Genomic DNA, 121,896 nt, shown 5'->3' with positions numbered 1-121,896 from the left:
CATATTCACTTTCCAAGGACAATGTTTATGCATTTAAGAAATAATCATCAAATCTCGAGGGTATTTCTTGATCAAACCATAAAATAAGAATAATTTTTCTTATATCAATCTTCTCCATCTCGGGAAAATTATGCATGATTGAATATACAAAACCACGAGCAACCTGTAGACGTGAGTATAATCATATTAGTTAGAGAGAATGTATTCTCTCCTTGCAGTTTATATTAAATGCATGTAATCGTAATAGGACTAAACAAAATCATGTAAATAAAATATAACTCATTTAGACGTGCTTTTAAAATAATGGAAACTGCTTTTATAAAAAATGTTGTTGGGTTCCAAAAGCACTTAAAGTGTTTTTTTTCCATAATTCACTTGTATTTTAACTAAAGATTGGTTTAAGAAACTTTTTCACCATTTTCAACCATTTTAAAAGCACTTCTAAACAAGCCCTTATGACCAATTAAAATGGACAATCTATTGTTTGTTGTGTCAAAATGTGAGTTGGACAAGATGAATTATGAATCCACAATAGAATGGGTTATATAATATATTTTTATACTTGAATTACAAGTCATGTCTGACAAAACTTAACTGATCCCGAAAACTTAACCAATTCAATCATATCCATAAAATCCAATTCCATTCAGCCCACCAAATAGGATCTTAGAGTTAAACGCCAACCCATCACTTCTGACAAGGAAGAGAGATTGGAAAGAGATATATTGAAAGCAAAATCTTGTGAAGATAAGAGATGATGAGATAAGAATAAATAAATAAAAAATATGTATTTCTAGAAGAAAACTTGTAGTAGTCAGAGTGAACGTATGGCAAGGTGGTTGCCCTTAAAAGCTGCTTCTAAAATGGAAGCGTTGTCCATGCTCTTAAAAGTTTCAAAATTATAAGCCCAAATTTCTTGTAAAACGTTATACTTTTACAATTTAGCTACAAAAAAGAAAAAATGCATGCTTGAATCTGCTATTTGTTTATACTTTAGTCAATGTAGTTACATCCACATCTCGATCATGGATAAAAATAGAAAGGAAGAAATCAGTTTACCAATGCCGATTCTCCAAAGATTGGATCGACTTGATCGTTTGGTAAAATGTCTCTTCATTTTATTTTTCCCATTGATAGTTTTATTTTATGAGCTTGCGCATATGCTCATAGATTCACCATCTCCATGGTTTACAGCTGCAGTTCTTGGAACACAAGCATTGCCTATCAGCCAAGCATTCTTCTTGTCCTACCTCCTTGGAACCAGAAGATGATCAGCGTAAGACTTTGTCATCTGCAATTGAAGAAGCACATCACAAAAGCACACTGGTTGAGAGAGTAGCTATGCTCGAGAAGCGTGTTTTGCAGGTAAGCAGGAATGAATATTTTTTGGTAGAATTTTTTTCATATCTTCTTTTTCGCTATGAATTTAGTAATATCTTTGAAATATTTTTCATCCTCCCCAATTTAGATAAGCCATGAGATGGATGTGGAAAATGCATCAAGTTCAAGCTGCGTCACTATTGAAGCATCTGAGGAAATTGGGCAAGGATCTTCAGAAGCATATGTGAGGAAGCCAAATTGTTGCAAAAAGGGCAGAAGAAAGAAAAATGTTGCTTCCATTATTCAGATGAGAGAATGGTTTAGACGGAGGAGAATGGGATGTTAATTAATTAATCATCCTGAAATATTATTTTCCGCATTAATTAATTAATTGTCGATGCCACATGTTAATCCATCAAGATAATAATTGGTTTCATCAATTTCCTCCCTAACTCCCCCTCTTTTCATCAATTTCCTCTAATCTCTTTACTTCGTGGCCGCTAAATTAAGAGTTTGCCAGTTGCATTACATGTGTTATACTTTTATGTGTATATGTAAGCAAATTCTAATAAAGTACCAAATATCAAAGTCATAGGCGAAAGCTAAAACAAACAATCTCAAAATAAGACTAGAGATTTATGTGATTCGGTGTATAAAACCTATGTGCACGGGCAAAGCATGAAGAAAAATTTCACAAAACAAATTGAGATTACAAAAGATTGTTTAACTCTCACAACGCAAATTCCACAACTTGCAAACTCTAAACCAAACAGTAGAGTATCCAAAACAAATGGAGAAGTCTCTCTCAAAGCTATGAATTTGCCACACTTATTATAACTTCAAACGCTGACCTCCACTCCAAAAACTAAAAGAGAGATAACTCTCTACATTAATGGTGACGGCACACAAAATAAACTAACCCTAAAGTCCTACAATGAGAATCCTAATCCTAATTGGAAGTAAATCCAAATCTTAGTCAACTCAGTAATAAAAAAATCTCTCCACCAAACAAAGAATTCAACCAAAAAGTCAATACAAACCAAATTAGATACCAAAACGTAACAGGGTCATGAAACCTTAAACTTTTTGCATGTACCAACTGATTGGTTGCCACCATCGAACGTTCATCGTTGCCAGAAACTTCTGATACTGTTTATATACTTCTCCCGATCAATGTCCAATTGTCCGCCACTTCTAAATTCGTATCTAACACTCTAATTTTGAGTTGTAAACCACAGCAGCATATAATTTTATGTAACAATATATAGAAGGTTTTTAATTTGAAGAAGTACCAATAGTAAATAAGTCTGGTTATGATCACCTAAAAGACAAAGCACCAAGACTGGAGGCGGTGATGGGATTTGAACCCACAAATCTCACATGAAACTGAACAAAGAAACACCACTTGTGCTAAGAGAAAACTTTGTTATACTAGTGCACAACAACATATATAACCTATAGGTATTGTATCACGTTAAAAATTTTGGTGGCCCTATGCGTGTGCAACTCTTGCACTCCTTCAAGGGCGGCCCTACTCATGACCTAAATTACAAGACCTAAAATGTATTAAATTGTTGTAGAATGAATTTAACCCAATTTTTTTTTTAGTAGGATTTTTTTGGTAACTTTGAGTTATGTTATCTTACTTTAATTTTATGAATGTTTTAACATAAAAGAATTAAATCCCAGTAAAATTTCCAAAATTACTAGTCACTACTCAACAAACCAAGCTTCATTGTACACACCAACCAACCAAACTTCATTACACACACCAAACATGTATTTTATTATTTTGCCCTTGAATTTTTTTTTAACCGTTGAATTTTTTTTTACCGTTGGATTTGAATAAAACGAATATGAACTGTTAGTTCAATTTCAAAAGATTGCTAAAAAAAAGGAGTATGATATGGACCGTTTATAGCCAACGGTCCAAAAATCGAAGGATTCACATTACCTTTGGACAACTAGGGCCCTTCCATGGGATGCTCAGTTGTCAGTCACTAACTGTTTGCAGCCACATTTTAAAAAGAAAAAAGTGAGGCTCACTCAAGATTTGAGTTAGCCAAATCTGATCCCAAATTTGAGTATTGATTTGGATTCAAACTCAATTTGTGTAGGTTTTGGGTCTCAGCTTTAGATGACATTATTTGGGTTTAAACCCAAATACTTATGTCTGGATCTAAATGTTGGAGTTGGTCTTGGACTAAAAGTTAGTTAATGAGATTAGTCGAACTTGTAACAGATAGAAAGGCTTTTGATTTGATACAAAGAGCAAACTTATAAAATGCGGACAAATAAACCACCACGGGTTGACGGGTTGACCCAGTAATTGGTGATGAATTCCAGACTCGTACTTCACACGGCACGTCTTGGGTTCGATTCCTAACGCTAGTGAATCGCATGATGATGGCCAGGGAAAGACTAAAATGTCTTTGTGAGTCTTTCCAACCTCCGGAAGAGTGGAATGCATGACAAAGTCACCAGCTGGTCTCTTTAAAAAAAAAATTAAAATTAAATATGGACAAATATGGAAAGGGATCCTCTCCGGATCCCTTCCACCTAATTCTCCTCATCAAACAATCTAGGCTTTTGAAATTTGATCTAACGGCTAAAAACAGTGAGACATTCTAAAAATTATAATAATTTTAACCGTTAGATCAAATTTCATGGGCCCGGTCGCCTGGATTGTTTTATAAGGAGGATTAGGTGGAAAGGGATCCAGTGACAAATTTATGTAACTGCTCTCTAATCACTACCGGTTGTTGTTCACGTGTAATTAATGCGTGGTAAACTGCATCTTTTACTTGCCTAATTTCAGAAGCAAACACACTTTCAGAATGGGAGGTGGATTGTTTGCCCTTCCATTTCCATACTTTCAATGCCCTCTAGTGATGTGTGGTCACGGTTAAGCCATGTCAATATTTTATATTAATTTTTTATAAAAATAATAAAACAAAAAGTAATAGGAATATAAAATATTGATGTGGTTTAACCGTGATCATACAAATAACTGCTCTCTAATCACTACTGGTTGTTGTTCACGTGTAATTAATGCGTGGTAAACTGCATCTTTTACTTGCCTAATTTCAGAAGCAAACACACTTTCAGAATGGGAGGTGGATTGTTTGCCCTTCCATTTCCATACTTTCCATGCTCTCTGGTGATGTGTGGTCACGGTTAAGCTACGTCAATATTTTATATTAATTTTTTATAAAAATAATAAAACAAAAAGTAATAGAAATATAAAATATTAATGTGGTTTAATCGTAATCATACAAATAAAAGAATACGGGAAGAATATAGAAATGAGATGGCAGTCCACCTCAATGACATGTGAAAAATGGACGTTCCGTGCGGGGTGAAGCAAAACTATGGTCTTTCGTTGAATAGTAGTCATTACTGCCGTTGGGAATTTGGTACAGTTGTGAAAAGTTGGTCAAGCGTTGGTCGACTGCATGTGCGTCATGTTTTGGAAAAAGGTTGATTATGTTATTCACGTATTTATGTTTACTCATTAATATATGTATTTTAATTTTACATTTTTAAATCGAATAAATTAAAAAAGATTATTAACCAAATGTTAATAAGGATATGTAAAAAATAAACATAAGTGTGTAAAGAACATTATTCATTTGCATAAAGTATCTTTGTGGTGTGGTAACGTGTTAGATATGTAGTTGACCGCCAACAACAACAATAAAGTTTGGGTAGTAATATTCACACATTTTTTCTTACTTTTTACACAATCTTCTCACTTTCTGATCGTTGAATTAAATGAATTAAAGAATATCAAATGACATAAATTACCAAGAGATGTATGGATGGTAAAAATAGGTATGAGGATGATTCCACCCTAAAGTTTTATCATAATAAATGAGATCTGCTGTATGAATTCAAGAACGATATTGTGCTTGGCTTTGCATCAAATTCCCTGTTTGCTTTAAGAACTACATTGTCTTGTAAGTTGTATGTTAGGTCTGTAGTTAAGAAAAAAAATTCAATATAATAATTATGTGATTAAACTAATCTAAATAGAATTTTTAATTCAAATTCTCTCAAATTTAACCAATCGCACGTATAGGCAAAAATGACAGAATTTGAATGGAAAGTTGGATCTCGGCTAAGATTGGTAATGAATTATAGTTAATGATATTATCAACATTTTTCTTACTATAATACTAACATAGGCATATCACTCACGCCATTTTGAAATTTAATCCAAAGGTGGTGCTATTCACACATTTATTTTAAGTTCTCACAAATTCGTTGTTAACTTTTGCTTTTGATTTTCTTTAATTCAAAATTCGACGATTGAAATTAAGAGACGTGTGTGGAAAGTAAAAAATTCACATACCCCTAAATTCAATAAAGAAGATAAAGAAAGTAAACCAAAAGTGGAATTATTTTGCTCATCATCCATAAGTGATGGTGATGCTCATTACATCATTGATTATCGTTGGATGATTTTGATTTAATTTATCTACAACAAATCTCGAGATTTAAACTCATCTAACAGTAAATAATAAGGTGCATCACTACCCCTTGAATGTGCTCAGCAAAAATGCACTTAAAAAAAAACCTCACTTTTTATAAAAGTGTTAACTACTCAATTCGTCTACCCGATCGTGTATTACATGATCCAATTTATTCATTTATCATATACTCTTCGAAAGATCATCTTGTAAAAACTTACTAAAATTAAAAATCATTTAGTGTTTTATAATTATGATCAAGTAAATACCAACACAATTTTTTGGATAAAAAATATATAAATGTTTGGAACAATAATCAAATGACTAAACAAAAATAAGTGCTGGTTTCAACGGCGAAATTGCATCATGGTTAAAAATGAAAATAAAATTTACTACTTAGTAATACGATCAAGTAATAGTACTCTTTATTGTTAAGTAATGTTAATTGAAAAATCTTAAATTCAATTTGTAACAAAAACATATTTAAACCGCAGAACGTGGCGTATAAAATTGACACTGTATTATTTAACAGCAGCGGTAAACATGAAACATTGTCGTAGGGTGGAGATGGTTGTACCAAATTTGTTAAATAAAAAATTGGTGGACGAGTCTGTTTTGCTCACTTTCTTGGTCTTTTATTTGCCTCACCGATAGAAAGTGATGCAATGATGCGCGTAACAGAGAAAGACCCAGAACATTTGAGAGAAGGGAGCTGGGACGGTGACAGCTGACACCGATGCCGCTCAACAGTGACCACATCTTCTCGAACCCGCCCAAGTTTCCATCTTTATTAACAATTTAATTTGTTGGGTCGGATTAAATTGCTCCCAAAGGACAAGAAGAAGAAGTTGCAGAAGCAGAAATGGTGGAGATGAAGGAGGAGGAATCTCAGAAGATGGCGGTTTTCAAAGGCAGAGAAATATTCGGGTCAAATGTTTTGCACATGGTTCTGGCTCTGGGTATTTGGCTGGGTACAATCCATTTCAACGCGGCTCTGGTTCTCTTCACAATCTTCTTCCTTCCATTCTCCAAGGCCCTTCTGTAAGTGTTCATCTTTCTCAGGCTTTTTTTTCTCCCCTAATTTGGTTTTTTTAATTTTGTCATTAATTTATTGATTTATTTGGTGAAAATTTTGAAATTTTCCAGTGTACTTGGGTTGCTTGTATTGTTTATGATCATCCCAGTTGATGATAAGAGCAAACTAGGAAGATCGCTTTCCAGGTAAAAGTTGCACCCTTTTCGGGCTCTTTGGGAATTGGATTGCTGGTTTTTGAGAGACGTCATTTGCGCAATTTATTAATTTCAAATTTGATAATATTTAGTGACGTTGATGGTTTTAGGGTGTAGAGCTTAGGCTTTTTATTTACAGTATCGGATTAGTTAAAGACAAGACGTCCTGCACAAAGCGGTACTGACACGTATAAAAGTAATTTATGTTGGTTTGGATTGGATTTTCAGGTACATATGTAAGCATGCCTGTGCTTATTTTCCCGTGACTCTGTACGCAGAGGACATCAATGCCTTTGATCCTAATCGCTCTTATGGTATCTCCTCTTTTATGGAAGTAGAACCGGTTACAAACTTTTAATCAAAAATAAAACCGAAGTACACTAAATGGACATAAACCACGGTTTAGTGTCCCTCTAGTTCTATTTTTTAGTAAAAGTTTGTGAATGGTCAAACCTTTGCATGTTTCCCAATGTATTTATATCACGTTAGAAGCTGTGATGAATTAATAATAGGAGTGGCATTTTGGCTATCTTTGGTTGATGCAGTCTTTGGTTATGAACCACATTCGGTTTTGCCAATTGGTGTTGTTGCACTTGCTGACCTTACTGGGTTCTTGCCTCTCCCCAAAATTAAGGTCCTTGCGAGTAGCGCGGTAAGACATCTTCACTTAGTTGGCACCACTCTTTCTTCAATTCATGTCTCAACCTTTTTCCCTACAGTCTCTTATCTATGTTCTATACTTTTGCTGATTCTGTGTTGGGAATTATGTTTAGGTGTTCTACACACCATTCCTGAGACATGTATGGACATGGCTGGGTCTTACACCGGCCACAAGGAGTAATTTTATCTCCCACTTATCTGCTGGTTATAGTTGCATCATTGTGCCTGGTGGAGTGCAGGAGACATTTTATATGGAGCATGGCAGTGAGGTTTACATCTATAAAATCTTTCTTTTGCTTTTGCTCTACTTTTTCATCTGGTCATCTGTTGCTATATGCGCTCATCTGACAATCAGCTGGTGTCTGTTTTCTCAATTGTAATTCCGTTTCTAATTGCTAATCCGTTCTTACTTTGTAGATAGCATTCCTCAAGTCGAGAAGAGGATTTGTTCGCATAGCCATGGAGCTGGGTAATCCCCTGGTTCCAGTTTTCTGCTTTGGTCAGGTATTGCCATTTTTGGCATTTTCAATCTAGTTTTTCCACCTATTAAGTCTTCTACTACCCAGTCACATGGTATCTGTTTTGCGTCTGTGTGCTGGCTTTTCTGGTCCAAACATGTATTGATGTTAACGGTTTTCTAGCTATTAAGATTAGTTTGTTGCAATCTCTATGTGAAACCACATCCATTTATTGGGATTGCTGATTATACTTTTCTCATCTCTAATGCATTTGCTTCATCTAAAGATGGAATGATATTCCCATTTCTTTTCTTATGATCCATCCATGTTGCAGTCAAATGTTTACAAGTGGTGGAAACCAAGTGGGGAATTGATTTTGAAGTTTGCTAGAGCTATCAAGTTCACCCCAGTTTTCTTCTGGGGATTATTTGGGTATGCATTTTGAGTTTAAGATACTATATCGTCATCGTCTTAATAGCAATTGTAGAACTTCTATCTTTGCAATTAGCTTTGGAAAGTATGTCTGTTAAATCTCAAAAGGAAAAACTATTCCGGTGAAATTAGATTGAGAAGTTATATTACTATTGAAGGATTTGTTTCTTTTTCTAACCAAACAAGGAATTAGTTATGTATATTTGTACATTTGTGATGTTTGAATGTTAGCAACGCTATGATTTTTGGCTACTGTTAATTGTTCATATCATGCTTCTTGAATGCAGAAGTCCTGTACCCTACAGTCATCCAATGCACGTGGTGGTCGGAAAACCAATTGATGTCAAGAAGACTCCACAACCCAGCATGGAAGAGGTATGGATTCCACCAAAACTGAGCATAACGTATGTGTTTGGTTCTCTCTGAAGATTCAATCATGGGAAAACTGTGCTTGGACAGTTCCAACTTACTTTTTAGCACTCTTTCTGTTGCCCCGAACTTCATCTTCCACATGCATCATGCTTGATTTAATGCATCTAATCTTGCCTTAAAAAACAAGACGTCTCGCAAAACCAAAGTTGTAATGTTCAATGCCTATTCCGTACCACATCCATCTCCATCTTCGGTTTCTTTTGCAATTGAAACTCCATAGCATGTATTACTTGTTGACTTGAGGAACTCTTCCCATGTCAAGAGCTATTAATGTATTCAAAAGCCTATTGGATATAGATTTAGTTCCATCCCATAAGCGAAATCCATGAACTGAAGTTTATCGGGGTGATGGGAGTCACTGGCTGCTGCAGCTCCACGAAGTTATATATACTGAAGTTTGAAAATTTCGTGGCCTACTAGACCGGTGATGGCTAAAATGTCGGAGTTCATGCTTCTATTTTCTTTTTACAGGTGAATGAAGTGCACGGTCAGTTTGTTGCAGCACTGCAGGATCTTTTCGAACGGCACAAGGCACGGGTTGGACACGCTGATCTCCAATTGAAAATTCTTTGAACAGTTCGTACGTACTCTAACTGTGTACACCTATACATGCAGCTCCCTCTTCTCTGGGGTTTTTTTTATTTTATTTTATTTTTTTGAAAATCTTAGTGAAACACTTCTGGAACTGTTTACTTTTAAGTTAAGGACATTTTTACCTTGAAAAATCATTCCTGGTACTATTCATTTACACCTTTATTTTTTCCTTTTGATTAAAACTAAAGTTTTTGAAGATTTTTCGTTAGTTTTTCTTCTTTTTCTTCTATTCATTTTCTGGGAAATTTAGCGATTACACATTGTATTAACTATAAAGTCAGATTGTAAAATCGCTCTTGATGACTTAGCTAGTAGTCAAAACCTTCATCTGGAGCAACATATTTATGCTTGTATTAATTCATACTTTATTAATCAATTTAGTAGTTTATAATTTATATAGGGTCGAAGCCCGTAGTGAAGACACTTATTCCATTTTTCAATTAATTGTTTGTCACACTCGTCCCTACTTGATGTGACATTGATCCTAATTGCTTACGCACAAAAATTATCGTGTGGTAGTAAAATAAGTAAAATGGTATCACCAGTGCATGGTTTTAACCATAATTTGTTCACATATAATATCCAGGTGCGCCGCGTATTATATGCCGGAGACTGGCCGGGGACACACAGGGGGGACAGAGAGAACATTGAACACTACTCTTTCATTCTCAACTTAATGTTTTCAACTTTAACAGAGAGCTCTAACTTTTGCTCCTCAATATCTTTCAAAACCGATAGCAAGTTAGCTCTATACGATTCACATTTCCGTCGTGCGCGCTCGAGTTGACGCTCTAGTTTCTGCATTTTCTTGTCCTGGTGATCCTGCAATATCGAATTGAATTGCAAAATTAACCATCAACTCAAAGAATCGAAAAATGAAAACGTAACAGATGTAGCTCTAATGCTATCATATAGGTAAGAGGTTTCAAGTGGTTACAGAAGGAAACTGACCGCGGATAGAGTTTCAAAACCGCGTTTATGATCACCGAAGGTATTGTTTGATTGATTTCCCAAACGAAACCAATCTTCTCTTCCAGCTGTATTTGTTGTGGCCGCTCTCCTGCCGTTCTGCATTTCAGTGGCAACTTTATTTGCAGCCACTTGAAGGGCATCCATTGCCACATTATAAATTTCAGCAGTTGTAATCCCTTCGTCAACATATTTAAGTGCCTCGTGACGCAGATTATTGTACCGCACTGGTAGAGATTCTTGTGGCTTATTCAACAAATCGCCAGCATGTTCCTCCAACACGACACCACTCTTGGCATTCCTCGTCCAACGCTTCAGAATGAAATGAGATGGCAGAGTGAGAACATTTGTCACCCTAAAAACTGTCAAGATGTGTGCGCAAAGAAGGCCAGAAAACTCAAACATCTGGCAACTACAACATGCTTTCATCTCATGAACGGTTAGATTACAACATGCTTTCATCTCATGAACGTTAAATCTAACCGTATAAGCTTTATGACTCTCCCCAAATTTAGCAACTTGAAAAATGGATCCTGCCTCCTCGTCCTCAACCTTGGTTGCCAAAAATGTTAACGTCTCAACCAACTCCTCTTGAAATTTCGTAAACAATTTCCTCGTGTAAAGCCCAGCTGCCTGTTTCTCCATGGGCGAAGGGGTCTTAAGAACCGGAGCAGTGTTTATGGTATCATAATCTGCCCTCACTTCTTTCTCATACCGACTTTCAACAGCTTTCTCATACTGCTTAACAAACAGCTGTAGAGCTGTTGATGCATTGACATATCCATCAAAATAAGAGTTCATGCTATCACTGCACTGTGTTACCGACATTTCTGCAAAGAAGGTGCCCCTCAGGTACACAGGGACCCACTGCTGCCGATCAGCATACATCGATTGAAGCCATTTATGCTCCCCGAGATCATATTTACCAGTTAGGGACAGCCAACAAGACTCAAACTCTTCAATTGATTCACTCAGGTTGACACATTTATGAAGCTCTGCTTCAAAGTTGGAATGCTCACAAAGCACAGAGGACAACTTCTCTTGGCATTCTTTAAATATGTGCCACTTGCAGAAGCGGTGTCGAGTCTCGGGGAAAACCTGGGTAATGGCCATGGTAATCACCCGATCATGATCAGTCGTAATTGACAGTGGAGGCTGGCCAGACATTGCCTTGAGCCATGTTTTGAAAAGCCACAGAAACGATGCCTCAGATTCATTTATCAGGAGGGCACATCCAAAAAATACAGGCTGTCCATGATGGTTAACCCCTGTGAAAGGTGCAAAAGGCAACCGATAGCGGTTTGACCTGTAAGTTGTGTCAAAGGTAACAGTGTCACCAAAGTAAGTATAGTCATTCCTTGCCTTAGGATCAACCCAGAAGAAATTGCCCATGCACTGATCTTCATCTCCCTGCACAGCAAAGAAGAATGCTGGGTCCTTAGCTTGCCTGTTCTTCAAGTAATCCAAGAGCAGCTGAGTGTCGCCTCCAAGGGTCCTTTGCTTACAACTCCTCATGTAATTCCTGCAGTCACGCTCCGTGAAGCCAACATTCCTAATACCACCATATTCTTTGATGAGGGCAGACATAATTCCCCTGGGGCCGATCCCAGCACCCTGCAAGGTATCAATCAAAGACTTTGCAGAACCCGAGACATGACGATGAGAGCGAAGGGAATGCACCTTATCAGGTGGAACGAGCTCATGGTTATGCTCCTTAACAAAAGCAGACACAACCCATCTCCCAGAGTCGTGAACCTTTATTACCAACATGGCCTTACAACCAACTCGGGTCTCTGCTCGGGGGCGCTTGGCCCGCCCTTCGCAGTCAGACCCAGACTTCCCATTCTTGTTGACACGAAATCCCTCCTTGGCGCAAACAAAAGACCGCTGAATGATGGCGCCATCGCGCCTGGAGCGACGAGACATGCTGACACGAGTACTGAAGCCAATGCGGCGAGCATAGGAATTGTAAAAGGCCTTGGCAGCCTCCTCGGATTCGAATTCCATCCCCTCACAGGGTTCAAGGCTACTGTCTCCTTCCGGGATGTAATGCTCCAAAATAGCAACGCTACTGACAACATCGGAACCAGTAGGAGTGGGAATAGCAGTGGCAGGAGAATCATGAAGGAGGTCATCATGGTCAACAGGTTGGTCAATGTAACCCAGACCCATCATGTCGAATTCAAGAACATCATCATTACCCAAGCTCAACGGTTCAAACTCCATTTTTTCACATGGAACTATGAATTTATTTTTCTTTCTCTCTTGCTTAAATTAAAACCAAAATGCTATAAATCACCAATTCAATCATAAATTACAACGAACAAAATTGGGCCAATAGGAAAATATAAAAAAATGCATAATTTTGATGGAAATTTTGGATTTTAAAGGGAAAGCTAGAACCTTGGAGGCGATCCATTTGAGCAGGAAGAAGGAGAAATTGCAAATGGGTACAAAAATCTTCACTCTGGAGATGTTTTGGCAGCGCCCGGGAGTGCGGAGGAGCGAGATGGCACGTGAATTGAACGTTCAGAGCAGTAACCAACAGAGTGAGTGAGAGAGAAAGAGAGGGGGAAGAGGAGGGGGAGTGGTGGAGTGTGGCGGGGGTTTAGGGCAGATGATTTGGTACTTGACGAAACCTTCAGGAGTATCAGGGATTACCACGTTTCGTGCCGTTGGATCCTTCCTTAAAACCCTTTTCACACTCGGCAAAAAAGATGTGCGTTGAGTCAATATTATATTATATTTTATTCTATGTTTACTGATATTTTATAATATATATGCACTTGATCGATTTTTTTTTATATGTTTTGATTGTAGACCAAGCGAAATATCCTTTGTATAAAAGTGACAAAATGATGGAACTTCGGAGTAATTTCAAATGGAGTAGCGAAATATCCTTAGTGTAAAAATATCAATGTATTAAAAAAAATTCACTTGAATTTTTTATAAAATATATTCATATCAAAAATATTTTCATTGAGAACAAATCGTTAAAATTGTTGCTGTCATATTTTGAATAAGAATGTGATTGTGTAAATCCTAGGGAATTTGGGAAAGTATTATATATTCATATTAGGATTAGATTACCTATTAAATGTTGTAATCCTAAAGGGAAAGGTTTTACCCTTTCTACTACTATAAATAAAGGCACAATGAGGTGAATCAAACACACCTCACAGTTAAATCAATCTCTCTTCTCTCTAAAGCTTGCCGCGCCCCTCTCTCTCTCCAACCCTAGATCGCTTAATCAAATAGACCTACAACACGTTATCAGCACGCTCTTGCCAGAAGCTGAGGAATTGACGCATCATAGGAGGAGACTATCATCCACCACATTCAAAGGCTTATTTGTTTTCTACTAATCAGGTACGCTTTAAATAAATGAAGATATTTGAAACGTCCACAAAGCATGAAAACATTCCCCATGATGCATGAACCCCTCTATGTTTATATTTTCCTTTCGATAGATATATTGTATATGTTCATATATTTTTCAATATATATATTCGTTTCATGCATCGCACAATTAAATTGTTATGTGGAATTTGTGAGTCAAAATATAAAATTAAATTAGAAGCAAATTTGGGTTTTTCTGAAACCCTAGGTTCGAAAATTAGGTATGTTTTTTGTCTCACCATGGGATGGCATCACCCTAATGCCCTTGGACTACCTGCGCAGCCCTTGTAGGGCTTGCTGCTCCACAACCACGGGCCTGCAGCCCTAGTTTCTGGTCCACAGCCCACAAGTCTAGCTTGTTGGGCCCCCTGTGTCACGGCCTGCATCATCAGCAGCCAGCCCATGCGCTGGGCTTAGTTTCCCGTGCCCAATACCTAGGTCCCAGCTTTCACTGGGCTTTCCCGCGTGCTCGCCCACAAGCTAGCGTGTGCTGGGCTTGTTTCCATGCCCCCCTCACGGTCAAATTTCGAAACCAAACTTGCGGCAGAGGTTTCCTCCCTTCACCGGGGTCTGCAGACCACCCCAAGGTCTTTTTTTGGGCCTCGCCTTATATTTAAGGCACCCAACCCGTGCCCTATTACCCACAACACTAAGCCCATATTATTTTTGGGGCTCTATTTTCGATCTAATAATATTATTTTAATATAATTTAACTTCTACAATTGACCCTGTATGGCCCGATTTATTGAATTAATTAAAAGTGACATGCAGTCCATTAATCTGATAATGAATCCAAAATTATTGACCAGAAGATCACTTTTGGACATTAACGATTCAATAATTTATTTTTATACTTTGAATCGTCACATACTTTCGTAGTAACGAAGCTCTCACACTTGAGTTCCTAAATACAACTCAAATCCATTATTGCATTCTGTGTTTTTTGCAGGAACCTCTCATTATGAACTAATTGTTCATAAAACTAAATTGAACCTGTAGTTTCAAATTTAGTGCCTTTGAAACCTGAAGTTTTCATTCAAAACATACCACATGAAACCCGTAGTTTTCATGCATAAATTAAACCATTACATGTCTATAGAACCTGTATGTTATACGATATATGTCTATGACTTACCATATAACTAATCACATTTTATCCCTCCGTTTTAGGGACATGTCGAACTTGAACAAGCTCGATTTCTCTGCTCTAGAAATCTCCGGAAGAAACTTTCTGAAGTGGGTTCAAGACGTGAAACTCCATCTCACTGCAAATGACATTAGAGCTACCATCGAGGCACCTATCGCTGACAAACCTGTTGACGAAGCTTAGAAGGCTATTGCAATGATCTTCATTCGAAGACACATCTATGATGCACTACAGACTGAGTATCTCGCTGAGGAGGACCCACGCACCCTCTGGCTTGCTCTGGCCGATCGTTTCGATCACCAGAAAGACATATACTTGCCTGAAGCAAGACACGACTAGCAGCATCTTCGCTTCCAAGACTTTAAGTCTGTGAATGAATACAACTCTGAAGTTTGTAGAATCCGTTCTTTGTTGAAATTCTGCAAAGTGGAACTAACTGAATCAGATCTGCTGGAGAATACCTATTCGACCTTCCATGCCACCATTATTGTCCTACAACAACAATATAGGGCACATAAATTCACCAAGTTTTCGGATTTGATCTCTGTTTTACTTCTTGCTGAAAAGCAGAACCAGCTTTTGATGAAGAACCATCAAGCTCGATCCACTGGCTCGAACGTCGATCCTGAAGCGCATGCGAGCTATTCTAGCAGCCATAAGCGACAAAAGAATCATCGTGGTCGTGGCAATGGGCGCCAAGCCCAACCACGGGCCCAAGGTCATCGTGGTCGTGGCGATGGTTTGTTGAGTATTTACACACTCAAGGGAGACTGTTGCAGTCATATTTAGAATAGAAATGTGATTGTGTAAATCCTAGGGAATCTGGGAAAGTATTATATATTCTCATTAGGATTAGATTACCTATTAAATGTTGTAATTCTAAATGGAAATATTTTACCATTTCTACTATAAATAAAGGCACAATATGGTGAATCAAACAAACCTCACAATTAAACCAATCTCTCTTCTCCCTAAAGCTTGCCGCACCCCTCTCTCTAACTCTAGATCGCTCAATCAAATAGGCCTACAACAAAAATATAATTTTAGTAAAAAGAAAATTAATGAAAAGGGCTTGAAAACTTTGAGTTTTAATGATAAGGAAAAAATAAAGGGTAAAGTGAATAGTATCATGATTGATTTTTTTTAGTGTAAAAATATGATTTTTCGTTAAAATGAACATTACTGTAAATTTTTCGTTAAAACTCTTAATTAATTAATCGCAATATGTAAGAATTGAGGAACAACGAAAAGCACGACGTCGTTCGCGTCATACTTTGAAGCGCGAAGCGTCACTTTCACCTGAGAGAAGAAATTAAAAGCATCGAATTTCTGGACCGATTTATCAGAAATAAATAGAAAGAAAATCGGCTGAATAAATAATAGAAAAATAAAAGAATTAGGGTTCTTCGTTCTGATAGTACGAATTTGAAGCTCCTTCTTCCTCAATTCCAACCCAGGTACGCAGCTCATATGATCCCCTGTTTCTTTCTCCAATTTCTTCATATTTTTCTAGTTTACGGGAAAAAAGATATGATTTTGTACGATGCCGCCTAAAATTTCAATTTTTTTGATACAATCGTTTGCGGCAGATGCGCAGAGTCGTAAATTTTACTTTTGACTGATTAGTTTACCGCTATACGATTTTCTGTTCTTGCTTCTTGCCCTAATTTTTTTATTTATATTTTTTAGTTTTTCTGTTTTATTTTTTGTTGGATGAGTAGAAATTTTACTGCTTTTGTACTTAGAAATGAGTGATACCGAAGAGAAGGAGGAAACTGGACATGAATTGCCAGTTGATGCTTCAAATAATGGGAAACCAGAAAATGATCATAACGAGCAGAATAATTCTCCGAATTCTGGAGATTCTGGACCGGTCCAGGAAACCCCGAATCCTGCTGAAAATGGCGAAGTTCTACCCAATAAGACAGACGTGGAGATGACCGCTGATGATAACACTAATGTAGAAGTAGAACCACTGTCCATTTCGCAGCAATCCGATAGGGATTTGCCTCCTCCATCAGTCACAATAAATGGTGGGGACGAACAATTAGTCAAGCTAGATATCGAACCTTTAAAGGAGGAGGGCGAACAATTAGTCAAGCCAGATACCGAATCCTTAAAGGATGATGGCGATCAGTTAGTCAAGCAAGATACTGAACCCGTAGCTGGTGCCAAGAGTGTTGAAGCCCAGGATTTGCCTCAAAGTAATAGTCATGGCTGTGAGGATGGCAACATGGTTTCCACAAGTCTTGCAGAGACTGCTAAACCCACTGTTGGTGTTAAAAATGAAGTTTCTCAAGTGCCGGAGCAGGAATCTGGTGATCCCGTGGAAGAAAGTGGAACTGTGAGTCATAAGGAACCTGTTACGGCTCATGCCGGATCTTCTGATATAAAGGCTGATTCTGGGAGCGGGGAAGAATATGAAAAAGATATTACTACACCCAAAAGTAATGGAACCCCAAACTCAAAGGGCATGTTCCTTTTAGATGACAGTGACATGTATGAAGGTAATGGTTCTGGAACAGAAGAGGAGCAATCAGTTTTCATGAAGGAGGTGGAAAATTTCTTTAAGGAGAGGAACATGGAATTTAAACCTCCTAAGTTTTATGGAGAGGGTTTGAATTGCCTTAAGTAAGTCTATTCTCATCATTTTTACTGGTTCTGTATTGTTTACTAATTATATGAATGTTAATTATTTTGGCTAATGCATTTCAACTTTTTACTGGGATAAGGCTTTGGAGAGGTGTGACAAGATTGGGTGGCTATGATAAGGTGTGGAGTCTGCATTTTTATTCATATAGTTTAGACACTTATATATAATATGAGTTTTCATTTCCAGAATTATAGTGTTTTCTTGTTGGAAGCTCATATATAATCTGGCTGCTTATTGAAGGTGACCTCAAATAAGTTGTGGCGGCAAGTGGGAGAAGCGTTTAGACCTCCAAAGTAAGGAACAACATCTGCTCAACTCCATTATTATTTACGTAGTGCAAGCTCCATTACTTGGAGATGTGGAAATTTTAGAAGTGCTGTAGTTTGTGGACATGAACGAAGAAAATCCACCCTCCTTAATTCTCTAATAGATATAATCTATGAACACTGAAATTGGGGGACTTCTTTCATTGGCAATACGTTGTTGGTCATTTGGTTCTCCTTTGTTATTCGTAAGGGTCAACTTTGAGATGTTTATGTCTGCCATATTGTTGTGCAAAAAGTCCTTGCTAAAAAGAACATAAAACGTAGATCTATGAAGCATGATAAAAACTTGAAGTAAAGTTAATGTGTTTCTAGGTGTGAAATTTCTTTAGTTCCTATTTAACCCCATCATGATTTGCTGTCTTAGAAAGTGGGAAAGGGGTGGTGTGAGGAGTGGATTAAAAAGGTCCAATAATGTTTACTATGTGTTATAAGATAGTTAAGTTATTTTTCTATTTCTGCTGCAGGACATGCACTACAGTTTCATGGACATTTCGAGGTTTCTATGAGAAGGTATGTGTGCACACACTTGATTGCAAGCTGCATCTTTCTTATGGATTCTCCATAGGTTATTAGTTGCTATGTGTTTGTAATTTCCCACCTGTTCAAATTTGATACTGGATCAAGAATTATGGGATCGGGCAACCATAATCGTAGACTCAATTGCCTGCTATGATTGAGCAAATCTGGGTCTGTCCATCTTCTTGGTGGTTGACCATGTGGATATGTGCTTGAGTGGCCTGTGCTGGAAATTAATTATAAAAGCTTCTATTCGAGTCACTTGTGGTCGCCTCAGTATTTTTATAAGTCCATTATGTCAAATCCCCTTTTAACAGTGATTTGTTAAATATCTTCCTTGGAGTATAACATAATGTTTATATGTTATTCATTATTGGTTGTTCTTGTGTGACTTCAGGCACTCCTAGATTATGAAAGGCATAAATTTGGTACTGAACCACCAATCTCTTCCCTGCCAGAGCCTATGAATATTGATAACCAGGTAAGTTGTGATCTTATGACCCGGGATCTTTTGGTAATGTTTTGTGTATTACTGTATTAGATGATTTTGTGGCGTTTATTTTTATCCCTATTCGGTGGCATGCTGTTTATGCCATTTTGTTCATCTCATGGTAAAATGTTTCATTGAATGAAAATGGTATCCATGTACTGCCGAGAACGTATACATTCATTGTTATTCGCATGAAAAATTTCGACACAGTGAACCATGGCATGTCAACCTTGAAAATTGGTGCAGTTGGTTGCTCAACAAGGAGTTTCTTCAACGACCCCAACACTTAATGCATGCTTGTGGTAATTAGTCTGCAGGGTCAGGTCGAGCAAGAAGGGATGCCGCGGCACGTGCCATGCAGGGATGGCACTCACAACGTATCACTGGGAGTGGTGAAGTCAGTGACCCTATCATAAAGGTCTGGAAAGTATAAAGATTTTTGCCCTCATTTTTTATTTTTATTTTTTTTTTCATTCTCTCCATGTAGAAGTTGGTTCTGATATAGTACTACCATCTCTTCTGTTTCTTTAGGATAAAAATGCTATTTCTTTGCAAAAGCGTGAAAAACAGCTTAAAAGCATTGGTATGGCCTCTCAGTGGAACTGGTGTCCTTTGTAATAATATAATTGGTATATATGGTGTCCTTTGTAATAATATAGTTGGTATATAACTTCTCACCTCAGATTTTGTATGTTGACTTCAGGTTCACTTAAAAGAAAGAAGCCACCTTTTGTGGAGCATGTGGTAAAAGCTGCACGTACTAAAGAATCTAAGTTACAGTTGAGATAATGTTCTATTTTTATTTCATTTGTCTATATCTAATATATCAGGAAATTTTTCAGTGACAGTACACAGTCGACATGTTATCATAGTGTTAACTTGGCTTTTTTTTGTCCGTTTGGGTAGATTGGATGTAGATGTGGTCGATCTTGGACCTCCAGCGGATTGGGTGAAGATCAATGTGCAGAGAACTGTAAGTTTATCCAATACATGTTTGAACACAAGGAAATTTGCATCTGTGGAATTTTCGAGCACCATCCAGTATAATGAGATGTGTCATTTTTGCAGAAAGATTGTTTTGAGGTCTATGCTTTAGTTCCAGGGCTTCTCCGTGAGGAGGTAAGTTTACATGTTCCTGAATCCGTCGCTCTCCTTCCTTTTGCTTTGCTACCGTACGATTCTTTGCATTCTTATAGAGATCATTTGTATATTCTTTTAGAAGACATGGATGCAATCGTTTCTTTTGTTAGGTTCTTATTAAGGTGGGAATGGCAGTAAATCATAAGCCACGTTATAAAAACAGGAAGTAGCATAGTTGAAAGATGTTCAGACAAATTTGGGCCCCTTTGGGAGGATCACAAAACCACAGCCAATTTGTGCTGCACTCAACTAACTGCTTTGAGCTGGGGAAAAAGGGAAAAGATAAAAAAAAAAATTGCTGTTTAAAAATGAACCAACTTTCATCAATCTCCCTTTTTTTTAAATGTGAGAACGGAGGAACCCGGCAAGGAGCCTGCTGATAACTTCTCTAGGCTGTTTCTTTGAGAGCTGTCGCTAAATTATGCCTTGGTAGAGTACGTACATGTTTGCATATCAAGGCATCTATTATCAGTTTTTGGATTTTGTACTCATGAAAGGGGAAAAAAAGCTTTAGAATCTAAAATTGAGTTGAGAAGTCCTGCTTGATATTTGTTTGATGTGTAAAATATTAGGTTTCTGTTTCGGTAATTACATTGCTTATCCTATTCTTTTGGAAATCAATCTCAGGTGCGTGTTCAATCAGATCCAGCTGGGCGACTGGTTATAAGTGGAGAACCTGAGCATCCTGATAATCCATGGGGTGTCACGGCTTTCAAAAAGGTGTGTTTCTATTTCTCTGTGGCTGCTGTCTAATGTCAAAAAACTGCTGTCTAATGTCAAAAAACCACGGTCATAAAGATCGGACTTCATATCTTTCACTTTAGCTTTCTTGACATGTTACAGGCTTAAACATTTTTAAATAGCAAAGGTGATTGATATGGTATTTGGCTTCGTGAACAGGTTGTCACCTTACCATCAAGAATTGATCCACACCAGACATCAGCTGTGGTCACCCTGCACGGGCAGTTGTTTGTTCGTGTTCCGTTCGAGCAGTCGGATCAGTAGCATTTCGTGATGCCTGTCCATTCTTGACCATCAGGCTCTTCTGTAGAAATTAGACAGACTCTAGCAACCGTAATCAGGCCAAGTTAGCTAGTTTAGTTGGTTATAATCCACTAGGTCAGTACAGGATATAACCTAACCGTTGTACTTATTTACCAACATGTTCAGTTACATGGCTAGGAATCCTTTTCTTCATTCATTTTCTTGAAGATGTAACATTATTTCGGGAAGATACGCACTCAGATACGCGTTGAGCGCGCATGTTCGACTGCTATGTTGAATTTGTGCTCTTCAGATCAATCATATCTAAGTTTTTAAAGATGAAAGATGAAGATAAATAACAGATCAATGAATGTCACAGCCAAAAAATAATAATGATTACCATAAGACTGCCCCATTTGAAGATAATTGTACATTTTGAAAGGGCATTTCGCAAGGCAAAAGAAAATGCATTCCGTAAATTTGAGTAAAACAGCAAAATCATGAACGGGTTGTAAAACTGGCGATTGACATCATACAAAAGACGGAAACAGGTGACCGAGGACCTTCACGGGCTAGTCGCCATTGATGCCAAGTCCAACTCTTCGTCGGAATCAATCACTTCTTCGAAATTGTAAAAGGGGTTTGCCTGCAATGGAAGCTCCAAGTAAGAACGAAAATATTTTAAACATGAACATTCGACTCCAACGCGAAACTAAAAACTACCTTTGGTCTTGGAGTGATTGCTTCAAAGCTATGAAATACAGGATTATCGAAGTTTGGGGGTTCTAGAACAATGTAAGCCCCTTTATTTCTGTACCTCTCTTCTGTCCCCTGAGTGACAGAGGAAAAAAAAGAAAAAAAAAAAGTGATATTAATTGATATGAAAACATTAGCATGTTGGTACGAGTCAGGTTCTAATGTCCAGTGACAACGAAAGCACAATATAATAAACTCGAAGACTCAATCAAGAGTAAAGAAAGGATAGCAGCATACCTCAATGGAGATGGAACAGTTAAACGAATAATCAATAGCCATACATTTCAACACGCAAAAGCACATTTCACGTGCTGTGTGACATACACAAAAGCACAAAAGCACCATTTTGAATGACATGTTTAACAGCACCCAATCTACTTTAAAAGGGGATGGATATAAGAAGGAAACATGTAAAAGCCCATCAAAACAATCATACATGCATCAAGTAAACTTTGCAGCGCAATTTGGCAAAGGAAAACCGTATACTGCCAACAGCCAATAAATGAACAGTTATGCCAAGAATTCACTAAAAACCGAGTTAATGAATACCAATCTCAAAGAATGCTACACAAACCTGGAATTGTGGGTAGTCTGGAGCACTAAACAAAGTAATCAGCTTCCCGGACTCCACAATGTGATCTATGGTGTAACCGTTATCCATCCCACCAAGACCTGGCCGCTTTTCCCGCGCATCTGGACCTTCATGCGATCTGATAATCAACTGTCGTTTTAACAAATATAGAATAACCCAAATCTTAGTATTGCATCTCGACTATGATTGCTAGTCATGCAAATATAACACAACTAAACGTAAAAAGAGAGTAGAAAGAAATCATCACATGCTTATTGTGGGAGAGAAACATAAAGTGCAACAGCCTCTGAGCAGTTTAGAACATAAAGTGCAACAGCCTCTGAGCAGTTTAGAAACATTACAGCTGCTAGTCATTTTTAAAGAGAATTAAAAACTAGGTATTTTCTTTCTTAACTAGTAAAATTCTAACGAAAGACATAGTCAAACCCTACCAACCATCTACCTATTGAGCCAAGGCCAAGGTGGTTAAAAATTATCAAGGCCAACAACAAACCCATAAGCACCTCCATACTCATACACAAGCCTTAACTGTCATCACGTAACTAGGACATACAAAAATACTCGGTGGTAATAACCTATTTGTCATCAACCCTATATTAGGGTTGCAAATTGATCATCCGGCTGATATTATTTCGACTAACCAGCTTAACATGGCTAGTAAATGCTAAGTTAACGCGTTGTCGACCCTTTGCCACCATATTTGAAAACAAAATGTTACCCTAAATTCAAATTCTCAAAAGGAAAAATAGTTATTGGCTAATTGCTATCCAGCCATCACCGCACTTGGAACACAGCAGTACCAAAATTAAATTAAGAGTTTTGTTCCAAAAAAAGAAACGTGATTTGTCTCGATTTGTCTCTAGATTACAATTGAAGCATGCAATGCTTTGCAGTTGTATTACGTTATCAATTGAATGCATCACTTAGCAACGAAGAAGAAGCAATTCACCATAAAGCAAACAAGAAAAAACATACTTTTAAAAATCAAAGTATCAACATTATATCCTAAAATGAATATTTTTCCATAAGTACTGTGTAAGTAAACTAACACTCAATTGCCTAAGACTAGAAATGTAGATTCCCAATCTTGCTATTACCTTGAGTTGAAACTTCTTGAGAAAATCCTCAGTGCAGTCAGGACCCCAAAGCAGACCAATGCCTCTCTCTTTATTCGGAGAAAGACCGGGCTTCATGGAGGGATCCGACCACAGCACATCACCAGGAATCAAGTTCGAACCTTCCCATGGAGGATCAAGAACCGATCTTCGAGCCTTATTTAATTCTTCAAAGGATCCAAGAGACAATGTACTACTGGGATCAGGATTGAAAGCTATCCTCCTATTCTTCTTTCCTTTCGATCTCTTGGGGGTCGCCGGTGTGCTGCGAAACAGCCCGCCATGAGCAGTATATACATATTTACCAACCATGGAGGTTAAGGGAAGACCTTCAAAGCACCCAAGACATTTTCGGTACACATGCTTCCCTTTATCTCCATACTTTGTCAGTACTTCCTTCTCGAATCCGTAAACCGAAGTGCAGTATTTCGATTCATGATTTCCTCTTAAAAGATAAACACTTCTGGGCAAAAACACCTTCCAAGCTAATAAAATTAAGAAGCTTTCTAGACCCCAAGCCCCTCTGTCAACGTAATCGCCATTGAAGACAAAAAATCGGTTTTCTGATGGAAACCCAGCATCATTTAAGAGAAAAAGGAGGTCGTGCAGCTGACCGTGAAGGTCTCCGACGACCACCACGGTAGATTCGGGGCCTAACTGATCGACAGCGACACAATTGGCCTCTTTGTGGAGGATCTTGGATGCGCAGAGGACCAAGCTATCGAAAACCTCTACGGGAAACACGTCGGGCAACTGGGTCGGGTCCAGATTTCTGGATGCCCAATCAAAAACGGACATGAGGTTTCGGACCCATTCGAGACTGAGCTTTCCGTCAGCCGGCCAACCAACTGGGGTTTCCGGATTAGGCCCCAGCGGTGATGGGTTGTTTTCGGATTCGGAGTTGGCGACAGCGGAAGACGCCGAATTGGAGACCGGCGGCGGTGCTGCTGCTAATACTTCTGCAACTTCTTGAGATGCAGATGGAGCAGGAGCCACTGCTGCAATCTCTGCATCTGAATTGCTTGACATCTTTGACCAAACCCTAAAAAAATACGAATTAAATGTGCATGTTTATGAATTTATATACATGAATTCGTCTGGGAATTTTGCAGAATACATAGTAATACACAGTGTACTTCTAATTGTTGCTCCAGTTTATACACATAATTAATTTTGATTAATATGTCAATTTTTTTTTAATTTAAATCATTGTTTGGGAAGTGCAACAGTCACTTCTCCTTCAATTTTTCACGAATTCGGATATTTTAGGGATTCGTGAATCATGTCTGTTCATCGTATATCGTGCGGTTATAAATTATTTTAAATATTTTATTTGAAAATTGAATACAAATAATAACTGATAAAAATTGATTACACAATATACGATAAACAAACATAATTTACAAATTTTTAGAATCCTAACCAAAAGAATCGGGATCCGTTGAATTATTCACAGCTAATTTGTCATAAAAGAATTAATTGCCGCGTCAGTGCTCGCCCTAGTTGAAGCAAAAGTGAAACGTCCAAACTTTGCTGAGTTGGTATTTGGTATTGTACATCCAATTATGCATCATTTGCATCTCTATGATCACGTTGTCCGTCAATACTATAATGTTATGTATATTTATATTTTTATATAATATTATATTACTAGTTTAGAATGGGATTATGTTTGAGTTGACGTGCAAATCTCACTCATAATTTAAAGTACAATAATATTTTGTGTGTCTATTTTTTTTCTAGGATAAGATGTTTTATTCAAAATAACATAAGATCATACAAAAAATGACGCAAAACAACTTAGTCCAAAGCCCGTGCTTGAAAATCAAGAAGCAAAAGTATCATTCATTTTCTACGTATTTTGAAAATGTTTGTACATGACTTAAAGTTATAAATGCTACATAATTGGTCCTTTATACTTTAGTACATCAAATTAATTATAATATTCCATTCGTCCAAATTATTAAGGTAAAAGTTAATTCTTATACATGAGGTGAGGTTACATGAACGTTATATAAATGTTACGTATGTCAACTTTCATTTCTCCGTCCATTGGTACTTCTATAAGGTTAAGATTTTCTTTCCTAAAAAACAAGTTACTTATTGTGACAAGACTTTGTTCTTGGTCAACCGTAAGACATTTGTTAACCACTTAACCTAGTGTACTTCTATGTATGTAAGTAAATTGGGAGCATCTGAGTACTACATTAAACAAATAAAGACGACAAGTCAACTTACCGATGATGGAAGCATTCCAAAAATTTAAGGAAGTTTTAACGAAAAGCCCACGGTACTGTTCATTTTAACGAAAAATCATATTTTTACACTAAAAAGTCAATCCGGTACTATTCACTTTACCCTTTATTTTATTCTTATTGTCAAAATTCAAAGTTTTCAAGTATTTTTCATTAGTTTTTCTAAAATTTAATCGGACATCAACTTTTGAAACATAGGCCCAAGACAGGCCCTAAGCCTGGTCAGATTCATTGAACTCAAACGATTCTTGAAACCCAGGGAAAAATATGTAACCCTGTATAACTTATAAGGCCCAAACTTGGACTAATGAACAAGCGACCCTTATTGGCCAATTTTTGTTTTTTCTCTACATTTTTTTCACTACAACGTTATATCCACACTAAAAGTGGGAGCTTTGAGCTAAATTACACAGAGGTCAACCATAATAATTTAGTTCAAATTTGTCATTAAAGAAAATCGAACTTAAAATCTCTTACTTACTAGTAAAAAAGAGTATCACTAGACCATACTTTTAAATATCACATTCCTCTTCGATGCCAGTGCTGTGCGCTTTTTTCCTTTTTTTAAGTTTAAATAATTCGCAGGTTTAAAAAAAAAAAATTTGGTTGAATGAAACTAACCGTTGATAGATACTTGAATCTTTAATTATTTTTAACTACACTCCCTGAAACTCCATTTTGATCTCATTTTGTTTTTTGTTACTCAAAAGTCACCACTTTACTCCTTGAAACTCCAAATTCGCTCCACTTTGACTTGTGGACTCTCTCTTCACCCTAAAACTTATAGGTCAACTCCTAAAACATATGTGAAATCCAATTCCCACTAAGACTATATCATATCTGCAATAAATTTGATTATAAATCTCCATTATGCGTTAACATTCAACAATTAGAGAATATTAAGTTTATATAAAATTGAAGAGGTGAAAACAAAAATTAAATTGATTAGCCTAGCGCACCTAAATCAAACCTACATAAGAATTAACAGATCTAAGGCAATGTTGAGCGGGTTTTTAGTTTTAAAAAGAGAAATTTCGAGTTTCATGGGACAAAATGGGATCAAAATTGAGTTCCAGGAGGCAAAGTGGAGCGTACCTTGAATTTCAGGGAGTAAAGTGGCAATTTTTTAGTTATAAAGAGTAAAGGGAAATTAAAATCGAATTTCAGAGCCATAGCTAAAAATAAGCCTTAAAGCAATTCTATATATATATATATATATATATATATATATATAAGGTGTTAATCTTCATTAACATACATAAGCTTGAGCTAACATTACTTAAATGATATTTAGACATGTAGTTTTCAATAAGATTTGAGACATCTTTAATCGAGTAAATTTTCTATTTGTCTTCCCACTAACCTAATTAAAATCCGAAAATATCCAAATTAAATTACTCAAGAATAATCATGCATAACAAGTCTTCTCAATGTTAGAATTGTCGCGTAATTAAAAAATTGTGACCAAATAAAACACATGTACTTGTTTTATTAGTTTTCATTTTTCCTTCTCATGGAATAGTCCTCCAAATGGAAGGAAGAACGTTCTTACCGTCATGGTGGTTTAAGGATTGCCACTTGAATCCGTCATCATCGGCCACGTCACTCTGGATAATATTTTAGGGTTTTGCTTCTTCTAATCTTCTGAAAGATGGGTTACCAACAAATATATTTTTCGATGCGAACGTTGATCAAACATCCACCCTTTTACAAGTTAGAAGTTCCAACGTTGTGGGAGGGCCACGACAACCCTCTCTGTGTCTAAAAAATTGTACCGAATTCTAACCATTTGAATTGTTACGTTTATATATCGTTTGTTATAAACAAATGGATTAATTTATGGTGGCAAATGTCAATCTGCATTCCAATTTCACCGTGATTTGATTAAATTCCTAATTTCTAATGACTTTCTTCTGTATTAAAACTCGTCCCTTGACTTCCCATGCACATCACGCAAATTCACATACCTACTAGTTCCCATTACGATTCGGCGAGGGATAGTCAAACCGTGCAGAAAAAATTTGAGTCTCACCGATTTATCGTGATCGATACAATGAATATCTCAGATAATGTGTGAGATAAGAAAACTTTTCAATGCAAGATTTATCTGTTCATATTTCGGATATATTGAAAAATCTATCCACCGTTCATAATGCATATATTTTGACAAAAAAAAAAAAAATTAACATGTACGTGGGTGGCTTCCAAATACTAGCGTGGTAGACTCCTAGTTACTTGATAATTGCAGGGAAAGTTTCTGGGTGTCATCATAAGATGGATACACATAATCATTGTTCTTGGGTGTCATCTTGGGTGTCATCATAAGATGGATACACATAATCATTGTTCTAAAAAAATTTGTCAAACACTGTGCCTAGACCCCACCTAGATTCTAAGCGGCTAGCCACTACTCACTTAATACTTAGACATTTGAAAATTAAGAAATGATGCCTAAACTTGCTTAGGTGTCCATCTAGGCATCCGCATAGGTCGAGATTCTCCTTTAGACAGAAAATTGATAATTTATTTTTTTAATAAAATGTAAGAGACATATTAAATACTTGGATGAAGACTGGTGTTTCATATGTTTTCAATATATTCTGATACTTTATAACCTATATGTCATTTTATTTTTCATTTTATTATTCTAATACAAGTATATATATTTTTTCAAATATAAACATGCACTTATTTATATGATATATAATAAAATTACTTAAATTCGCCTAATCCACTTGGGTCTCTGCCTAGCCACTTAAGCCCTAGGTAGCGTCTTTAGAACCTTGCATGAACACACAAGATTGGTGAGACACTTTAACGACTCCATAATGCATACGTTTGACAAATTAAGCAAAATATCTCCTCACGAATCATTTATGATAGAGTGAGTTCTGCATCGGTGGCCGGAGCTGGCCATCCCCGGCACTCTTCTTCCTACCATAACGACAACGTCCTTAACTATATTTAATCGCTTTAAGCGCTAGCTGCATGACATATTAGCACCCGTAAAAAACGTTGAGAAAGTTGATAACCAACAAGGAAAATGTCATTTATTTTGTCACATCTTTTCACCTTTTACTCATCTACTGATTTATCGGTTTGTAATTTTCCTTGGTTTTGTCTATGATAGATTTGTTTGGATGGATTTAATAAAGTTCCCTCAATATTTAATAAAATAAATAACAATTTTAATATGCTAAAACTAAGATTAACGATTAATATTTATTTCACTAAAGCAGCCTAGCTAGTGACTTTTTTTATTTTTTATTTTTTTTTTATTGTGTTTGAAAATTGAAAGATACTGTTACTATTATTTATCAAAACCCTATTAAAAAGTGAATCACTCTACCAAAAAAGCCAATTCATAAGTCCATCGAAACCCTAATGTATCCTTGAAAGATATTATTACTCTTATTTATCAAAACCCTAATTAAAAAAGTTAATCACTTTACCAAAAAAGCAAGTTCGTAAGTCTATAAAAACCCTAATGTATCCTTGGAAGATATTATTACTCTTATTTATTTATTAAAACCCTAGTAAAAAAGTTAATCACTCTACCAAAAAAAACCAATTCATACATCTATCATGACCCTAATGTATCCTTAAAAGATATATTACTCTTATTTATCAAAACCCCAATAAAAAAGTTAACCACTCTACCAAAAAGCCAAATCATAAGTCTATCAAAACCCTAATGTATCCTTGAAAGATGTTATTACTCTTAATTATTTATCAAAACCCTAATAAAAAAAAAGTTAACCACTCTACCAAAAAAGCCAATTCACAAGTCAAACAATGTTAGAATTTAGACCACCCTAAAACGTAGGATTATATTAGATTACCAGTTTGCGAGGGCTTTGTCCCCACGGATCACTGAATCGAATCAACTTTGTCTAATAATTTGGCTACTTTACTCACCTAATTTGAAAAGGGACACTTGGATCTCCTCTTTCTTTTGTCCCCCTTATGGCCTCCATTCATATCAATTATTCAAAACTAAGCTTTCTCTTAAACAAATGTATATAATCCACGAGCTATTCATCTAAAAAGAAAAGCTATTCACCTTAAACTTCACTATATTTTGAATATAACGAGTTATTTATTCTAATTCAATCCGACATACCAAATCAGATGCCTAAAATATCCTAAATAGTTACAGTTCGTTTGCCATCTCCTTGTCGCGTATGAAGCCAAACCGTGTCATTTTATGTATTTAATAATGATGTGATTCCACAGTCCACCCACTTGACAGTGCCGTCCAAAAATCCAAGCACTCCATAGACATTTCCAAGGCCCTTCCCTCCAAACCAAACCCCTCCTCCTTAATCATCACCCTCACCATCCAAAAAGTCGTCCTTCAACCTTATTTATATATATATATATATATATATATATATATATATATATTTATATATATATATATATATATATTTATATATATATATATATATATATATACCCCCACACCACAAAACATATTCACATTGCTTCTGGAAAAACTTCACAAACCCCCTCCCCAACCCAAAACCAAATGACAAACATGGGACACATGAGCTACAATAGAGTCGGAAATAGCAGACCAAACAGAGGATTCCGGCTCAACCCTAGAAGATTTTCCGTCTCCAGGCTCCTACGTGCCCGGTTCGTGTGTTTGTTCAGATTCTTAAGGTGTTCATATGGGCAGGCTCTGCAGTGTCTAAAGAAAAGTATGGGAAGAAATAGTCCTGGGACTAGTAGTCCCGGTACTAATTATGGCCCTAGTAGTATCAAGAGGAACAGCAGCAGCAGCAGAAGAAGTTTGGTCACTAAAGAGATGAAACAAAAGAAGGGACGGTCGGGATCGGCTGATTGCTGCAGACTGAGATCATATGGACGGTCCAATTCTTTTTATGCAGAAGCCATTGCTGACTGTTTGGAGTTCATCAAAAGGTCTTCTGTTTCTGTTGATCAAAACCCCTAGTTTTTTTTTTTATGTTATGCTTTGTGCTACAACATATATATATATATATATATATATTAAGTTTGATGTTTTGTTATTCTTATTCAAACTGCTGTAATAGCAGTTGGTGTTATATATACATCTTACACATACGCATGCATTTAAACAATTGCATGTAATAAACAACCATAAGTAAAAGGTGGCCTGCCCATGCTGCAACACATCAGAGCATGTGTTCCTCCTGCTGTAAAGGTGGCGTGCTGTCTGACAAGGAATATGTGCAGTATTCCTTCTGTCCAGGTCACATGGGCAAGTTCTCTCAACACTCCCCCTCAAGTTTGGAATGAATGTTGATTATTCCTAACTTGCAAAGCAAAGTCGTAAACTGGTGTAAGCTCAGTGGCTTTGTGAAGATGTCGGCTGGTTGTTTCATGGTTGAGATGTGAAATGTCTCGATCATTCCACTTTGAACCCTTTCTCGTACAAGGTGGCAGTCAATCTCTATGTGTTTGGTTCTTTCGTGAAAGACCGGATTCGAAGCGATGTGAAGTGCCGCTTGATTATCACAATATAGCTTGACTGGACGTTTATGTTTGATACCCAAGTCTTGTAAAACAGATTTCAACCAAGTGACTTCACAACAAGTTGCTGCCATTGAACGATACTCTGCCTCTGCACTAGAACGTGACACAGTATTTTGTTTCTTGCTTTTCCAGGAGATCAAAGATTCTCCAAGAAATACACAGTATCCGGTGGTAGAACGTCGTGTGTCTCGACATCTAGCCCAATCCGCATCACAAAAAGCATTCAATTGAATTGGACTTCTTGCAGAAAGAAAAATACCTTGCCCTGGTGTGTGCTTAACGTATCGTAAGACTCGTTGGGCTGCCTCCAAGTGTGGAGTTCGAGGCTTCTCCATAAATTGACTAAGAATATGGACGGCATACACCAAATCAGGGCGCGTGATTGTCAGGTAGATTAGTCTCCCAACAAGTCGTCGATAAGAGGAAGGATCAGTAATCCATTGCCCTTCGTCCTTTCTGAGTGATAAGTTTTGCTCCATAGGAGAGGTGGCTGGTTTTGCGCCAAGATGACCTGCATCCTCAAGTATTTCAAGGGCATATTTTCGCTGTGAGAGGGTGATCCCCTTGCTAGAGCGAGCAATTTCAATGCCCAAGAAATATTTTAATTGGCCAAGGTCTTTCAACTTGAATTGCTTCATAAGAAAAGACTTGGTATCTTCAATTGCTTGTATGTTATTTCCTGCCAAGATAATATCATCAACATAGACAAGGAGGGCAGTGAATTTACCATCATGGTTTCGGACGAACAATGAATAATCTGCCTTGGATTGTTGATAGCCGGCCTTTCGAAGAGCACAAGAGAGTTTGATAAACCATTGACGAGAGGCTTGCTTAAGCCCATACAAAGATTTATGAAGTTTACAAACTCGTGTCTCCCCCTTTCGTCCGAAACCAGGAGGTAAGGACATGTAGACATCTTCTTCAAGATCACCATGGAGGAAAGCGTTATTAACATCAAGCTGGTGGAGGTGCCATTGTTGGACCGAGGCAACAGCAAGGAGTAGACGAACTGTAGTCAATTTTGCAACCGGAGCAAAGGTCTCTCGATAGTCTAAGCCTTCAATTTGGCTATAACCTTTGGCAACCAAGCGTGCTTTATATCGCTCAATGGATCCATCGGATCGAAATTTGATTTTGTAAACCCATTTACATCCAACCGGCTTCTTGCCAGGGGGCAATGGTTGCAGAGACCATGTCCTATTCGCAGCAAGGGCTGCCAGTTCTTCTTCCATAGCGAAACGCCAGTGAGGGTTGCGTATAGCCTGTGAGAATGAGCTGGGTTCTATGGCAGCTGAAATGGAAGTGGTGAAAGCACGATGTCGAGCAGATAAACGATCGTATGTGAGTACATCAGACAAAGGGTAAGGAGTACCTGGTACTTTGGTCAACGCCGAGTGAGATGAAGGGACGGACCGAGAAGGGAGGTTGATGTCGATGTGATATTGTTGAAGATAACCAGGTGCATGAGTGGGTCGTTTAAGACGAGGTGGTGAGGTGGAAAGAAAAGGAGAGGAAACCGAAACAGGACTCACCGGCGAAGAAGAGGATGGATCGACGGAATCCTGCTCCAGTAGAATGGACGGATGAATGATGGGATCATCATAGGCAGTATCTTGAGTATGTGGAAACACAAGTGGTGAAACTGCAGCAGAAGATGAAAAAGGGAACACATGTTCATGGAAAATAACATCACGGGAGATAGAGATTTTACCCGTGTGAAGGTCGTAAACTCGATATCCCTTTGTGCCATATGGATACCCAAGAAAAAGACACTGTGTGGCTCTTGCATCAAATTTTGTGGGACGATGGTGGTGGGTGGAAGAAAAACATAAGCAACCAAACACTCGCAAATGTGCATACGCTGGCTGTTTGTGGTGAAGTATTTCATAGGGTGATTTGCCTTGAAGAAGAGGAGTGGGAGTCCGATTTATGAGATAAGTGGCAGTGAGGATTGCATCACCCCAAAATTTCTTAGGAAGATGAGATTGAAAAAGTAAGGCTCTAGCAACATTGAGTAAGTGGCGGTGTTTGCGCTCTGCTACCCCGTTTTGTTGGGGAGTAGAGACACAACTTGTTTGATGGAGAATCCCCTTATCTGAAAAAAAATGGGTCATAGAAAATTCTGGACCGTTATCACTACGAAGAACCTTGACTCGTCTGGAAAATTGTGTTTCAACAAGGTGGATGAAACTGATGAGATAAGATCGTGCATCTGATTTGTGATTCATTAAATAAACCCATGTGCATCTTGAGAAATCATCCACAATAGTTAAGAAATATTGTGCCCCTGTGATAGTGGGAACATGGTAACCTCCCCAAATGTCAACATGAATTAACTCAAAAGGAGCCTTTGTGGTGATAGAACTCAAAGGAAAAGGAGCACGTGTTTGTTTGGCTAATGGACAGATCAAGCAATCATCAATGCTGCAAAAATTCAAATTTTTAATGCAAGTAGAGAGATGCCGTAAGGTCTTGTTGGAAAGATGGCCAAGGCGTTGATGCCAAAGCTGAGAAGAAGAAGAGGCAACAATTGACGCTGAATTGCACCTGGTTTTCATCACATTATCAAGGTAGTAGAGTCCTTCTCGTTCAGTTCCCGTCCCAATCATCTTCCCGGATCGTTGGCCCTGAAGTAGACACATTTTATCAGTGAAGATGACAAAGCAAGATGAGGTATTAGTGAGTTTGCTGACAGAAATTAAATTCAGTTTGAATGATGGAACACAAAGCACGTTGTGAAGGGTGAGATCATTCGAGAGATGAACTGTGCCAATATGTGTGACATCGGCAAGTGCATGATTGGGTAAGTGCACTTGTCGATTGTATACCAGAACACTTGTGGTCATTAAGCTTGGTGAGCAGACCATGTGGTCTGTGGCGCCTGTATCGAAAATCCAGTCCCTTCCCTTATTGAGAGCAGGAGCACAAAAAACTCTACTTGACAAGTTATTCATAGTAGAGGTGGTACCGACATGATTAGATGTGGAGTTGAATTGACTCTTATCAAGGAGTGCAAGCAGATTGTGATATTGCTCGGAAGAGTCAGTTGCCATGTCGGCAGGCAGTGTGCAGTGGCTGTGCTTGGCTGTGCTCTGCGGCTGTGCTTAATGGCTGTGACAGGTAGAGCAGCGACGATGGCTGTGTAGCAGCTTTGCGACGGCAAGGCAGTGAGTGCACTAGTTTTTTTTTTTTTTTTTTTTTTTTTTTTTTTTTTTTTTTTTTGTTTAACACATCGTACGGGCAAACTTGAAGATTGTATCTATTAAGTGCACTAGTTGCAGTGCACTGGTTGCTGCTCACAGTATAGCAGCGAAAATCCCAACGGCCACAGACCCGGCGGCGGAGAACCTATTCAACACGGCACCGTTAGCTGGAAGGGGAGCCTCGTGAACCAAAAGCAGGCGTAGAAGCCGATGGTTCCGTTGACAATAAAGAATGCATACGATGCAATGAGCATGTATCCGAAGTATAAGAGGGCCGAGACCAGCTTTGTGATTTCAAGCTTTGTGAAGAAGTAGAATGTGGCGTAGAGGAAGAGGCACAAGTCTCCGGCGGCTGCTCCGACTTCGGATGTGAGGTATGATCTCCACCACCAAAAATAATCCTCGCTGCACAACTGGAAGTAGCAGAGGACGATGGTGATCTCGGCGAGCGACGGTGAGGGCGAGGGCGGCGAGGAGCTCGGACCAGAGGCGGCGCTGGGCGAGGCCGTTGCGGCAGGTGTTGGAGATGTGGTTGATGAAGGCGCGGAAGGCCGGGAACTGAGCAGTCGATGGTGAGGTGCTCGATGGAGAAGGAGCAGCGGCAGTAGGGAACTGAGCAGCAAATGCAGGGGTGACTGCAGCCTTGATGATGTTTGTAGTGTTGCCAGCAACGCCTAGGCCCGAGAAAACAAAGTCATCTACTTTGCAGGGCTTTTGCAAGAGTAGCCTGCAGGGCCGTCGGGAGCTGTGAGGTCTGCAACGCAGAAGTCCTGCACAGCTGCATTAACAGATCACAGTATAGCAGCGGAAGAGTGAAGGCAGAGCAGAGCAAAGGATTTGCTCTGATACCATATTAAGTTTGATGTTTTGTTATTCTTATTCAAACTGCTGTAATAGCAGTTGGTGTTATATATACATCTTACACATACGCATGCATTTAAACAATTGCATGTAATAAACAACCATAAGTAAAAGGTGGCCTGCCCATGCTGCAACACATCAGAGCATGTGTTCCTCCTGCTGTAAAGGTGGCGTGCTGTCTGACAAGGAATATGTGCAGTATTCCTTCTGTCCAGGTCACATGGGCAAGTTCTCTCAACAGGTCCAATTCTTTTTATGCAGAAGCCATTGCTGACTGTTTGGAGTTCATCAAAAGGTCTTCTGTTTCTGTTGATCAAAACCCCTAGTTTTTTTTTTTATGTTATGCTTTGTGCTACAACATATATATATATATATATATATATATATTATTTGCTTGCGCCGGAAACTTGCTTTTGTTTTTCCTCGGTCTCTCTGTACATCTGATCTTGGTCAGGAGTTTTGGTTTTTTTTGGAGGTGACATGAATTTAGTGTAAAAAGCTTGATAAATTAATATCAAAATTAGAAGATTTTTATTTTTTGATTTCTATCTCGATTTTGTATCGTGTTCTGGCCGATTCTAATTGTGTTCGTGTCGAAGAAATACCACCTCTATTGAGGATTAATTTGGTAGTGAGATTCTGTGGTGGGTGGCAACCTTTTGGGAAGGTTCATAGTAGGTTGAATGCAGATTCAATTAACACCTAACATGTTTTTATATTATCTGTATTTTGCTGACGGAAGAAAATATAACAAACAGGGCAAAAAGAAAACAAAAGGAAATTTCTTTGTTGAAATTAAGACGAGAAAAAGAAAAGTTGTGGGATTGATATTTGAAAAAGGGTGTCCCTGCCCACCATCTAATTGTTTAAATCGAGGATTAAAGCAAAAGTCCAATATTAACAGCACTAATTGATGTTGAATAACCCACTAATTGACCACTTTTTTTTGGTTTTAAAATGGTAAAGAGGCCTCGGTTATCTGTGAATTGGACTCCAGTCCCCAGAGGCCCAAAATAGTATCATTTGGGCTTTAATTACAAGATTATCACTAATAAAGCCCGAGTTTTCGACCCAAAAAAATGAAGAATGGAGCCCAGTGGACCAAAAACATAAGCCTATAGTTCTCTAACGACAAGTGAAATTAAATGAAGAATGGAGCCCTGTGGTTTAGGAAAACACTACTGATGCAATGGTGTGATTTTAAAAGTCTGAGAGCGATAATTCTGTATATCTCAGACTCACGAGACTCATTCATTCCACTCTACAATTGAACTCACTCTTAAGTGACTCAATTTTTCTCGCCCACCGTATGTGTATCATTCCAACTTCTTAGAATTAAACTCGCATTTTCATGCTCACTTAAACCGTATGAAATTGTTAGAAGAACAATAAGTTGGAGTATGGGCTTGTGTTTTGGTGAAGTAGCAAAGCAAAGAACAAAGGTTACTTGCCCTGTTCACAAGACGCTCAATTCTTGCTTACCAAGTAACCGTGTCTCCATATTCCCCTCCAAAGCACTGGTCTATAAATAAACCACAAATAAAATCAATATCCAATTATTAATAGCAACGGATTTTTCTCGTCACAAATTGTTTTTTGCGGCAGAAGGCTCGTGCTGTGGAAATAAAACACGTTTCTTTTTTGTCTCGTTTATTTTGTTTGACCCGTTCTATTGACTGGGGCGCAATACGACGTGTCGTTTTTTAGAGATGAGATTTTGCTCAAACCCACGGGAGGTGCTGAGCCTGCTGAGAAGAGTTTGCAGCGCAGTTGGAGTAGCCGCAGCCGCGTCTCTCTGCTCGTCGCCTTCGTCGTCTTCCGCTTCCACGTCAACAGCACCGAAGCTAGCCTCTGCCATGGACGACCTCAATACCCTAAGGACCAAGGTCTGCATAATCGGCAGCGGCCCGGCGGGGCACACCGCCGCCATCTACGCCGCCCGGGCAGAGCTTAAGCCGATTCTGTTTGAGGGCATGATGGCCAACGACATCGCCCCCGGTGGCCAGCTCACCACCACCACCGACGTCGAGAACTTTCCGGGTTTTCCCGACGGAATCCTTGGGTACGATCTCATGGACCGGTGCCGAAAGCAGTCCATCCGTTTCGGCACTGAGGTGTTCACTGAAACGGTCAACAAGGTCGACTTCTCGACCACTCCGTTCAAGATCTTCGCCGATGAAAGGACCGTCCTGGCCGATTCCGTCGTCGTCGCCACCGGAGCCGTCGCCAAGCGCCTTCCATTTCCTGGCTCCGAGGAGTACTGGAACCGCGGGATTTCGGCTTGCGCGGTGTGCGACGGCGCCGCCCCGATATTTCGTAACAAGCCGCTGGCGGTGATCGGAGGTGGTGACTCGGCGATGGAGGAGGCGAATTTTCTGACCAAGTACGGATCAGAAGTGCACATAATTCACCGGAGGGACACGTTTAGGGCTTCGAAAATTATGCAGAATCGGGCGCTGAGCAACCCGAAAATCCGGGTGGTGTGGAACTCGGAGGTGGTGGAGGCTTACGGCGAAGGGAAAGGGCCTCTGGCGGGGCTCAAGGTGAAAAACGTGGTGACTGGGGAGGTATCGGATTTGAAGGTTTCGGGACTGTTTTTCGCAATTGGGCACGAACCGGCGACCAAGTTTTTGGACGGGCAATTGGAGCTCCATGCTGATGGGTATGTTGCCACGAAGCTGGGGACTACGCAGACCAGCGTAAAAGGGGTTTTTGCCGCCGGAGATGTTCAGGACAAGAAGTACAGGCAGGCTATCACTGCCGCCGGAAGTGGTAACTCTTCTTCCTTTTCTAAGTACTAAACAAAGATGTCTACTTTGAAATGCAATTTGAAATTGCTCTGTGAAATGTTTAGTTTATGATTTATCAGCTTTTGTGTTGCTTGTATTTCAATTAAGAAGCCCTACTAATTGAGTTGCATGTTAAGATCGAATTGCTAACAGAGACAAAATCACTACATGCTAAGGAAATGCTCACTTACCGAGAGGTTGAACTTCAAATTGACATGTTTTACAGTCTATGTTACGTGTTGCCAAACTGTCATTCACGTTCAAACATTCATTTCACTTGATCGTTTGAAATTTCGAATAGATAGTAATCTTCTTGCAAGGCATTTTGGCAATTACACATTTCCTTTCCCTTGCATTTTGTGATTTGCTTATTCTATCAATTGATTAGATAATTGTCAGGATGCAATTTGTTCTTCCCTTTCCCTGATGGACTGGAGGCATTTCGGTGATTTCTGCTTGTACACATGTATTGGTAACTTTGTGTGGACAGATTTGGATTAAACATTGTTCCTCATTTGCCAGCTGACTTTTGTGCATAAATCTGTTTCGTTATCTGGTTGAAATGACTACTGAAAATTTTTGCTTTTATTTGGTAGTATGATCAGTTATCTTTTATGTGTTGCATTGAACTCTTATTTGTTTATTCATGAACTCTTATTTGTTTATTCATTTTTCTTTTCTCATGCTTGATGTTACCACAATGACAACAAACTTCAGTAGGGCTATCTTACTAGGGTAACTCTTATATTGAGTAGAACTAGTGTTTGGTTTAGAGGACCAAACTATGGGGGGATTTCATGCTTTCATGAGAGATGCCGTACATTTGAAGTGGTTGGGGTGTCCTACTTAAGTTTTTTTCATGAATTAAACTCCTACTATAGGGGTAGGGGATCTTGAGCTGTGCTATTCATAGCCAGCTTCCTGACGCTGAATAGCTAAGAAGCTGTCGGAAATATACAAATAGATTGACTTCGAGCTTCAGCTGAACCCACCCTTCTAAGTTAGGTTTATCAATGCGGGGGACTTGATTTCATCCTGCCCCTTGCTGAGCTTCACCTAAGTGCACCAGGTAAAGGTTTGCCAAATTTTAATTTCCAAAGACTTTCTAAGTTACTCAAGGTTGTTTCGAGGCTTGGTGAATTGAGCTTGGACACGGAATGATGCATTTGCACAACTTTTTCTCCAATTCAGCAAGCTTGCTTACACAACCAGATAAATTCATAAGGATGCATGAAGTTGAGTTGGATGGATGGTTGCCTGCCTGTTGTGTTTTCTGAGATTTGGCTGGCCTTTCGCATAAAACTATTTAGTTGATGACTTTGCCTGGCACCGTTATCAAGCTCGTCTAGATAATTTTGGTCAACTTTATATTTCTTCATGCGTGTAAATGAGCACGCAGAGAACATTAAATGTAGTCTTCTTCATATATTCAAACTGTGTTTTTAAGTGCATTATAAGACGTTTAGTTTTTGCAATCTCTGAGACTTGATTTCTTTCATTCCTGTAATGGCGCAGGATGCATGGCAGCCTTGGAAGCAGAACATTACTTGCAAGAGATTGGATCCCAGGAGGGTAAGAGTGATTGACTACCTTCGATTGGCGAGGAATCTAAGCGATGCTCGGTTAGAAGCAAATTTTAATCAACAGCAGGATAAAGAAAAAAACTCGATTTGGAACCAATAAATGTTTATCATTTGGTTGCAAGAAAATGATCTAGAAAATCACGGAATGTTGGAACCGAAGATTTGCAGTAATTATTCAAGTATTTTATTTGTTTTACAGTGTTAGTGTTGTAGGATTCGTTCATAATTCGCATATGAACATGTTCATGGCATGGCATCTGGGAACGAAGAGATCGTGTGCTTTGTATGCTTAGGATGGATAGAAAAATGGCTTGAAGATTTAGTAATTTTTCGTTATTTGGCATCCAAAATTTGGTTGATTTTTATTTTTTATTTTTTGAGCAAACGATATTATATACGCAAGGGAGAATGGGTGGGCTTAACCTCACAATGAGCTAGCAATAATGTTGTTCAAACTCGTCTTTGGCGAGGATTGAACTTAAGACCTTTCACTCACAAGTCGAGAGGAATATCATTAGACCATAGTACTAAGTGAATATCATTAGACCATAGTACTAAGTGGTTAAAATTTGGTTGAATTGAATAGATTATGCAACATCAATAGCCACTGCCACCGCCACCACTCTCGTCCTCCTCCATCCGCCATCCCAGGAGCTCCTATCGTAGTTACAATCCACCACACCAATCCTCTCCTATAGGCTACACCATATTACTTGTCATTGAATATTCAAACATTGTGTCCTTGTTGCTCCAAATTTTTTATTCCGAGAATGGATACAATATTCCCTGTACCCCTCCCCCCAGAACGATAAAGTTGGAAGATGGGTTATTCATGTATCTTATGCATTAAAAAGGAGAAAAATCAGATTGAAAAACTATCAAAATTGAAGCCCACAAGCCACAATTATCAAACTAAAGTTTGACGGGTGATCAAGGAGAGGAGGAGACGGATGAGGAGGTGGTGGCGGTGATGGTGGTTGAAGGAAAGTTGGACCGGGGAGTGGGGTTGGATGCGGCTAATGTGATCTTTTATTGTTAGTTTTTCTTATTATTTTGATTTTTAAAGTGTGTTAATTTCTAAGTTAATAGGTGGGACATGTGTCAAACAATTAGAAAAGAGACAAAAACGGAAACAACAGACCTGCAACTAGATGAAAATGGGAAAATTTGGTGTTGGATGGGTTCGGGATCCTAATAGGTACTACTAGGGGTGCAAGATCAAGCATATTTATATGGAGATAAACATGGCTGTCGATGATATCCTAAACATACAATTAGGTATTATTCCAATTCGAGACTTCCCAATATCAAATAAATAAACATGCTTACGGGGAAACTTGAGAGATATCTAATATTTTGTAGCATGAAAATCCCAAAACCAACAAACCATAATGATTGTGCATTTTCAGTTGCATTGTGCATATGAGGCAGCCTATCTCTAAATTGGGAGAGATTTTTTGTGTTTGGAACATGGGTGGTTCATTTATATAAGGACTTAGTATACTACACATATTCCGAGCATAATAAAAAATTTATCTTAAATTGGGACTATAAAAATCTCCGATGAGTTTAACTGTTTATCTCTTATAAATATCTCATAACAAGAGCCCATGACAACCAAGCCGTCTTAGCTCAGCTGGTAGAGCGCGTGGCTTTTAACCACGTGGTCGTGGGTTCGATTCCCACAGACGGCGGTTTTTTTTTAATCCATTTTAAGCATTTGTGAGGGCAAATTCCATCGAATATTATTATGTGTTTTTTTTATCAAAACATATTTGTACATAGTATAACTTAGGGACGGATTCGTGACACAAGATTTGACAAAATGGACCTTAAATCAGTATTTTTTAATGGTTGAGATCTAATGCGATGTGAAAATTTATAAATTTTAAAAAAAGTTCAATAAATATGTATGAAAATTAAAATTCAGATTTTAATTTCCTATTCTGAATTGAAAATTGTGTTTTGATTCTGTCTACTATTCCCCTAAATTTCCATTACAACGAGCAAAGCAGGTCATATTCGTAATGATCAAGGAAACAGAAAATGAAACATGATTAAGGGAGAGAGAGAGAGAGAGAGAGAGAGAGAGAGAGAGAGAGAGAGAGAGAGAGAGAGAGAGAGAGAAGAAATTATAATTGGAAAGTTGAAAGTTTTATTTCCAAATTTGTGTTATTGTTTGAAAACTTAAAAATCAATCTGCCCTTTGACAATGGAGGCAGATTGTCTGCTTCCTGTTTGAGTGTTATTCTTATCATTTTTTATTTGTGCAGTTATGGTTAAATTATATCAATATTTTATATTTATATTATTTTTTGTCTTATTATTTTTATAAAAAAATTAATATAAAATATTAACGTGACTTAATCGTGATCGCATAAAATAGAAGGAGACGAGAATAGCACTTAAACACGAGGATGGACAATTTGTCTCCTTTGACAATTATGCTAAGCAACTTTGTCCATAATCTGCCTGTTCACCGCAGATTTAGTTGTCCTTTTTTTTGGCATTCGTGATGGATCACGATATTTTTGTCATCGTGGACCCTCCCTTAGCTTTTGCATTGTTTTGTGTTTGGTAGATGGAAGTCCTTTTTGCATTCCTACACCCTATGGTCGGTTATATTGACAAAAAATTTACAAAGTACCCGAATCACGTTATCTATAAGAAGTTTTCATAAAACATAAAACTCTTTATATTTCGATTTACCCGATTATTAAATGTGGAAAACCAATGAAAAATGTTTGAAAATTTTGAGTTTTAATGATAAAGACAAAATAAAGGGTAAAGTGAATAACATCAAAATTGACTTTTTAATGTAAATATGTGATTTTTCGTTCAAATGAATAGTACCGTGAATTTTTCGTTAAAACCCCCTACTACATATTGGTTGCATTAAGCGTAACAGTTGTCGTAATCTTGTATGCAGTCAAAGAGTTTTAGACTCTTTGTTTATGGGTTCACAGCTTAAATACTCACAACTCATGACCAACCATGGAGTCAAAGATGAATAGAGAAGCAAAGGACATAGAAAATATACCATGTTAAAGAAGAGGGAGATTTTTGGATATATATAATTTCATTTGTTTCGTGCAAAAATATACAATTGGTTATACTGCAGATTTCATAGATACAAGCAACCGCTCGAAGGGTCAAAGCTAACCAAAGATCCGGACAAACTCCTTTTGGATATGTTTTTGAAATTAATTAATTCTAATTAAAAAGTACGAACTAAATGACAACTTGACAACTTGACAACTTGACAACAAACAAACAATCGAAGATTACAAAGCCAGCTACTACACATGCTAAAAAAGACACCCCTAAAACCAGATGCTTGGAATCTCTTGCTCCCAACAAGTGGCTTTTATGTCGCAAACACAGGGCGCACCGACAAACTTGTTGACGCATGTTAGCATCTCAAGTTTAATTATCACACACTGGTTCGAGGCATTCTTAAGCCGTACTCACCATATGCATGTTCTGTCACAACCCCAATACTGTCGAGCTTACTTATTTCTCTACAAACACTACAGGTTCCAAGGGTATTTATGACATTGTATTCTCTCCTTTCCACGTTTAGCTTGGGCAGGCAAGTTTTGAGACGTCCTTGCTAGATCTGTTGTATTTCATGTGGCTATTGACTAGCTGTCCAGCTGCAATTGCTGACATCAGCGAGAGCTCTCCGGCGAGCACTGAACCGGCTACAATGGTGGCCAATTTCCTAGAGTTTGAACCGGGCGCGTCTCTGCTTGCACCCTTTACACCCAGCAGGTTCAAGCAGGCTGCTTGGGATGCAAGCTGGGTTCCTCCTCCAACTGTTCCCACCTGAAGAAGTTAAAGTAAAATAAATTAAATTGGGATAAGTTAGGTGTCAACTCAGTTGAAGATCTCAAAGAGACTCGGAAATATATTTTCTCAAAGCCATAAAAAAAAAAAAACAAAAATGTCTGCAAATTCTGCATTGGTGTTACGTTCTTCTATATATGTTGGAACTCACAACAATGGTTTCTGTTCCACATTAACCCTTCAAACCCGGGAGTTTTTAAACCCTAGGAGGTTGATATAAGACAAATTGTCTGGAAATAGCAGCATATGACACTAGGCGTTTTATATCTAATAATTTTTTCTACGTTAGCAGCACTGTTTAATACTTGTGCAGAAACATTTAGTATTACTTTGGAATTTGCAGTTAAAAGAATATCATTACGAACACCAAGTTGTGATGTGAGGAGCCATTTTACAAACAAATCACAGTTTAACACTTGCGCCGAAAAGTTTTATGATGTTGTTTTTGTAAGTCAATATACTTGTCGGTTTGTGATTTGTAGTTAAAGAAAGAATTACTCCATAAAGTATGGAGCCAAGCAGTACTTGTGGATCTAACATTGCCTTTTAAACTCATTTTAAAATTGAGCATGAATCGGGGATTGATTACCGTAAATCAAGCACTAATTATAGTTGTACTGTACCTCAATGGAAGGCATGGTGACTGAGACATGAAGATCCTTGCCGTCGTTTATGGCTTCCATCATGGTGATACAGTGAGAGCTCTCTACATTCTGAGCCGGATCCTGACCTGTGGCGATGTAGATCGCAGAAACAATGTTGCTGGCGTGGGCGTTGAACCCGCCAAGAGCACCAGCCATGGCAGAACCAGTAAGGTTTTTGAGCATGTTGAGCTCCACCAAGGCAGCCACATTGGTCTTCAGTACCTTCCTCACCACCTCTTCCTTGATCACTGCTTCACACACTACTGACTTGCCTCTCCCTTCTATCCAATTCACCGCGGCCGGTTTCTTGTCGGAGCAAAAGTTTCCTGCACATTCCGGAGTAAGGAAAAACTAAATCAACCTAATCAATTACAGTAAATATTCTGTTTTTCTTATGCTATCACTTGTCAGACATCTAATCACAAGTTCAGATCTGACAATGTAAACAGACAATGCTTTTGTCATATACGTTAAAGTTGGGAGGGCAAAATACATATTCCAACGTGACTAACAATGAATTTTGTATCCTTGGTATTTTTAAACTAACACTATCTTGTGAGTATAACACTCGTCACGTAAAACTTCGTCATCACCGTTGTATATCCGCTACGAGTACAACAGTCATCACGAAATACCCTCTCAGTTGCACGCAATTTCCGACGACATGTGAGAATCTCCCGAAATTAACACTCACATGCAAATTATGGACAAAAAGAAGAGGCAGAAAGAGATTAATTAAGTTACCAGAGATGCCAATAACATCCATGTCAGGGAAGTCGATTTGGAGGAAATCTAGAACGTTTTGGACGCCTTTGGAGACCATGTTCATCCCCATGGCATCTCCAGTGCTGCAAGTAAACCTCGTGTACAAATTCTTCCCTGCTATCGAGCATTGAATCCTCTGAAGCTTTGCAAACCTACTGGATCTGAACGTGCATATGCAGTCAAGTCAACAAACGAAATTCCAAATTATTAATTCTTATTGTGTCATAAACTAATAGATAAATAATAATTAACTCTTCAACTTAAAAACAAAATGGTATTTGTGTGATCACTTAAAACAGGGATTTATACCACCCTCCTCTTGTTTATGTCATTTAATTCTTCTTCACTTTATTCATCCTAAGATTGGAAAAATGCGAGAGCGTGAAAATCATTTTCCTTAATTTAAACGATTCACGCAGAAAAAGAAGGAAATGAAGACAATCCCATCAACATCATCGAGATATAGCAGATCAAAGATAAAGTTAACCAATTAATTAGTAACAAAATCATTTTTTAATCATTTCTCCTCTTCCTCGCCAGAAAATAATACCAACTCACACTACATGCAGATGAAACTCCCGAAATAAAAGGTATTCACTTTAGCCCCGCAAATAAACAAAAAAACATCAAAAATAAAAAATAAAAAACAAAAAAATTACAAGTTAGGTGAGGTTGGTGAGGGCATGCGTGAACCCGTTCTTTGTAATCAAGTTTGAATATTTTTTTCGTTGGTGAGACTAATTTATAATATCATTTTTCAACACAACACAAAACAAAAATAAAAGGAAAATAAGACTCACCAACGTGAGTTAAAGTGAGAAAATTAGGGGTAGTCACGTAAAGATTTTAAAGGATTTTAAAAGTGATAGATTTGATAGGATTTAAAAGGATCAAAGACTCTTACAAAATTTATATGAATTTTAAAGAATTTGAATGAATTGTGGTGGAAAGATTTGAAATCCTAGGAGGTGGGGTTGGATTCTTTTTACTCTTGGTTATATATACTTTTTACTCTCAAATCCTACAAAACCCACAATTTATTAAATCCTTCAAAATTTTAATTTTTTTTAATACATTTAGATTTGGATCAATTTTAAAATACTTTAAAATCTTTTAATTGATTACACTTATGAATTTTAAAGTCTTTTCTCAAATTCGAGTTTGACTACACCCCTATATTGTTAAAATTAAAATGCAAAATATTGCAGGTGAAATTCGAACTATTTTTTGAGAAAACTAAAAGAACAAAACAAAAGAAATAGGGTTGAAGTTGAACGGTCCGAACCTGTTGAACACGACGGCGAGGGAATCGAAGTTGAGCGGGTCCTCGACGAAGAACTTGAGTTTGGCAGCTCTGGCGGCTGAGCTGAACCGGACAACGGGAGCTCGGGTCATCCCGTCCTTGAGAACCACGCTGCCGGCCCCGCCTGACATGTGGATGGCCTTGCAGCCCCTATTGGTGCTGGCCACCAAGCATCCCTCCGTCGTCGCCATTGGCACCGTGTACTCCTCGCCGTCGATCAGCAGCGGCCCCGCCACTCCCACCGGGATCTGGACGTACCCGACCGGCATCTCGCAGCACTGCCCCAGTATCGCCTCGTAGTCGAAGCCTTCCAGCGGGAGCCCCACCAGCGAACTACCGGTTGTCCGCTGCAGAGCCTCGCGCCGTATCGCAGCCGCTCGCCGGCAGTCCCCGAGAGTGGACTCGAGAGAGTATGACGGCGTGGTTCCGACGACGACAGACTTGATAATTTCCTCGTCATCGGTCGAAAACGCCGGCGAATTGTCGTCGATGGCGGTTGCGGTGGTTGTGGCGGCGGAGATGGAGGAGGGGAGTGCGGTGGCATTGACTGAATTTTTTCGTTGGACGACAACGTCGTCTTTCCAGGGGTCGTGGGCGGCGCGGGAGCTGGGGGAGACGAAGGACTGGACGAACTCAATGCCGAAGAAGCCGAGTAGGTAGATGACGGAGGCGAAGAGGGAGAAGAGGGCGGCTAGCTCGGAGAGCGTGACGACGTGAAGCGGCGTGGAGCTGCGGATCTTCTCTCGCCAGCGGTGGAGGAGGAAGTAGGCGACGGTGAAGAAGAGCGTGAAGAAGAGGCCATTGGTGAGGTAGAGCGGGAGGGGAAGGGCGTCGGAGGCCTTGAGCAGCTGCTTGTCGGATTTAATGGGTTCGCCGGCGGCAGAGGCGGTTGAGGGTCGCCGGCGAACAGCCATTATTAGAGAGAGAGAAAAAGCGGGGAATTAGGTAATTAAGGAACTAATAAGGCAAATAAAACAAAAGGAAGGGATACATTAGTGGTGGGGGTTTATTTAATTAATTTGGGGTTTTGTTAGGGAGTTTGTTCTAAAAATGAGCTGGAATGGGGAAAAGGCGGAGGATTTGGACCGTTTTTTATAGAAAGAGGGGAGGGAGGGAGGGAGTGAAGTGGGAGTGCGGGCTGAGTTGGTTGGCGCGCTGGCTGCCTGGACCAGGAGTCCCACTCCCACACGTACAGTGTGCTTACGCGTGTGTGGTTTTGTCTCTCGGATCGGATCTGTGGATCCAGTGGATCCCTTCGCGAACTTTTGGAGTGTTGACCGTCCAATTTGCGAGAGATTTTTCAATGATGAAATTGTACACCATATATCATTATATAAACGACGGGATATGTGTGTGAAAAAATTAATAAATTAAAAAATAAGATTTTCTACCACTTATATAGAAATACGTGATGTACCACCCATGCTCCAGTCACAATGAAAAATTTCTCCAAATTTGGAGGAACTGTTGTTATAATCACGTAGATACAAATTCCACCAATAACATCAAGAGAAAATTATAGCAATAGTCTCGCAACTTTAATCTAATTGGAGCAATGATCCCTTAACTAAAAATTCATGATCATTTGTCTCTTAACTTATCAAAACATGCAGCTATAATCTTTTTCCGTCAACTTCGTCAGAATTTTGCAAAATGAGTCATATTTGAAGGACTATTGCTACAATTGGGTTAAAATTGGTGGGCCATTGCTCCAATTGAGTAAAGTTGAGAAACCATGTCTCCATTTGAGTTAAAATTAATAGACCATTGCTATAACTTGTTTCATTTGGTTTTTTATATTTGCCTCTTAATTCAGCCTCACATGCGTGACATGTGACATATTTTAACAGAAGTTGTAACGAAGTTAACTAAAATGATCATAATTACGCATTTTGATAACTTATGGGATCAATGATCATGTAATTTAAGTGCTTTTCATAAAAATAAAAATAAAAAACTATTACGTTTATTTTATTAAGAATTTCTTTTTTAATGCAAACGCTTAATAGCACTTTTAATTGTCATAAAACACGTTTATTATTATTTGTTAAAAAAATACACTTTTAATATCTAAAAAGAGTCCCAAACAAATGATTAAACAAATTAGTAACTTCATTAACAGTGTATATATATGCTACTCCCAAAAATTACTACAAATCCATTGATCATCATCATCATCATCATCATCATCGTAGTCGTGCACTCATGACGGGCTTGTTTTATTTAATTTTTGAATTTTGGAAGTCTCTCGCCATGGACTTCAGTTCCCTCCTCTCTCATTTCCTATTAATTTACTTGCCATTTTTGTTTCCATTTTACTCATCTCTGCCTCTCGTCTGCCTTTTTCACGTGTCGTCTTTTTTGTTAAATTTTCGTACAAGACTTCGACAAGTGAACAAAATAATTACGTTCCAAATCGTATTATCATATTATATTTACAAGAAACTTTGTTTTTTATTCTGGAAGATTGATCTGTACAAGCAATTGAATATAAGATGTTTGTGTAATTGTTCGGGCAAAGATTTCTCTGGAGAAGATCTCTGAACCTCAGCACAGCCCTCCAAGGGATTGAGACTTTGATGTTTGGTAGTCGGGCTCTTACTTGTTGGTGTGCTGCAATAAGAACTTGAAGTTAGTTCTGAAAGGTGTTTTTGTGGGGCCTTAGGTGTAGGCCTCAAGGCTCGCAATCAAAACTAACTAAATGCTTAGGCATGCCACTGCTATCTCAATATAGCAGATGTAGAACAAGTGTGTTTTAAATCGATTACTTGTGCCCCAAGTTACTCGAACTTCTTGTTTATCAAAGGATTGTCGCAGATGAGTTAAGTCTGCAATAAGTTCTTTTTCTTACCTTGTAAACAAGGACTTTTAGTTCATGATCTTGTATGTTCGAATGGAGGGAGTCTAGAGCTTTTTAAATCATTTGCTTGATTCCATGTTGTTCTTAATGAAAACAGGTTCATTATGTTAACCATATTCGGATGCACATATGACTCTTAGGTAGGTAATAACTGGAAATAACTTGAATACATGCTGAAAAGTACATTTAGATGACAAATCTACTAATTTAAAAGACGAACAAAGAGATTCGAGCAAGATTTCACCTTGTCTGGCAAGGTTGAACTTCTTGCAGCCACTTATCTTTGAGTTTACAAGGGTTGTATGCTAAAAGGGATGGATGGTAAACAGGTTTTACACAAGGGAATCGATACGACAACACTAGGGAAGGTAACATAGCTTGTACACTAGACAAAAGATAGCTTTTCTAAGAAAACTATTGCTAAAATGATTGAATCTGAGTTGATTTTAGCTTTCTGGATGCAAATCTGGATTGAGAGCAGAGTTTGTATGCTTGTTTGTTTGATTGGTTGAGTGTCCTTGTCTCAGATGCTTGCTTCCCCTTTTATAGGCAATTTTGGCTCAACTGCTTTCAGCTCTGCTCTTGCCCGAAAGCTTTTAGAGGGTAGTGAATCATCAGCTTTTTACTTGTAGTGCCACTAGAAAGTGTTTTTTGGCTGATAATAGGTTGGTTTCTATCACTTGTCACTTCAGTTATAGACATGTGACTTATGTCTTGGCTGAGAAGGCTTTTAATCTGCATTAGGCTTCAAGGTTAGGCTTCGGGCAAATGCAACCTGCTTTAGCGCCTTTGAGCTTCCTTTCTCCTAAACCCAATATTCAAATATTAACCCAAACAGTAATATTGTATTTAATCCACATGACCAACACTTACACAATCTGATTTGTTCGATACAATTCAATATTTGTACTCTACTTAATTTAATCATGTAAATTTAACTTTACACATCAATACATGCCTATTGCAGGTATTGATATATGAGATTTTATTCCAAAAGATCTCGGTGCTAATATGATAAACACTAACTTTTAGCTTGTAGATTATTGTTGTACTTACTTAGTATTCGAGGCAAGTAGAAACTCTCATTCATATCATTGACTATATTGAGTCATACATAAACTCAACAAAAACATATCCAAAACAAAGTCACACCACAATGGAGGAGTCAAAAGTTTGAGAGTGTGAACAAATGTCTTACGTGAGAAAGTTAACTAAACTTTGCATGCGGGTTCTTTATAAGAAGTTGGGTTAGTCCCTTAACATCAATTGGTTTTATAGTATAACTCGACTTTCTTCAAAAATTTAGTCAAACATTAAACATTGACTAACCAAAGATACGTATTGATAATCTTGTATTCAGTGAGTTGAATCTAAAACATTCTCAATTAAATGGAGAACTATGTATCACTAAACTTCATATATTTTGGTATCTACCGCATAGAATGAGTTCTAGAATGTTGATTTTGGGTCTTTATTTACTAAATGGGTGTAAAGATAAATTTATAGAAAACTATATTTTAATCCCTAAATAAGATGAAGTTTAAAAAAATGTCTTATGCAAAATTAAAAATTGATTTTAGTCCTTAAACTTTATTTAATGTCAGCATATGTATTCAATGTCTCTTTTTTAATTTATATTTTTGTGAATTTTTTATGAAAATATTATAAATTTAATTCTCATTATGGTAAGCATCTTATACAAGAAAATATTTTCGTAGAGATTTTTCGGTATACTTATATTTTTGCATATTTTCTTATCTGCCACTAATTAATTAGAATATTTTGAGGTATGAACATTTTGGTACACTGGGTTAATATAATATGTTTAGGTACGAACATTTCAGTACACTAGTTTAATATAATATATTTAGGTACCGATATTTCGGTACACTAGTTTAGTATCATATAGTTAGGTACGGAATTTTTGGTACACTTATGTTTCTACATATTTTCTTATATGTCACTAATTCACTAAAATATATTTAGGTACGGGTAATTCGGTACACTAATTTTGTAAAATATATTATGATACGGACGTTTATGTACACTAATCAGAGAAAATTAAATACAATTAATGAATTAAAATGCGTATAATTATAAATTATAAATTTAATGTAATAACATTAAATAAGTTTTCTATTAAATATAAAAACTAAAATATAATAGGAATTTGAATTAAGTACACATTTAGGGACTAAAATCAATATTCAATCTAACACCAAGTTTTTATTAAATTTAAATTTTCTTGAAGGATTAAAGTTCAAAAACCCCATAAATTTATATATTGAATTTGGTTTGTGATAGGGGTGCAACTTAACCCAAACCCAGCTCGACTTTAAAATCGAACAAACGGGTTTTTTTTTTAGTTATAACCCCCCTGAACCCAAGCCGATTTCAACCCGTTCATTGATTGGGTTGGGTTAGGTTGATCATTTGCCCGCCCGAATCAACCCGAACCCATTCATTGATGTTGCACATAGAGTTGTTAGGATCACCCATAACTCTTACTGCTTCCAAGTTGATATGGAATTATATGGACCATAAGGATGTACCAAAGATCTAAATTGTGCCCGAAATCTGCCAACAATCTGACTTTGAATTCATAAATGTTTAGTGGCACAATCATCCATTTGATCGAAATTTAACCCTGGTTCATACCAGTGGGATTATTATTTTAGTTACCTGACTATTGTACGTCTGATCCAGGAGGATGAATGTGGTAGTTTGGTGGACTTCGGTGCTCCAACCGTTGACGTGCAATACACTTTTAGTAATTTTTCATTCAAGGCAAGGCATATAAACCCTAAGCTGTTATTTTTCTTCCGATGCTGGATGAAAATGAGTGATGGTGGTTTTCTCTACATAGCTTTTTTGGCATTGGGGTCTCATGCTCTACAAAGACTTTATTCTAGTTTTGGACAATGAAGTGTTCCTCTCTTTCTTTCTTTTTTTTCTTTTCTTTTGGTACTAGTTTTGGTATTTCTTGTATTTTAATTCAAAGTTTGCATGGTTGAACATTCATATTTAGTTCAACTTTATAATGGATACAATTTGCGGGATTGAATTTTATTGAAAAAGTTGAGCAACCCGAACCCGTTCATGTCCAACCCGAACCCGATTAAAACCCAACCCTTGGATTAGATCAACTTGTCATAAAAACTTGGTATAAGATTAAAATTTTAAATTAATCCTTTGACTGGCTGTCCACCTCAGAATTAACATTAAAACTCATATTTTATTTGTTTTAAAGTTTTTATGTGAATTTTAGTTCCTAAAATACCCCACAATTAAATATTTGACTTTCTTGCCAATTTTTAGGGGTTGATTTGAATGCCTCATTTCCTCCAATGAAGATAATTACACCTAAAAATAACAGAGATACCACCAAATAAGAAATTCAGTTACATATCAAATAAAAAAAAAACGAATGTAATTATCGATTAGAATTATAAAAAAAAATCATATCACCATGAAACAAAACTCAAGGAAATCATTTTAATGAATACATAATACCAAATAAATAATCTAATGTACCTAAACCGTGGTACCTATATCACAATATCTATATCATGGTACGTACCGAATACATAGTACCTCCAAATTAAAAGGACCTAATTAGAATTTTAATGCACCTAGAACATGGTACCTATGTTGGATTAGTGTACATCACTTTTATAGTGTGCCAAAATATGGATTAGTGTACCAAGTGCAATACAAATATGCAGATCATATACAAATATCGAACTAATATATAAAGTATTCAACATAATAAAAAAAAACTCCATTGCAACACCCACCACAAAGCTAAACCCTAAAAAACACCGACACGATTTTAGTGGAAATGCCACAGAAAGGGGCAATGAAAGATTCATACAACTGAACCTTCGGGTTTAAAATGGAAAATGCAGCACTCATAAATCGGCATTTAAAAGTGGTGATTTCCTTCCCAACGTGACATATGGGCAATGTAGGAAAAATAGAATCAATGAAACCACCCAAACAATTAAAAGCTGATGTGGATAATGTATGTTGACATGGATTTACAGTCAAAGGACTATAATCAATATTTAATCTTGCATAAGACATTTTTCTAACTATAAACTTATTCAAGGATTAAAATCACATTTTCTAAGTAATTAATGTGGATGCAGAGAATACGTTGGGTGTAGAAAAAAATTATATGAGTTCAAATAAAATTTCCCTTTCATAATTCTGATGCAAACTGCATATGTTTCTCTGCTGCCGACAAACGTATGGAGACAATAACCTACTTATATATATATAACTTGTAACAGAGAGTATTTGAATTCAAATATCTATTCACGTGAACTCAAGAAATTTAAATGGGTAGGCGCTTGACCGACCAAGTCATTTTCTGGTGTATGTTCAATCTTTTAGGAAACAAAAAATAGATCGATCGATCGATCTAGCTTATGGATCACTAGCTTATTTCAAGATACAACGTCGATTGTGGTGGTGATCAATTTCTGTAACTCAGGTTCATTTACAAGCTGTTGCCTCGATTTTATGATTCATATACTGTAATTTGTAAAATTTTAAAGATCGTTTTATTTATTACTATCGTTGCCATTTAGTATGCCTGAGCAAATATTATATAATTATTATTGTCGCCACTGCATATGTTTAGGGAAAATGTTCTGTTTATTATTACTGCAGTCATGAGTATGTATGGAGCATATACATTAGTTTTTACAAATGTATTGACCATTCAAAACCCTATTTCAAGTTTTTAATTAAAGTCCAGTCAAGCTTAGTTACATTAAGTCAATCTTGCACTTGAATAAGATATGGCGAATTCTTAGTTAATAATTAAAAAAACACACAAAGTCAAGCTTAATTACCTAACTAGCTACTTAATTGCCTGCTTCAGAAACATATATATTATATACGTATAATTCGCCATATTTTCTTCAGTGTGCTTCATATTTTCTTTTTGTTTATAATATATGAATGAATTAATCCAACTGAAAATTCAAACCCTAGTATGCAGGGAGACGGCCTGGGGATCACAGAAGGGACAACAAGTTTAAGAACAAATCAACAAAAATTGAAAAATAATAAAATAATAAGATGACTGATGTCGTCTTACTCTTTCAAATGTGGCCAGCAACACGATTTCACTTTGATTTCATGCTGGACAATATTGACTAATGGTTTTGTTAGTATTTTTCTTGTTGCTTAAATTTAATTTTTTTCTTTTTGCCTTTTAACTCTTTTGTAGCTGATTCCAAATAAAGAAACTATGCACTTTCTTCGGTTAACAGTTTTGCATATTATTTTTGTTAAAAATTCTTGAAATTCTGTGAAGTATACATCATATAACTATGTATGAGCTGTATCCAAAGATTATATCCATGCATATGTGAAGTAATTTTTTTTAAATAAATAATATTATCTACGTTAAAAGGTTGAGGGAGTGAGCTAAGCAGCTAAACCTCACAATGGGCTAGTAATAATGTGATGTAAATATTAGAAACGGGTAAAAATATCAAGAGAGCAAGAGCTTAAGTAAAGTGAATTTAATATATATGCATTTAAAAAAAAATTATTTATTATTATGGTGGAGGAGAGGGTTTGAAACTATTATAATAATTTATGAGAGTGAGAAATTTTGAATCAGAGACGCATAAGTGAAAATTTAACACCCTATCCACTAAAATATTCGACCACATGTGAATTCTTTTTTGTCTTAGCGCATAAAAAAAAATATAATCGAATACTACAATTTTATATGTATACTCCCAAAAATACTAGTATGATCTAAATTAATTTTATAACAGTTGTTTTTTCTTTTGTTGTGAATAATGTTTTCTTACATCTCTTGGCGCAAAATAGAGTCAAAAAAACCTTTTTTATATACAAGGGTCAAGCCAACCATTAGTAAAAGAATTTAATGGTTGTTGGGGGATCATAGATACAAGAGTTAAGCCGCTACCGACCCATGTCCAAACAAACAGTTAAATAAAATGCAATTTCCTTCTAGGAAAACAAAAGTAATCTTTCTAATACAAACGATGTTACCATTTTAATTCACACTAAAGTGAGATGTATATTTTGAACTCGGAGCAATAAATTGAAAATAATAACACAAACTATCAGGGTAATCTACCACTTGTACTAATTAGGCTTTTTAGCTCAAATGGTCATTGAGATTTTCATAACACATAACTTTGGTCCCTAAAATTTAAAATCAATAGAAGTGGTCCCTGAGATTGTCCACCATCTATTATTTTGGTCATTTTATTAAAAAACTCCGTTAAGTGGTCCCTAAGCTTTTTAATAGAAGGATCAAAATGATGGATGGTGGACAATCTCAGGGACCAAAGTTATGTGTTATGCAAATCTCAAGGACCAAAACTATGTGTTATGCAAATCTCAGAGACCAAAGTTTTGTGTTATGCAAATCTCAGAGACCAAAATTATGTGTTATGCAAATCTCAGGGACCAAAGTTTTGTGTTATACCCTCAACTTAACGGAGTTTTTTAACGGAATGACCAAAATAATTGATGGTAGACAATCTCATGAACCACTTTTAATGATTTTAAATCTCAAATATCAAAGTTATGTGTTATGTAAATCTCAGAAATCATTTTAATTAAAAAACCTACTAATTAAGCTGAATACCATTTGCGTTAGATGGTAATGTACACTACTCTACTCTTGTAGATTGAACTTAATACCTTTTGCTTAGGAGGGATGGTTGGGTTTAATAACTATGATTGAATTAGTTATTGGGAACGGTCAATAAAAGATCGATCGGGTAGTTAGTTGAACTTGAAAAGCGACAAAATTAACTTTTATTCATAGGTCGAATTGGTTGTAAGGAATGCTCTAATGTATTCGTACTGACGATCTAGGGTTAAGCATGAATTGGACCACCCGTGACCATGCTTGGTATTCTTTGGCAAAGAAAACGAACAATACTTAACTATTCAAAGATAAATAAAAATTCCTACTTAAAATTCTTAGTGTTTTAATACATATGGCCGCGAGTTTGCTCCCAATTCAATGTTTCTTTACTGTCTCTAACTTTTTGCAAATGTCCATGAACTTAACTTTTAATTTAAAGGTGTTATCTTTTTTAAAAACTAATATAACAAATGAAAAGAAATTAAAAACTGTTGCAATTCTATTAGATTAGGAATGTGATTGTGTAAATTCTATCATATCTAGGATATTCTTATGAGATTCTACCATATCACTTAGACTAGATATTATCCTATTAGAGTTGTAATCCTATTGGGTAAGGAATTTACTTTCCATACTACTATAAATAAAGACACAATGGGGTGAGATAACACACACCTCACAATTACATATCTCTCTCTTCTCTCTCTATGTGCTGCACCCCCTTTCTCTGGCCTCCTTTATACGATTCAGTAAATTATGCCTACAACACATTATCAGCACACTCTTAATGCTACGCTAAAGATAGTTTATTCTTCGATCAGTGGAGTATTACATTTTAATAATTCTTTTTATGATTAATTTATTATTTTATTGAATTGATTTACATGCTATTGATTCAATTTAATTTTTCTTTGTTGAACGTGATACAATGCATTAGAGATGCAATTCCGACTTTCAGAGAATGATCTTCTACAAATTCAAAGGCTCAATTGTTTTCTGCCAATTAGGTATTTTTAAAAATAAATTAAGATATTTGAAACAACCATGAAGCATGAAAACATTCATCATGATGCATGAACCCCCTAATTTATATTTTCCTTTTGTTATATATATTGCATATGTTTTCATATAATTGTCAACATACATATATATATGTGTGTGTGTGTGTGTGTGTGTGTGTGTTCAAGCATTATGCAACTATTAATCGCTATGTGGAATTTGTGAGTCAAATAATCAAAAGAAATTAGAAGCAATTTAGAGTTTTTCCAAACCCTAGATTTTGAGGAAAAAAAAATATTCCCCGGCCTAAAAACTCGAACTATTGCTTGGTTTCCTCCACAGAATGGTCCACCTGCAGTAAGTCCATGCTGATGGGCTTTTTTTTTTCTCCCACCTTGGCCCGTATTGCAGCAGCAAGCCTACTACTTTTGAAATTTTTTTTTTTCTCTCGGCCTATGAGTGTAGCAAGCTTGTAAGCTTGCTTTTGCGGGTTGATGAACTGCCTGCAGCAGCCTTACATGGCCCAACCCGCAGCTTGCAGCTGCTGAGCTATACAAATTGGACAACAGCTAGCAATCTAATGCTAGGTTGCCTCTTTTTCTCAATCCAAAGCCATCTTTGGTTTTTTTTTTTCTATCCCATGCCCATATTTCTTTTGTGGTGCCCAATTTCGCGGCCTTAACCTATTTTTAGGTATTTTCTTTTGCATGGCCTGCAACCGTCTAACCCAAAAATATGGCTTGAAACTTTGTATTATTTTTCTTCTACGATCGACCTCGAATAGTCTCGATCTATTGAATTAATTAGAGTGACCAGCAGTCTATTAATCTGACATGATATCCAAAATTGTTGGCCTGAAGCCTACTTTTGGACATTAACGATTCAATATTTTATTTCATTTCTTTGAACCACTAACTCCCTTTCGTAGTCCCGAAGCACTTACACTTACACTTGAGTTCCTGAAGCAACCTAAATCCACTACTGTGATAGCCCATCCCTAATCTTACGATTTTATAGATTTTAAAAGAGTGATTTGACGAAAATGCCCTAGAGGTAAGATTGTTGACTTTCGTTGACTGTCTTTTCGTGATGTGTACAAGCTACTATTTTACCGTATTCTCGAAGTACTCGACGATACGAACGCGTAAGCATAAGTGGAATCAAATTTGGAGCTACGGTTAAAATTTTATGGAATTACGAGCGTAAATGACGTTTTAGTAATTTCACATTTATGGGAGATAATTTGATTTTGTTTTGGCCTTAGGTTGTGTACCACGTGGGGCCCATACCTCATTCTTCTCCTTCACTTGTTTTTTTTTTTTTTTTAAATCTCCCCCACCTCAATTCACCACTCTTTGGCTACCACCTCACCTCTTTCCCTCTAACCCTCTCAGCTCTTTTATTCTCATATCTCATCTCTCTCGTCTCTCTCTAAAAAGAAAAAACTCTGGAGCCTAGCAGCACAAACATCACCTGCCACCTCTCCGGGAACTACACCTGAACCACCATGCCATATCCCTCTATCTCTCTCCTGTTATGCATCCATCTTTTTCAACCTCCATGTCGTTTCTCTCATCTCTACAAACACGGAACAGCCATGAGGCTAAGGCCATCACCATCGCCATCTTCCATGGCAAATGACCGTCGAACCAACGCTCCCACAATATCCTATCATTTGAAACCTAGCCCTAGAGTTAGTTCCAAACATCCCAACGAGAATGGCTCTCAGATCATGAAGCTCTAACACTATGGAGACTTACCAGCGTGGATTTCACCATTTTCTGTGAAGGTGAGTGTTGATTATGCTTTGTGTGATATCCCCTCGTGGTTTAAAATGACTTTTAGGCTTAATGGTGAAGTTTGGACTGGATTCATGGAAGAAATGGCAAAAGAGGAAGTTTTCCAGATTTCTGGAAAACTAGGAACCATGGCCATCCGACCACTTTCAGACCAAATTCCTGGCCAACTCGACCATGATTGGGCTTCTAGTGGGTATAGACCTATTTCCTACACTTCTAGCTTCACTTAGGTTTTTGTATCATGGATTTTGTTGGAGAATCAAGCTCGATAGGAGCTCTGGAAGTTGGACCAAAAACGTGCAAAATGTAGGCCTTCGCGAGGAAGGCGAGTATGATGGTACTCGCAAGCGCGTAGGTGCGCATAGACTCTTGTTTGTCATTAACGCTGTGGCACGTGGCTGCCAGTGCACCCACTTGTGGAAGCGCGTGCGGCGGTGTGTGGAGAAACCCAAAGTCCCTTCTTAGGTTTCTCGATGTGCCGAATTCGAATTCGCCGTCCGTTTTTCGACATTCGACCATTTTAAAATGGTTCCTTTATTAGCCATACCTTGTACAAAAATGTATAATTACGTTAGTACGTTATATTTACGTTAAAGGTTTCGTTTCTAGGTGAAACGCATCGCGAGGATCTTCGAAACTCACTAGGCGGGTTCGACCTGACGACATGATCTATGAGTGGGTCTTTTCTTTTATATAGTATATATAATTGTTAGTTTCCATTTATACATATCAAAAATAGTTTTCTACAATACGCCTAGATTAACGTGATGTTTATAAGATTTTGGCATAATGATAGAAATTATGAAGTTATGCTACGTCATACGGGATGCATAGGTATGTGTATTATTATTGATGCCATAATTACATTTACGGCTACGAATACTATTATGTTGACTAGAGTTATCAAATCATTGCAGCATGACCATATTTATGTTATCTGCTCATCGTTTGCTGCACCGATGTTGGTACTCACCTAGGCCAAGGTCAGTTTTTCACGTGCATATGCACATCACACCGTACGCTCACTTTGGATCCATTGTAGGTGCCAATCTTGTCCTAGATTGCCAAAGGCAATTAGGACTCGTATGTGCTACGCATAATGTCAGTCTTCATGTGATTGTAGTACTAGAGCATATATCATTGTCACACCTAATCATGTTCATGTCAGAATATCTCTGCATAAACTCATGTGTCAGCATGTGTCGATGAGCACTCGATAGTGTATGTTTACTTGTGCAAGATTATGTGATTACGGACGTCATGTAGTTAATTACGAATTTTGTGACGTATTGTATTCTTGCGATATTGCAGGTTACGGTAAGTATTTTCATATTATACGTAGTATGTAAATTTTAGAAATTATACTTATTTTACGGCGAATGGTTTTTAAGTTTTAAAAAAAAAAATTACGAAGCTTTATTTTTTGGCCCACTCACCCTTGTTTTTCGCCTCTCTAGGTTTTAATAGCTAAGCTTTTGTATCGACGAAGATTCTTGGCAAATCTTGGTATTGGACATTACCCTCGATGGTATAATTCTCAATCTACTCCATTGTACTTTACTTATGCTCTGACGTCACGTGTGAAATGGATTCATTCCCGCTCACATGTGCACTCTTATATTTAGGCACTTTTAGGTTTAAATTTATTCACATTTTCCACATCACTTCATTTATGGCTTCGTCACCCTCCTGATGTCAACCAACACAACTCGATTTGGAGTCTAGATGAACTTTTCGGGTCGGGGTGTGTCAACTACACTTAGTTGTATATTATATTCTGTGTTCTTATAGGTACCTCATTTTTATGAACCAGAAGTTTATAACTAAACTCGAACATGTAGTTTCAAATTTAATGTCATTGAAACCTGAAGTTTTCATAAAACAATAAACCCATGAAAACCCGACGTTTTCATGTAAACTATGTCTTAGATACTGAATGTTCTAACTTTGATGTTTATAGAGATCTTATTTCCATAGCACCAATCACAATCTTGTTTCATCCATTCAATGGATTGTCGAACCGTAACAAGTTTGATTTCCTGATTTGGACGTTTCTTGATATAAACCACTATATGTGGGTACAAGACATGAATCTTTATTTGAATATCAAGAAGTTAAGAAACCATTGAAGCCAACAATGGCATGGAAGAGCTAAGTAAGCCTCTGCCATTCTCTTCATTCGAAGACTTATGCCCGAAGCATTACAAAACAAAAGCACATCCCGGATGAGGATTTCATGGCTCTTTGGCTCGCTCATACAGACCGTCTGATCATGCAAGATATTGGTTGAAGCACACCATGATTACATCCATAAATGAGTACGATTCTGAATCTTATAAATCTGATCGAATTTTGACTAGAGAATACTTGCTCGTCCTTCCTTATTTTTAACTCACTTCTGAAGTAGCAGCGTGGAGAGCAGAAGTTTACCAAATTCTTGGATCTTATTACTACCACACTTGTGAGAGAAAGGTACCCCAACAATTTAGCTGAGAGGTACTGAACGGTATACACCTAGTTTCAGATAGAGTCTACCAAATGGTGGTGCTCTGCTTTGGCAATGATGCACCAAAGGGCATGCTTTGCTTCGGCAGAGGTGCACCGAAGGTATTCCTCTGCTTCGGCAGATGCCTCATAAACAAACCCCTCCAGCTTCAGTTGGAGCCTATCGAACCCAAGTCTGGGTCTGTCTCTTTCATAATCCAATTTTGAGTTTGTTTTTACAACCTATGGTAGAATCAAGGCTTGTCAAGGCATGACACACGCTTGAAGCTTGATCCTTGGCACTTAAGACCTAAAACTTCAAGAATTAGAGATATTGTTCCCGAACCTCAACCCTGTAGAATCTACTTCCATTTTGATGGAAGAGATCATTAGTTATGCACCAGTTTGTGCCCCTACCAATGTCATTGAGAACTACCATTCTCGTAGTCAATATGTGAGACTAATTTTTCTTAACCTAACAACGTTGGAAGAACAGAATTTTGACATAAAGGGCCTTGTTGGCCGAATCCCCTTAGTAAACCATTTACTTTGTGAACATTTTTCTATATTCTTGGATTCAAGTTTGGTGTTTGTTTTAGTTATGGATAATCTTATCAATATTGTCCTCAAATATGAGTTAATTGAATCATGTTTCTTGTATACATGTGACCAAATTTAATTAAACAAGGGATTAGGTACGAATGTGGGAAAGTTAGTTGTCTGGTTGAATGCGATACTACGTACACTAACTTTATACCTAAATCACATCTTTAGCAATGACTTCAGGTCTATCAAACCTGATTAAGAGCATACGCACGCTCCTCGTTGTATGAATAGTACTAAATTACCGTTTAAAAGACCTTATATTATTCTCGTTCTGGAAGAACGTCGTTAAGTTTTAAGGATATTTGAGAGAACAATAATCATGAATAAAACCACTGAAGAGAATAGAGTGTAATATCTTTGTACCACCTTCAAAATACTGAGCCCAAAGCTATATTTTGGGGCCAATAGGCTGTCTCCCAAACTGGGAACACGCCATATGTGGTCGGCTTGCAACCGGGTGATTCAAGTAGTTTACTTGCTTTGGCACGACCATTTGGAACACTTAGGTAGAACAATGATGCCACGACGCATCTCCTTACCCGAACTAAGGATCTTGTGCTTACAAGCACACTTTGGTAAGCCCACTCATTTGGGAAATTTGATTTTCTATATCATCTCTTGCAAAGATACGAAACAACCCTCTTTTCACAGTGAATTCAAGGGAATATATGTGGACTAATCCAACCAAAATACGGACCATATAAATACTTATGGTTTTGGTTGATGACTGGACAAACTAGTCATATGGCTGTCTACATATACTTATGATTTTAAGGGGTTCACCACCCTAATTATCACATAAAGTCTGGAAGACTGGATAATGCCAAAGAGTTTAGATTGAAGATGCTTCGATAATTATTGCATTTCTTTTAGGTTTGTAATTCACCCAAAATAACCTCGCAGAGTGATCATAAAGCGCAATTTCAATGATTGCCCGGACCTTGGTGAATGCACCAACTTTCGATTTTTGCCTAGGGCTATGCAATCTTATACGTAGTTATGTTGGTCCACCTTGAGGCCTATTACCACCCAACCATTTTCAACATTACAGTTGGTTACTGGGTATAAACCTGACATTTCATATTTACGCATTTAGGTGTGCATTCCATGTGCCAAGTTGCACCCCGCAACGTACCAATATGGGTCCTCAAAAGAAGGATGTGAATCTTTGTCGATTACGATTCTTCTTCACACTAGCTCTCTTAAAGCCTTTACATGTGCTCTCTTTACAACTCATCTATGGATTGTCACTTCAATGAAACAATATTCCCGCCGTTGAGGGGAGATAAGAAAGTCAACGTTCCTGTAGAACGACACGAATTTACGTGGACGTTGCCCACTATGTCTCATCTCGATCCCGATACCGCACAAGTGTGATAGGCAAGTGCGATGTATTATAGCTTTTAAAGTGACGATATTATATACTAGCTGCAAATAAGCCTGCAATGATAAATGTACTTAACGGATGTAGAGTCAAAATCCCTGAATGATGTGCCGCTCTTGTTAGACAGTTTGGCCACCCCTGTTAGATGGTCCAGCACACCAGCAGATAGCCAATGAATCTGTCTTGGCCTGAAGCACGACATATTACTCAGTTCATAAGATTCACTCCCTAGAAGAGGAAAGTCACAGCACAATAATGAATCTATACTCGATCGTTGTCTCAAATCATTTCTATCTTACAAGATTCATTTGGATTACTCCCGATGAGATAATGAAATTGGAGTAAGATTATCATTGATGATGTTTTCACTTATATGGTAGCTACCGACATAAATGAAAAACGACGATATTGAACTGTGTTCCTTTGATTAATGACAACGTAGAACTGATTGGACAACCGAAATTACAATCTAGGTTAAATTCCTTACCAAAGTGTGTTTTGGACCTATCATTCCTGCACTACCCAAGGTAACCTTGTTGTGTTACAAGTGGGAAATGAAGTATAATGAGATGAATGAAACAGTGCGATATGATGCACACCTTATGGTGTAAGGTTTCTCTCAAACGCCCTGCGATTGATAGCAACATTATGAATGTGGTTAGTGTTTCTCTATAAGGATATTGATATGGAGATTACATGTAAGTTCCCGAAGAATTAAATGGACTAGTTCAAATAGTTCCAAACCATGAAACACCCTCTTAACTCTTTTGAGGCGTTCACTTACAAATTGAAACAATATGACGGATGTGGTATACCCGTCAAAGTGATTATTTGATCAGTCAAGGATATGAAGTATGCCCTTGCGTGTTAAACTATGAAGTCTTATTTCGAATTGCAAGAGTTGCAGTTTATGTTGATGATATGCATCTCACTAAGACTTTAGAAGAGCTTGAGAAAACTGCCTTACATCTAAAGATGGAATTTGAGATGAAAGATCTTAGGAAAACTCGTTTATGCCTTGACCTGAAGTTGAAGCATTGTTCTAATGGTACTTTAGTCTACCAGTCAAACTATACCCCGAAGGTCTTACCTTTTTAGTATACTTTAGTTTACCAGTTGAACTATATCCCAAAGGTGTTGCCAAATGAGACCCTTAAAGAGGTTATGGAATTCAAAATTTCATATCTAAGTTCAACTTTGCGCTTTCTCATTGTGTTAGATAGGACATCTCATTCGATGTTGATATATTGGTAAAGTTACAGCACCACGCTTACACGCAACCATTGAATTGGTATTAAAGACGTTTTTCGTCACCCTGAAGGTACTACAAATTTGGGCAAATCCCAACGCATCATGAGCAGATCCAACCCCTTTGATCCTCGGAATGATGCTTGCCTTGTTTATTATGCTAATGCTGGTTACTTATCAAACCCACACAAGGCAAATCCCCGAATGGTTATGTCTTTACTGTTAGGGATATCACAAAATCTTGGAGGTCCACGATATGACCTTAGTTGTGAAACCTTCAAATCGTTCCAAGACTCACCTTACTTCACTACGCCACACATGAGACATGGTTGAGAGTTTTTGTTGAGCATATTCAAAGTACTTATTGTTTTTATCCATCGTTGAATCCCAACAACGATCCATGAAGACTATGCTGCATGTATCAACCCAACCAAGACATGATACATCAACGAAGTCAACGCCAAGACATATTGCATCTACATCTACATCAGCAAAGTATCAAGAGATTGAAGTCATGCAAGCTGATCCTAGACAACCTTGCTGACCTTTACACGACGACACTCCCAAAGTTAACCTTCCAAAAGCATGTCCGAGGAATTGGTATGCCTAACTATTCATATGCAATGTTTGTAGTTCTCATTTGGAAAATCTGTCAAACTAAGGGGGAGTATCCAGAAGTATACTCACTTGATCTTACTATACTCTTTTTCCCTACGATTAGGAGCATTTTTCCCATTGGGTTTTGGCTACCTAACTAGGTTTTGACGAGGCACTCATCCTGGACTGGTCATACCCTTGTGAACTTTTTTACTTGTATCTAGAAGACGTATATTTTTTACTTAATGCAACTTCTCACTTTTCTCCTTAGCCTATGAGTTTTTATCCCACCTTGGGTTTTACCATAGTGAGGTTTTGTGGGTTTTACCTTTTATGCATTCTTCCGTTGTTTTAAGACTCGTATTCGCTCATTGTGCTAACGACTTCATCAATTGAACTTACTTCATCGCTGAAGACCTGATGTGCCATTTGTTTGAGTATTTACACACTCAATGGGGAATGCTGCAGTCTTATTAGATTAGAAATGTGATTGTGTAAATCTTATCATATCTAGGATATCCTTATGGGATTCTACCATATGTCTTAGACTAGATATCATCATATTAGAGTTGTACTCTTATTGGGGTAAGAAATTTACCTTCCCTACTACTATAAATAAAGGCACAATGGAGTGAGATAACACACACCTCACAATTACACATCTCTCTCTTCTCTCTCTATGTGTCATACCTCATTTCTCTCTCTGGCCTCCTTTATACGATTCAATAAATTATGCCTACAACAAAAACTAATATAATGGTGTTATCTTTTTAAAAACTAATATAACAAATGAAAAGAAATTAAAGAAAAACAAAAGGAGCCAAACTCTCCACCTACTCGATAACCACCCACCAAACCACACACAACCTAGTCGGCGCTGACACTCCACATCGCCAGCTATAGCTCATTTCCTCTCTTTCAATTTTACTTTATTCCCTTCTCTCACCGGCAAACCCACCAATAAAATTCTTTTTCTTCTTGGGTTTAACCGCAACCGCAAAACATCCCCGTCTTTCTTTTCAAGACTTTATGATATACATAAGATTTTCACTAGATTTTTTGTATTAAAAAAAGCTCTGATTCTATCCCTAATTTGAGGATGATAGTCTAAATCTTGGGCTAAAAGAGAGAGAGGGGAAGACGAAGGGAAGTTTTGGCTGAAGAGAAAATGAGTTACCGCCGATGACACAGGGGTGGCCCATTTGGGTGGCCGTCGGGGTCTGGGTTGTGTGTAAAGTGTAAACCTAACAGCCGTCAGGTTGTGGCTATCTTGGGCTTATTGTTTCTTTAGTTTTTTAGGGAAATAGATCCTTTCCGGATCCCTCCCTCTTAATCCACCAAATCAGGGGATCAGTACCATTGAAATTTGATCCAATGGCTACAAATTGGGGCCCACTTTAAAGTTATAATAACTTCAGCCATTAGGTCAAATCTCAACGGCACGGATCTCCTGATTTGGTGGATTAAGATGAAGGGATCCGGAGAGGATCCCTTTCCGTTTTTTAGGATCTATTTTGGGAATTGTTATTGACACTCCTAAAATCTCATTTTGCACTCCAAACTTTCTATAATTAGAAAGAAAATTATACTTGTAAGAAATGTAGAATGAGATTTTAGATGCTAATAACAATTTTCTTTATTTTTTTAATTTATTAATGATGTTAAATTAGAGTTATTTGTTATACACATGTCAATATTAGAGAGAGGAGACAAAAAAGACACTGAATCAGAGATAACAAACCCACTAACATACATATTGTATTCTTTATTATCTTTTGCTCTAACGATTGGTTTGATAATCGTTTTAATATTAGTTTTCAATTTTTATTCTACAATATAGAAGAGGTATGTGTGACAGAGGAATGAAGGTAGAAAGTACTGCAAAATAAATATCTACCAACGACACACGAAATGTTGAAAATACAAAAATTCTACATCTAAAAACTGCTAAATTATTTCGCTTCCAATGACACCTATATGAATTGCGTAAGTGACAATATATATGCAAGTTAGGGACTAAATTATTGTGTTTGTAGATCACCGTCTCATCTCTCTGAAATCTTAAAACAAAATACAAACCAAAAACTAAAAAATAAAAATAATTTTATTTACATGTAACACAAAATGAAATGGTATAGCTCCCTAAGATCAATATGAAAATAAAGAAATAAATAAAATAGAAGCCCAAGAGGGACGACTTACGGGCTCATAGATGCATGCATGCAATACGTATTATTTTATGAAGCCAAACTCACACCTACGAACATTGATAATTATATACCGATTAAAACCACCACATTCCAACCATATTCCAACTCCTCCTCCCATACTCCCCGTAGCTTCTGCCCATTCTTTATCATGCATGCATGCATGCCTGTCTCCTTTGTTTTATATATACATATGATAGCTGGCGTACGTGCATGCATGTTTGTCATGTCATGTGTCCCCCACAAATCATGTTCTATGTGTTTGAGTGGATATTTAATGCTAGGATTAGTGTGATTGAAGGCTCACTAACACAAAAAGTAGAAGGATGATTGGGCTTGGACAGTTAGCAGCCTAGGAAGAATTGAAAATCATTTTTGCCAAGAAATAGGCAACAAGCCTATGTGAGAAGTGACAAGTGACAGAGGGCAGCTCCCCCCCAGCAAAAAGTATTTTTTCGGGGCTTGAATAGGTAAATAACAAAAGTAGATGGTGACTCATCATACTCTGGAGGCCATCACCAAAAAGGGAGGTTTGGACAGTCGGGCTAGAGAGTCTATAAAAGCAATGAAGGACACAAGGAAGAAAGACACTCAACCAATCAATCAAAAGACATTCAACTCTGCACTAAGCAAGAAACCAAAAAGTTTTTGTTTGTTCACACTTTACCCTTTTAGTTGTAGGTCCACCATAGAAAGCCATCTTTTGTCAAGTTTTAGACACTACTACGAAACCATTTATTAGTGTCGCTATGATAACCGACAAGAAACGTATATTACTGTTGGATTTTAAGCAAAATTCAACAGAAAATAGATGCAGTGGCGGATATAATAAGCGACAGAATTGCTAGCGTCAGGAAATGAATTTTCCGACAGAAAATACTCTAAAATCGACAAAAATTGTGTCGGACATAACCAACAGAGAATATATTAATAATGAATAAATAAGAGCATTCTTTGTCGGCTAAAATCGACAGAACTTGTATTAGCTATAACCAATAGAAAATTTATTAATAATGAATAAATAAAAGCATTATTGTCGGATAAAACTGACAAAAAATATATTAATAAAAAAATATATATTAACCACTTTCTGAATCATTTCTTTCCCTTTCAAGTTGGCCTCCCTTGCATTCACTGCATTTTCCATATTCAACCTATGTTTCAAATCCTTCCTCTCTGATGACAACATGTTTGACAGGGGATGAATTTGTATGGACACACCAAAACTGTCATGGTTACTAGAATTCAAACTAATAGATTTCCTCATTGGAGCACTTGAATCCTCCAAGCCAGTAACTTCTGCGTTGATTCTTCCTGACATATCAGAGCATTCATCAGCCTGCCCAAAAGCACTGCCATAGCACCCTCCCCTGACCGGGTCTTGTTCTTCTTGGCCATGACCAAATATCTCAAAGAATTTCCTTGCACTATTCTTTATACCATATTTATTATACCAAATTCCTCAGTGCAAGAAGAAACCAACAGGCTTATTGAAGTTGTTTATAGGTGATACAAACAAGTGACGCAAAAATATACATAATTAAAGCAAATAGCTTTCCTGCGTGATAAGAAAGAATCAATGGCTAACAAACTAAGATCATTGCCAGAGCATCACTAAACATTGTAGATTCACTTGATTAGAGCACCGTAAAATCTCGCTTCTCGAGCAACCTGTCGGTCCAAAGCTTTGTCAGACTGCTTAAAATACTTTCCAAGATGCTGAAATAGTAATCAATAACACATAAACAGATATCCACGAACAATCAAAACAAAAAGTTATCGAATTTAAAAAATTTACGAAATTTACCCTGAAGTATTGAAGCTTGGTTGCTGCAGACACAACAAGATCAAACATAGCTTCATTAGGAAGCGGCTTAAGACGCGTCATGCTAGCCACTGTTACAGCATTGTTTGTTTCTATCTGCACACATTCACATTTCATTAAAATCATTCAATCACAACAAGTATTGCTCCTTCAAATGAATCTCCCCCTGAAATCGAATGAAAATCGAAATACTTACAGTGTTGATGAGATCTATGATAATGGAAAGCTCATGGTGTGCCAGCTGCAAGTTCTCCACCATGCTCTGCCATTGCCACTGCGTCGCCATGCTTTCTTTCGAGCTCTTCTTCTGCTTCTTGTTCTCGTCCTTTTCCACAGCCCAAGTGAAATCAATTCTCCAAATCAAATTTTGTCGTTTCTCGTCATAGCCTACATCACTTTAATCGAAGAAATGGATAATTAGGGTTTTCGAGAAATCAAAAGGTGATGCATGTTTCGTTGCCAAGAAAATAAAATCAAACAAAAAGAGGATAAATCGAGGTAGTGCAAGGGCTTCAGCCTCCCAATTGAATCTGGCAGTGTGACAACTGTGCTTGAACTCATGTCTAGCACACGTATATACATAAGTGAATGAATTATTTCACCTTGTCCTTTCCCAAAGGCTCTCAGTTGCAAGTGTTGAACCCAACAGAAGGAAGGGAGGGGAGAAAAGGGGGAAGGAAGGGGGAAGGGAGAAGGAAATGAGGAGAGAAGATAAGAGAAGAGAAGGAAATGCGGATCAGCGAAAAGGGGGAAGAGAGAAGGCACCAATGCAAGGAAGAGATTGAGGGGTTTTATTTTGGAAAATTTTCATTATTGTCAGTTAAAATTGATAGAAATATTTTTTAAAATATAAATCGACAGACAATTTTCATTACTGTCAGTTATAACCAACAGAAAATAAATGGCGGCAAAATTCCCTCCCAAAATTTTAAATTCCCTTCTAAAATTTTAAATTCCTCCCCCCACCCCCCCCCCCCCCCCGGCCCAAAATTTTGTTACTATTTTAAAAAATAAAATAATAATTGTTTGGTTTAATAAATAAATATATAAAATGTATTTAAATAGAATACGTTTTTAAAAATTAAATAAATAATTGTTTGGTTTAATAGATAATAATCCATGTAAAATATGCAATAAAGAAACAAAAAGATAATTGTACAATGAAAATGTCATCACACAAACTAAATATTGTCTAATCAATACTTGAAAAACATAAATAAAAATTTAGCACAAATTACATTTCCCACTTCAAAATTTAGGCAAATTTAACAGAGATATACATTCTACGAAACTAGTTTCAATGATCTAACCGTCAAACTTGTTTGTAGATGCTACAAGATTGCATACATAAAAAATTGCAAAAAAAAAAAAAAAAACATTCAGAGATTAGGTAATGGAACAAAAGTTTTCGACGGTTATAAACGAAAAATCACAATTTAACGGTTATTTTAGCTCCGATTTTAATATTTCTTTACAGCTACACTCCTCGACCCTATATGTAACATCCCACATCGTCCAGGGGAGTGGATCATGTAAGCCTTATATGTATATTCCCATCTCTACCTAGCACGAGGCTTTTTAGGAACTCACTAGTTTCGGGTTTCGTAGGAACTTCTAAGTTAAGCGAGTAGCGCAAGAGCAATCCCATGATGGGTGACCCACTGGGAAATTCTCGTGTGAGTTCCCATAAACAAAATCATGAGGATGTGGTCGGGGCCTAAAACGAACAATATCGTGCTACGATGGAGTCGAGCTCGACATGTGGTGGGGGCCCGGGTCGGGATGTGACACTATAAGAATGCAATGAACGAATTCAATCTTCAATTTAAAATATTTACACTAGTGGATACCACAAAATCTTACTTTATACTTAATGGAAGTATAATGTTAACTCTAAGTGTTTATTTAGTCTACCGTTTTACCGCAATATGCATTCTACGAAACTTTTTCAACGATCTAACCATCAAACTTATTTGTAAACCGAGATTGCATACGTAAAAAATCGTAAAAAACAAACATTCAGAGATTACGTAATGGAACAAAAGTTTTCAACGGTTATAAACGAAAAATCATAATTTAACGGTTATTTTAGCTCCGATTTTAATGATTTTTAACAGCTACACTCCTCGACCCTATAAGAATGCAATGAATAAATTTGATCTTCAATTTAAAATATTTACACTAGTATCTTATTTTATACTTAATAGAAGTATAACATTAACTTTTAAGTGTTTATTTAATCTACCGTTTTGACGTGATACGCATTTTACGAAACTTTTTTCAATGATCTAAACCTCAAACTTGTTTGTACACACTCCGAGATCGCATACGTAAAAAATCACAAAAAACAAACATTCAGAGACTAGGTAACAGAACAAAAGTTTTCGACGGTTATAAACGAAAAATCACAATTTAATGGTTATTTTAGCTCCGATTTTGATGATTTTTTACAGTTACAATCCTCGACCCCATCCAAATGCGTTGAACATTAACTCTTGATGGGAAAGTTTAACATTAACTCTAAGTGTTTGTTTAATCTACCATTTTGATGCGATACACATTCTACAAAACATTCTTCAATAATCCAACCGTCAAATTTGTTTGTACACACTCCGAGATCGCATATGTAAAAAATCCCAAATAACAAACATTCAGAGATTAGGTAACAGAACAAAAGTTTTCGATGGATATAAACAAAAAATCACAATTTAGCGGTTATTTTAGCTCCGATTTTGATGATTTTTTTACAGCTACACTCCTCGATCCTATAAGAATGCAATGAATGAATTCGATTTTCAATTTAAAATATTTACACTAGTGGATAAATATTATTTTATACTTAATGGAAGTATAACATTAATTCTTCGGTTTTTGTTAAATCTATCAATTTGATAGGATATGCATTCTACGAAACTAGTTTCAACGATCCAACCGTCAAATATGTTTGTATATACTCCGAGATAGCATGTGTAAAAAATCGCAAAAAAAAATTCTGAGATTAGGTAACGGGACCATGAGTGAAAAAAAAAAAAAAAACATTAAGAGATTATTCTGGCGGCTGCCTAAAATTTTGTTTTATTTGTGTCGGTTATATTCGATAGGGCCATGAGTGAAAAAATATATATATTTAAACCATATGTTTATTTATTTATTTTTAATCAATATAACATTTTAAAATAATAAAATAGTCAACTTCTGTCGATTATAACTGCGAGAATACTACAATAATAACCGTCAGAAACTAAAATAATAAAATAGTCAATTTATGTCAGTTATAACTGCCACCATTAACTTAAAAACCGCCAGAATATGTTAAAAATATTTATAAAAAAAAAAATTCAAAAATACTGGCGGTTATAATAATTTTATGGCGGTTGCATCCAACACTAAATATCCACAAGGAATTTATGTCGGATATCTTTTATTCGACATAATGGCTTATTAAACTGCCACCATCATTCGACACCTAAAGCTAATATTGTAGTAGTGAGAAGATATGCTACCATTCCCCTGTGTTGTAGTATCGAATCTCTTTAGTAAACCGGATTTATATTTCATTCTCCAAAGATTACCACCCCTGTAAAACACAAAGAGAAATGGTTGCAAGAAGACGAACCTTGCCTAATAAGGTCATAATCTTGCCCAATTCTCCTTTTGTTTGTACTTACATAAAGTAAATCTGTTGTTTATGCATCTTTCGTTGGATCCTATATCATTTTCGAATGCTTTTCATTCAAAGTTTCGTCTATGATTAATTTTGCTAAGCTAATTAACCTTGCTTCTTTATTGTTAACCTAAAATTGTAACCAGAGAAATAATTTGAAGGGTCCTGAACTCCCTTTAATTGGACATATGATATTATGAGTAAAAGTTCTTGTTTACAAGGCAAGAAAAAGAACTTTATATAGACTTAACCCATTTGTAAACAATCCAACTAAGAAGTCTAAAAAACCTGTGCCACAAGTAATCAATCCATTTAATAACCAAAAAAGAACAATCTGTTATACAAAGATAACGGTGGCATGCTCATACCCATATTAGTTTTGATTGAGAGCCTCAAGGCCTAACAAAGGCCCTACAAAGGCACCATTCAAACTAATAATAAACTCATATTGCAGTACATCAAGCAGCAAACCTTGCCCGACAGGCAAGGCCCAGGAGAGTTGTGCAAGGGACAGATCTAATCTGAACACCAACAATTTTCTTAAACATCGATATAAACATATTGTGCTAGGTAAGATATAATTAAGGCGAAAGGCCCTACGTACTTGATATTTGATATTCAGTGGTTCACTATTAATTATATCGATAATGTCTCAATCTAATCACATGCACAGTTCTAGCATTCTTCAACATACTGTTCTGCCTAAATTTATTAATTTTTACAGTATCATCTTCGATCCTTTTTAACCTTTTTCAATCTACAATAGATGGAGGGGATTCAGAGTTGTGATTTATTATAATATTTGAGACGATTAGGTACGTATTAAACGAAGAGCTAGTTAGTACGAGTCATATAATTAAAAAGTCACAAAGAAGAAAAGCCATTATCGAGCGATATTATAATCAAGACCTAATTTTTAACTCGTGCCTGTGAATTAATGGCATGCAAACTAATTAGTACGTACGTGTTGTTAATTTCTATTGCTTATGTAAATTAGTTCATTAATTAATTAAGAATAAATTACATTTTACCCCCTTGTATTTGAAGTCGATTTCAATTTCTTACAACATCTTTAAAATATTGCAATTTCATACATTTACTTATCATTTTATTTCAATTTCATACATCTGTTAGAAAATTTGTTAAGTAAACCGTTAAGTGATGACATGGTAAATATGGGGTCCCCATTTGTGCTGACGTTGCCGCCACATTTGTGCCACGTGGCTAAACACTTAATAAATTCCCCCATCACTTCTGCAGCCCTACCCTTCAATGTTCAGGCATTCGCGCACCTCCGCCTCTTTAGCTCAACGGAATTTGCCACAGTTCGAAGTTGAAACACCAACCGTAGCCGCCACTTGGAACTGGGAGCACGCCCTCCAATTCTTTAGGTGGGTCGAGCGGTTTGGCGTCTTAAAGGGTGGGTGATGGGGGATAGGAGATGGTTAGGGATATGGTTGAACAAGTGTGGCTGTAAGGATGAAGGAGATGGAGATGGTTTGCTCCGGTGGGAGGGGGATTGACATTGTGGTTGTATGAGATGGGTGGTGGTGATGGAGAAAGACGGACATGAATTGGGAGGCTCAGGAGGGAGAAGAGGGGTGGGGGGGGGGGGGGGGGGGGGGGGTTGAGGGGTGGGTTTTTGGATGGGAGGGGAGGTGAAGAGAGTGGAGGAGATGGAGGTGGATGGGTTTCTGGGTTTTTTTTTAATTTTTTTAATAGGATAATTATTATAATATTTTAAATGCATAAAAAATTATTTTGTTTGCCATATGGTACAAATTTGGCAACCATGTCAGGACAAATGTGGATTCCATATTTGTTACGTCATCACGTAACGGTTTACTTAACAGATTTTCGAATGGAAGTATGAAATTGAAATAAAATAATAAGTAAATGTATGAATTGAAATGTTTTAAAGATGTTGTAAAAAATTAAAATCGATCCTAAACTTGAGGGGGTAAAATGTAATTTACCCATTAATTAATTAAAATGTGATTTTGATGGCTTGGAGTGAACGTACATGTATAAATCTGAATCTGTTCGTCACTACTGCTAGGAACATAAACGTATTTTTCCTTCAATTTTTGGATGGATTGCGCTTACACATGGTCGTGCATGGCATTCAAAACGTGTTTAATAATAAGCAAGCACACATGATGATCGGGAAAACGTTTTATGAACATATATGAATATTAAACGTTAATAAAATGTTTTTCATTTTTTCTTATCTCTTTTTAAAGGGGGAGAAGTAGTGGCAACTCACGGTTATCCATTCTTTCCAGGCCTGGAGAGACTATAGGTAATTTCACCCTACCCATGACCACAACCAAGCAGACTCAGTGGCTCAGAGCATCGAACCGGGGACCTCCCACATTTTTTTGTTTATTGGAGAGCAACCGTCCGTGCCCTTAGCACTGAGCCAATTGCTAGGGTTACGTTTTTCTTTTTTCTTATTTTTTATTTTTTAGAACAAATTTTCTCCTTTTTCTTATTAGATTTACATGTCTACAATATAGGTTAATAACATGTTTGCTTACATGAATTAGAATTAAAATCATTTTGATTATTGAGTTATTTGCGTTTACTTTCTTACTTTTCTTGTTTTTAACAATACATTTAGAGTATAAAAATGTGAATTTTTCGTTAAAATTTGTAATAAAATATATACCTGAAAATTAGTAATTGAATCAACTAGTCTCCGTAGTTAATCGATTCCTTTTCCTTACTTCCTCTGTTTCAAAGTTCTCCGATTTAATATTTTTCTCTTTCCTATAAAGTAAATGTGCCATATAAATAACTAACTGCACTTGGGTTATCCACCCAATTCGTTCAAAATCCTCCGAGTTTCCTGGGACAAGATGATAATGGGTTTAATATAATCTGATTGGGCCTCGTTAGTTTGGTTGAAGTCGTAACATATCCCAAGCCCACGTATGAGTCCAAGTTGGAGAAGTGATATCCAAGCCCATGTACACATATAGGCTTATCTTTAATTGGATCAGGTTTGAAAATCAAGATAGTTGATGAAGATTGAAGACTTTATCATAATTTTCGAAACAAGATGAAAAAAGATTGGAGACTCGATGTGCGATAATTCATCTTCCAAACACATGATGGTGATGTCTTCCAAGTTCCACCCAAACGTGTTTTGTTCTAAGTTCCATCTAAAGTAGACTAAATGTGGTAACTACGTTTTTCCTATCACGTATTACAAGATTCAAGATGTCAACAATATGATGGATCAGCGCATAACTTGCGAGTATTTGTGTTAGATTTTTATTTATTTCAAGAACAATATAATTATTAAGCAAACGCTAAATGAGTATTATGATTTGATACCGCTTACGCTTTCTTTAAGAACGTCAAACGATGGATGCATGTGTTTTTCGGTACTGTTTCCTCACGGGCAGCGTCACCTAGGGGAAGGAAGTTTCTTAACTTCCGCTGTCCTTGTTTTCAACCCTTGTTGGGATCCCCTCCGAAATCCCTATACATCCAAACCACACTGAGGTCGATGTTGATGCTGTTTGGCAAAGTCTGCAATCCATATAATAAATAAATAAACTAATGAAAAAGATTAGAAAACTTTAAGTTTTAACGATAAGGATAAATAAATGGTAAAATGAATAGTACCATGATTGACCTTTTAATGTAAAAATATAATTTTTCATTAAAATGAACAGTATCGGAAGTTTTTCGGTAAAATTTCCTAATAATAAATGGAAACATATAAATAGCAATCTGTACGGCAGTGTTGTAATGGATGTGAGTGACTGTTCTGGATGTGTTCTTCGACAATAAGTCACGGTTAAACAATTGAATCGTGCACAGTAAGCAAGCCTCCATGTATTCCATCATCTTTTTTGTTTTTGTGAGTGTCTCTGTCACCAAAGTAGAGATAGAGAGAGAGAGAGAGCTCTTAATTGTTAATTCTTAATTCCCCGACGGACACGTAGCATGTTTATCCACTACAGGAAACTAAGCCTAATTAATTCAGAGCATATTCACCTGAAGTTTTGACATTTTATATGCTCGACCGGTACCACCTTTGCTAGCTGCTATAACCGAATGAATTTTCCATAGAGGGAATAGTTATTTTCTACTGTTATAGTTGCAGTTATAGGCATAATAGCATCAATTCACTCATGTTTTAACACATGTGTTTTTTATTAAATATTATATTTTAGGTCAATAAATATTAGTTATGTTGTTTCTCGAATGTCCAAAATAGCAAAAAGCTTTTCTCACGTAATCTATCAATATCATCATTAATTCACGTATATTATAACTTGTGTGTGTTTGTTTATTAATTGTATATTTTTAAAATATTTCGTGCAATAAACACATACTTGATTCTTCTTAAAAGATACACTTAAATTGTTTTTGAAACAAAAAAATACTTTTGCCAAAAATATTTTTAATCATTCTAAAAACATATTCATATATGTCTACAACGGTTTGTTCTCCGCATTAAGAAACTTTTCGAAACGAAAATCTTATTTCATTTTATTGATTGAGCACTTGTTTTTTGGGGTGGGTTCCCCTTCTAAAAGAGGAAAATAAAATAGTATTTGATGAGAATAATAACAATGAGTGATGAAAATGTCGGGAAGATTATTAAAAAAAGAAAAGAAAAAGGAAGTAGATGGAAATTAAAAATAACAGCTAAGCAACCATATTTCTCAGGGGCTGAGCGCGATCGAATGATTAGCAACAACCTTTGGATGTCATTCGTATGCCCGGCAATTCACTGCAGCTATTTACCCTCCAAAAAATCCCAAAATTCCAAATCACCGGCGCCTTTTTTTATGAATCCCCTTCTGGGTCTTGCTTTACAGTCCTCGAATCGAATTGGGTTAATTTCAATTTCAAAATTCTGATTTGATCCGATCTCAATTCTTCATAAACTCTGTCTCTTTCTGTTTACGACTTTTCAGACTTACTTGTGTTTCTGTAGAGTCCACTACTAGGTCAGTAAGTAGGGGTAGGGTTTCTGAAAGCAAAAGGTAGAGAGCAGAAGATCATGGAGCTCAGCGCCTTCTGGGTCCACGTGTCTGTCACGTGACTCTGAAGATTTTCCTTTTGTTTCAGTCGTCGTCTTCCCTGATCCTCTCTCTCTCTCTCTTCCCCCCCCTTCTCTATGTTAGTGTGTATATGGCTTACCACCAGCAGCAGCAGCAGCAACAGCAAGGAGGTGGGCAGCTGTTCAATTCCCCGTTCGGGGACACGACGTTGACGAAGGTGTTCGTGGGGGGGCTGGCCTGGGAGACCCAGAGCGACACTCTACGACGTCACTTCGAGCAGTTCGGCGACATCCTCGAGGCCGTCGTCATCACCGATAAGAATACCGCCCGATCCAAAGGCTATGGCTTTGTCAGTACCCACTAACCCTTCTCCTTAATTTCCCCAAAAATATCAACATTTGATCAAATTTTGATAAATTTGAAATTAATCAGCTTTTTTGTTTCTGGGTTGTTTTTGTTTGGAGGGTTTAGGTCACATTTCGTGAACCTGAATCTGCAAGAAGGGCTTGTATGGATCCCAATCCTGTGATCGATGGCCGCAGAGCCAACTGCAATCTTGCCTCTCTGGGTCGTCCCCGCCAACCTTTCCCTTTTCATGGTATATTTTTAATCTAATTCTCGTTTTGTATTTGTTTTCCTTGCATTTTTGCTCTATTGGGTGCTTAGGAACTGCTTTTCTAATGCTTGATTTGCTACGAAATTGTTGGTTTGGTTGATTTGATTGCAGGGCAATTGAGATCACCAGCTCCAATCCTCGGTCGTGTGCAACCGCCTCGAGCTGCTTACATGGGAAGCCCCAACCCTGCTTACCACCACCCTATTCCTCATGGTTACCAGCCCGGGTTCGTGTACCCATCTTATGGGTGAGTTCTAATTTAGAAAGCTCTTGACTTTAGATTATCTTCTCAAGCTTACCGGTTGAGGCCAATTGGGTGTTGGAGCTTATGCAATTTGGCTCCTTTTGTCTTGACTGCAAGAGGCAACATTTCATTCCTGAACACACGACAATTATTTGATCGAGTGTTTTTCTCGCCAACCATTTCCTGAGCATTCCCGTTTCTGAATTTGAGCTATCAAGTAATTGTTTTAGGTACCTAAGACTGAAACGTTAGTTAGTGAATATCATCGTTTACCGTATGTTGAATGCTGGGTGGGATATGCTTAACTAGCATTAAGCTGTGCAAATGCATAAAATCACATTATAATGAAAATCTTATGTTGTTTAATTTGCTTTGTAGCTTTTATGCTTGTGCTATAGTATTCATCTCTTCTGCTAAAGGATCTAAGAGTTTTGAGTTGTAGTAGTTACTTGTTGTACTCCAATTGTTTTTCTGACACTTAACCAGTGCCCATCTTGGAAAAGCGTGAGATGAAGCTTGAATTCCATACAATGTGGAAACTCCATTTGGCTATATGATTTCAAGAGATTCATCAATTTCTGTTTTGCAGGTACACAGGATATGGACCTGAATTTGTCTATCCACAGGTCATTATTTTAATATGTTGTTACAAAGCTTTTATTTGCTATTGAAGAGTATAAGAACAATGCTTGATTATTGGAAAGCTAACTTGTCCTGTTACCGTTTTTTGTTCATCAACTTTGGCCAGGGTGCCTACAGTCCTTACATGACTCAGCAGCAGTACCTTCAGATATATGGGGTACCAGGCACTGTTAACCCTGGCGTATATTCATATGGACAATTGAGTCATTCACTCCCCGGGAGTCATGGGTATGCAACGGTTCAAAACTATGGAGTTCCAGGTCATCATGTAATGCAATTTGGCGGCTCCAATGTTGGTGCTGCATCCCCGGCTGCCATTCCAACGATTCAAACACCATATCCTGCAGGCAACATTCTCTTCCCAAAACCCTTCTTCCCATTTACAAAAGATGATAACACACCTTCATTGCAATTTATAAACTTTATCAGTATTTTCTCTTGAAAATCTTAAATTTTTCCTGATTTATGGTAACTCATATTGTACGCTGTGCCTGCTAATCCTATTTCATTTTTCTGCAAAACATGTATATGATCATACAACATTGCCGCACTGATGGAAATTGGCAGGAAGTGGTATGCAGTTTAAATAGTTCGAGTGTAAAATCAGTGATTCTGGTTTGCTGGTTTTCTCAGGTATAATTGCACCAGCTCCAGGACACACGCAGATTATGCTTCCTACTAATTCTCCTCAATTCACCAGTGGTTCCGATCAAACTGCAGGTTGAGTGGTAAATCAGAAAGGTCACATCTTGAGGTAGAGATTGTCACATTGACAACCTTTTTATTAATCATATCTGTGTAATTATACTGGACATCTGTCTTTGTCGGGGATGCAGGTAATCCTTAGATTGCAGCAGGACTAAGAGAAGTTACTGCTACCTAAGTGGCAGGCTCTAAATCTAGCCTTGCAAGTTATTATCTTTGCTTTCTAGAGGTGACACCTGCTTTTCCCTTATAAAATAAGATTTTACTCTGAGCACAGAATAGTAGCTTATGAACTTATGACAAATTGCAATTTAACATTCTGCAATGCAACAAGGGTTTAGCAGTGTTTGGAATGGATAATGATGCTTTATCATCTTTGACCTGAAATTAGTTTACTTTTAGCTCTATTATTTGGAGAGGTTCCGTCATAGTGCGTTGGCACCATGTTCGTGATGAGAAAGAGTGACACACATGTGTATGCACCCGTTGACACCCTAGATTTTTTCCTAATAATTCTGACTGAAGCCAGCAAGTTCCCAACTTTGGGGATTTTTAGCCACATCTGAAACAGGGCTTTTTTCTATAACCAGGAAATCAGGGATCAAAGCACATGGGACCTAATATTATATACATACATGAATACATACATATATATGTATATACACACATTTGTCATTGTATCAAGTAATACCCTCAATTGTTTTTTTCTTTAAATTTATTTTCTGGTTTATAAAATCTTCTAAATATATATGATACGTTTAACCATTGCAGGTCATTCATGGTGGTCATCAGAGATACTGCAAAGTCAGCTGTTAGATGTTAGGAGGGTGGAAGAGCATCATGGGTTGTTGCTTTTTCACCTGGTGGTGTCTGTAAAATATGCCGTTGCTGTGCCACGTGGCTGAAAGCCGCTTGGCGCGATATTATGGGTCATTGCTGTTTGCCGGAAATATGGTTTTCCGGCTGCCACAGCGTAATAAGAATGTAAATGTGTAAATAACCCTAAACCCTCCCCTGTATCAAAGAAAGAATCAAATACGATTCGTTTCAGGGACTGGGGACCCAACATATGGGTTCACAGTCAATTGTCTAGTCTCTCTCACACATTGTATTCAGCAGAAAAAGTCATTGTTCAATTTGAATTTGTCTATTCAATCCGCATTTCGTCATTTTCCTTTGGCTAATATTGAAGCTTCAGCTTCTTCTTCCTCTTTATACTATTTGGTTTGATTATTTATTGGTGTGAGATTAATATAAATGACATCCGTGTTTGCGGGAGAAAATCCGTCATCTAAACGATTTTGAGTGCAATTGTCACACCTTTATGTTATATGGCTTGATGGTAGTACTGCGTGGTTTCTTCATGTAAGGTTCTAAAAGGGCTAGTTGGGCGGCCGGCTGAGGCTAGGCCTGTAGGCAGGAGCCTTGGTAAACTAGGCGGATTTAAGTAAATTTATCATATATTGTTTAACTAAGTGCATAAAAAAATACACAATGCATTGAGATACATAAATTGCAATATAAAATGACATATAGGTCTAAAGTATTAGAGCTCGTTTTGATGTGCTTTTAAAATAACTGAAAACACTTGTGGTAAAAATGTTTTTGGAACCAATCCTTAGTAAAAATGCAAGTAAATCCTGAAAAAACACTTAAAGTGCTTCCTAGAAGAAGCACATAGAAAGCACTTAATGTGCTTTTGGTACAGAAAAATATTTTCTCTAAAAGCGCTTTCAGCCATTTTAAAAGAACATCCAAACGAGCCCTTAGAATATAATAAAAATACGGAGAAAAAACATATAACGTATGATCATCTAAGTATTCAATAAGTCTCTAAGTATAACGTATGATCATCTAAGTATTCAATAAGTCTCTAAGTATATTAAAAAAAAAATGTAAACTGAAGGTTATCTATTTTCTACTTAATGAGAATCGTGAACTAGACGATGAGTTTTTAGAACAGTGCTCTTATGCAACACATGTTGGCCACCAGATCTCATTTTTGAAAAGAAAAAAAAAAGTTTAGAACATTTCGAAAAACTATAGATTAGAACTCCGAATTTTGAGAATCTCTATATGCTTATCAAAATCTTGGGTGTGAGTGGGTAGAAGCCCAAAACTAAAAGGTAATTGTTGTAAGGCCCAATAACCTCAAATCTCATATGCTTCAACCCCAAGCATCGTCGTCCTCGTTATTCCATTTCTCAGATTTGCATCTGTAAAAACCAACTGAAGACGAAGCAGAAGAGAAAATCGGAGAAAATGGAAGACTACCCAGAAGAAATGAGGAGTCCGCCGGTGAGCCTGGTGTCAGTGGTGGGATGCCCGGAGCTCCACACCTCAATCTCCGCCCACCTCCACTCTCTCTCCCCACCAATCAACACCCTCGCCTTGCCCGACCTCTCCAAGGCCTCACTCATCCTACCCCCAAAGCCCAACCCTACTTCCACTCCCGCCTCCGATTCCTCCGCCCCTCCACCCGCCGGAATAATAAAGCGAGACTGGCTCCTCAAGCACCGCACCAAAATCCCCGCCGTCGTCGCCGCCCTCCTCTCATCGGATCGGGTCACTGGCGACCCTGCTCAGTGGCTCCAACTCTGCTCCGACCTCGACGGCCTCAAAGCCCTCCTCCGCGGCAGAAACATCAAGCTGGTCGTCGTCGTCGTCTACTCCAATCCCAGCGGTCGGAAACTCCGAGACTCGAAATTTGTAAGGTGGATTTAATTGGGCCTTGAAAAGATTGGATTTTGAATTTTGTTGGGTTCGATTTGGTGCAGATGAAATCTCGGAGGATCAGATGGTGGCTGTGCGGAAGCGCGCGGAGGTGGATGCCAAGTATCTTCTCACGTTTTACCGCAACCCAGATGGCGGCAGCGATGGTTCTCAGTTCAAAGAGTCTCTCCATAGACTGGGAAGCGTGTTTGCAGAGCTGGCCGGATTGTATTACAGAGACGAAGGACGAAGGGTTAGAGCTCGCATTGAGAGGAAGTCTTCCAATCCGGCTGACCTCAACATTCGCTATTCCTTCAAAGTAAGTTCAAGCTGGAAAATTTGTCTTTTGATCACTAGCTGAATCTGTATCGGTTTTCGAATTTCTGATGATAATGTATGTATCAATTCAATTTCATGAATTTTGTAGGTTGCTGTGTATGCTGAGTTCAGAAGAGATTGGGTTGAAGCTTTGAGGTTTTATGAGGATGCTTATCACACCCTTCGGGAGGTATCCTTTATTGTGCTTTTCCACATTTTTTATGCCTTTCGAGTTAGTTAGTAGGTTCCCAAGAATCCAAACCCAGTAGTACAATGCCAATAGTATGGATTTCATCAAAGATATGTCATGGGTGGTAACTTTCGACCTGTTCAATGTTGTTGAGATTATGTTTGAATTTGCTTGCAGTTAATTGCTGGGGCATCAAGTAGTGTGTCGGCAATTCAACGGTTAGTTGAGATAAAAACTATTGCGGAGCAATTGCATTTTAAAATTTCAACCTTGTTATTGCATGGTGGGAAGATTGTCGAAGCAGTTGTGTGGTTCCGCCAGCACAATGCTTCATACAGAAAGCTCATAGGAGCACCAGAAGCTATATTTCTTCACTGGGAGTGGATGGGTAGACAGTTCTTGGTGTTTGCTGAATTGTTGGAGACGAGTTCAACAGCCATTCAAAGCATTTCACCTCTTCCTGTAGGCACAGCAGACAGACCTTTGACTGAGTGGGAACTTCAGCCGGCTCATTACTGTCAGGTGAGCTTACAATCCTAATATTTTACCAAATCAAGGAATGGCGTGATATATCACCTTAAAGTTCCATAATCAGTTTTTTAAGTTCCATCCATACTGTTTCATTTTCATTCTACTCAAAGCAGCTGCTGCCCGGACAGTATTCTTACAGTGTCTACCAAATTAGATTGTCTAATTAACCCATACTATACCAACATTTTATGTAGAATGATTGATTAAAAGTTTGATTAGCTTTAATTAGACAGATTATACTTTCTGCTCTGTTGATTCAAAGAACTTTATTCTTAAAACAGTTAGCTGCTCATTACTTGAAGGAGAAGAGATCTTCTTTGGAATTTGCAGTTTCAATGTCAGAAGGTGATATCGATTGCAGTGCTGAATCTGTGGTACCTTCGTCTTATTTGGGTCAGTTTGCTCGCTTAATTGAGCAAGGAGATACATTTGTCATGCAACCGTAAGTGTTGATCAATGCTGTGAATTTTTTTTTCTTGACTTGTTTGATTCTCTTACTAAAGCTAACAAAGTTTAATTCAACTTGCAGCCTTACTGATGAAGAGTACATGCGTTATGCTATTTCTGAAGGAAAAAGGTTCCAAGATTCCTTTGAAATTATTGCTTTACTAAAAAAATCTTGTGAATCATACAATAATCGCAAAGTCAGGAGAATGGGCTCATTTTGTGGATTCCAGATGGCTAGAGAATATTATGCTCTAGGTGATTTTAGCAATGCGAAACAGCTTTTTGATGACATTGCAAGTCTATACAGACAAGAGGGTTGGGTCATTTTGTTGTGGGAGGTATTGGGTTATCTGCGTGAATGTTCAAAGACACAGAGTAAAGTTAAAGATTTTATGGAGTACTCCCTTGAAATGGCTGCGCTCCCTATATCAGCTGATACTGGTATCCAGTCTTTCCGATTTGAAGAATCTGGTCCTGCTGGGCCTGCGACTCTCCAACAAAGAGAAACAATACACAAAGAAGTTTTTGGTCTTGTTAGTGGAGAACTGAGATTGGCATCAACTGAAAATGGTAATGATCTGAAAGTATCTGGTGAAAGTCCACTTCACCTTGAAGTTGATCTTGTCAGTCCCCTCAGATTGGTACTTCTAGCTTCAGTTGCTTTTCATGAACAAATAATTAAGCCTGGCTCATCCACATTGGTTACGCTGTCGCTTCTGTCACAGTTACCCCTTAATTTCGAGATTGATCAGTTAGAAGTCCAGTTCAATCAGTCTGACTGTAACTTCATCATCATGAATGGCAAAAGGCCTCATGTAGTTGACGTGAGTGATGGCCAACCGGGTCGCCGGGTAGAGACTGCTCCTTCTTTGGCACTTTCTACAAATAAGTGGCTGCGATTGACATATAACATCAAATCTGGTAAACAAAGTTTCTTTTCTGCACTTGTCAATGTTCAGATTATGCATGTAGTAGAAATAGCCTTATGCATCATTGAATTAGCATATAACATGAGTTTGATGTACTCTATTGTAAGTGATTGAAGCTCAACTCATAAGTTGTGGATGCCCCATCTGGTTCATCCAGCAATTTAACTGGGTTGAGTTAAGCCAGCTTAGAAAACTTAAAAGTTTCCGTCATTGCTTTATGCTTGATTATTAAATTATTGCATTCCTCCTTTGAGTACCAGGAATTCATTTTGTTGATAGTCTTGATAGATCTATCATGCCCTCCTATTATTATCTGATTGTAACACAATTCTCTGACTACTCAGATCAAAGCGGAAAGCTTGAATGCATATCTGTTATTGCAAAAATAGGACCCCACTTCACAATCTGTTGCAGAGCTGAAAGTCCTGCTTCAATGGATGAATTGCCTCTTTGGAAATTTGAAGATCGCGTGGTCACCTATCCAACCAAGGACCCTGCTCTGGCATTCTCTGGTCAGAAGGCTACTCAGGTTGAAGAGTCAGACCCAGAAGTGGATCTTAGTTTAGGGTCTGCCGGCCCTGCACTTACTGGAGAGAGCTTCATAGTACCTGTTACTGTTACATCCAAGGGCCATGATGTTAATTCTGGTGAGTTGAAAATCAATCTGGTGGATGTAAGGGGAGGTGGTTTGTTTAGTCCAAGGGACACGGATCTATCTACTGATAGTCATCATGTTGAACTTCTTGGTATTGCTGGACCAGACGGAGGAGATGAATCCCAACTGAACACTGATGAAATCAAGAAAATTCAACAGTCTTTTGGATTGGTTTCCGTTCCTGCTCTCAAAAGTGGAGACTCGTGGTCTTGCAAATTGGAAATCAAGTGGCACAGACCGAAACCAATTATGCTCTATGTATCTTTGGGTTATTCTCCAGATAACAATGAAAACACTCAAAAGGTAAATGTCCACAAGAGCTTGCAGATTGAAGGAAAGAATGCAATTACAATTAGCCATCGCTTTATGCTTCCCTTCCGGAGGTATCCATTGTTACTTTCTAGGATAAAGCCAGGTCCTGATTCTGACCTGTCAGCATCAATGCCTTTAAACGAAACAAGTGTACTAGTTGTTAGTGCTAAGAACTGCTCCGATGTGCCACTTCAGTTGCTATCCTTATCTCTTGAAGCAGATGATAATGATGGCACCGAAGGGTCATGTTCTGTGAAACATGGAGGTCAGGACCTATTAGACCCTGCCCTTCTAGTTCCAGGAGAAGAGTTCAAGAAGGTTTACACTGTCATTTCTGAGATGAATTCTTCAAAGCTCAGGTTAGGTAATGTGTGCCTTAGATGGAGAAGGGATTCCGGGACTGCAGTGGAACATGGTTCTACGGCTTCAGTTTTAACTACACACAGACTTCCAGATGTTAATCTAGAGTTGTCGCCTCTTGTTGTGAGTTTGGAATGTCCTCCTTATGCGATCCTCGGAGATCCTTTCACGTATTTTGTTAAAATACAGAACCAGACTGAATTGCTTCAGGAGGCCAAAATTTCATTAGCAGATGCACAAAGTTTTGTGTTAGCTGGGTCTCACAATGACAGCATCTTTATTCTTCCAAAATCTGAGCACATCGTCCGATACAAGCTTGTTCCACTTGCCTCAGGCGCACAACAGCTACCGAGATTCACGTTAACATCAGTTAGATATTCAACGGGGTTTCAGCCCTCAATTGCTGCATCAACAATTTTTGTATTTCCTTCTAAGCCTCATTTCAAGATGGCTGCTGTGGGAGATGATAGGATGGAATCAGTGGTGGCTGAATGAATCCTGCCTCTCTTGAATAATTTTTTGCAGATACAAAGTGTGTGATGACAGGCTTGCTAGATGCTTGTTGGATTGATTTGCGCTGTATTTTGCTAATGTCGGGCAATGACGAGGTGGTTTACTCGGAAACATCAAGTTCAGGATTGTAATATTTCGTGGATCAATTGCATTGACACATTTTGATTAGGAAATGGTTTGCACCTTTTCGAAGTACGGTTTTAACAACGGGAGGGGCTGAACTTGGAGAATCCTGATAAGAACGTACGATTACCGGGGTGAAATATTGAGTAAAAATGGCTTGGAAGCCCCAAGTCTGGATGTGAAGAGTACACTGGTTCAACCACTTTCACTGATGGTTGCAGCTGGTGTCGGCGGGGTGACACTGATCGGAATTGACCAACGGTAACTTGTGTTTCAGATTTATGACGGTGGTGTGGGTTGGAAATACTAATAGTGGTGACATTTCTTTGTATCTTTAATGTTAATGATTCGATAAAAAGTTAACAATCAAGGACAAGATGATTTTACAGTTTGCAGTTTGCACCCGTCAATACTTGCAACCAAATGGAATTTTGAATAAGGTTGTGCCCTTTGGAAAACTGATAAACTTAGGCGGGGGTTTTGTAATTAATTATAAAAGTACTCTTCTAAATATGGAGATGATAACAAGATAAGTTGTTCAAATTCAAAATTCATGCTGACAGTGGAAACTGTAAACTAATCTGATCTATATAGGAGGAATTCGAACTTGGCACGGTAAGAAAAGTACACTGTCATGACCAATTGGCCTTAAATCGACATGTACGTAAATTTAAAATTTAAAGTTTCATCAAAAGCCAGATTGCTTGCTTCAAGGGTCATATCATAGGTTCAGAAGCATTTTTTTGTTATTGTTTGTGAAGGAGTTGGTTTGATAAAAATAATTGTAAAAAGGTGATCTTGCGATCGATCGTTTACGTAACAATTTAACAAAAGTAATGACAAATTTTCACAAAATGATCAAAATGATTTAAAATGGACAAACTCAGATCATTTCTATCTTTTATCATTGTTAGTAATAAAACTGAGGAGTTATCCTAATCTCAGAGATCATTTTGGCTGACAAGTCTGGTTTAACAGGGATTTCCACTCAACTGTAAGGGCCAAGGGGGGATAGCATGTTGTCCAAATTCAAAATTGTAAATTTGATTAAATTGATGGAGTGCAGGAGAACAAGGCTCCATAAGTATAAACCTTACATAAAACAACCGAAAAATAGCTAGAAGCTGAACTCTACCACTACACATCTCACTCATCATCAGCTCACCACATTCCCCCGACGACGGGTCACTCTGGCCAGCACAATATCTGTTTGTACAACCAATACAGTTTTCACGCTTCTTTCAGAAAAGAACGCGTTTTGCGCTTTAAGTTACAGACTCCGGACTTGTGGACGGCCTAATTCTTGAAGGCATTCGCATGGGTTTCTTTACTGCACCACCAAATGTACCATGTAGGGAATTCTTTGGTGTGATGGACATTTTGTTCAACGCAGAGTCAAATTCATCGAGATCATAATGCTGTTCCTCCAAGCTGTGCAAAATCGCATAATCCTTTCTGTCCACATTTTCATTCGCAACAGATTCACATTCGCAACAGATTCACCTATGTCTTCGTCACAGGAATCTTCGTCAATATCATATGTAGGATGAACCATAGACCAGAAAATGAACTTCGGCCGGATGTATCTTTAGATAAAGGAAAAACCAGTGTCAGACAAGCTTTCAAAAGAATTTTTAAGCATTGGATTCTTACAGCTAACAAAACTTTCCTTTTTGACCTTGAAAGTTCAAAGTTAATACAAACCTGTCACTTTTCTTCAGCAAGCACGGGTCAAATGGGAAGAACATATCGAGCCTTTCCCTCCCACCAAATTCCTTTGAAAGTTCTGATTCCAGAAAGTCATCGAATTCGAATTTCTCAAGTGTCATGAATAAACCAGCTGCTTTTGATTGCCTTAGAAACTCGTTTACTATGGAAGGCAGACACACCTTTCAAAATAAAAGAACAAAATTAGGCCAATGATTCGATAGTTTTAAACATAAAAGCATCCTTCTCGAATGGTATAAAAGAGAATCAAAGACCGAGGGAATAGAAGGATAAACGGTATAATTTAATGTAGCCTCTTTTTGTCAGGGTCCTTCTACAATTATATGATTGTGCCCAGAAACAGTCCTCACCTCCAGCGGGCTCAATTTATTATTCAAAACTGACTCTAAAGGCAGACGAAGAAGCCATGACTTCAGCAGAGGAACATCCATCATTGATCTCATTCGAAAGCACAGCAAATACATGATGGCCTGTTGGACCAGTAAATCGGCCATATAAGTATAAATATTTGATATAGCAAAAATTTGATATAACATTTAAGTAACTTAAGCATAGAAGCACATGAATCAAATGATGCAACTAAATCACATAGGGAAAAATTGCAGTGTGAATGTCAAAAAGTTGCACACTTAGTTCCAGAACTAGATATGGAATCTTCCCTTAGATAGTATAGAGATACGATTGAATGTCAACAAAAGTCAAAATTGGCAATTCAATATTCAATAAACCAAAAAACCAAATTTCAAACCACCGTTGTTAAATATTCTAAACTTTTCAAATAAAAAATTTCCTACACTGACTACGTATTATTAAATGTTTAGAGTCTTTAGACTACCAGTGCATAAATATTTCTTCTTCGTTTTAATTTTCTTAGTTGTAGGAGATAAAAACAAAAACATATTTCAATATGAAACACACTTGATTAAACAGCTGTTTACGCTCTTCACACGATATCTTGAAAACTAAGAAATCTGAAATATTTATCATTATAAGTCTGAGGAACTGATTCCAAATTCAAACAAAACAAACCTGACATCCAGAATAAAACACTCGATGAGCTTCCGGATTTACTTTGTCATTCTGCATTTTGACATATTTACAGCCCCAATCCACCAACCTGAAACCAGAGTAACATATGACAACGGCATTAGACAAATTCCTTCTGTCTTTCCCTTCTTATGTCTCATTATTGACTGTAATAACAGAGATTGCATGGGGCTATTGGTTTGTACACAACCTTTCCAGTGTGCTAGCAATCACAGAAACTGGCTGAAACTTCGCACGAGACAAATAACTAGCAAGATAAGAAACGGCACTCATTCTGCACAAACCCAAACCAGAAATCAGTACCATAAAGAATGTGTCAAACATCTAAAACCCGAAATTCTGATCTTCAGAATGTCCTATTTCGTGACCGTTAAACCACATAATAGCCTCCCAGGTTTTCCATCATTTCTCTTAACATGGGCAGTGATTACATGTGGGTTAACTGACACGCCTCATATATATCTAACCTATGTTGTATCATAATGGTCAGTTAATGCAAGTCCAGATATTCATTAGAAAAGTGTCAAATCCTAAAAGCTGCACCCAAAGGTACAAGAGTACAAATGTGATAGAATAGCAATTAGAGAATCACTAACAGAAATGATATAGATGATTAAAAGGATGAAATGTTTATGTCCACTTTAAGTGCTTTAAGGATCGCAAACGTAAAAGCAACTCGTGCTACGAATACAATACGCCAGTTTAAGAACTAAGAAGTAAAAACAAAGAATACCTGACCATACACAAATAATAGCAAGCATATTACCTGAGAAGTGGGGGGTCGGTACTGCAGAAAAAAGTATTTTCAAGCATCAAAGCAAATGTTACCCCACAATTTCCAGGATCTAGAGAACATGCATAGAAGATCACGAACTGCAATAAGAAAGAAGCAATTTAATAAGGGGATAAAATAAACCAGTAGATATACAACAAGGAATAAAGGGGAAAAACAAAATAATGAATTTAAAAAACAGATACGGAAACTTTGTATAAATTACCTGGGCAAACTTGGACTTGTATGCAGTCAAAACAGTCCTCTTAAATGATTCCAGCAGAGTTTCAAAGACCTAAACACACCATATACATGGGAATTAAAATGTAAAGAATGGAGACAATCATATTGAACATGCCAAGCCTCAAAATCAGAGAGTTCAAAGATACCTCGATCAAACGGCCACCAACTTCACAAGACTCAAGATGCTCAAAAGTTAACACCAACAAGCTATCTAATTTTTCGGCAAATGAATTACTTCCTGAAATCTTCATACTTAATGTTCTTGTAATCTGTATAAATAACTTGCAATCGCTGACAATGAAGGTTCAAAATAATCATAAACAATAGAAAAGAACAAAAATGGTGTGAGAACCAAAATAAACATCAATAAACTCATGGAAAACTGCACAGTAGCAACTATGCTATCATATTCTGCTTCACTTTCTTCTCTCCCCATCGTCTCTTTATCCTTGAATTTTGAACACCTCTTTCCCCCTTGCATGCCAAGTTCTAGCAACTCGTTGTCAACATTACTTAATTAATACTACAATCAAGGGTTTTTAACTCATTGTCTTAAATATACCTGGCTCCTCACAAAACAAGCTTAACTCGTAAAGAAACTCAATGCATGGGATATTAATTTAGATAGAGTAATTAAACTCAATCATACCTCACTACCATCATTCAGATCATCATCTGTAGACTAGTCTACAGCTTCTAGCTCCATGTCAAATATTCCTTTACTTGAGTCATCTTCTATGTCATCCCATCCAATCTCCACCTGTAGGAAGCCAGTTCATAATGTTTGTTACAACAAAAAGCAATTATTCCGTTCAACTATTAATATCAATTTTCAATTGAATATACATACATCCAAATCTAGCAGCAATTCCACCACGCCAGCTAGCATTGGGATCCGAACTACTTCACCAAGAGCGCCACTCTCCAAGTTTAGCATGTTCTCTACGTACATCACAACACTAAGAGTCTACAAGAGCAATATGGCATATCATGTAATTATCAATTTAGAGAACACTGGGATGTTAAGTAATGCAGACATTCAAAAGGGAAAAAGACAGAAACGTGTTCAATAATGAATCGCAGTTGGAGGGAAAAGCCATTATTACGAAGTCAAATCGATATTATACAATGCTATAAACAATGAAACATTGGCCTAAACAATCATGGCCACTTCGAAAACCATATGTCGCCTGTATACCATACGAAAGCTAACAAAGATTGCAGATGATATCTTTTTGAGTTAACAACACTATTAATAGATGGGTACGGACGTGCCATGCAGAATTAACTTACATTTATATCATGAAAACGATATTGTGGCGTTGCAGCTAAAACAATTGGCACAAGTCTCACAGGGGAGAGTGGTAGCACATCAGCAATATCATTCAGAGCTGAATGCACGCGAGATAAAACTTGGTCCTTTCTTGTAAGACCACGTGGCAGCTGGAAAATTTTAGATGGAAAGAATTGTTTTGTGAGCATTGCCAAACATTCATCAACAAACATCCCATTCGAAGAAGCCTGCGGCAATACGAAGCGAAAACAATCTAAAATTTCTGTCAACTCATTCAAGAAGCTTTGGAATTTGACAAATGTAGAAACATATAAAACCCACGTACCAACGAAACAATGAAATGAATCACTGCATCCATCACCTGAGGCCTGTACGTCCACAAGTTCATCCTAAAAATCTGAAACATTTTCGCAATTCATAATTAATAAAAAAATAAAAAATAAAAAAAAACTAAGGATTGGACACATGCAGGGAGATACAAAAACAAAAATTTATCCTTACAACTTACTGCAGAGAGAAGTAGATTGTGTAGATCATGATCTATGCAAGAAACTGCTCTAGATGGTGCCTCCAAAGTCGTCTGCCAAGAATTAAACATTAAAAAAAAAAAAAAAAAAAAAATCAAAACTTAATCAAAACCAATTCAATTGAAACCCAATTAATTGAGTATAATGTACTAAGCAAGTACCTCAGAGCAATAAACCGAAAAAAAACACTAAACTTCGATGAAACCAATTCAAATAAACCTTGATTGTAATACAACAACATACCACAAGAAAAGCCTCCTCGTCGGCGCCGTGCCCTTCTTCGTGGCTCACAACCGAAATGAGCCGTTCATAGTCCTTGTTTTCAGCCAGAGCCTAAACAATTCAAATCAAACTTGTCAAAATTAACATCCACACCAAAACAACCAAGGGCAAGCTCACTAAAACCCTAATCTGGTGTAAGAAATGCACAGTTCGGGAATCGGAATCCTTACCGATGGTGAACCTGAAGTCACTGAGCAAAGAATATCCCTGACGTGATACACGAGGTCGGAATCGGTGAAATCACCGTCCTCCGCCGTCTCATCGAAAGTCGCCTCGTTGTTCCTGAACTCGACGCCCATGGTTGTCTCGCCCTAAGCCCGCCCTACGGATCCTCCTGCAAAGAATTTCAGTGAGGATGCCCTAGGCGTCGGGGATTTCGGTTCAGCTGGGATAGCAGGCGGAGGTGGCTCGGAAAAGAGAGCGGCCAGCCGTCTTCTTTGCTGGAGCAGCTACGGCTATGGAGTCCTTGCTTCTTCAGTGTTGTGTGCGGCCACCGAGTGAGAGAGAGAGAGAGAGTTTGGAAGAATGAAATTCCCCAAAAAACCAGGGTTTCCAAGAAGCAGCGGCTTCTTTTTTGTATGTATATCTTTGTACCTAATGCCTTGGTCAGAATCCCTCTCCGTTTTAAACGCGGGAGACTCTTCCATTTGTTGGTCTTTTTCTTCCATGACACTGATACGGAAACTTAACGGTTATATTTTGTATACAAATATTTAAATTTGTAATGATTAGAAGTTTAAATTTGTAGCACTTTTTTACCAATTATATTTTAATTATTTTACTTATTGTTTAGCAGGAGCATCGATATACATTTGACTGTTAAATTTGTTTTATTTTTGTCAGAAGATAATTTTTTATTGGAATCAAAGTCTAACACTTACGTAACAAAAATATTACTCTTAGTACAAATATGTACTATCACTTATGCTATCTCTCTAATAAAGAGGAGACACAGATGTGCCCTATTTTTATTAGAGAGATGATATAAATACGACGCAACACGAAACTAATACGGATTACAAGCGTAAATCCTTGAAGAATAAAATTATAGAATCCACAGTTTGATAGAAATTGCAAAAGATAAATTTGTTTAATTGATAATTAATTGAAAGATCTTTTTCTCGTAAAAATTCATCCCGCTCTTGTCTTAACATCAAAATATGTGGTAAGTAGAGCATTACTTCTTAGATAACTGCATTAGCATCAGCAGCTAGAATGTCAAAGAGCCAAATTGGTAGTAAGTGGATCCCAGAAGAAGCTGCCTTGTCTGGAAACACAAAAGCGGCCACGGTGTGCGGTGCTTTGTTACAAGATCGTGAACAATAGCGAAACGAAATCGACTGAAACTGAGAAGCTAGCACCATTTATATCCATCACTGTGTTCTTCATTCCTCCTCAACGTAGGCACTAATAACTCAGCTCTCTCATCCTTATTCACCTCCACGTACTCCCCCCAACCCAATGCCCCAAGCAACGATCCATCCGGGGCAGCGCCATTAAACACCCACTCGTTCCGGCATTTCCATATATGCCACAACCCAAACACCACCTGCTGCATCAGTCCCGCGTCCTTCCTTTTGTTGGAGTTTTATCTTATTTTGTTTATTTTATTTTAAAAATTGTTGTAACAAAATTGTGATATACTAATATTAATTTTATGTGATTTGTTACAAGACAAGTAGCATCCGTATCGCCGAATATTTCCAACACTTTTTCTGTTGATTTCTCTTCTACAAATTCTTTCAGCAATCTTGGAAATCACCCCCCTCCACTTATATGATATCTAGTCGCAACGGACTACCAAACTAAAAACCTGAGCAAACAGACAACGAAAAAAATAAGTGATTGATGATCGTTAATCAAATGCAATGTATCAATAATAAATACATGTAAAGTAATTTAAAATATAGAGTTTTAACAAAACACTTCAAGGTACTGTTCACTTTGAACGAAAAACCACAGTTTTACCTTTCCTTAGTACTATTCACTACACCTCTATTTGTCATTTTTCATTAAAACTAAAATTTTTTTGAACTTTTCGTTAGTTTTCGTTTAAAATATGATTACATTTGAATTTCAAGCCCAAGGCAAAATTATTTGGTAAAACTTTAGTAATGCCTTTGTTAGTATTGAACCTCGTTCCACTTTGCATTCTAATTTCAGTTTTGCCCTCACTAAAGACCTATTCATGAGACGTCGCTAAATATTTACCTGAAATTACTATTCCATTTTAGGACAAAAGTGGAATTACATTTAATTTCAAAAAATAATAATAAAATAGTTATAGCCCATGGGCCACAAGAATCTATTTCCGGGCGGAAGAGGCTGGGTCCGTGACTAAAGAGTAGCGTGGGCTCGAGTGGCCCAAACTTGTCAAGAGTACCCCAAGAATCCGAAAGTTGTAGGCAAGACCCAAGTCCAATCATTTTAGCCCAAGTGAACAATTACAGTTTGGTTCATGGTTATGACTATTTAAAGTTCAAACAACTCTCAAAATAGTTATTAAAGTCACTCCAGCCTAGTACCGTTTTGGAATCCCTAAATTCTTCATAGTGTACTAGCCAACCGCGCACCCCGTCGTGGTCATTGATATGAGACAGTAGTTGTAACATGCACACCAAGTTGTTGGGGAAGATTTCCTTGCTACAAACACTTAGTACTACGGTGTAGTGATATTTTTCTTCATTTGTAAATGAGAGGTCTTAGGTTCGATTTTCGCCAAATGCGAATTTAAACCACATTATTGCTAGCTCATTGTGACGTTTAGCCCACTTTCCCACCCCTTAAAGTATATAATATGTTTGTTAGAAAAGAAAAAAAAAAAAGAACACTAAAGAAGAGTGTCAAAGCTAAGAAACTTACGTACACTATGTATTATCATAGTAACAATTTCTAAAACTTATCATAAATAATATCATAGAATTTAACATTCTCGCACAACAATACATGATTTATTTGAAATACCGTTATCGCAACATCTCAGTTCAGAAACTCAAAGTGCATATTGCATGAGGGAGAAATCATAGGGTCATGGTCAACGAGTGAAAAATGTGAAGTACACATTGGACAAGAGAAATGCAGATCATGTGATGAGTGATAGGAGATGAGTCCTCACTCCCCACACACTATGATAGTGGCAGTTACTAGAAAACCGACCCAACCGCCCATCCATCCATCCATCCATCCGCCCATCATCTATCATCCCATACATCCTCCATGAAACACCAAAAAACCATCACCATAAAAGATAGCCCCCAGAAGGCTTAGCTGGTAGGAGTAGATGCAAAAACGGTTATGCCGTGACCAGCTGCTTTGCAATGCCAGCTGGATGCTGTTGGACGATCAAATTCCAACCCACAGCCCATAAAGCAGCAACACGTGTCATGCACCACACGTGGACACCTCGGCACTGCATTTACTGCGCCTCCAACCCAATGGACCCAACCCTCTACACCTTGTGTTATTATAGATAGAAGGAAATTTTATTTTTTAAGTTGTTAATCATTTAACAAGGGAGTTATTATTAGCACTCCAAAAATTTCATTCTATACTTCAAACTTTCTATCTTAAGAAAGAAAGAAAAAATACATTTATGAGGAGTGTAGAATGAGATTGTAGAGTGTCAATAACACTTACCTTTAACAAAAACATTTTATCATTTGTTAACAACATATAATGTACCATTTCATTCAAAGTAAATTGAAAAATCTCTCCAGCTCCACAAGTTATAACCCACCAAGGACTCCCATATGACCACCCATACCACCCTCCCCCACGAAATCCAAATGAACAAAAAAAAACAGATACTTTTTTTCTTTTTCTTGCTCTATGGACCATGGTGTTTTATTTATGCATTAAAAAGCCACTTTTTTGTCAATTTATGGACCGACTTGTAATACATTTACGATTTAAATCTCTAAAGGCTGTACTTCTGATAAAATGGAATCAACTTTTTCTTCTAAAAATTATTTCCTACAATTCCAAGAGGTTGGTTCAATAGAGCAAATGTTTAGAATTCTTATTTCAAATTTGAACTCATACAGAATCATGAATACATATTTTGAAGTCATCGACCTGTTTTAACGTATTGTTTAAATATAGAGCTAGTATATTTTGTCGTCTCATGTCATACTGAAACTGTTTGAGCGGAAATAAGTCAACATGTCCTGCAATATTTTGTGTAAGATAAAAAAAGTAATCTTATAAAATGCCTTTTTAATTTAACTAGAAAGTACAAAATTAATGGGTCAAATTCACCCACGAGGGCGGCGCAGTCGTCGGAGCTTCCAATTGACGCGTATGCCGCTCGTTTCCGTCTTGTTTTGGAGAAGTTTTTAGGTGTACCGGGTACACCAAAAAAATTTGGTGTACCCTCACTCATTAGATTTTGATTTTTATTATTTTATTGAAAAATAAGTGAGGGTACAAACAGTGTTATGAGTGAGGGTACACCAAATTTTTTTGGTGTACCCGGTACACCTAAAAATTTCTCCTTGTTTTGGACAAGGTGTGGGGACTAGGGAGAGAATTGAATTAGGTGGGTCCCATGGAAACTATGTGCAATAAATGATTGCGGTTTAATTGATTCATTAAGGCCTAAACAACGGCGTTTAGCAGTTTTGCACAAAACTAATAACCCAGGTTTAATTGTTAATTCATTTATTACATGCAAGGAGGAAACTACAGTTCACATGAATAATAACGTTACACTTATCATATATTTGTATATTTTTTTTATTAAAAATATAACCCATCAACATATATGAGTCTAATCTCTATTAAAAAAATAGTACAAATGATTATACAAATATATAGTAAAAATAGTGTTTTTGTTTACACATATATATATTTGGAGTTAATTACTCTGCCCCGTTGTGATTTGGAACAAGTGGTATTGTGATTTGGAGAGTTAAGGTTTCGTCATGTCATTTAAAAATTAGCCGACATTTACAAAATGTGACACTTTTGATCCATGTCCGTTAAACTATCAACTTAACTATTATTTTATGTGACGTGACATTTATTAGACTCATTTTGCTCTTACTTGAAAACTAAATTGGTGCCACATAAAATCATCGATACCTTAAGAAATGAGTCTAATAAATGTCACAATGGTTAATTATCCCAAAATTTTCATTTTTCTTGGGCAGTGATATTCACATGTGCATTTTTATTTCTTATACACTACTTTAGTTTTTGTTAATTGATTTTCTTGATTTCATTCGATCTACAACAACAACAAAACATTTTCTCACTAAGTGGGGTCTGCTATATGAATCATAAAATGCCATTGCACTCGATTCTGTGTCACGTCTTTCATTAAATCCAAGTACTCTAAGAGCTCAATTGGATGTGCTTTTAAAATAACTGAAAATGCTTTTAGTGAAAATGTTTTTGGAACCAATCCTTAGTAAAAATGCAAGTAAATCTTGAAAAATCACTTAAAGTGTTTCCTGTAAGAAGCACATAATTATTGCTTATTGCAGAAAGCACTTAAAGTGTTTTTGGTACCCAAAAACATTTTCTCTAAAAGCCTTTTTAGCTATTTTAAAAGCACATACAAACAAGCCCTAAGTCTTTTCTTAGAGTCTATTTCACAGTATTCATAGGTCTTCATCTACTCCTTCGGCCCTGAACCTCTGTCCCGTAATCGTTTCATTTCATTCGATTGATGATATAAAATTAAAAAAGTGTATGTGAGGTAAAATGAGTATGGCGGTAGCACCACCATTTTTCCTTTCCCCTTTTATTACATCTCTTATATATAAAGGCAGAGCCCCAATTTGTGGTCACAACTTCGACAAAAAACATTAGGATAAAATTGCCCCTCAACCAAAAAAAAAATCCAAAAGCAACTCAATATAATATATCAAATAATGCAAGGGTAATTTGATAAATATATCAAATAATGAAAGGGTAATTTGATAATTTGGTCATCATAAAATATAATATAATATAAGTGGCAAAAGAGAAAAGAATAAAAAAAATGGAAGGATGAGTGAAAGTTTATGGTGCCCACGTGAAGGGGAAATAAAAATATAATAAAAAATAATGAATATTGTGTTCAAAACATTTGTAGTGGTGCGTAGTGCCGGTGATAAATTAGTAAAGTTCATTTTATAAAAAAAAAAATTAGTACCTTACAATATGCTAACAATAATGTGATTCAATCAATTGTTTATTAAATATAATTTTTTTTATAAAAAATTTCTTTCGCACACGGATAATAATGTGATTAAATTAATTATTAAATGTTTTTTTTTAGGGGTGATCTTAGCTTCACAATAGGCTAGCAATAATATAATTCAATCAATTGTTTATTAAATATTATTTATTATTCACTTACTTTAAATATTCGACTTTCTTTTTGTCAATTTATGCATATAAATATATTTAAAATGTGTAAGTCACATGTAACATACCGTCATTTAAAAAATGTGTTATGCACACGAGCGCGTAGATGATGGCTAGTATAAAGTTAAAATAAATAAAAATTCAGCCCCAAAAGATTGAGAGAGAGAAAGAAGAGAGTGCGCATGGAAATAGCTGGATTTGTGAGAGGACGACGCAAGAGTGTCTTGATTTCTTGCGTCCAAATTCCATAACGACCCCCACCTCTCTACTCTCCACAACCACCACTCTCCTCCTCCACTCACACTTTCACACCCAAAAATCAAAATTTGATTTTGTTTTTGTCTGCAGCGGAGGAAAATGGAAACGACGGCGTTTGAGTCAGTGGACCAAGTGGTGCAAGAGATCATGAGAATTCACAGATCTTTGCCGCCGAGGCCGGCCGTCGATGAGGTGGAAGCGGCGGTGACGCTGGTTCGGAATGTGGAGATGGCGGAGCAGGCCAGGCTCGACGCCATTGCCAGGCAGACCAAGAGCTTGCAAGTTCCGGAGGAGCTATTCATGGTGCTGCAGGAGATGCAGAGGAATTTGGTCTACTTCAACGGCAAGGAGGAGATGCGGGAGGCCCATAAGTTGCTCGATCTCGAGAACCTACATAATCTATTCGACGATTTGATTCAGAGAGCCTCCACTTGCGTCTCCTCTCCCAATTCCACTTCTTCCTCTTCGGCGGCGGCGGTGAATTTGAGTTCGAAGTCGAATTCCGTTTCTGGGGTTCTTCCTCACAGGCCCTCTCCTTCTTCTTCTGGTTCTGCTGCTGCGTATGTGTTCAACACTGACAGGGGAGGTGTTGCTAAAACTGCTTCAGCCAGAGTCAGCAGAGATGACAGTTTCGTGGTCAGCAAGCCCAAGAAAGCATTCTACTTGGATGGAATTGGGGCTGGACCTGCTGTTTCTGCAACTCCCCAGATAGTGGATTCGTCTCTGAGGTCGGTTTCCGCTCTCAATTCAACCGGAGGAGGTGGAGTTGGAGGTGGGTTTTCGATACACTATAAATTTATCGTATTTTTTATTGATTTATAGGTTTGAATCGTTTATTGATTTATTGGTTTGAATTGTTTCTCGGGCTCTTTGCGTTATTGGGTAATGTGGGTTTCGTTTGTTTGATTGATCGTTTGTGTGTTGGGTTCTATAGGTCAAGAGGGTGAAAAATTGAGTCTAATAAAGTTGGCGAGTTTAATTGAAGTGTTCGCAAATAAAGGCACTAAGGATGTTAATCTTCGGAACAAGTTGATGGATCAAATCGAATGGCTGCCTGACTCGATAGGAAAGCTTTCTAGATTGGTCTCCCTTGATTTGTCCGAAAACCGGATTCTGGTCCTCCCAACCACCATTGGAGGTCTTTCCTCCTTGACCAAATTGGATTTGCACTCAAACAGGATTGCTCAGCTGCCCGACACTATCGGAGATCTTCTTAGCCTTGTCTCACTAGACCTTAGAGCAAACGACTTGACTGCTCTGCCGGCTACCTTTGGCCGATTGGTGCTTCTTGAAGAGCTCGATTTGAGCTCAAACAGGCTCGCTGTGCTTCCTGACACAATTGGGTCCCTTGCTAGCCTCAAGACATTGAATGTTGAGACCAATGATATTGACGAAATTCCTCATACTATTGGTCATTGTACCTCACTCAAAGAGCTGCGTGCAGATTATAACCGGCTTAAAGCACTTCCTGAAGCTGTGGGAAAGATTGAGAGCTTGGAGGTTTTGTCCGTGCGTTACAATAACATCAAACAGTTGCCCACAACCGTGTCGTCTCTATTGAGTCTGAGGGAGCTGGATGTGAGTTTCAATGAGCTTGAGTCTGTGCCTGAGAACTTGTGTTTTGCCACCTCACTTGTTAAGATGAACATTGGAAACAATTTTGCTGATCTGCGATCCCTGCCAAGGTCTATTGGGAACCTCGAGATGCTTGAAGAGTTGGATATCAGCAACAACCAGATACGGGTTCTCCCAGACTCTTTCAGGATGCTCACTCGACTACGTGTTCTACGTGTTGAAGAAAACCCTCTTGAAGTCCCACCAAGACACATAGCTGAAAAGGGGGCGCAAGTAAGTTTCTTCTGTTGTTTTGACTTCTTTATCCAATAGGTTTGTAACTTCTATCTCAAGGTTAACTGTGCTCCCATGATGCATCTTAGGCTGTTGTTCAATACATGGCTGAGCTGGTCGTAAAAAGAGATGTTAAAGCACAACCTGTTAAGCAGAAAAAGACTTGGGCTCAAATCTGCTGCTTCTCGAGGTCAAACAAAAGGAAGCGCAATGGTGAAGATTATGTAAAAGCCTGATTAATCACTGAATCCCTGACAAGAGATGTGAAATTTTCCATCGAGTAAGTTACCAAAACAATATCTTGGCGAATTTACTTATGAGCCGGAAAAGTAGAATTCATGCATTTTACCTCCACATTTATGTAACGAGTACTACTAGGGATGATTTGATTAGGTTTTCTGTCACATTTTTGTGCCACTCACATACCTTTCTTATTTCTTTCAAACAGGAATACCAGCTGTTAGCAGGCTAGATGAGAAAAGAGACTACGAATCAACATCAACTAAGATGGTGGGTTTCCAAATCGTTCCATTGACTCTTCAATACCAAAATTGTATATCTGTTTTTTATTTGTTTTTGTTACAATTTTATCTTTTGATCCATCTGTATTTCTGTTATCTTTGAGTCAAAATGAGGTGTACAATTCAGCCGGCATATAGGAGAAACGAAAAAACTTTTACTCTGTAAATCACCTCCAATCCGTTGTTCATGATGTCTCCGTATGTGTATCCTTTCTACCACTTGTAATTGAATTTGTTTCCACTCAAATAGAATCTAGCATCTTATGTTTACTCCATTGTTGCTGATTTAGTAAAAATATTCAGATTCTGACTTTCGACGTGATCTGGGTACCGAAAGTCTTGATCTTATCTGTAGGATGGAGGATCTTGACCCAAATCCGGATAGATGCCTGATTGTTGCTTAATACTTAATAGCTTGTTGACTTTGCTCCCAATTGCTCTCCACAGATTATATCTGAGCAGAAGACTCTTCTTTATGATTGCAACTCAGATTACATCTGACTTTGCTCCCAATAGCTTGTTGGTTATTTTCAAAACTTACTGTAGTGTATTGCATACTGTTGAGAGTCGCATGGTTAGAAAATCTTGAGATTTTAGAGTAATTATGAGATCAGCAACTCCCTTAACCTTCCAGTCATCAGATCTGCAACTTCCTTAACCTTCCGGTCAGCCCCTTCCATGGTCGACTTTGGGGAGACCTGTATTTTTTTTTTTTCTTTCTAGAAATTGTTTGGTGTGGCAGTCAACGCCTTACGGTTATAGTTATGAGAAGAGTGGACGACTTGACACGTGCTATAACAAGAGTGATTGGTAACACCAGGGCCGTGTGACGGTTACACCAGAAATTTTCTATTGTTAATCTTCCCGTTCCAGCTATGATCATATCACCACCAGCTGATTCAGCTCCATCACATGCCCCCCTCACTCCTTTACAGCGCATCTTTCATGGGTTGAATTGAAAAATACAGACCCTAGCTTCCAGGAAGGTACATTCAAGACCTCCCCATTCCTGGGACCCTGACTTCCTTGAGACCGGCCCTACCAGCGATGAAAAAGACCGGTGGGTGTAGCGGCGGTGGTGGCCCAGTAGATTTCAGGTGGTTGGCATTTCGGACAAAAAATATATAACAATCTGGCATTTGTCAAATTTACAGGACCCCTGGATGAGGTGGCGAGGCATGCATGTTGGGGGGGTTGAGAAATAGGGAACAAGAGCATCCTGCGCCCAAACCTAAGCATATGTGAAGGGCAGTATTAAATTCGACTGAGTTTTTTGGCCAGCATTTGGTTCTCTGCCCATGTGAAATCAAACTATATGATTATATCAATTGAATTATACAAGATATATTGTTTGATGTGATTAATGATGTGTAATTTATAAGGTGATATTGATTATACTAGGAATAATCGTCCACGCACTACGAAATTTGAAAGATCATTTACCGATTTGATTGGGTTTGAATTTACAATCAGGTCCATACTTGGCCGCTAAATTTGATGTGGGTCGACCCATCTAGGTGGGAGGAGAGTGGTTTAGAAGTAGGCTAGATCTGAGAAATTTAGTATGGACTTTTGGTAATTTGGAGTAGGTTGTATCATACCGTGCGCTCTACGACTCTTCTTACCAACCCATTATAGCCAATCCCCGAGTGTATATACGTCTACAATGGAGTCTATGCCTACCAGTCACTTATGAGTAGCGTATGCTAAAATAGCTCATTGTGTGAAGGTGCAGAACGTAGAAGGAGCATTCGTTACTCCGAATGCATAACCAAGTGAAACGAAACGCCCCTTCATTAGTGTAACTGTTTGCTTGTCACACATACGGATCTTCTCCAGATCCCCTTCCACCTAATTCACCTAGTTCGGAATCCGGGCTGTTGAAATTTGATTTAACGGCTACAAATAAGAGGCCCCTTTAAAAGTGATAATAACTGTAACCGTTGGATCAAATTTTAACGGTTCGGATTTCGAACTAGATGGATTAACTAATCTTAGGAGCTCGTGTTTTGATATGTCTTTGCCTCTCTTGAATCATACACAAAACAAAAGTCAAAAAAGAAATGCTAAAGGGAGTCTTTTAAAATGAGACTCTTCATGGAGTATCTGTTACCTCACATATTTTGTACAATATTTTTTAATATTAGCATAAAAATTAATTTTAAATTGTGAAGTATTATGTATCAGAAAGTCCTTGAAAATTCATTTTTGCGGAGTCCCTTGGCATTTCTCGAAGTCAAAAGGAAATGGATGTGGCTCCAAATACAATTGACTGGAAAATATTAAAACATTATTTGGGTGGGTTTTTCTTCACGTGAGAAATTGTAAACTTTTCTTGCATTGCGTTCGTGGCTAACTCTCTATATTTGTTTGGTGACTGTCAAATGTCAATGCCGTTGTAACACGAGAATCATGATAAATAAATAAATAAATAAATAAATAAATAAATAAATAAAGAATCTTGATCTTGGATTTTCTTTGTGATGATTTCGAGAATACGTGAATTATATCCGTTCATCGTATATCATGCGATCAAAAATTATTTTAAATAATTTTATTTAAAATTAAATGCAAACAGAAAATGACAAAAACTGACTGTACGATGTACGATGAACGAACACGATTTACGAATCCCAAAGATCCTCATCAAAAAGATCTGAAGAGGATCCTGTTGAATAAATATATATATATATATATAATAAAGGGGAAACTTGATATAAGTCCAATTTTTTGAGCCAATAGTAGGAATAGTCCAATTTATTAAAATAAGTCCAATTTGTTATATTTAATTATTTAATTATCAATAGTTATCTGTTCAATAATAAGATTTATTATAAAAATCAAATTTCTTCCCAATTATCTCTTTGCTTATTTCTTTTTATTTATCTTTTTGTTATTTCTCGTTCTTCCTCCCACTTTAAACCCCATTTATAGATTTTATTTTTAATTTTTATAATCAACCTATATCACAGGTTAATTATATTTATCTACCTATATGACAGATTCTTTTTTTGTAATCAACCTGTCACAGATTAATGTGTCTTACTTGTAGGTATGTTATGTTTTTTCTACATTTTAATTAGGTTTCATATCTCACGTATAGGTATTATATACATTCATATATTTGTTACTTGAGTTAGGGTAGAATGTTTTGTAGATAAATTTATGTTAGTATATTAGTATTTTTGTTATAAGATATTAAATATATTCTTTTGGAGTTGGAAAATGCATAATATTAGAAGATTTTAATTGATTTTTAATATTTTTAGAAAATATAAAATGAGTATAAAAGAAATAAAAACATATAATTAGATAACTGGACTCATTCCTAAAAACACTCTACATTTTTGGACCTGGATCTAAAAGCCCCATAAATAAATATGTAAAGCACTACAAATCCCAATCTTCTTTCATATAATACTTGTCATTGCCTACGTGTATTTATCTTGATACGACAGAGCACTAATGAGTTATAATCTCAAATAACAAGTTAATTTCAATGTCAATCGTTTCAAATATAAAGTCATAATTTTGCCATGTTTCGTGCGGGATTTAGAGTAAATTAATTAGAAATTGACAACTAAAAATTAAATAAAGAGATTTAAAATGAGCAGATGAAATGCAGTAGAGAGATTTGCTAATGACTACGTGAAAAAAGTTTTTCTCAAATTTTGTTTTGGATCGTATGGTGTATCTCCAAACTCTTAACCTAATAATATTATGTAGTTTATTTCTAACTGTTTGGACCCAAATTTACACCATCGGTCCGTGCAATCAAGGTCATTGAGTGAGCATAGCTCTCAACCGTCGGATGAAAAGTGAAGATAATTTTGTTATTATTGAAAGATGATATTATGATTTTGTTTGGACCCAAAATTACATCATCGGCCTGTGCAATCAAGGCCATTGAGTGAACATAGCTCCCAACCGTTGGATGGAAAAGTGAAGATAATTTCGTTATTGTTAAAGGATAATACTATGGTTTTTATCATAATATTTATCTTTTAATATGAATTATCTTCAAATTTTCTTCTACGGGATAAATAGGATGCAAATTTTATCTCCAACTTGGAAGTGAGCATGCAGTTCAATTTGATTTGGGATTCTCGGCATTTTGACGTATGCTTGGAGTCGGTTAACCGTGCATGAAGGTTATCTTTTGGTTAATGGTGATATCTGATGATCACAAAAAGATAATGATGCGGCATATTCCGAGTTGGGATGATTAGTAGCACTTAAATTTATGCTAATAATTAGCATATTCTTCAGGGGCAGGGGCTAAAGTGTTTCAATTTTGGCAATGCATGCACTTGGACGCAAACATGGGCCCTAACATTGCATGGTTCCTTAGGATGCTATAGAAAGAGTTTCATGTGCATGAAAATTGGTCTGATTCCATCAAATCCAATAGCAAATAGCCAATGAGGATGGGTCACTGTTAAACGGCTAAATGGGATGGTTATCAAGAGTTTTTATGAAGTGCTTATCTTCGAGAGATTCAAATTGTGGCCAGCTACGGATGTTTTGCGAGAAACACATATAGAACCACATACTCGTCCTTATAAATACAGATGCAGTGGCAACGGGGAAAAGGACCTCCAATTCAACACACAACTGCCCTGTGTAAAACCTCTCAAACATTTTGAGATTTTTTTATTTTCTTTTTCCCGCCGACACATCTTCAGTATGAATAAACAGCACTGTGAAGGCAACCGGCGAACACCTTCAGTTTAGATAAACAACACTGTTGCTTCAAAATCAGCTGACCAATGAGCACCTTCAGTTTGGATAAACAGCACTGCGTCGAGGCCGATTGGTTACCTATCCAAGTCTCGGTCGAGAAGGGTTTTCGAATCCTTATTGGCAGAGGTCATCTTATTAGCCTTCTCGGTGAAATAAGGTGTTACGAATTACGACATTCGGCTTACTGAACACCGAGTGATTTTATGATTGGATACTCACAAGTGAGTTTCAGAGTTCGGCATTCTGACGGCCGAACCACATTCACCATCAAGACATACATCACCTTTGAATACTTGTGTCCGTATAGTCTGGTGTCGATTCGACGTGCTTATACTCTTACTAATATAATCACTGTGACCGAATCCGGCGCCGACGATTTGTGAACTTCGTAGAATTAGCAGCCTTGTCTTCATGCTCTAGAATCCAAAGGCTGAGATTTGTTCCTTCCTCGGCCGCAGTCGCAAGATTAAGAAGTCAGCAACACGCTCAACGCAACATCAACAAATTTTACTCCTTGGCCGACGAGTTGGCACGCCCCGCATTCAACCGAATGACGTAGTTAGCTTATTAGTTACTCGGTCTGCGTGCCATGTAGGCTTGGTAGTTTTTTAGGGTCAACAGATTTTTATCATAATAATTATCGTTTAACAAATTATCTTGATATTTTCTTATACGAGATAATAAGATGCAAAGTAAGTTTCCGAGCAAGCAGTACAATTCAAATGGACTTGGGACTCCTATTATCAGATTGAGCAGCAACATGGTGATGGTGCATTAAGATGAGGTTTGAATAGTCAAGATGCATGGTTTTGGGATAACGGTGCAGTCAGGATAATGATGCAAATTGGAATGTCATTGGTACATGGAATTTGGATGACAGAGATCCACGACATTTAAATATTATAACCAATCTTTGGATTAGATTGGTGTTCTGCAAAGATGAAAGGAGCACACGACATTGACCCGAGGAATCTTGACTTTGAGGGATATTATAAAAAATGTTCTTTATCACAATATATAGACGTTGAGAGTTATAATGCAACTGGAATACTTTATTTCAGTGGCTGAGCATTACAAAATCTATAAATAGAGGCAATGGTAACAACAAAAAGGACCTCCAATTCAACACACAATTGCCCTGCGCAAAACCTCTCAAACATCTTGAGATTTTTTATTTTCTTTTTCTCGCCGACACATCTTCAGTTTGGATAACCATCACTGTGAAGGCAACCGGCAAACACCCTCAGTTTGGATAAACAACACTATTGCCGTAGAATCAACCGACCGAAGAGCACCTTCAGTTTGGATAAACAACATTGCGTCGAGGCCGACTGGTTACTTATCCAAGTCTCGGTCGAGAAGGGTTTTTGAATCCTTATTGGCAGAGGTCATCTTATTAACCTTCTCGGCGAAGTAAGGTGTTACGAGTTACAACATTCGGCGTATTGAACGCCGAATGATTTTATGATTGGATACTCACAAGTGAGTTTCAGAGTTCGGCATTCTGACGGCCAAACCACATTCACCATCAAGACATACATCACCTTTGAATACTTATGTCCGTACAGTCTGGTGTTGATTTGACATGCTTATACTCTTACGAATATAATCACTGTGATCGAATCCGGCGCCGACGATTTGTGAACTTCGCAGAACTAGCAGCCTTGTCTTCAGGCTCGAGAATCCAAAGGCCGAGATTTGTTCCTTCCTCGGCCGCAGTCGCAAGATAAAGAAGTCAGCAACGCGCTCAACGCAACATCAACAAATTTTACTCCTCGACTGAGCTCAGCCGACCAGTTGACACGCCCTGCATTTAACTGAAAAACGTAGTTAGCTTATTAGTTACTCAGCCTGCGCGCCAAGTAGGCTTGGTAGTTTTTAGGGTCAACACTAACTAAGTACATTGGTATTTGTAAATATGCAATCCAAACATAGCTTCTCGGAAATATGACAAGTAATAGGTGAAATGGAAATTGGTTTGCCACTAGATTATTTTTTCTTATCGCTTAAATATACATCAATTTCACACCAGTGACATTTGATATGAATAGCCAAATCAATTAAAATTTAGAGACAAATAACTCACCTAGTAAAAAAAAAGAAAAAAAATATTTTTTTTACAAGACAAATAAAACAATTTTAATTTACAAATAAGAAAATTCAGACTCGATTGTAGTAAGACCATCTTACATGTTTAACATTATTGTCGCGGATAGGAACTGTGCCACATGGTGTGCCATTAGTACACATGATAAATATAAGGGTAAACTGCTATTTGACCCCTTGAATTATTACCCCAGTTGAAATTGACCTCCTGAACTATTTTCGTCAAATTCACCTTGAATTATTACTGTGACAACCCGTTCCAAATTTTACGTTTTTATTTTATTTTAAAAGCGTGAATTTACGAAATTGCCCTAGAGGCAAGGACTTTGACTTCTGTTGACCATCGTCTAGAGAGACGTATGACTTATTCTTTTAACATATTCTCGTAATACTCGTGGATGTGAACGCATAGGCGAAAGCCGTTTGCGAGTCCGGATTATAACGGTATAGTTACGGACGTTAGAAATTGATTATTTAAGGTGAAGCCCAATCAGAAAAAGGAAAGAAAGAAAAAGAAAAAAAAAAAAAAAAATCCCAGCTTTTCCCGTGGGTTTTCCCACTCGCGACCACCCATTTTCCAGGGCCGATTCCGGCCAACTCCGGTGGAGTTTTTCGATGCCACCACCACCATCTTGAAGCTCTCATTCCCCTCTACAAAACCCACCCAAGAACCACCTTGATTAACCATGGGATGTGGAGGTTTGAGGCCACGAAAGTTGACGAAAATCAATGGTGCTCCGGCCACCCTTTTCGATTTTCCGGCAAATCGGCAAAGCAATGGCCGATGCCACCACTTGGGATTTGTAGCCCATCATCCCAGGAGCAAAACCCAACCAACCTTGACCCCGTTGGACCACCGTAGACGACGAATCGACGTCGGGAAGTTTTAGGCACCCGCCGGCTTCGTGGGCAAAATTGACCATCTTCCGTCCACTTTTGGACTTCGTGGCAGGTATGAAAGTTGCTCCACTCACTGAGATCTTCATTTATGTGAAGTTTGAGAATTTTTGGAAATAGTTGGATTTTCCGGCGAGTCGGGGCGGCCGACCGCCACCCGCGGCGGCGCGTGGCCAGTGGGCCGCCAATGCTATTTTTAGGCTATGTCGAATGTCTTGAATTCAGTTTTGTTATTAGAATGACATAGGTTGATCGTTGGAACCTAAATTCGTTACGATACATTGCTTGATGAAAATGTGAATCGATGATCCGACCGTTGGATCGTCACCAAACTTAGGTACATTATAATACGTAATATTTAAAGATCATAGGAATTTATGGATCGGGAATCCGATGTACGGATCTTTCCGAATTGGATTTGTAAGTTAGTAAAATAAATGTTCACGGCCACTTGTTTTAGGCAATTGGCGGAGATCTGACCGTTGGATCGTAATGAAATTTTAATATGTTATTCTAGAAACATATTGTGGATCGTTGGAAGTTGCGGATTGGAAATCTGATATGCGGATCTTCCGGGTCAGGTTATACAGGGTTGTAAACCCTACCGTCGATCTTTGATCGACGGTTGACTTGTGGTCAATGGGTCTCAAACTATTTTAGAATGTCGTTGAGGTTGTGTTTTATGTGAATTACATATTCTACGGATAAGAGTTCTGAGATGTGATTTGATAATTGGTCACAGGGACCAATCATTCAGGACGCCTCGATGCGTGCACTAGAGAATCATAGCGTGGACTCCAGGTGAGTGCATCTTTTCATTTTTATCGTACTTATTATTGAGAGTTCTATCGACACCTTTAAATTGATTAGGCATATTACTTTCATATATAATTATTGTGAATGCTTGAAGTACTATGTGAACTACGAATAGCTTGATCCCTGTTTAGGGTACGTAGGCAGTCTAACGAGACGTTAGATGCAGCCATAAAATATTTGAGACAAAAACCTTGCTTGGGAAATTGAGTAATGCGAAGGAAATTGGTAAAGACAAGTTTTAGTTTTGTGAATTAGTTAGTTAAATTAGAGTTAATTGGATTGTCATGGATAATTATCCTTGAAAATAAGTAGTTTGGGAGTAGGGCGTTATTGATTGTACACTTCACACTATATTGTTTATAATTGAAAATGCTACGACATGGTTGAGTAGTAGATTGCATCATTATATATCCATATGTATATTACTTGCATATAATTATTGGGAATGCTTTCAAGTGCAAAGGTGAACTCAGGACACCCAGGTAAGTTCAGGTGAGTTTATGGTACTAGTTGAATCGATTGCGTCATAGCATGACTACAGTTATGAATTAGGCAACTTCGATACGGTCGTACTGGTTGCCATGAGTTGCACATGTTATATTGAGATGCATTGAGAGCTCATAAACCTGTACCTCGGTGTTAGTGCTCCCGCCCGTGGCCAGGGCACAGTCCTTCACGTGATGTTCACCTCCCGCACCTTACGCTCGCCTTGGATCCAAGGTAGGTGCACAGTCCTGTCGTACAGACCACTTTAGGTGGTTCCGACTTGTAGGTGACCCGCAATTATTCGCCCAGTCTTCACGTGATCGTAGCACTTGAGCGTATTTATTTACACCCAGTCCTGTCGTACAGACCACTTTAGGTGGTTCCGACTCGTGTGCAGGTATACTTATTGAGCTATATGCTAGCCAGGATTGATGAGATATAGATAAGTCGTACAGGTCACTAGAGGTGACTCCGACTTATATGCTAGCCAGGATTGATGAGATATAGATAAGTCGTACAGGTCACTATAGGTGACTCCGACTTATATGCTAGCCAGGATTGATGAGATATAGATAAGTCGTGACTCCGATTTATATGCTAGCCAGGATTGATGATGCGAAAATAGTTAAACACACAAATTAACCCTATGGATGACAATTGTAGTAAATGAGCAAATAGGGATCGTTCTAGACCGGGGATTAACTAGGGATGCTAATCAATGTGAAATTGACTCAAAAGACTCAAAACAACACAAACACACTCAAATCTGCCTAAAAACCACTTTCTGGGCAGATTTGAGCACAAACACAAATTTGGACGAAATTAAGTAATAACTTGACTCAAGAACGTAAAAACACAATATAAAACACTAAACTAACTCAAAGAATGTAAAACTAAACACTTAAAACATTAAAACAAACCAAAAGACTCAAACATCACCCAAAACACTCAAAACTGCCTTAAAATCACTTTCTGGGCAGTTTTGAGCACTTTGGTGAATCTGGACGAAATTGGGAAATAAAATGAATCAAAACACTTAAAAGCACAAACTAAATTGATTTCTAACTAAATTGGACATTAAAGTAAAGGGGGATTAAGGTTTTGACGAAGTTAAATTAAATAAAACAAGTTAATAAACTAGGCAGATTGTATAAACGGATTTGAGAAACAAGATGATGGATGGATTAGTTAGAGGTCCATTCTCCACACATGACACATTTATATATGAATCGATTCTCCAATTGCTTTTCATTATCTATGATGCTCAACACCCCAAGTTAACCGTGATGCACTAATTAACTCTCAAATTTTCCTTATGTTATTGAATTGGATGATGCATGCGACAATTCAAATCATTCTCCAATGGTTCTCAACATGAATGCATAGAAGAGATACAATGAGAGATCATTATGCTCTATGAAAATTATAAGTGTTGACGAGGCAATTGTAACTATGAATGCATGATACTTTTGCCAAGAATTCAATTAACGCGGTTGTGACTAGCAACCTTCACTACTCATGTTTATAAACTTGTGACGATTAGGTGAAACTCGTTTATAAACTAGCATCGAGTTTATGCATGAAGACTAAGTATGCATCCCTAATCAGCATACAAAAACAAGTCTTTAATAAACATGATAATTGAATTGCAATCACAAATTAACAAATCACAATTGGAAGAAATCAATTCATATTTCAAACATGTTCATGGCTTCAAACTTTCCCCTAACTAATTAGGGGTTTAGCCACTCATGATTACAACAAACTTAGAGAGTAATAACAAAGTAAACATTGAAAACAAGAATCGAAGTACACCTAAAAATTCCAACAACTCAATCTTGAATTGTATGAACGTTTAGGCCTCTTCTCCTCTAGTTGCTGCGGCACAAGGGGTTTTGGTGAGTTTTGGGGGTTATGGATGATGTAGAATGATGTGTTTAGGGTAGGGATGGATGTAGGGGAAGGCAAGGAGTGTTTTTGGGCAGAAAATATGAAGAATGGTGAAGTATGGTAGTGCTAGAGAGAGAGAAGGAATTTCTGGCGTGAATGAATGTGTATGAGAGATGGTTTTCTGAAATGGAAGAGTGTGTTGTTTGTGGCTGCAATGCATGCTTATTTATAGGTGAAATGGGGGGAACATGATGACTAGGAATTAGGTGGAAAGCTGAAATGGTGATGGGAGATGCATGTGGCTGTTTGTGCATGTGATTAAAGGGTGGAAATGCATGTGCTTTGACAGAAATGAAAGGGAATGCACGGTTTTGGTTGATTTCTGGTGGTTGTGAGGTGGAAATCTAGGTGGAAATGCATGTGGATTAAAGCTATGTGAATGATTAAGGTGAATGTGCATGAGTGCATGTGAAATCTGCCAAGATGCATGTGTTATGAAGTGGATTTTCTGCAAAGGCAAGGTGAATGTGCATGTGATTAAATTAAAAGATGGAATGCATGTGAAAGGTTGGAGATTGAATGTGTGTTGGTGTGATTGAATGATTAAAGTGCATGTGGCTGATTTATGAAGGGGAAATGCAAAGGGGAAATCTGGAAATGGGATAGGAGCCACGGCATTGTGTGGTGTTTGTTTGAATGTTTGCAATGATGAAATGGATGGGAGTGGTTTGATGAATGAGTGGATGGAATGATGAAAGAATAAAGGGAATGATGAAAGGGGAACAAGTGCATGTGGCTGCAATGATGGTGTTTTGCACGGCAATGATGGAGAAAGAAAGTGTGGATGCATGGTTGTGTTGGTGATGAATGTGAACTCTTTGTTCTTCATTTTCATTCCTTTGGTCTTCAATTTCGTCCATCTACTTGGCTTTAAGCATATGCAATCCATTCCAATCTCTAATTTGCTCCAAAAGGCTCCGAAAGGCATCCTTTTGCATCCTTAGCCATATGAACCTATAAACACACGAAAATGACTTTAAACACTAAATTAAGTAAGAAAACACAACATAAATGCATAAGAACTAGCTAACTAAGGCGCATAAATATGCTTCTATCAAATTCCCCCACACTTAGCTTTTGCTAGTCCTCGAGCAAAACAAAGAAACAAAACATAACCTAAACCTTCCAACGTTCACCTCAGGGATTTCCAATGGTACATGACAAGTTAAAAATCATCATCCCCACAGATTTGAGTCATCTTTACAATTGAAAACATACTTAATCATAGACACCACTTACTAGTTCACAATTAATCGATTAAAAGAATGTTTTGAATGTAGTAACATGCCTTAGAGAATTTGCTCAATCCTTACAAGATATGCACTCAATTTTCACTCAGATTTTCTAACTACACACCCTATACTAGTTATATGTGAGAAGATTGATGTAAATATGAAAACGAATGCTCACATATACGTATAACAAAGAACGCAATTTATGGAGTTAATAAGCATGTTTAGAAATGATCTCATGAATGGAATGCTACTACTTAGATGCGAGAACCAATGACCATATGCTCATACCAAATTCAAACTCCACAAATTGAAACACATAACACTCAAGAATGAAGTCAAGGGTTGTAACGGGGCTTGGGGTAGTGGTTAACAAAGAAAAGATAAGGAGAACAAGCGTTCTTCAAGTAATAGTAAGCAAAGTAGTGTACTTAAGACTTAGAATTCATTTAGATTGCAGAAATTAACTTTAAAACACAAGGGGAAGACTTAGACAACTCCTTAGGGCCGAATTCATTGTTTTGGACCCTTACTTCAACAAACAATACTTTGGAATTCTTTTTCACAACTTTTCAACTCTTTTTCATACTTTTCACGCCTTTTTTTTTTTTTTCTTTTTCTTTTCTTTCATGCCGTGCCTATGGCACACAAATTCTCACACAAGAACACTTCCCCCACACTTGTTTTCTGCCAACATAAATCGAAAGAAATTCAATTTGAATCATGCTTTACTAAGCTTTAAGAACAAGGGTGTGGATGGTCCTAATCTAGGCTAGGTGAGGATAATGTGGGTTAACTTAAACATAAAATGACATGGGATACACGGCAATATGGCTAAGGTGGTGGTCACTACACAACTTCATCTTGAATCTGTGTTATGGAAATCAATAACATGCTTTGAATGAAATGGGCATGAGTTCTAGCATTTGGAACTAAATGATGAAACGCCTCTAAGTAGTAACCAAGCAAAGAATAATGAGATCATGCAACGACTTAGAAAACAAAAATGCACAGATTCTAACTCTCCAAATAAACGTTTAGGCTCAAGTCTCACAAGGTTGTAGCGTTAATTTGAGTTCCTTCCTTCAAGCATGTTACAAAAACTGATTTTTTTTTTATTTTTTTATTTTTTATTTTTTTATGATTGCATGTGAAGTCATAAGTTATAACCACAACCAAGCATACACAAAGAGTAAATCAAACTTTCATCCATGTTAATCACTCTCTTTAACAGCCATGTAATTACAAACCGAATCCTCATCATTGTGTTGGAAGGTACCCTAAAACAAAAACAAACACACAAAAACACTTTGAAAACAACTCTTTTTGGGTTTTTAAAACAAATTTTTCAAATTTTTATGTGATTTTCGGATTTTTACTTCAAAACACACTAAAACACACCAAAACTGCTTAAAAACACTTAAAAACAGCAAGGAACAAGTCTATAAGTAAAGGGTGATAAAATCCCATGAATTTGCATAAAAAACACTTAGTTACCCCCCCACACTTAAATCAAACATTGTCCTCAATGTTTCAAGCATAAAATCACACAAAACACAAAGAAACACACAAACAGCAAGTAAAACAACTAAATAGGCAGATTCGAAATAAACAACAAAGTGAAGGGTTTAGGAACGCAAATCTGGAATTGGAGTGATTCCTTGAGCTTCCTTTGTTGAATTGCATGGGTTGCCTCCCAAGTAGCGCTTTCTTTAACGTCTTGCAGCCGGACGAAGACACGTTCATGCTCCATTAGAGCCCACGGCATGGAGTGGGGTCTCCTCCACGACATGCTCCACAAAGTTCTCATAGTATGGCTTCAATCTATGTCCGTTCACCTTGAACTCGTGGCCACTTTTTAAGCTTTGGACTTGGACTGCACCATGAGGAAAAACATTAGTAACAACAAGAGGTCCAATCCATTTAGAACGTAACTTACCAGGGAATAACCGAAGTCTTGAATCAAAAAGCAACACTTTCTGCCCCTTGGAGAACGTTTTGGTACGAAGCATCTTATCATGATAAGCCTTCGTCTTGTCCTTGTAGATGCGAGCATTCTCGTAAGCCTCGTTCCTAATCTCCTCAAGTTCATCTAATTGGAGCTTCCTATGAACTCCAGCAGCGTCTATGTCCAAATTGAAGGTTTTCACAGCCCAATGTGCCTTGTGCTCTAACTCAACGGGCAAATGACATGGCTTACCATATATAAGCCGAAAAGGTGACATGCCAAGGGGAGTTTTGTAAGCCGTACGATAGGCCCACAATGCATCGTCCAAGCGCAAACTCCAATCTCTTCTTGAGGGTCCCACGGTTTTCTCTAGGACTTGTTTGATCTCCCTATTTGAAACCTCCGCTTGCCCATTGGTTTGAGGGTGATAAGGTGTGGAAACCTTATGAGTAACGTTGTACTTCTTGAGCAAAGCTTCAATGGTGCGGTTACGAAAGTGAGAACCCCCATCACTAATTAAAACTCGTGGCATCCCAAACCTAGCAAAAATATTAGATTTCACAAAATCTGCAACAACCTTAGAATCGTTAGTACGGGTGGCTTTGGCTTCCACCCATTTGGAAACATAATCGACAGCTAGCAAGATATAAGTGAAACCAAAAGATGGAGGGAAGGGGCCCATGAAATCAATACCCCACACATCAAAAATTTCCACAAATGAGAGAGATTGTTGTGGCATTTGGTCCTTAGGCCCTATGTTACCTGTTCTTTGACACTTATCGCATGTTAAACAAAACATTTTAGCATCTTTAAAGAGATTAGGCCAATAAAATCCAGATTGTAACACCTTTAGGGCTGTCCTTTGGGTGCCAAAATGTCCCCCACATGCATAAGTATGGCAGAATGTAAGAATGGAATTAAATTCAGATTCGGGCACACATCTACGCACAATCTGATCTGGGCAGAATTTCCATAAATATGGATCATCCCAAACATAAAAACGTGCATCATGAACAAGTTTATCACGTTGGAACTTGTTTAGGGTACTAGGAACTTGCTTAGACACCAAGAAATTGACCAAATCGGCATACCAAGGGGTTCTTACCTCAATGGACAGAAGTTGCTCATCCGGAAACGTTTCTAAAATGGGGGTGGACTCTTCCTCACGCACCATTCTACTTAGGTGGTCAGCCACCACGTTTTCACACCCTTTCTTGTCTCGGATTTCAAGATCGAACTCTTGAAGTAGGAGCATCCAACGAATGAGTCTTGGCTTAGCCTCCTTTTTGGTGAGAAGATACTTCAAGGCTGCATGGTCAGTGAAAACAATTACTTTAGTACCAAGAAGATATGATCTAAACTTATCTAAAGCAAATACAACCGCCAAGAGTTCTTTTTCGGTTGTAGAATAATTCAATTGAGCATCATTTAAAGTGCGTGAAGCATAATAAATAACATGTGACTGTTTATTTTTCCTTTGACCCAAAACAGCCCCAAGTGCATAATCCGATGCATCACACATCAATTCAAAGGGAATGGACCAATCCGGGGGAGTTATGATGGGTGCCGTGGTGAGTAAGTCTTTTAGATGCTTGAATGCCTTCTCACACGCCTCGTTGAACTCAAAAGACACATCCTTTTGGAGTAGGCGGCATAGGGGTTGTGCAATCTTGGAAAAGTCCTTGATAAATCGTCGATAGAATCCTGCATGGCCAAGAAAAGAACGGACCTCTCTAACCGACGTAGGAGAGGGTAAGTGACGTACAAGATCTATTTTAGACTTATCAACTTCAATTCCTTTTTCAGAGATGATATGACCCAAAACTATACCTTGTTTAACCATAAAATGACATTTTTCCCAATTCAAAACAAGGTTAGTTTCCATGCATCTTTTCAAGATTAAAGTGAGATTATGCAAACAAGCATCAAATGAGTCTCCAAACACACTAAAATCGTCCATAAATACTTCAATTATCTTTTCAACATAATCAGAGAAGATACTTACCATGCATCGTTGGAAAGTGGCCGGTGCATTGCATAAACCAAATGGCATACGACGATATGCAAAAGTACCAAATGGACAAGTAAAGGTGGTCTTTTCTTGATCATCCGGCGTTATGACAATTTGATTATAACCCGAATAACCATCAAGAAAGAAATAAAAAGAATGACCGGCTAACCTTTCAAGCATTTGATCAATGAATGGCAAAGGGAAGTGATCTTTCCTTGTTGCGGCATTTAGCTTTCTATAGTCAATGCACACCCTCCAACCGGTTTGAATGCGTGTAGGCACAAGTTCATCTTCTTCATTCTTCACCACAGTCACTCCGGATTTCTTTGGCACAACTTGAACCGGTGAAACCCAACGGCTATCCGAGATAGGATAGATCACCCCACAATCTAGAAGCTTGATAATCTCCTTTTTCACAACTTCCATCATTGGAGGGTTGAGCCGGCGTTGAGCCTCTCTGGTTGGTTTAGCCCCCTCCTCTAAAAGTATGCGATGCATGCAAGTTGTAGGACTAATACCCTTTATGTCGGCCAAGGTCCATCCTATGGCCGTCTTGTGCTCTTTCAACACCCGAATCAATTTCTCCTCCTCCATTGCTGTGAGGGATAAGGAAACTATGACAGGCAACGTCTCATTGTCTCCCAAATAGACATACTTCAAATGATCCGGCAATGGTTTAAGCTCAAGAATGGGTGCCTGAATCACTGAAGGTAACAACTTGTTAGTCGAAACAGGAATTGGACTCGGTTTTGGAGGCTTACCAAAGTGTTGTGGCAATGACTCAAGTGCAGCAACCATCTCGGCCTCATCTTCACTTCTAGGCACGGCAAAACCAGATTTTTGCCCAATTCCTTGTGCAATTGTTGTTTCAAGTGTATCCCTCTCCAAAGAATCGAGAAATTCCTGCGCCAAATCATCAATTATATCAATAGAAAAGCAAGAATGATCGTCCTTAGGAAATTTAATACTTTCAGAAAGATTGAAATCAATGACTTCCCCATCAAATTCCATCGTTAAAGTTCCTTTAAACACATCTATCTTGGTGCGGGCTGTTTTCATGAAGGGCCTCCCTAATAGAATCGGTAATGGGGTGGAATGGGGTGAATCCTCCATGTCAAGCACGTAGAAATCCGCTGGAAAAATCAAGTTATCAACCTGTACCAAAACATCTTCCAAAACACCCTTTGGATATGCATTAGAACGATCGGCTAATTGAATTATCACACCATCATTTTTAAGCTCACCTAAGTTCATAGATGCATAAATAGAGTATGGCATAACATTAATCGAAGCCCCTAAGTCTAACATGCATTGTTCAAACTTAGTATTACCAATAACGCACGGAATTGTAAAACTACCCGGATCTTTGCATTTAGGGGGTAATTTCCTTTGTAACACAGCAGAGACATTTTCACTTACCTGGACCACCTCCTTGTTTGAAATCCTCTTCCTCGTTGTGCAAAGCTCTTTTAAGAACTTGGCATACTTAGGGACTTGCTTGATTGCATCAAGGAGCGGAATGTTAACTTGAACTTTCCTAAAGGTTTCCAAAATGTCCTTTTCACTCTCCTCCTTCTTTGATTGCCTAAACCTGCTAGGAAAGGGCACGTTTAGTGGAATGGAACTTGACAAAGTCGAATTTGGACTTACCTTAGGCATATTGGACGGTTTTGGCACAATAGGGGGCTGCGGCAAAGATTCTTTCACCCTTGCCGTGGCCTTTATTCCTTGTTCCTCCTCTTCTTGCAGCAACACGTCCTCTTCTTGACTTGTTTTGGACGTGCTTGGGGTGGTTTCGACCTCCTTACCACTTCTCAACATGATTGCCTTGGCAGATTCGAATCCTCCCCTTGGATTGACAACGGTTGAGCTAGGGACCTTGCCTTTGTCTCGGAATTGTCCTACAAATTCCGCAATCTGCCCAATTTGTTTCTCCAAGTGATCCACCCTTTTGTCTTGGTTTTGCATGGCTTTGGTTTGATCCTCTTGCCCCTGAGACAAATTGGTAAGTAATTTAAGAAGTGTTTCATTGCCCAACGACGTACCTTGATTGTTTTGGGCAGGTTGTGCTTGGTTTGGATTGGGGCCGAATGGCTTGGTGTAGAACCCCGGGGGTTGTTGTCTAAAGCCTCCTTGTTGTTGAGGTTGTTGAGGTTCCCTCCACTTGAAGTTTGGATGGTCTCTCCAACCCGGATTGTATGTGTTGGAATATGGATCATTCCTTGGTTGATTGTGGCTCGGAAATCCCATGGCATTTGCACTCTCCCATCCCCCATTCTCAATCAATTGAGGGCATTTTTCTGAAGGGTGTCCTTGGATAGAACATACACCACATACAATCGGTCCTTGTATCTTCATTCCTTCGGCCATCTGAGACACAATAGAAGTAAGATTAGCTATCTGAGATTGAATATCGGATTGAGAACTTACCTCATTCAAGTGTTGCCGTGGGGGGTCCCTTTGCCCAAGTCCTTCATATTGTTGTGCATTTAGAGCACGGTTTGCAATTAGGGTCTTGGCCGACATAGGAGTTTTGTCCACCAATGCACCTCCCGCCGAAGCATCGAGCATTTGCCTTTCAATGGGAAGAAGGCCCTCATAGAAATATTGAAGGAGAAGCTCCTCCTTCATTTGATTTTGAGGACATGATGCAACAAGGGCTTTAAAACGCTCGTAGTATGCCGGAAAAGATTCTCCTTGACTTTGTTGGATTCCGCTAATTTTCTTCCTCAAGAGAATGACTCTTGAAGTAGGGAAGAACTTCTCCAAGAACGCTCTCTTCATGCTCTCCCAAGAAGTAACGGTCCCGGGTGCCAATTCATAAAGCCAATCCTTAGCCTTTTCCACAAGAGAGAATGGAAAAGCTTTCATCATTAGAATGTTCCCATCGACATTTATGGGTGTCATGCTCGAACAAACAACCTCGAACTCCTTGAGATGCTTGTTGGGATCTTCCATGGAAAGCCCATGGTATTTCGGAATGTGGTGCAACAAGCTTGACTTCAACTCGAATTCATCGGTCTTGCCTTGGGCAGCCGCGGGGTATTGAATGCATAATGGTGCGGCATTGGCCAACCCCGAGGCCGAAAGCTCTTTAATGGTCCGATTGTCTGCTGCCATAACTTCTTCTTCCACACTTTCAAACTCAGATTCGGCCTCTGAACTTGAACTAGGTTCACTAGGTTCACTAGGTTCGGGATGCCTCCTCTTTCTTCTCAAATCACGTTCAAAATCGTCGTTAAAGTCCAAGATATGTGCATGCACAGTTTGAGAACTCCGCGTCATGCACTAGTACCTAAACCAAGAAAACAAAACAAAATGAGAAAACTAGGTAAATTACACTAAAAACTTACGGCAAAAACACAAGGGATTAGCAATTTTGCTAATCCCCGGCAACGGCGCCAAAATTTGATGCGAAAATAGTTAAACACACAAATTAACCCTATGGATGACAATTGTAGTAAATGAGCAAATAGGGATCGTTCTAGACCGGGGATTAACTAGGGATGCTAATCAATGTGAAATTGACTCAAAAGACTCAAAACAACACAAACACACTCAAATCTGCCTAAAAACCACTTTCTGGGCAGATTTGAGCACAAACACAAATTTGGACGAAATTAAGTAATAACTTGACTCAAGAACGTAAAAACACAATATAAAACACTAAACTAACTCAAAGAATGTAAAACTAAACACTTAAAACATTAAAACAAACCAAAAG

General features: G+C 37.8%; 10 protein-coding genes, 1 non-coding gene and 1 pseudogene across 15 annotated transcripts; 8 read left to right on the top strand and 4 right to left on the bottom strand.

Annotated features, from left to right (window-relative positions):
* The first annotated feature begins 861 nt into the window (after positions 1-861).
* On the top strand, positions 862-1,749 carry LOC148690820 (uncharacterized). The gene is made up of 3 exons (XM_088686987.1): positions 862-1,100; positions 1,195-1,365; positions 1,469-1,749. The coding sequence occupies exons 1-3, from the start codon at positions 966-968 to the stop codon at positions 1,664-1,666; spliced, it is 504 nt and encodes a 167-aa protein (XP_088543113.1). The 5' UTR covers positions 862-965; the 3' UTR covers positions 1,667-1,749.
* A 4,672-nt stretch (positions 1,750-6,421) lies between these two features.
* On the top strand, positions 6,422-10,369 carry LOC137711262 (diacylglycerol O-acyltransferase 2D). Its single transcript, XM_068450502.2, has 10 exons — positions 6,422-6,833; positions 6,939-7,013; positions 7,251-7,336; positions 7,568-7,674; positions 7,796-7,951; positions 8,100-8,186; positions 8,475-8,572; positions 8,860-8,947; positions 9,476-9,584; positions 10,185-10,369. Exons 1-9 carry the CDS (start codon positions 6,655-6,657, stop codon positions 9,575-9,577), a joined length of 978 nt encoding a protein of 325 aa, XP_068306603.2. The 5' UTR covers positions 6,422-6,654; the 3' UTR covers positions 9,578-9,584; positions 10,185-10,369.
* Positions 10,123-13,231, bottom strand: LOC137711249 (protein FAR1-RELATED SEQUENCE 5). 2 transcript variants are annotated; one of them, XM_068450489.2, is made up of 3 exons: positions 11,051-13,231; positions 10,550-10,879; positions 10,123-10,420 (listed from the first exon to the last, which is right to left on the bottom strand). In XM_068450489.2, exons 1-3 carry the CDS (start codon positions 12,791-12,793, stop codon positions 10,253-10,255), a joined length of 2,241 nt encoding a protein of 746 aa, XP_068306590.2. In that variant the 5' UTR covers positions 12,794-13,231; the 3' UTR covers positions 10,123-10,252. The 2 variants fall into 2 exon arrangements, with proteins under 2 accessions (XP_068306590.2, XP_068306584.2); XM_068450483.2 differs by having other exon boundaries at positions 10,550-12,929.
* Positions 13,232-16,339: 3,108 nt separating this feature from the next.
* LOC137733990 (AT-rich interactive domain-containing protein 6) lies at positions 16,340-21,559 on the top strand. Of its 2 annotated transcripts, none has more exons than XM_068473219.2 (13): positions 16,340-16,570; positions 16,859-17,744; positions 17,846-17,885; positions 18,007-18,059; positions 18,557-18,602; positions 19,006-19,089; positions 19,409-19,516; positions 19,630-19,681; positions 19,802-19,877; positions 20,005-20,071; positions 20,167-20,217; positions 20,866-20,958; positions 21,139-21,559. In XM_068473219.2, the coding sequence occupies exons 2-13, from the start codon at positions 16,861-16,863 to the stop codon at positions 21,241-21,243; spliced, it is 1,659 nt and encodes a 552-aa protein (XP_068329320.2). In that variant the 5' UTR covers positions 16,340-16,570; positions 16,859-16,860; the 3' UTR covers positions 21,244-21,559. The 2 variants fall into 2 exon arrangements, with proteins under 2 accessions (XP_068329320.2, XP_088542775.1); XM_088686649.1 differs by having other exon boundaries at positions 16,397-16,570; positions 16,835-17,744.
* Positions 21,560-21,593: 34 nt separating this feature from the next.
* Positions 21,594-25,153, bottom strand: LOC137733999 (serine/threonine-protein phosphatase 7). Its single transcript, XM_068473231.2, has 4 exons — positions 23,668-25,153; positions 22,553-22,699; positions 21,946-22,053; positions 21,594-21,868 (listed from the first exon to the last, which is right to left on the bottom strand). The coding sequence occupies exons 1-4, from the start codon at positions 24,712-24,714 to the stop codon at positions 21,788-21,790; spliced, it is 1,383 nt and encodes a 460-aa protein (XP_068329332.1). The 5' UTR covers positions 24,715-25,153; the 3' UTR covers positions 21,594-21,787.
* An 11,928-nt stretch (positions 25,154-37,081) lies between these two features.
* Positions 37,082-40,249, top strand: LOC137740944 (thioredoxin reductase NTRB). The gene is made up of 2 exons (XM_068480751.2): positions 37,082-38,299; positions 39,832-40,249. Exons 1-2 carry the CDS (start codon positions 37,237-37,239, stop codon positions 39,900-39,902), a joined length of 1,134 nt encoding a protein of 377 aa, XP_068336852.2. The 5' UTR covers positions 37,082-37,236; the 3' UTR covers positions 39,903-40,249.
* A 1,271-nt stretch (positions 40,250-41,520) lies between these two features.
* On the top strand, positions 41,521-41,593 carry TRNAK-UUU (transfer RNA lysine (anticodon UUU)). The gene has a single exon. It is a non-coding gene; the product is annotated as a tRNA-Lys (tRNA).
* A 1,350-nt stretch (positions 41,594-42,943) lies between these two features.
* LOC137742197 (3-hydroxy-3-methylglutaryl coenzyme A reductase 2-B) lies at positions 42,944-47,651 on the bottom strand. Its single transcript, XM_068481992.2, has 4 exons — positions 46,443-47,651; positions 45,137-45,318; positions 44,372-44,718; positions 42,944-43,727 (listed from the first exon to the last, which is right to left on the bottom strand). The coding sequence occupies exons 1-4, from the start codon at positions 47,372-47,374 to the stop codon at positions 43,479-43,481; spliced, it is 1,710 nt and encodes a 569-aa protein (XP_068338093.2). The 5' UTR covers positions 47,375-47,651; the 3' UTR covers positions 42,944-43,478.
* Positions 47,652-77,361: 29,710 nt separating this feature from the next.
* On the top strand, positions 77,362-81,188 carry LOC137736695 (uncharacterized). Of its 2 annotated transcripts, XR_011068790.2 has the most exons (8): positions 77,365-78,161; positions 78,284-78,410; positions 78,540-78,675; positions 79,262-79,298; positions 79,421-79,661; positions 79,948-80,068; positions 80,151-80,248; positions 80,791-81,188. XR_011068790.2 is itself a non-coding variant. In XM_068475934.2 (7 exons), exons 1-6 carry the CDS (start codon positions 77,943-77,945, stop codon positions 80,037-80,039), a joined length of 852 nt encoding a protein of 283 aa, XP_068332035.1. In that variant the 5' UTR covers positions 77,362-77,942; the 3' UTR covers positions 80,040-80,068; positions 80,791-81,188. The 2 variants fall into 2 exon arrangements, 1 of the variants encoding a protein (XP_068332035.1); XM_068475934.2 differs by lacking the exon at positions 80,151-80,248 and having other exon boundaries at positions 77,362-78,161.
* A 934-nt stretch (positions 81,189-82,122) lies between these two features.
* On the top strand, positions 82,123-87,497 carry LOC137735221 (trafficking protein particle complex subunit-like protein). The gene is made up of 7 exons (XM_068474634.2): positions 82,123-82,702; positions 82,797-83,050; positions 83,159-83,239; positions 83,417-83,761; positions 84,052-84,212; positions 84,300-85,138; positions 85,491-87,497. The coding sequence occupies exons 1-7, from the start codon at positions 82,282-82,284 to the stop codon at positions 86,966-86,968; spliced, it is 3,579 nt and encodes a 1,192-aa protein (XP_068330735.2). The 5' UTR covers positions 82,123-82,281; the 3' UTR covers positions 86,969-87,497.
* Positions 87,498-88,128: 631 nt separating this feature from the next.
* Positions 88,129-93,649, bottom strand: LOC137716251 (uncharacterized; annotated as a pseudogene). Its single transcript, XR_015956170.1, has 15 exons — positions 93,173-93,649; positions 92,964-93,053; positions 92,702-92,773; positions 92,519-92,590; positions 92,193-92,420; positions 91,750-91,866; positions 91,549-91,659; positions 91,046-91,168; positions 90,883-90,951; positions 90,651-90,757; positions 90,075-90,158; positions 89,867-89,954; positions 89,188-89,307; positions 88,814-88,998; positions 88,129-88,695 (listed from the first exon to the last, which is right to left on the bottom strand). The product of XR_015956170.1 is annotated as an uncharacterized LOC137716251 (transcript).
* Positions 93,650-99,461: 5,812 nt separating this feature from the next.
* LOC137746844 (plant intracellular Ras-group-related LRR protein 4) lies at positions 99,462-102,253 on the top strand. The gene is made up of 4 exons (XM_068486856.2): positions 99,462-100,386; positions 100,549-101,462; positions 101,552-101,742; positions 101,911-102,253. Exons 1-3 carry the CDS (start codon positions 99,714-99,716, stop codon positions 101,696-101,698), a joined length of 1,734 nt encoding a protein of 577 aa, XP_068342957.1. The 5' UTR covers positions 99,462-99,713; the 3' UTR covers positions 101,699-101,742; positions 101,911-102,253.
* The last annotated feature ends 19,643 nt before the right edge of the window (positions 102,254-121,896 follow it).

Source organism: Pyrus communis, chromosome 15 (genome assembly GCF_041283825.1).
Source record: "Pyrus communis isolate YQ-2024b chromosome 15, ASM4128382v1, whole genome shotgun sequence".
Lineage (NCBI taxonomy): Eukaryota > Viridiplantae > Streptophyta > Magnoliopsida > Rosales > Rosaceae > Pyrus > Pyrus communis.
Note: the sequence above shows the minus strand (reverse complement) of the source record. Positions and strands in the feature narration are given on the sequence as shown.

Bases quoted from the DNA above. Each gene is read 5' to 3' on its own strand.
- LOC137740944 (XM_068480751.2), top strand. From the start codon at position 37,237: ATGAGATTTTGCTCAAACCCACGGGAGGTGCTGAGCCTGCTGAGAAGA. The intron at 38,300-39,831 runs GTAACTCTTCTT...GTAATGGCGCAG, and splicing joins TATCACTGCCGCCGGAAGTG to GATGCATGGCAGCCTTGGAA.
- LOC137736695 (XM_068475934.2), top strand. From the start codon at position 77,943: ATGGCTTACCACCAGCAGCAGCAGCAGCAACAGCAAGGAGGTGGGCAG. The intron at 78,162-78,283 runs GTCAGTACCCAC...TGGAGGGTTTAG, and splicing joins GATCCAAAGGCTATGGCTTT to GTCACATTTCGTGAACCTGA. The intron at 79,662-79,947 runs GCAACATTCTCT...TGGTTTTCTCAG, and splicing joins TCAAACACCATATCCTGCAG to GTATAATTGCACCAGCTCCA.
- LOC137733990 (XM_068473219.2), top strand. From the start codon at position 16,861: ATGAGTGATACCGAAGAGAAGGAGGAAACTGGACATGAATTGCCAGTT. The intron at 18,603-19,005 runs GTATGTGTGCAC...GTGTGACTTCAG, and splicing joins TTCGAGGTTTCTATGAGAAG to GCACTCCTAGATTATGAAAG. The intron at 20,959-21,138 runs GTGTGTTTCTAT...CTTCGTGAACAG, and splicing joins GTGTCACGGCTTTCAAAAAG to GTTGTCACCTTACCATCAAG.
- LOC137711249 (XM_068450483.2), bottom strand. From the start codon at position 12,793: ATGGAGTTTGAACCGTTGAGCTTGGGTAATGATGATGTTCTTGAATTC. The intron at 10,421-10,549 runs GTCAGTTTCCTT...TCGATATTGCAG, and splicing joins GTTTTGAAACTCTATCCGCG to GATCACCAGGACAAGAAAAT.
- LOC148690820 (XM_088686987.1), top strand. From the start codon at position 966: ATGCTTGAATCTGCTATTTGTTTATACTTTAGTCAATGTAGTTACATC. The intron at 1,101-1,194 runs GTAAAATGTCTC...CATGGTTTACAG, and splicing joins TGGATCGACTTGATCGTTTG to CTGCAGTTCTTGGAACACAA. The intron at 1,366-1,468 runs GTAAGCAGGAAT...TCCCCAATTTAG, and splicing joins TCGAGAAGCGTGTTTTGCAG to ATAAGCCATGAGATGGATGT.
- LOC137711262 (XM_068450502.2), top strand. From the start codon at position 6,655: ATGGTGGAGATGAAGGAGGAGGAATCTCAGAAGATGGCGGTTTTCAAA. The intron at 7,675-7,795 runs GTAAGACATCTT...AATTATGTTTAG, and splicing joins AGGTCCTTGCGAGTAGCGCG to GTGTTCTACACACCATTCCT. The intron at 8,573-8,859 runs GTATGCATTTTG...TCTTGAATGCAG, and splicing joins TTCTTCTGGGGATTATTTGG to AAGTCCTGTACCCTACAGTC.
- LOC137733999 (XM_068473231.2), bottom strand. From the start codon at position 24,714: ATGTCAAGCAATTCAGATGCAGAGATTGCAGCAGTGGCTCCTGCTCCA. The intron at 22,700-23,667 runs GTAATAGCAAGA...TTAAAACGACAG, and splicing joins TCAAGAAGTTTCAACTCAAG to TTGATTATCAGATCGCATGA. The intron at 22,054-22,552 runs GTTTGTGTAGCA...TCTGTCACTCAG, and splicing joins CAGACTACCCACAATTCCAG to GGGACAGAAGAGAGGTACAG.
- LOC137735221 (XM_068474634.2), top strand. From the start codon at position 82,282: ATGGAAGACTACCCAGAAGAAATGAGGAGTCCGCCGGTGAGCCTGGTG. The intron at 83,240-83,416 runs GTATCCTTTATT...ATTTGCTTGCAG, and splicing joins CTTATCACACCCTTCGGGAG to TTAATTGCTGGGGCATCAAG. The intron at 84,213-84,299 runs GTAAGTGTTGAT...TTCAACTTGCAG, and splicing joins GATACATTTGTCATGCAACC to CCTTACTGATGAAGAGTACA.
- LOC137746844 (XM_068486856.2), top strand. From the start codon at position 99,714: ATGGAAACGACGGCGTTTGAGTCAGTGGACCAAGTGGTGCAAGAGATC. The intron at 100,387-100,548 runs GTGGGTTTTCGA...TGGGTTCTATAG, and splicing joins CGGAGGAGGTGGAGTTGGAG to GTCAAGAGGGTGAAAAATTG. The intron at 101,463-101,551 runs GTAAGTTTCTTC...GATGCATCTTAG, and splicing joins TAGCTGAAAAGGGGGCGCAA to GCTGTTGTTCAATACATGGC.
- LOC137742197 (XM_068481992.2), bottom strand. From the start codon at position 47,374: ATGGCTGTTCGCCGGCGACCCTCAACCGCCTCTGCCGCCGGCGAACCC. The intron at 45,319-46,442 runs GTTCGGACCGTT...ATGCACGTTCAG, and splicing joins CTCGCCGTCGTGTTCAACAG to ATCCAGTAGGTTTGCAAAGC. The intron at 44,719-45,136 runs GTAACTTAATTA...CGGAATGTGCAG, and splicing joins GGATGTTATTGGCATCTCTG to GAAACTTTTGCTCCGACAAG.